The sequence below is a fragment of the Salvelinus namaycush genome, chromosome 29 (assembly GCF_016432855.1).
Source record: "Salvelinus namaycush isolate Seneca chromosome 29, SaNama_1.0, whole genome shotgun sequence".
Classification (NCBI taxonomy): Eukaryota; Metazoa; Chordata; class Actinopteri; order Salmoniformes; family Salmonidae; genus Salvelinus; species Salvelinus namaycush.
In genome coordinates this window covers 9,189,791-9,333,969 of record NC_052335.1, presented here as the reverse complement: position 1 = coordinate 9,333,969, position 144,179 = coordinate 9,189,791, and the positions used below count along the sequence as shown (strand labels likewise).

Here is a 144,179-nt window from a genome sequence, read left to right as displayed (position 1 = left end):
CCTCATTACCACCTCCAAGGACTACGGTACCTTCACCTGCATCGCTGCTAACGTGGCTGGAGAGTCCACCGCCTCTGTGGAGCTGTCAATCATCCAGCTGCCCCACCTTAGCAACGGCACCAGTCAAGCCTCGCAGCCCAAGTCCCGCCTCTCAGACATCACAGGCACCACCAGGATCAGCAAGGGGGTTCCTAAGAGCCCGCCTGAGAAAATGGTCACTGTGTCAGAGGTGACGGCCATTTCAGCTCTGGTTAAGTGGACAGTCAGCAAGGCAGCGCCCAAGGTGAAAATGTTTCAGCTCCAGTACAACTGTTCGGACGACGAAGTCCTCATCTACAGGTAACAAAGGCAGACTTTTTTAAACGTTTCTTTCATTTTCAGATGAGAAGGTACACCGATAGCTTTGATCTATGAAGTAACAAAATAACAAGTTGTGATATATTGTATGGAGGAGACACTCAATACAAGTGTTGTTTTAACCCTCCAGGTGACTTGTTTTGTCTCTCAGCTTTCAGGAAAGATAGATGGATTGTGCCAAACAGTAAACAATGCCTTTTACACTAGACAAAATGCACAGCATCAACAACACTGCCACATGTACAGAACTTTCAGCCTTTCAAACCGAGTTGTCCTAATAATCGAGCTAATATAGCTCGATCCTAAGTGATCCATCCATCACCCATTGCTTTTGTCTGTCCGTTGAATTGTTCGACAGCGAAACAACTCTCTCCAATTTTACACTGCCTTTTTTCGCTAAGCGCTGCGTGGCGTTCGGCTCGCTTATGCTTCGTAGGCCATAAGCAAGAGAATTCCATCCCTAAAATCAATGGGGGGGAAATTCTGTCAATCCAGAGCTATTTGATGAGGCTAAAAATGTATTACTGGAAGCTGATACATTGTAAAGTAGCACATCTCCAAACGACTGTGAAACCAGCCAGAAAGGAAATCCAATTACTTAATGCCATTTAAATCAGTTACTCTGTTAAAACCTTGAGAAAGTCAGATCAGTTCAGCTGGAGCCTCGAGAGACGTATCCCTTTCGTTATATATTCTATTTTATTTCTCTGTTATCAGTTTTTTCAGTCATTGCCACTACAGTTCGTTATTATAGCGTTTTAGTTTAGAACATTACTTATTTCAGTGGAATTGATGATTAAAATTATAGTGTAAATCTTGCAACCTATTGTCAGTGTAATAAAACATTTTTCGAATAGGAGGGAATGGCAGCTGTTTTCTGAGCTCCTGACCAATTGTGCTATTTTGTGTCTTTTCTTGCGCTGATCTTAACTTTTTTTGTACATCATGTTTCCGCCATCGTTTCCTATGCTTCTGGACATCAGAACAGCGATCACTAACCTCGATTTGGACGAGGACTTCTACTTCAATGAGTAGGAGGCGAAAGACATAGTGATTATCCTGGACGAGGCCCTAATCCCTGACACTCGAAGGACGTGAAGGCGGCTCTATAGAGGCTGGCGCACGGGCACCCTGGTGAGAATACGGCAGAGAATAAAAAACATTGCCTCTACAGTCTCTGTTATATTGACAAATGTGCAATCGCTGGAGAATAAACTGGACAAGCACCGTTCGGACATTAAGAAATGTAATATCCTATGCTTCTCGGAGTCTTGGCTGAACAAGGACATGGATACTATACATCTAGCTGGCTTTTCTATGCATCGTCAGGACAGAATGGCAGAGTCCGGTAAGATCAGGAGGTGATGTGCGTGTCTCTTTGTAAACAACTGCTGGTGCGCAATCTCTAATATTAAGGATGTCTCGAGGTTCTGCTCGCCTGAGATACGATACGTCCTGATAAGCTGTAGACGATACTATTTACCAAGAGAGCTTTCACCTTTCACAAACTGATGCTGGCATTAAGACCACACTCAACAAGCTGTATACGGCCATATGCAAACAAGAAAACGCTCATCCAGAGGCGGAGCCCCTAGTGGCCGGTAATTTTAATGCAAGAAATCTGAAATCAGTTTTTATCAGGTATGAAGGTAAGACCCAGATGCAGAACACGTCGAATAAACAGTAGTTTAATATTCCAACAGGGGCAGGCAATAGACAGGTCAAGGCAGGTAGTAGTCAGTAAACCAGAGGTGGGTCAACGGTACCGGGTGGCAGGCAGGCTCAGGGTCAGGGTAAGGCAGAGATCGGTAATCCAGGGGGGGGCAAAGGTACAGGTCGGCAGGCAGGCTCAGGATCAGGGGCAGGCAGAGTGGTCAGGCAGGTGGGCTCGGAGTCAGGACAGGCAAGGGTCAAAACCAGGAGGGCGAGAAAAAGAGAGACTGGAGAAAGCAGGAGCTGAGACACAAAACGCTGGTTGACTTGAACAAACAAGATGAACTGGCAACAGACAAACAGAGAACACAGGTATAAACACACAGGGGATAATGGGGAAGATAGGCAACACCTGGAGTGGGGTGGAGACAATCACAAAGACAGGTGAAACAAATCAGGGAGTGACAGATTTACCCCATTTCTACCAGCATGTCACCTGTGCAACTAGACGGACAAAAACTCTAGATCAGCTTTAACCCACTCACAGAGATGCATCCAAAGCTCTCCCCCACCCTCCATTCAGCAAATTGGACCATAACTCTATATTCCTGATTCCTGCTTACAAGCAAAAACTCTAACAGGAAGTACCAGTGACATACTCAATACGGAAGTGGTCTAATGAAGCGGACGCTAAGATACAGGACTTATCCGATGCCATTGAGGAGTTTACCACATAAGTCACCAGCTTCATTAATAAGTGCATCGACAACGTTATCTCCACAGTGACCATACATACATATCCCAAAAAAGAAATCCATGGATTACGGGCAACATCCGCAGTGAGCTAAAGGCTAGAGCTACCGCTTTCAAGAACCAGGACACTAATCCGGATGCTTATAAGATATCCCGCTACGGCCTCCGACGAACCATCAAACAGGCAAAGCATCAATACAGGACTAAGATCGAATCCTACTACACCGGCTCTGACACTTGTCGGATGTGGCAAGGCTTGCAAACTATCACGGATTACAAAGTGAATCCCAGCCATGAGCTACCCAGCGAGCCTACAAGACAAGCTAAATGCCTTCTATGCTCGCTTCGAGGCAAGCAACATTGAACCATGTATGAGAGCACCAGCTGTTCCAGATGACTGTATGATACATAGCCGATGTGAGTAAGACCTTTAAACAGGTTAACATTCACAAGGACGCAGGGCCAGATGGATTACCAGGATGTGTATTCACTGACATTTTTAACCTCTCTATGACCCAGTCTGTAATACCTACATATTTCAAGCAAACAACAATAGTCCCTGTGCCTAAGAAAGCCAAGGTAACATGTCTAAAGGACTACCGCCCCGTAGCACTCACATCTGTAGCCATGAAATGCTTTCAAAGTCTGGTCATGACTCACATCAACACAATCATCCCAGAAACCCTGGACCCACTGAAATTCGCATACCGCCCCAACAGATTCCCAGGTGATGCAATCTCTATTACACTGCCCTTTCCCACTTGGAAAGCGATACCGGAGCTCCAAAGTCTGGGACCAAAAGCACCTGAACAGCTTCTACCCCCAAGCCATAAGACTGCTGAACAGTTAATCAAAATATATCTTTATCTTAATTGTTTTACACATACTCCTTTGCACTGGCTGTATGCACACTCACGAGACTCTCCCCACACACTGACACATACTACACTGACACTCCAACACACACACACACACAAACTACATAGATGCATATTGACACCACACACACACAGACACTCACACATAGACACATTTTCACACTTCACATACACTACCGTTCAAAGGTTTGGGGTCACTTAGAAATGTCCTTGTTTTTGAAAGAAAAGCTAATTTTTTGTCCATTAAAATAACATCAAATTGATCAGAAATACAGTGTAGACATAGTTAATGTTGTAAATGACTATTGTAGATGGAAAGAGTTGCAAAGAAAAAGCCATATCTCAGACTGGCCAATAAAAATAAAAGATTAAGATGGGCAAAAGAACACAAACACTGGACAGAGGAACTCTGCCTAGAAGGCCTCATCCCGGAGTCGCCTCTTCACTGTTGATGTTGAGACTGGTGTTTGCGGGTACTCTTTACTGAAGCTGCCAGTTGAGGACTTGTGAGGTATCTGTTTCTCAAACTAGACACTCTAATGTACTTGTCCTCTTGCTCAGTTGTGCACCGGGGCCTCCCACTCCTCTTTCTATTCTGGTTAGAGCCAGTTTGCACTCTTCTGTGAAGGGAGTAGTACACAGCGTTGTACGAGATCTTCAGTTTCTTGGCAATTTCTCGCATGGAATAGCCTTCATTTCTGAGAACAAGAAATATGACTGATGAGTTTCAGAAGAAAGGTCTTTGTTTCTGGCCATTGTGAGCCTGTAATCAAACCCACAAATGCTGATGCTCCAGATACTCAACTAGTCTAAAGAAGGACAGTTGTATTGCTTCTTTAATCTGAACAACAGTTTTCAGCTGTGATAACATAATTGCAAAAGGGTTTTCTAATGATCAATTAGCCTTTAAAAATGATGAACTTGGATTAGCTAACACAATGTGTCATTGGAACACAGGAGTGATGGTTGCTGATAATGTACCCCTATGTAGATTTTCCATTAAAAATCAGCTGTTTCCAGCAGCAATAGTCATTTACAGCATTAACAATGTCTACACTGTATTTCTGATCAATTTAATGGACAAAAAATGTGCTTTTCTTTCAAAAACAAAGACATTTCTAAGTGACCCCAAACTTTTGAATGGGAGCGTACATTGCTGCTGCTCTGTTTATTATATATTGCCTAGTCACTTGTATCCCTACCCACATGCACATACTGAATTACCTCAAATACCTCAACTACCTCATACTCCGGCACATTGACTCGGTACTGGTATTCATTGTCTACTTTTGAACTCTGCATTTTTGGGAATGGGCTCATAAGTAAGCATTTCCCTGTAAAGTCTACACCTGTTATATTCGGCGCATTTGACCAATAATATTTGATTTGATTTTGATAACAGCAAGTGAGAAAAACAGTCCTTCTTACTCTTCAACACAAATCTCTGACACTCAAAATAATACATGTTTTCTCGTTTCTCTGCCAAACCTAAATCGTCAAGGGTAAAATATGTAGAATTGACAAAGGGCTTGGAAGAGAATCAGACAGTATACTGATTTACCATATGGTTAGGGAAAGATAGAAATAATATGCTGTATACCCAGAGGATGTATCGTCATGAATATGTTAAGGGCATTATGTTTATCCATCAGGATTTTAGAGGCAGAGATAGCAGACAAGGAAGGTGCTATACACTCTTAGGCAAAAAGGTGCTATCTAGAACCTAAAAGGGTTCCATAGGAGAACCCTTTGAAGAACCTTGTTGGTTCCAGATAGAACCAAAAATAGTTCACCCTGGAACCAAAAAGGGTTATCCTATGGGGACAGCCAAAGAACCCTTTTGGAACCCTTTTTTCTAAGAGTGTATATGGACATAGTAATGGAAGTTATGTGTCAGACGGGGACATTCAGTGATATTTCAGTTGAATTGCAATGAGGCCCCCTCATATAATGGTTGGATTGTCGCATGCCATGTGATTTAATGCCTATGCTTCTCCTCGGCTTGGAGATGTGCTTCAGAAAGGATAGCAAGCTCCTGGGGCCACTATTATTGGCTATTAGCTGGAGTTGAAGAGAGTGGTGTGGATCCACGCTCCACTGCTCACGTATCACAAAGAAACATGCTACTTTGATTAGCACTCTCTGTGAGAAACGGTTAATGTGCCTCATGCCATATAGTACTCAACATCATGTAATGTCAAGATAATTGTCTCCACTCTTTTTACTGTATGTTATGTAAGCATTAGCCCATAGTACACACAGAAAGGGGGTTCTTGCCCATCTAGAGCCTTTCCCTGAACCCATTTTATATTTCTGTTTGTTGAAGTTGAACCTATCCTTAGGCCAAGACATTAATACTTGAGAATGTGGTCTTTTAAAATGTGTCCGATTTGGGTACGAGTGAACGGATGACTTCCTGTGTTAGTCATAACGTAATGAAATATTCAGGCAGATCATGAGGTTTAGAGTTTTTTCAAGGGAGGGAGATGGGATCTGCATTTGCATTTTAATGGTGCATTTCAGACAGAAATCAGAGGTAGAGATGGATACATTAGTCTTTTTAACAGTTATGATGAATACCTTCCTAACGAATGACTGCTGGCTAAGGACATTGCAGCTGATACATTGCAGCGTTTACTTTTTCGTTCTTTACTTTAATTTCTGTTTGATCTTGCTTTGGAATTTAGCATTTTTACCGGCGTCTTGGTTTTGTCTTCGCCCAACGTTTTTCATTCAGCTTTTCCCTTTGGATGTTTTTATCTGCTCCACCACGTGTCTGGTAAGGTTTAACGCGTCCCCTCCTACTCAACCTCCTTACAAAAACCTCCTTACGATCTGGGCCCTGTCTGCCCTGGCCTGTGTCCCACTGTCTGGCACAGGTACCCTAGCCACACTCCCCCTCTCTCTCGAGCTTTCGCTCGCTCGCATCGAGCACACACGCACATATGTACATACACACACACCACAGAATTTTGACTGATCTGAATTTTATGTTGGCTAATTAACTTGTGAATCTTATTATTTGAGCTTTACTCAGCAACAAAGTCCAATCATTTTTCTCTGCCCTTAACCTTGCTCTAAACACCTCCAAAAACAAGGCTCAACTGCAGGCTAAGGTTAAATCTAGGCTTGGTTTCCTCTATCGTAATCGCTCCTCTTTCACCCCAGCTGCCAAACTAACCCTGATTCAGATGGCCATCCTACCGATGCTAGATTACAGAGACGTAATTTATAGATTGGCAGGTAAGGATGCTCTCGAGCGGCTAGATGTTCTTTACCATTCGGCCATCAGATTTGCCACCAATGCTCCTTATAGGACACATCACTGCACTCTATATCAAATCAATTTCTATTTAGAAAGCCCTTTTTACATCAGCTGATGTCACAAAGTGCTTATACAGAAACTCAGCCTAAAACCCCAAACAGCAAGCAATGCAGATGTAGAAGTACTTTATACTCCTCTGTAAACTTGCCATCTTTGTATACTCGGCACAAGACCAACTGGTTGATGCTTATTTATAAAACCCTATTAGGCCTCACTCCCCCTATTTGAGATACCTACTGCAACCCTTCATCCTCCACATACAATACCCGTTCTGCCAGTCACATTCTGTTAAAGGTTCCCAAAGCACATACGTCCCTGGGTCGCTCCTCTTTTCAGTTCGCTGCAGCTAGCGACTGGAACGAGCTGCAAAAAACACTCAAACTGGCCAGTTTTATCTCTGTCTCTATATTCAAAGACTCAATCATGGACACTATAACTGACACTTGTGGCTGCTTCGAGTGATGTATTGTCATCTCTACCTTTTTGCCCTTCATGCTGTTGTCTGTGCCTAACAATGTTTGTACCATGTTTGTGCTGCTGCCATGTTGTCCTGCTGCCATGTTGCTACGGTGTGTTGTCATGTTCTGTTGCTCCCATGCTGTTTTGTCATGTGTTGCTGCCATGTTGTGTTGTTGTATTAGGTCTCTCTTTATGTAGTGTAGTGGGGTCGTGATGTGTGTTTTATCCTACATGTATTTATTTTATTTTTCCCCATCCCTGCAGGAGGCCGTTTCCCTCTTGCTAGACAGTCATTGTAAATAATAATTTGTTCTTAATTGTTCTAATTAAATAAAGGTTAAACAATTCAAATATATCAAATTAACTTTGGATTTAGGAACTCCATTTGTGAACACTTTGTGTATTGCTGGGCTCATAGCAGGATTCTCTTACATTTGAATAGCCTGGGATTCCCGAGTGGCACAGTGGTCTAAGGCACAGCATCGCAGTGCTGAGTCGTCACTACAGACTCAGCTTTGATCCCAGGCTGTGTCACAGCCGGCCGTGACCGGGAGACCCATGAGGGGAGGGTTCGGCCGGCCGGGTTGTCCTTGTCTCATCGTGCTCTAGCGACTCTTTGTGGCGGGCCGGGCGACTCCAAGCTGACCTCGGTCGTCAGTTGGATGGTGTTTCCTCCAACACAATAGTGCGGCTGGCTTCTGGGTTAAATGAGCAGTGTGTCGAGAAGCAGTGTGTCTTGGCAGGGTTGTGTTTCGGAGGACACATGGCTCTCGACCTTCGACTCTCCCGGATCTACCAATTGGACACCACGAAGAAGGGGTGAAAAAATTTAAGATATGAATAGCCTAAGGGACCAGGGTCTGTAACGTAAAAAAAAAAATCACATGACTCTCCCCTTGTACTTGAAACAAATGGCAGCACCCTCCCCCTTCATCGAATTAACCCAAAACAATGATTACCATCAAATTAGGCCTACCTCATTATTACAATCAGGCGGTGAAAATAAATCTGCTTTATAATAGAGCATTGCATGCACGTATAGTTTTATTTGCGGGACCCAATTTTTTTTTTTTTTTTATAAATGCATATAATGCAATTCTAGTCATTTGAGTCAATTGGAGGTGTACCTGTGGATGTATTTCAAGGCCTACCTTCAAACTCAGTGCCTCTTTTCTTGACATCAAAAGAAGTCAGCCAAGACCTCAGAAAAAAATTGTAGACCTCCACAAGTCTGGTTCATCCTTAGGAGCAATTTCCAAACGCCTGAAGGTACCACATTCATCTATACAAACAAGAGTACGCAAGTATAAACACCATGGGACCACGCAGCCGTCATACCGCTCTGGAAGGATACGCATTCTGTCTCCTAGAGATGAACGTACTTTGGTGCGAAAAGTGCAAATCCATCCCTGAACAACAGCAAAGGACCTTATGAAGATGCTGGAGGAAACAGGTACAAAAGTATCTATATCCACAGTAAAATTAGTCCTATATTGACATAACCTGAAAGGCCGCTCAGCAAGGAAGAAGCCACCACTCCAAAACTGACATAAAAAAGCCAGACTACGGTTTGCAACTGCACATGGGGACAAAGATCGTACTTTGTGGAGAAATGTCCTCTGGTCTGATGAAACAAAAATAGTACTGTTTGGCCATAATGACCATTGTTATGTTTGGAGGAAAAAGGGGGATGCTTGCAAGCCGAAGAACACCATCCCAACCGTGAAGCACGGGGGTGGCAGCATCATGTTGTGGGGGTGCTTTACTGCAGGAAGGACTGGTGCACTTCACAAAATAGATGGCATCATGAGGTAGGAAAATTATGTGGATATATTGAAGCAACATGTCAAGACATCACTCAGGAAGTTAAAGCTTGCTCGCAAATGGCCAATGATCCCAAGCATACTTCCAAAGTTGTGGCAAAATGGCTTGAGGACAACAAAGTCAAGGTATTGGAGTGGCCATCACAAAGCCCTGACCTCAATCCTATAGAAAATGTGTGGGCAGAACTGAAAAAGTGTGTGCGAGCAAGGAGGCCTACAAACCTGACTCAGTTACACCAGCTCTATCATGAGGAATGGGCCAATGAATAGTCATAACATAATGAAATATTCAGGCAGATCATGAGGTTTAGAGTTTTTTCAAGGGAGGGAGATGGGATCTGCATTTGAATTTTAATGGTGCATTTCAGACAGAAATCAGAGGTAGAGATGGATACATTCGTCTTTTTAACAGTTATGATGAATACCTTCCTAACGAATGACTGCTGGCTTCACCCACCTTATTGTGGGAAGCTTGTGGAAGGCTACCCAAAACGTTTGACCCAAGTTAAACAATTTAAAGGCAATGCTACCAAATACTAATTGAGTGTATGTAAACTTCTGACCCACTGGGAATGTGATGAAAGAAATTAAAGCTGAAATAAATCATTCTCTCTACTATTATTGTGACATTTCAAAAAGTGGTGATCCTAACTGACTTGTAACAGAACAGTCGCTGTTTGCAAAGAATTAAATCTGAGACATCATATGATTGATTATAAGCATTGTAGCCTAATTTCAAAAGTTACCTTTCCACCCCAGACAGAGGACTTAAGCAAAAACAAAATATCCTTAACTGCTGGCTACTCTTCCTAGGCGTAACCCTACAAGAGAAGGTCACAAGTGCGTCCCTCAGGGCTGCCTGGGTTTAAATATCTTCTCTTTTAAAGAATGTGAATAGGCCTAGCTCAATTGATAGAGTCAGAATTGTAGGCCTATTAAATTACTTGCCAAAAAAAACTAAAAATGATTACTCGGCTAAAGAACTTCGTAGCTCAGCATCGTAGCTGAATTTTATTTCATAGACACAAACTAAAGACATCCCCATATGCATCAGACATCCCCATATGCATCATATGCATCAGAGTCGCGTCTGTCTTGTGCATTTTTCAGCTAATTTCTAGCATAAACCATTGCGGAGGAAAGCGTTGTTATAGACAGCTTTATATAATCAGAATTCAAATTCTTAAGCTTAAAAGGGGTATGCTTTTTGCCATTGTCTTTATCAAAAAGTAGACTATGGCATACCCTCACATAGGCCTACCCTCTCAATTTGAGCACTGGCTTTAACTTAACAGACCAAACCCTTCACGGACACAGGTACACTATATATACAATAGTATGTGGAAACCCCTTCAAATGAGTGGATTCGGCTATTTCAGCCACACCTGTTGATGACAGGTGTATAAAATAGAACACACAGCCATGCAATCTCCATAGACAAACATTAGCGATTGCATGACCATACTGAGTAGCTCAGTGACTTTCAATGTGGCACTGCCATAGGATTCCACCTTTCTAACAAGTCAGTTCATCAAATTTCTGCCCTGCTAGAGTGCGTAAAAATCGTCTGTCCTCGGTTGCAACACTCACTACCGAGTTCCAAACTGCCTCTGGAAGCAACGTCAGCCTAAGTACTGTTCGTCGGGAGCTTCATGAAATTGGTTTACATGGCCGAGCAGCCACACACAGGACTAAGATCACCATGCGCAATGCCAAGCATGGGCTGGAGTGGTGTAAAGCTTGTAGCCATTGGACCCTGGAACAGTAGAAACACGTTCTCTAGAGTGATGAATCAAGCTTCACCATCTGACAGTCTGACGGACGAATCTGGGTTTGGCGGATGCTTCCTGCCCCAATGCATAGTGCGAACTGTAAAATTTGGTGGAGGAGGAATAATGGTCGGGGGCTGTTTTTCATGGTTCGGGCTAGGCCCCTTAGTTCCAGGAAAGGGACGTTTTAACGCTACAGCATACAATGACATTCTAGACGATTCTGTGCTTCCAACTTTGCACAGGGCCCTGACCTCAACCCCATCGAACACCTTTGGAATGAATTGGAACACCGGCTGTGAGCCAGGCCTAATCGCCCAACATCAGTGCCTAACCTCCCTAATGCTATTGTGGCTGAATGTTAGCAAGTCCCCGCAGAAATGTTCCAACATCTAGGGGAAAGCCTTCCCAGAAGAGTGAAGGCTGTTATAGCACCAAAGGGGGGACCAACTCCATTTTAATGCCCATTATTTTGGAATGAGATGTTCAACGAGCAGGTGTCCACTTTTGGTCATGTAGTGTAATTAATGAATGGTGGAGGAATTGGACAAAAAATATATGGATAGCCTATAATTTAGTCTGTCAAACAGGTAGGCCTACATTTTATTTCTTAAATAGGAAGAAATAGGCTCCATTACAAAGTCCTCTAGTTGTTAGTTAATTGGAATTAAAATGAAGACTGCTGAAATGAATTACTAGAATTAGGATAATTTCAGCACCATGTGCTGTCCATCACCCGATTCTTGTGCCAGTGTGATGAATATGAGCCCTGAGCTGACGGCGGCAACCCATGTGGAGACTGTGGCACAGGCTGGTGATGTGGAAAGTACCAGAAACCCCTGATAGGGGAGGTGCATGCAAGCAGATGGTCAAAGTTGGCTAGGATAGAATAAATTATATATGAAAACCTGCAAAATTGTGAATGCAAACCAGGCAAAAAACGCACTACCCTACCCTATCCCCAATAAAAATCCACACAAACCTCCCCAAAGCAACAAAAAATGATATCCTATCACCCTATTTATTTTTTTGCATTCATCCATTATAGTTAGTATAGCTGGAAGTTTTATTGCAAGATATACACTCAAGGGTATGGACACTGGCGAGAGTCACGGCTCATTTAATCTCCCCGCTGCCGCTACAGTACAATACAGTACAGCAGCATCTCCCAAGAAATGCCCTAGCAGGGACTGCAGAGTCCATTAGGGATTTCTGCTTAGAAATGCATAATCAAATTTCCCAGCACCCTGATGTTTAGGCTAAATCAATGGAGCAAGAGACCCATTTGGCATGACCTTGTCTGTATTTGTCCAGAGAGAGGCCGCCTTAAGAAATCAATGAGAAGATTGAGCTATGCTTTGCAAACATGAGTCACAGAGTTTCTAAACCCAGAGGTGCAACATCGCAAGGCTTCCGTGAATGCTTGCGAAACCGACCAAACAGACCCGGCCGGGGTTTGGGAAGTCAATGAGAGAAGTGAAAAATGATTCCTTAGTTGTTCATTTTATAAAAAACTAAAGGCACAAACTAGATTCGAGCCATGGTGTTAAGTAGTTGAACTTGTTATTACTCCAACCTCGTGAAAGTGACAAACTGACACGTTTACATTTTCATCAAAAACAACTTTATATCGAAGGAGTGCCTTTGATTTGATGGCCTGCACATGCACAGTTCAGCGCGAGATGACCGTTAGACCCGATTATGTGTTTCTACGAATGAGATTAGATGGCCAAAAAAGAAATGCTTTAGCCTGAAATAATGATTTGTTTGTTTGTTTTTCGCTGGGTCTATTTCTTGCCAATGAGGAAGTGTGTTGAAACTGTAACTGACAATACTGTGGCTCCCCTCTCCTTTTCCTTCCCAGAAGCAATGTTTAAGGACTATCCCTCTCCCTCTCTTTCTGTGATTAATGTTATGGCCTCATGCTCTGTCCAAATTGCCTTTGCAGCCCACATTTGTTGTTTATCTCCCCATGATAAGCACCAACAGATGTTTTCCTTGAGTTCCACTTTGTTCTGTATTTCAATTCATCTGAATGAACCAGTCAACAAATATGTTTAAAATCAATCAGTCACGGACAGAGGAGAGAGCAGCGCACAGCAAAACGGGGCTATTCATCATGATAAATGTATATTTGGGTGGGGGCAGAGTAGATGTCTGTTGAGTGGGGGGGTAGAAGCTATTGGCCAGTCTTAGTTTTTGCCATGATGCTCCTGCCTGTACTGCCCGCGTCCAAGTGATGGAAGTGGGGAGAACATGCCGTGGCTCTGGTGGCTGAGGTCCCTGATGATCTTCTTGGCCTTCCTGCGACACCTGGTGTTGTAGGTGTCCTGGAGAGCAGTCAGTGTGCGCCCAATGGTGCGTTCGGCTGAGCGTACCTCCCTCTGTAGTGCCTTGCAGTCAGCGACGGTGGAGTTGCCATACCAGGCTGTGATGTAGCCCGACAGTATGTGTTGATGGTGCTCCTGTAGAATACTGTGAGGGCCCCTGGGGACAGGATTAGTTTCTTCAGCCTCCTGAGGTTTACCTTTTACTGCAGTGGGATAAATCAGGGTCACGCAGAGTGTTTCTTGGTAGTCTTAAACAAACCTACTGTGAAACAAATCAAATAAATTGTATTGGTCACATACACATATTTAGCAAATGTTATTGCGGGTGTAGCAAAATGCTTCTCTTCCTAGCTCCAACAGTGCTGTAGTATCTAACATTTCACAAAAATACACACAAATCTCAAGGTAAAATAACGGAATTAAGAAATATGTAAATATTAGGATGAGCAATGTCGAGTGGCATTGACTAGAATACAGTATAATACTGTATATAAACTCAGCAAAAAAAGAAATTGCCTCACTGTCAACTGCGTTCATTTTCAGCAAACTTAACGTGTAAATATTTGTAAAAACATAAGATTCAACAACTGAGACATAAACTGAACAGGTTCCACAGACATGTGACTAACATAAATGGAATAATGTGTCCCTGAACAAAGGGGGGGGTTCAAATCAAAAGTAACGATCAGTATCTGGTGTGGCCACCAGCTGCATTAAGTAGTGCAGTGCATCTCCTCCTCATGGACTGCACCAGATTTGCCAGTTCTTGGTGTGAGATGTTACCCCACTCTTCCACCAAGGCACCTGCAAGTTCCCGGACATTTCTGGGGGAAATGGCCCTAGCCCTCACCCAGGAAATCACACACAGAACGAGCAGTATGGCTGGTGGCATTGTCATGCTGGAGGGTCATGTCAGGATGAGCCTGCAGGAAGGGTACCACATGAGGGAGGAGGATGTCTTCCCTGTAACGCACAGCGTTGAGATTGCCTGAAATGACAACAAGCTCAGTCCAATAATGCTGTGACACACCGCCCCAGACCATGACGGGCCCTCCACCTCCAAATCGATCCCGCTCCAGAGTACAGGCCTCGGTGTAACGCTCTTTCCTTCGACGATAAACGCGAATCCGAGCATCATCCCTGGAGAGACAAAAACGCGACTCGTCAGTGAAGAGCACTTTTTGCCAGTCCTGTCTGGTCCAGCGATGGTGGGTTTGTGCCCATAGGTGACGTTGTTGCCGGTGATGTCTGGTGAGGACCTGTCGTACAACAGGCCTACAAGCCCTCAGTCCAGCCTGTCTCAGCCTATTGCGGACAGTCTGAGCACTGATGGAGGAATTGTGCGTTCCTGGTGTAACTCAGGCAGTTGTTGTTGCCATCCTGTACCTGTCCCGCAGGTGTGATGTTCGGATATACTGATCCTGTGCAGGTGTTGTTACACATGGTCTGCCACTGCGAGGACGATCAGCTGTCCGTCCTGTCTCCCTGTAGTGCTGTCTTAGGCTTCTCACAGTACAGACATTGCAATTTATTGCCCTGGCCACATCTGCAGACCTCATGCCTCCTTGAAGCATGCCTAAGGCACGTTCACGCAGATGAGCAGGGATCCTGGGTGTTTTTCAGAGTCAGTAGAAAGGCCTCTTTTGTGTCCTACGTTTTCATAACTGTGACCTTAATTGCCTACCGTCTGTAAGCTGTTAGTGTCTTAACAACCGTTCCACAGGTGCATGTTGATTAATTGTTTTTGGTTCATTGAACAAGCATGGGAAATAGTGTTTAAAGCCTTTACAATGAAGATCTGTGAATTTATTTGGATTTTTACGAATTATCTATGAAAGACAGGGTCCTGAAAAGGGGACGTTTCTTTTTACATATGAAATTAGTAAAATAGTATGTAAACATTATTAATGTTGCCAGTGTTCCATTATTAAAGTGCCCAGTGATTCCATGTCTATTTACATAGAACAGCAGCCTCTAAGGTGCAGGGATGAGTAACCGGGTGGTAGCTGGCTAGTGACAGTGACTAAGTTCAGGGCAGGGTACTGGTTGGGGGCCAGCTATTTAACAGTCTGATGGCTTGAGATATAATCTGTTTTTCAGTCTCTCGGTCCCAGCTTTGATGCAACTGTACTGACCTCGCCTTCTGGATGATAGCGGGGTGAACAGGCCGTGGCTCGGGTGGTTGATGTTCTTGATGATCTTTTTGGCCTTCCTGTGACATCGGGTGCTGTATGTGTCCTGGAGTGGAGGCAATGTGCCCCCTCTGGAGAGTTCTGTGGTTGCGGGTGGTGCAGTTACCATACCAGGTGGTGATACAGCCCGACGGGATGCTCTCAATGGTGCATCTGTAAAAGTTTGTGAGGGTCTTAGGGGCCAAGTCAAATGTCTTCAGCCTCCTGATGTTGAAGAGGCACCGTTGCTCCTTCTTCACCACACTGTCTGTGGGGGTGGACCATTTCAGCCAATTTCTCAACGGCGACCCTGTTGATAAATATTGTTCATTTGACTGCAGGAAAGGGTTACAGAGTCGCTGTTGTGCCTTCTTCACTACAGTGTCCATGTGGTTTGCCAATTTCAGCCAATTTCTCCAGAGAAATGTTGATGATCCCTGTTGATGATTATATGGGCACATTTAAAATCATTGCCAACCTCGATAAAGATTTGCAAAAAAGCCTGTATAAAAGAAATATTACAAATACTGAGCTATATTGTATGCTCCAAAATATTTTAAAAATGCAATTCTTTTATACTAATACAATTTCTCAGAGATAATTTTAAATGTTTTATTTGTCATTTAAAAAATCTAAAAAAAGATGTGCCAGAATTATTGGCACCCCTGTTTTCAATACTTTGTGCACCCCCTTTGTGCACCCAAGTATAACAGCACTTAGGCTTTCTCTATAATGTTTTATGAGATTTCAAGAACACATTGGGAGGGAAAGACTAGCCCTCCATATTAGAATATATCCAGATCCTTGATGTCTTTCGGTCTGTGCTTATGCCCTCTTTAATTCAAGCCACAGGTTTTCAATGGGGTCCAAGTCCGGAGACTGAGATGGCCATCGCAAAATGTTCAATTAACCGTTTCTTTGTGGATCTTGATGTATGCTTGGGGTCATTGTCTTGCTGGAAGATCCACTTACAGCCAAGTTTTAGCCTCCTGGCAGAAGCAACCAAGTTTTGGGCTAAAATGTCCTGGTACATGGTAGAGTTCATGATGCCTTTGACCTTAACAAGGGCCCTAGAACCAGTGGAAGTAAAACAGCCCGATAACATCAATGATCCACCACCATATGTTACAGTAGGTATGGGATTATTTTCTGCAAATGGACCTGCATGGCCAACATATCACATAGCCCTGCATGGCTAGCATATCACATAGCCCTGCATGGCTAGCATATTACATAGCCCTGCATGGCCAGCTTATTACATGGACCTGCATATTACATTGACCTGCATAGCCAGCTTATTACATGGACCTGCATATTACATGGACCTGCATATTACATGGACCTGCATGGCCAGCTTATTACATGGACCTGCCTATTACATGGACATGCATATTACATGGACCTGCATGGCCAGCATATTGCATGGACCTGCATGGCCTGCATATTACATGGACCTGCATGGCCAGCATATTACATGGGTGTTCATGGCCAGAATATTACATGGACCTGCATGGCCAGCATATTACATGGACCTGCATGGCTAGCATATTACATGGACCTGCATGGCCAGCATATTACATGGACCTGCATGGCCAGCATATTACATGGACCTGCATGGCCAGCATATTACATAGACCTGCATGGCCAGCATATTACATGGACCTGCATGGCCAGCATATTACATGGACCTGCATGGCCAGCATATTACATGGACCTACATGGCCAGCATATTACATGGACTTGCATGGCCAGCATATTACATGTACCTGCATGGCCAGCATATTACATGAACCTGCATGGCCAGCATATTGCATAGGTGTTCATGGCCCGCTGGTAACACTTTATTTAAATGGTCCATAATAAAACATTTATAATGCCTTTATAAATTATGTGTTCACCGTTATTAATCATTACTCCCACATTAATAAACCATTCTCACTTTTTAAACTTTATAAATACTCTATAAATGTTTTGAGTGACCAGTGGTAGACATTCCAGCAGTACCTGATGCTGAAAATGACCTAGAACAAACATATCATCTGTAAAAGAATAAGAACATAACACAGGATGTTTAAGGATTTTAGGAAACATACTGAACATTTTAAATAAATGTGTAAAAATCTAGCTTACTGACATTTACAATTGTGGGAGTAATGATTAAGAAATGGCGAGCAAACTGTTATTAAATGCTTTGTTATAAATAATGTATTACAGACCGTTAAAATAAAGGGATACTCCAGCATGGGTGTGTATGGCCAGCATTTTACACAGGTGTGCATGGCCAGATACCTTGACTGAATGACTGCCGTTGTCGAGCTCTGAGCCAGTTCCCTGGACATTACTCACCATGTTCTCAGGCATGTTACTTCAGCCAGCTCCTCCAGGATTCCTTTCTTTTTTTTTTGATAGTTGTCTGCCAAAATTCTGACATTTTGCTATGATTTTGTCAAATTTGTCTCAAAATGAGTGGAGGAGCCCTCTTTTTGTAGTGTGGTGATCGGACAGTTATATGAAGGAATATTGTGATGATTTTGATGTTTTATGCGGTAATAGTGAGGTGATTGGTCAAATTTGCAAGTCCTCAAATATGTGGGGAATTGTTGATTTGCAAAAAAATGTATCTAAATCCTGGAGGGACTGTTCTGTATAAGACCCTCCTCTGGACAGGTGAGATGGTCTCATCCATTACTGTTTTATAAGGCTACCTGTCTCTCGCCTCAGAGACTCTATCTTCTGATGTAAGAAAGCGCTTGCAGCTGCCTGAGCGACATAGGTATCTGAGGCTCTCGCTGTTACACAAGGCTTTCAATCTTCTCTCTTTCACTATCTTTCACTCTTCCTCTGTGTTCTGCTTATTTATTTCTCTCTCATCTCCATGGCTCAGATATGGGATGGAGCGTCTGTTTGCTGCAGCAGGACAGACTGCTTAAAGAGATAAAGCCAATTACAGCTGGCTGTCTGTTAGACTAGAACAGCAACCACAAATAGACAACACTTGACATCTCCCCGGGAATGAACATAGGAACACGGAAGCCCTCTTTTTCTTTTAGTGGAAATTACATCATAAAGAACAATCAAACACTGTTTTATTTTCGTTGCATTGATATTACATGTGTTGATCAATTCAATTGTACCAAATCTACTAGGTTTTCACCATGCGTGTTTAACACTTGCTCTGTGTTTCTATAGGATGATCCCGGCCTCCAGCAATGCCTTCCTGGTGACCAACCTGGTGTCGGGGACAAAGTACGACCTGTGTGTCTTGGCCGCCTGGGACGACACCGCCACCACCCTGACTGCCACCAACGTGGTGGGCTGTGCCCAGTTCTTCACCCGCGATGACTACACCCAGTGCCAGTCTCTCCACAGCCAGTTCCTAGGGGGCACCATGATCCTGGTGGTGGGTGGCATCATCGTGGCGACGCTACTCGTCTTCATCATTATCCTGATGCTGCGCTACAAGGCCACCGACAATGAGGGTGGTGGCACGGGGGGGATCGGCAAGCTGACCAGCGTTAGTGCCACCCACTCACAGACCAATGGGGGCCGGCTGGGACAGAATGGCATGCCCCTGCCCTTGCCCAAACCCAAGGCCAAAGTGACCATCCAAGACGAGGTGGTGGAGTTTAAATGCGGATCCCTCCAGAGCAGCCTCACCTCCTCCTCTTCCTCGTCGGGTGGCTCGATGGCCGGGGGTGGCTCTCACAGCCCCAACAGCACCCTGGCCAACATGTGGAGGCAGGCGGCCCCCTCCAAGCCCCGGGCCAACCTGGACCACCTGCTGGGGGCCTTCAACTCCCTAGAGCTCCGGGCGGGCCAGGCCAGGGGTAGGGGAGACCTGGGGGAGCCATCCTCCAGCAGTAGCACTCTAGTGGCGGGCGGCGATAGGCCCCCCACAGACAGGGAGCCCCTGCTGGGCCACACAATGGACTCACGGCTCTGCCGGGTGCTCATGCTGCCTCTGGACTCCAAGCCAAAAAGAAGCCAGTCGTTTGACATGGGGGACTGTATGGATACAAACCGGCAAACAGAGAAAGCGATGGCCTCCAGCGCCTCCACGGCCACAACGCCGGTGTGCAGCTACCCCCGGCGCATCAGCAGCATCTGGACTAAGAGGAGCTTGTCTGTGAACGGCATGCTGCTGCAGTGTGACGAGGAGGGGGATATGGGAGGGAGCAAGGGGACCTTCGAGAGCCAAGAGTGGGTCATGGAGAGTACTGTCTAGGAGAGATGGTGACACACTTTGCATCTTCTAAAACACTGCCCCAGGAAGGTGGCAATACGCCTCAGTTCTGATAGACCCACCGGTGAGTGGAGAAGTCCCTGCTTCCTCCCTCCTTCCTTGTTTGCATGGAATTCATTCATGTTAATCTATTGTGGATCCACCATTGTTGTGACAGATGAGTAAAGCTCAAACCACGCCTCTTGAACCCCAAATGGGTAAATAGGGTAAAGACGCTCGGTGGACAGAGCTGATTGGTGGAGTGAGGTTGTTTTGTGTTTGTATGTGTGTGTTCTCTACATGGGGAGGGGGCACGCACAGTAATGGTCAACCACAAACTACAAGTAAGTCATGTAATGAAACCTAGTGGATTGTGCAATCTGTGTGCGGTATGGAGTCACATGGAAACTCAGAAATTGGAAGCAGGCCTGTTGTTCATAACGAGGGCCTTAGTTTCTCAGACACAAGGAACGTAAAACAAATCACTGTATTTGTTGACTTGTAAAATGGCATACCATAAAAGCCACTCTTGTTACTGTTGCTGAGATGTTGGGCCATGCCTCTGGACTATACTACTGCTGCAAGTTCATCTGAAATATGTCATGAATTTTTATATATTTAATTTTGCCGATCAAATACACATTGTCCAGTACTGTTCTTTGCCTCTGTACAAGATGGGGCTCCGACCTCAATATTTGCATTATGAAAAACCACAATATACAAGTATATCCAGCCACATTTTTTTATATCCACAGAACCATTTTGTTTCTTAATCCATTCGAACTGAATGGTATTTATATATCGGTGATGTAATTAATCCTTACAAAAATATATAAAAAAGATTTCATGAAAACAATGTCTGTGAATATATTAACTTTATATACAGAGTATATATTTGAGGGTTCATTAAATAATTCCATATCTGGTACCCTATCAAGAAGGATTAATGTATATAGCAAGCAAACAATTTCTCTTTCTTAAAGTTAACAATGTGAAAATGGTAAGGTCTTACGTGAAAATTGAACCGTTATCGTGAATTAACCCAATATAGAGCTCACAACCAACACAAGTTAACACTCTCCAGCAAGAAAGATTAAGCCCCCAGAAAAACTGCAGCTCAACATGCACAATTGTTGAGAGACAAGCATTCTTCTCCAATTCCAAGGAACATTTGTACATGTTTATGAACTTTGATGCACTGACCTTAATTCTCTATCTGGAACTCATCACCTTAAATGATCGACATTTGAGAGTAAGCATACAGCTTGCCACCCTTACCAGTTATTGGCATGAGAAATGTACAGGGAATTCGTACTGAACTATCTATGTCTAGGAATTGTCAAACCGGATTTTTGGTTTGGTAGCATAAACTCAGTGTTACAAAACCCTCCATCTCTTTGTGATCGTGTCAAGACAGCCCTTCATGAACATGAACTACAACTGATTTAACTTGAGTTTACAAAAAAATCCATTGTAAGGTACCATAAACGTACAGTGCACAATGGTTATGCTCTCAACAATGGTGAAGTTGTTGGCTTTTCTGTAACGTGTACAACTTGCATGTTTATCGAGGACTAACTCATAAGACCATGAAGGACCTTATACACTATCTCTCTTTCTCTATCTGTCCTTTCTCATATTGTGTTGTCTGAATGACTTCCACTGCTTCTGTACATTGACTCTGTATACTGGCTTTTTTGTACAATAATTGAGTGAGAATGTTCAATGGCGAAAACAATAATGTATACCAGTGTCTTTGTAAGCATAAAGAAATACAGAGGTGCTTCACTGTATCATTACAGCGTAACCATGTACATTTCTCACCTGGAATTGTAGACAATGTTTCGGTGGTCAAACCTATTGTTTTTTGCTACAAAATGAAAAAGAAAAAAATAATATTCTGAAACATTCATGTTGTGTCAGACCCTTATTATAAGACATGCTAATGTGCAACATTTGTCATATAAATGTATTGAATTGTTCAGCATTGCAATTATTTTGTCAGCCTCTGGTAGTTCTGGGGTGCACCGTAATCTGATCCGTATGAGGTAACCTGTCTAAATGACTATAGCCTCGTAGCACTCATATCTGTAGCCATGAAATGCATGTTATAATGTTAAAACATACTTGGGGTGTGTAGGCAGAGAGTTGGAGGCAGGTATGGGCTTAAAGTGTTAAAGGTGGAGTGAGGTGTATGAAGCCCTTTCTTCTAAACACAGGCACACTGGGTCATATTCATTAGGCACCAAAATTAACCAGGAGGTACAGTGGCAATACTATGCTGTATGCATTTTATTTTTAATTAACAAAACTTTATTTGGAATCTTGATCTTTGAAGAATGTGTAGCTATCCAATGTGAAATGCACTGTCTATTTTAGATGAAGTGTAATTGTTTATATTTCATATCAGACTACACTGTACTTGAAGTTGTTCTGACTAGGGCCTAGATTCAATCAGATTAAGTATTAACCCTCAATAGCCGACACCCGCATAGCTGGTGTTTTGGTCGTGTTGGAAGTGTAACCACAGATGGATAAGGGAAACCCAGATGGATCACAGGGGGTGAAAATTTGAAGCATCTGGATGGAACATCAACTCATTACCAAATATGGCAAAATGAGTTAGTGCACTTACACAGAGTAGGCGTTCCCTAACGGAAGTGCAAATACATGCTAAAACGTGCCAATAGGATCTTGCTAGCTCATGCAGCTCGATGCAGATGAACTATCGTGGGTTAGTTATAAGTATCTTTGGTGTAACTTCATTAGAGCTTTCAAATTGGTTGTATGGTCATTATCACGAAGCCACGCGGGCCCCACACGCGTTAAAAGTTTAGAACATGAAAGTGTAGGCAATATAGAAATAAAAATTAAACTCAAATTATTAAACCAAATAATGAGGATTTCTATGAAGGTGTAGATCACACATTCCAGTGTTTGAATGTGTAAACACAGCTGCATGTGATTGATACTAACGCGACTCCATGCAGCCAATGACAATGTCCATAATAGGTATAATGCCAGGATCCTCTTGTGGATTTGACAGCTCTAACGTAGCTCCACCTCCGACACTGTCAAAGCACCTGCTATGCACAATAGTGTGTGATTGCGGGCCTCAATTCGGGTCGTTCCTGCATGTGGGTAATCCTCCCCCTCGAGCATCCCATTAGTTCGTGCATGAAGGCCCCCTTTGAGCACGCCATCTTCATGCTTGTGTGACACTTTTGATATTCTGGATTTCCCCTAAAATGTGGGTCAAAATGGAAATAAAAGTATTATCAGAGTTTTTTGGGTGACGAAGGACACTGTCTACCGGTGTCCTAGCTAGCTACCGGTGTCACCCCCGCCTCCTGTACACCGGAGTCCTAGCTAGCTAGCGCACAGTGCCCTTCACTCCCACCTGCCGAACACCTGCCATCGTTAACAGAACTGCGGGAAAGCAGTGCCCGACAGGTGGGTGGTGAAGGACACTGTCTATCTGTCTATCGTTGGCTACCTAGCAACCTATCCCGCCTGCTAAGTACCAGAGTCCTAACTAGCAAGCTAACTAGCTAGCTAGCACCCAGTGTCCTTCGCTAACGCCTCCTGAACACCTGCTCTCGCCGTCGTTAACAGAACTGCGGGGAAACTGTGCTCGACAGGCGGGGGTGAACGACACTGTTTATTGTTGTCCTAGCTAGCTACTGGTGTTGTCACCCCGTTCTTGTTCTGTGGGGTTTATTGGCAGTTGGCACCCAACGTTATGGTGCATTACCGCCACTTACTGTACTGGAGTATCCCCGCCTCACACCTGTGATTAGGAGTCCTAGTTTAAAAATGTCGCAATAAAATGCAAGAATGCCCACATGTAGGAATGCCCTCAATTGTACCCTTCTCGCTATGCAGGGCTGGCAACGTGGTCTCAGTGCAATTTGTATCATTCTGTAAGTAGATATGTGACATGCCATAGGTATGATATATTACGCTATGTTAAGTTATATTATGAATGGAATAGCGGTCATACAATAGCATATGAATTATAGGACGTATAGTATCATACGTCTTACCCAGTTGTACAACAGTCAGCAGTGTTCCATGCTGCATCCCACTGCTGGTTTGCCTGTGAAGCTCAGCAGGGTTGTGTCTGTTTGGTCCCTGGATGGGAGACCAGATGCTGCAGGAAGTGGTGTTGGAGGGCCAGTAGGTGACACTCTTTCCTTTAAAATACATCCCAATGCTCCAGGGCAGTGATTGGGGACATTGCACTGTGTAGGGTGCTGCCATTTGGATGGGAAGTTAAGGTGTCCTCACTCTCTATGGTCATTAAAGATGCTATGGCACTTATTGTTAGAGTACGGGTGTTAACCCCAGTGTTTTAGCTAAATTCCCAATCTGGCCTTCATCCCCAACATCCAATTGGTTTATTAATCTGCCCTGTAACTATTCCCCAGGTTGTTGTTGTAAATGAGAATGTGTTCTCAGTCAATTTACCTGGTTATAAAATAGTGAATGAATTGGATTATATAATGTATCATCCTTCTTGGATGATGTATTGTATTATACGTCTTTCTCCGAGACCAGTTTGCTTGTTGCACTGTAACAACGAAGAAGAATTATAGGGATAAATTACATTGGTGGTTAGGGGAACTAACGACAAAGGTTAGGGTAACTTATGTAAATAGTTAGGAGAACTAAATTGACAAAGGTTAGGTTGTTTGGGTTAAGTTTATAAGAAGGGTTAGGGGAAGAGTTAGCTAAAATGCTAAAGTTGTCAACGACGCCACTCGAACGCGCAACCTTTGGATTGCTAGATGTTCACGGATTATGCCCACCCATCCTCCCCAACCAATGCAGTAACTAATGGTCTAGTTACTTTAGACAGAAAAGAAAGTACTGAGCTACATACATTTCTGTCTAAAGTAACTAGAACATTAGTAGGTATCATACGTCTTGGAGGTGCCCAGAAATACATAAAGTATATTTTGTATTCCTCAGAGCAAGGCTGGCGCCAGAACGAATCAGTTGGATGGGCCTTTGATTTCCATAGGGGGGCACGTTTTTTCACAGGAACTCCTATGTGTGCTGCACATGCTTGCGCGTTCACAATTTTATTTATGGGTGTAATAATAAAGACCATAGCAGCTTGTGAGTTTCAAGTTTGGGGAAGCTTATCATTTATATGTGCATTTTCGTTTCTCAACATCATTGTCATGTGGTTAATTGTCAAAATCTGTAGGAAAATGATACAAATCTAAAAGTTCCAATTACATTATAATTATGGCGAGAGCACCAGCATCTGCCATATGGACACATTAATACACTGTGATCCATGGCGGCTAAAGAAATGAGAGCATAGAACTCAGCGATAACCTATAGGCCCATGCAGCAGTAAGCCTATAACTTCCATTAACTAAGTAAAATACATAGGCCTAAAGCCGACAGATAAAAACAGTAGAAAATATACTAATGAAAATGATGTTTCTTTCAATCACATGAATCTCTCTACTCCACCTGTCTGCGTCCCTTTCTATCTGTCTTGACTTGAGCTATTGCTAGTGAAGTGCAACATTGCATCAACTAGCGCAGGGGTGTCAAACTCATTCCACGTTGGGCCTACAGTCTGCAGGTTTGATCTTTTTCCTTTCAATTAAGACCTAGAGAACCAGGTGAGTAGAGTTCCTTACTAATTAGTCACCTTAATTAATCAATCAAGGGTGGAGCAAAAACCTGCAGACACTCGGTCCTCCGTGGAATGAGTTTGACACGTGTGAACTAGCCTATTCTGTGCCCTCAGAGTTTCCTGCGACAGTGAGCTCGGGACAGACAGTATTTTATGACGTTTCCACTGGATATATGGGATCATCAGATCATTCTATTTTGCTCTTTCACACCAAGGCTTGGTGATTATTGAGGCCTGTAGTGTTGGAAAGATTTGTCAAATATTGAGGAACTATCATTCACAATGGATGTTAAAATAACAGACTTCATTGACTTGTGAGACAAAGACAAAATGACTGAGAAGCTCAGCTTAGTAGTGGTGTATGTAGTGAGTTAAGACAATCAGAATTCGGACATTGCCAAATTGTCACTTTCCTACATGCATTATGGAGAGAGACGCACCATATCTTCGCCACACACCCACCCTTTCTTCTTGACGCAACATTTTAAACTATACTCAAGACGCATTATCTTCACACTGACAGCCGCAACTCAATCATCTAGACCTATTGCCACACGCACTACCCAAAAAGAGGCATAGAGGCACACACTTGTGATTTGAAACAGTCCACAGCAATTATTTCAAAAATAAGCTAATGATCCTCTGTGGCAAAGTCATGCTCCCTTGTGAAATATTTTGATAGTATAATAATACCAACAGTATAATTTTGGTGAAACATCAATTTAGCCTAATTGTGCACCCACCAACTTTCCTTACCAATTCGCAAGAGGCTTAAACCATAGATCTGTATATAATGACGAGAGGCTCATGTCTCCGCCCTAACAATGGGAGTCTTTGTCCCAAAGGCGGTAAGGCAGGCGACAAGATTAGGTCTGCAAATCATTCACATAGAAATGCGTTGGGCTTATTCTGGACAAATTCTGGTGATAGCAAACCCTCTCGCTTCGCCTCTTCTTCTCTGCTGAAACTATATCACTGTAGAAAGCATCTGAGGGAGCGAAACAGCACCCGTCTATACGTATCCCATGTATCTGATACTGTCTGGACAGAAATAGTATGACTGTCTGGACAGAAATAGTATGACATGTCATACTATTTTTGTCCAGACAGCATCAGATACATGGTCTACACATACTGAGACAAAGGGGAGCTGTTTCGCTCGCTCGGACGCTTTAACTGAGCTTGATGTGTCTTTCTGTCGGCGCGAGTCACGGTCAAATAAATTATTTCAACATTTCAATATTTTAATTGGACGGGCAAGTAGGTACGGTAGGGCGGCAAGGGCCCCTAAGGCCCACCCATAATGCCAGCCCTGGCTCAGAGGCCAGCCTGATGCAGGTGTCGGCTAGCGCCAATCTAATTGAATCTAGTCCAAGGTTTGGCAAATCAGAGATCTGTCCAACTGTAAACCAAAAAGTCTTACTGTGCCCTGTACTTCATAATCAGCTGATTTAACAAGAGAGATGGACCCACATTATCAGGGGATTATGTTGACAGAAATAGAAACTGTATTCCAGCATCTTCACATTGTCAAGGTCATCAGTATGGAGACTTATTTATATTCTCCCATTTTATCAGCCCTGCACCACATTCCAGCCTTAAGACAGACACAAAGGAGAAAGAGCGGGGCTTTTGCACAATGCACATCAAACAACGCAGCATCTCTTCATTACAAAGTCCACTCACTCTGCGTGGCACCACCGACACACAACACAACAGTCAGCATTCAATCCAACTCCCCATGAGATACTCGACAAGAAATGCCACTCTTTCTTCTCTTTCTGTTGGTCACAGTGTGGTTCCTCTAGTCAGAATCATCCCTACCTGTTGACCACAACACTCTGTGTGTAGTGGGCAGCCTTTCTCCAATAGGCCTAGTCCCAACTGAGGGGCTGTGTTGTGAGTGTGTACGTGCATGCATTTAAGCGTTCATTTGTGCATATGTGAAAAATATGTGGAGGAATGTGTGTGTGGAAGGATATTCAGAGGGTGTGAGACGCTCTGTGCCGTGTGAGAGAGAGGGAAGAGTGATAGTGCTGGCTCAATGTGGAGGACGCACAGCTTGATTGGCAGGCTGCCCACCACTCGGATCCTTCACGCCACATCCATCCAGAGGATAGGCTATGGGGCCCTCGGCTACAGCTATCTTACCCCCGAGTAGCAGCCACATCAGCTCTACCACAAACTCACAGCAGCCTCCCCAACCAGCAGGAGACAACACAGCATCAATTAGTGGAAGAATCAAACAATGGCTTTGCATAGAAATGAGGACCCTTTGCAGATGCAGCAGCCAGTCACGTTGTGTTTCAAGGTAACGGTGCGTGACACAGGCCTAAATTCAATCAGTGTTAACCGGTGATAGCCGACACCCGCATAGCTGAAGTTTTGGTGGTGTCAGAGGTGTAACTGCATTGGAGCTCTCAAATCGGTCAACAGCTGCTCTTGATCATTGTCATGAAGCCACATCCGTCCCACTCCTGTTAGACGTTCAGAATAAGAACGTGTAGGCTATATAAAAATAATGACGCTTCTCTCAGCCTAATCGAGGTGTAGAATAGGCTATATCTCACATTCCAGTGTTCAAACTTGTAAACAATGCTGCATGGGATTTCTCTTAATGCGACTCTGTGTAGCCAATGGCATTGTCCGCATTAGGCATGACTTAATGCCAGGAGCCACATGTGGACAGCTCTAGCACAGTTCCACCTCTGACACCGCTAAAACGACCGCTATGGGTGCCTTCAGAAAGTATTCACACCTCTTGACTTTTTCTACATTTTGTTGTGTTACCTAAATAAAACATTTATTAAATTGAGATTTTGTGTCACTGGCCTACACACAATGCCCCATTATGTCAAAATGGAATAATGTTTTTATTTTTATTTTATTTATTTTTTACAAATGAAGTAATAAAAATGAAAATCTGAAATGTCTTGAGTCAATACTGTAAGTATTCAACCCCTTTATTATGGCCAGCCTAAATATGTTAGGACTAAACATTTGCTTAACAATTCACATAATAAGTTGCATGGACTCACTGTGTGCAAAAATAGTGTTTAACATGATTTTTTAATGACTACCTCATCTCTGTACCCCACGCATACAATTATCTGTAAGGTCCCTCAGTTGAGCAGTGAATTTCAAACACAGATTCAACCACAAAGACCAGGGAGGTTTCCCAATGTCTCCCAAAGGCCACCTATTGGTGGATAAAAAAAGAAGAAACAAAAGCAGACATTTGAGCATGGTGGTTATTAATTACACATTGGATGGTGTATCAATACACCCAGTCACTACAAAGATACAGGCGTCCTTCCTAACTCAGTTGCTGGAGAGGAAGGAAGCCGGTCAGGGATTTCCACACGAGTCCAATGGTGACTTTAAAACAGTTACAGAGTATAATGGCTGTGATAGGAGAAAACGGAGGATGGATAACAACATTGTAGTTACTCCACAATACTAACTTAAATGACAGTGAAAAGAAGGAAGCCTGTACAGAGTAAAAATATTCCAAAAACATGCATCATGTTAGCAATAAGGCACTAAAGTAAAACTGCAAAAAATGTGTAAAAGAAAATAACTTTATGTCCAGAATGCAAAGTTTTATGTTTGTAGTAAAATAGGGCAGGGTTACACCGGTGTTCTGATAGCTAAACTAGGTTGCTGGGTTGGATATTGAATCACTACAAGGCTGCTGGCTAGAGCAGTATGGATGCCACTCTTAATTGGTTTGTCACCTCACCACCATGAACCACACACTGGTACTCTTTATGGTTCTTTAAGTAACAACTGTATGATGTGGTTCTACAAGGAATAGAAAAGGAACATATTATAGGACACAATAATATGTGATTATTACTATAAGATGCATATGTAACGGATGTGAAATGGCTAGCTATTGATGCTGTTGACCCGGATCACTGGTTGCTGCGGAAAAGGAGGAGGTTGAAAGGGGGGTGAGTGTAACGAATGTGAAATGGCTAGCTAGTTAGCGGGTACGCGCTAATAGCGTTTCAATCAGTTACGTCACTTGCTCTGAAACCTAGAAGTAGTGTTGCCCCTTGCTCTGCAAGGGCCGCGGCTTTTGTGGAGCGATGGGTAACGACGCTTCGTGGGTGACTGTTGTTGATGTGTGCAGAAGGTCCCTGGTTCGCGCCCGTGTCGGGGCGAGGGGACGTTATACTGTTACACATACAGTATAAAGGCTTAATCAGATGAGGTGTAACCTAATGAAACAAGACACAGATGTGAATACAGTAGTGACTTAAAATGAAATGTGGTAGGTTCCTATTGCATCTAAAAGATAACGCAGTATAGGAGAACATGAATACCATCCGCAGAATACAGCTGCAGTCTATACAACGCTACACAATAAAGCCCTAGTATGCTAACGTAGACCGTAAACTCTAAATTGGTCCGAAAGGACACGTGACACCAGGAAGGCGCAATAACTGCGTACTGACCATGAAACTGGTGGGACAGAGCGAAAGCGCTCACTAACGTAACTTAAACCTGCTATCTTTAATAAGCTGCTGCAGTTACCAGCAGGCTGTACAATGTAAACAAACTCTGCATCTTATGACCACGATAATAAAGGGACCTAAATCTTATATCTCAAGCATAAACATAACTGCAATGCACTGTGTGCATGACGCATAGAAAATAGTTAGCCTGGCTAAGTAGCTAACGTAACGTCAATTGCTAGCATTGACGATGCATAATCAATTACAAATTACAACTTTATAATAAACCGTTTACTTTATCCCCACCCCCCTGACAGCATGATAAACATGACATATTCTTACTTAGTTTTAGATGAACGCACAAATACAGTTAAACATGCTATCCATTCCCTGTCTACACCAAAACTCACAGGCTGGATGCGGGACTTACAACGACAGGCTAAAGAGAATGTCTCTGATTGGATAGAAAGTTAGGGGGGATTGATTGATGAGCTGTCGGACATTCTAACTAAAGGGACAAACTAGAGCTGCATAGAGAAATACTAAATCTGAAGGTCTGGCCATTTTCTACATTTGGGAACAAATCCAACACCACACATCACTGAGTACCTTCTTCATATTTTCAAGCATGGTGGTGGCTGCATCATGTTATGGGTATGCTTGACATCGGCCATGACTAGGACGTTTTTTAGGATAAAATTAAACGGAATAGAGCTAAACACAGGCAAAATCATAGAGGAAAACCTGGTTCAGTCTGCTTTCCAACAGACACTGGGAGACAAATTCACCTTTCAGCAGGACAATAACCTAAAACACAAGGCTAAATATACACTGGAGTTGCTTATCAAGACGACATTGAATGTTCTTGGCCTAGTTATAGTTTTGACTTAAATCGGCTTAAAAATGTATTGCAAGACTTGGCTGTCTAGCAATGATCAGCAACCAACTTGACAAGAGCTTGAAGAATTTTAGAAAGAATAATGTGCAAAAATTGTACAATCCATGTGTGCAAAGCTCTAAGAGACTTATCCAGAAAGACAGCTGTAATCCCTGGCAAAGGTGATTCTAATATGTATTGACTCAGTGGTGCGAATACTTATGTAAATTAGATACTTCTGTATTTAATTTCCAATAAATGTGCAAAAAATTCTAAAAAATCTTTTTTTCACTTTGTCATTATGGGGTATTGTGTGTAGATGGTTAACAAAACATATATACATTTTTAATTCAGGCTGTAAGACAACAAAATGTGTAATAATAAGTATGAACACTTTCTGAAGGAATTGTACATGGTCATTTCTGACCACCAGCTAGCTGACCATTAGGCAATCTGTCTATTCAATCAAAGGCTTAACCAATCAGCTCTGAATGATTTAAAGGATGCAGAAAGGATGGCAAAGGTTAGACTGTAATTAAAGGAATCTCATTGATTGAAAATGCATTTATGCAATATATACATTTCATTATTTACTCATCATCAATTAACATTTGAGTTTCATGCTATTCTGTCCTGACTTCAGTTACTGGACATTAAGGATGAAGTGGGAACCTGTTTTTAGCTGATATTGTACCAAGTGCACAAATCACCTCTGATGGAGTTGCAAGGAATATACTATAGTGCTTTCGGAAAGTATTCAGACCCCTTGACTTTTTCCAAATTTTGTTACATTACAGCCTTATTTTAAAATGGATTAAATATGTTTTTTCCTCATCAATCTACACACAATACCTCATAAGGAAAAAAGGAAAATAGGCTGTTGGACATTTTTGCAAGTTTATAAAAAAAATCATGTTTTACGTAAATATTCAGACCCTTTGCTATGATACTCGAAATTGAGCTCAGGTGCATCCTGTTTCCATTGATCATCCTTGAGATGTTTCTACAACTTCATTGGAGTCCACCTGTGGTAAATTCAATTGTTTGGACATGATTTGGAAAGGCACACACACCTGTCTATATAAGGTCCCACTGTTGACAGTGCATGTCAGAGCAAAAACCCTGATGAAGACAGCTTGTATGTCGAAAGGTTATTCAATTATTGCATCTGAGCTCCTAGAGTGTGCGGCTCTCCTTTTCTTTTTCAAGTGTTCTACTCCGCTAGCCAGCATCTCGCCCAAACAGGTGTGCGTTTCTTTCGCCTCCAGAGCAAAAGCCAAGCCATGAGGTCGAAGGAATTGTCCGTAGAGCTCCGAAACAGAATTGTGTTGAGGCACAGATCTGGGAAAGCGTACCAAAAGATGTCTGCAGCATTGAAGGTTGCCAAAAACACAGTGGCCTCCATCATTCTTAAATGGAAGACGTTTGGAACCACTAAGACTCTTCCTAGAGCAGTCTGCCCAGCAAAACTGAACAATCGGGGGAGAAGGGCCTTGTGCAGGGAGGTGACCAAGAACCCGATGGTCACTTTGACAGAGCTCCAGAGTTCCTCTGAGGATATGGGAGAACATTCCAGAAGAACAACCATCTCTGCACCACTCCACCAATCAGGCCTTTGTGGTAAGACGGTAGCCACTTCTCAGTAAAAGCCACATGACAGCCCGCTTGGAATTTGCCAAAAGGCACCTAAAGACTCTCAGACCATGAGAAAACAAGATTATGTGGTCTGATGAAACCAAGATTGAACTCTTTGGTCTGAATGCCAAGCAACACGTCTAGAGGAAACCTGGCACCATCCCTATGGTGATGAATGGTGGTGGCAGCATCATGCTGTTGGGATGTTTTTCAGCTGCAGGGACTGGAAGACTAGTCAGGATTGAGGGAAAGATGAACGGAGCAAAGCACAGAGAGATCCTTGATGAAAACCTCCTCAAGAGCACTCAGGACCTCAGACTGGGACGAAGGTTCACCTTCCAACAGGACAATGACCCTAAGCACACAGCCAAGACAATGCAGGAGTGGCTTAGGGACAAGTCTCTGAATGTCCTTGAGTGGCCCAGCCAGAGCCCGGACTTGAAGTCGAACTATAGCAGTACAGCGACGCTCCCCATCCAACCTGACAGAGCTTGAGAGGATCTGCAGTAAAGAATAGGACAAACTCCCAAAATACAGGTGTAAAAAGCTTGTAGCGTCATACCCAAGAAGACTTGAGGCTGTAATTGCTGCCAAAGGTGCTTCAACAAAGTACTGAGTAAAGGGTCTGAATCATTACGTAAATGTGATATTTCCGTTTTTTTTATACATTTGCAAACATTTCTTAACACCTGATTTTGATTTGTCATCATGTGATATTGTGTGTAGAATGATGAACAATCAATCCATTTTACAATAAGGCTGTAACGTAACAGAATGTGGAATAGTCAAGTGGTCTGAATACTTTCCGAAAGCACTGTATATAACCAGTGTTCTAGACAAACACCCATTTTCTCAATCATTCTAAAATATGACATAGTCAACAAATAGGTTTATTTCAATTGGGAGTGCTGGAACGGCTGAAGGTCAGTTGTTCCAACATACTGTAGAAGTGCTTGAGATTGTTGTCCATGGAACCTTCAAGAAGTGTGTCCTTACTGCACCACAGAATCAGGGTCATCATGACTGGTTTGCATTATTTACTGGGCCCATGTGTGGCTGTTCTTCCAAGGCTATTAGGGAATGGCCTTGGATGGTGATAGGGTCCATGACTAGAACATGAATTCCGAGCTGGAGCGTATGGGGACTGGAGCCATGGGGAGCGCCTGGGGCAATGGAACCCATGGGCTGAAACCTTCCACTCAGCCATTATGGGCTTATTTAGCATATGAAAAGGTTGATCTATTTTAAAATAACTCTAGAGAGCACAATACACAGTCTATATGTTTTCCATATTTGATTGTGTCTGTATTTTGTATCATTTGCAACTAAAGTTAAAGTGAACTCAAGGAGAATACAGATAAGGTAAAAGTGGATAGGTGGCTTCATTTAAATTAATTAGCTTTAAAAGTACATTTATGCAAAGATTGACCCCAATGTGTTGGGCATATTGGGTTAAAAAAACAACCTATATTCATAGTACGCTAGTGCCTCCCTGTGGTTCTAAGGTAGCTTTACAGGTGGTTGTAATATAGTAAACTCAGAGGCAATCAAATAAAACCAAAAGTCAACATAATGACTGATGTCTATGAACGAAAGATGGAAGTGACTCTAACGCTAATATTAGCTCATTGAACTTACCTACAGCAAGCACCTTGACCGGGACTGTCCCATCCAAGTTGAATATCTTTTCAATAGGTCCATACAAACAGGACATATAACATACAAACATGATATATAATTTGAGGACGCTTTGTGTCATTCAATCACATTTTTGACTGGTCAACAAAGTGGTTGCTTCTGGGTAAAAAAATCCATGTCCCAGGTTTATGTTCCACTAGATACAATCAGTATATGCCTTCTGTGTACATGACTGCTGTAGCCTACCCACTTCGCATAGGGCATCAAGAATGTATCAGAAATGTAACACATTTATAAAAAGCCAGGGACATTTCAGGGCATATGATGAAAAATGTTTGGTCACTCTTATGACCTACAGTAGCTAGCTAGAACACTGGGAAGAACATAACACCTCTCTCTGCACCAGATATTTGTCGAGTGAATGATAGCTAATAGCTGTGTTCCTGTATGATGAGGGAACCTCCAAGAAACAAGGGGGTGGGAGGGGGGTCCGGTGTCAAATGTGAAAGGAGTAGGTAAAGGTCACTCATCCCAGTGACTAGCACAAACAGATGGCTGGAGACAGCTGTTGAATACTACTGTATTTCAAACCATAGAACAAGCCAGTAAAGGAGTGAATTCATGTGCTATTTTTGTGCTATCTCAGTGGCCTCAAATTTTTAAGAGATGCTGGTTCAGGAATTCTTTAATATGCCACAGGGCACATCTTTGCTGTCCCACTAGATGGCAATATAACTATAGCTGACCGCTAATTCTTCTCCTGTCAAGGCAACTGGTGATACACCTTGCCTTGATATTTTGGGTCAATTGAACTCAACAAATAGCATATGTTCTCGGTTTGAGCATTTGTAATTTTGTCTGGATTAGGGTTGTGAGCTTGTAGCCATAAACAAGTACTAAGGTGTTTGTTGTTTTCTGCACAGGACTCTGTAAACAATATTGACATACAGAAAGGATATGTTGGGGTCAACCTAGCTTCTAGGTTGACCCCAACCCCTTCTCCACTCCAATAAATTCCTTTTTGTTTAGTTATGTTGTTGCTTGTAATTTTGTTGTTATGACTAGGATAGTCTTTTTTGTTCCCTTTGAACTGTCTGAGGGGAGGGTGAACAATTTCTGCCTCTGTCAGTTCACTAATAGCATTCCAACGGGAAGAACATGAGGTAATGCTTTCCGGTCTCACTGAAAATGTCCTTGCTATATTTTTATACTGTAGAGACTTTTTTTCATGTTACATGTATTTCTGCTGTGTCTTGACAATTCATCTATATATCAATATCAGCTACATTTTTTGATACAATATTGACACATTGTCACGCCCTGACCTTAGAGAGCCTTTTTATTTCTCTATTTGGTTAGGTCGGGGTGTGATTTGGGTGGGCATTCTAGTTTTTCTATTTCTTTGTTGGCCGGGTATGGTTCCCAATCAGAGGCAGCTGTCTATCGTTGTCTCTGATTGGGGATCTTATTTAGGCAGCCCTTTTTCCCACCATAGATTGTGGGATCTTGTTTTTGCATAGTTGTTGTCTAGCCCTGCAGAACGTTACGTTCGGTTTTGTATTTTGTTGTTTTGTCGGAGTTCAGTATTAGAAATTATGAACACTTTCCACACTGCGCTTTGGTCTCATTCATCTAACGACAGGCGTAACACACATATCAGTTTTATTTTAAAGAAGCATTGTAACTGTGTGAATGTTCACTTCCACAGGTCCGTAAAGTCTATACAACTGCTTGCTGATTGGGACAGGTGTGAATGTTCTGGGAGGCAACAAGAAGGACATGCCTTGCTCATATTGATATCAAATTGAACGATCAATATTGGCGCCCACCACCTATTACCATGTTATTATGCTGGTTTTATTCAGAGCCATATAGCCTACAAAACATATTGATTGATTCAGCTAATTCTTTCATTATAGCTTTGCTAAGGACATCATCCAGTGGTCTTATGTTGAATTATATGTTGTATTGCTTTTGCCAAAGGAGGTACTGTATGCAAGAAACAAGCATATGAACTCAGCAAGCGTATTAATTTTTTCAGGGCCCTCTCTTTCAAAGATAATTAGTAAAAATCCAAATAACTTCACAGATCTTCATTGTAAAGGGTTTAAACACTGTTTAATTTCTGTTAGTCACATGTCTGTGGAACTTGTTTAGTTTATGTCTCAGTTGTTGAATCTTATGTTCATACAAATATTTACACATGTTAAGTTCAACGAAAATAAACGCAGTTGACAGTGAGAGGACATTTCTATTTTGCTGAGTTTAGCTTGCTTTGTAGATTAAGTCCTAAAGTTGAGAGCATGTTATGTCTTTTTACAATAATAGTGACAGGAAGGGTAAACCGGTATCACAATGCTTTGCTTATATCGATATTAAACGATATTGATATCATATCAATCAAAATATCGATAGGCAATTGAAGCCCACCGCTAATATGTTAACATTCATATTTATTATGTCAACATTTTTCCTTGTATTTCTTTCTATATTTCAAGACTTTGTAAATGATCAATGTGGCCTTTTGATATAATTAGCAGAATTTGAGGTCTCTGCCTTTTGAGTAGCCTACTCATAGGCTATTACAAGAGCTATATACTGTTCCCTGAAGGAGGGAATGAGGTATAACATAGTATGGGAGTCAACGACCAATCCTATTCACGCACAATGAGACAATGGATGCCGAGTCCACCCTCTGAAGCCCCACCTTCCTGGCTATAATATCGGGGCTTGCATCCATTTCCTCAATTCAGTACCGATCTTCAGCTGGTCTCCACTCTGTAGCGATAGGACCCCCTGGAAATTAGATCTGCACCCATGTTGAGAGTTCTGGGTATATACGTCACCCTAAGCGACAGGAAATGCGCACTGCTCCATACGAGCAGATAATGGGCCAGGTTTAGGAGAGAGAGACCGCGTCCTCCCCCCGCCTGTTGATGTAGCCACAACCGTCCTGTTGTTGGACCTCACCAACACATGCTGGCCCTTTGGAAGGAAACGCCTCGGCGCTAGCAAAACAGTCAGTAGCTCTAGGTAATTGATATGCAGTGCCCTTTACACTGTAGTGGGGTTTTAGCAAAAACAAACCCTTCCCCAGCCAGGAATCATTAGCTACACAAGCAGAGCAGAAAGTAGTTTGCGTTTAACAAACACAAAAAACAATCCCAAGACCCAAAACTTGCAGCATCTAGGTGGACAAGTACCTTCATGTGCTTGAAAAGTTTGTAAATTGCGTGACACGTTCTGCCTTCAGACGAATTGAAGAGCAAAGAATTTAGGAATTGGATGCGAGCCCAGATATTATAGCCAGGAATGCAGGGCTTCCGAGGGCGGGCTCAGCTTCCATTGGCCCGTTGGGTACGATTTCAGTTTGCTTCAGGTGAATAAGATTGGTCATTGACTCCTCATAGTATGTTATACCGAGTGAACAACTGAAAGGTAAACAAAAAAAATACAATGGCTGCATGGTAAAATCGTTGATTTAAATGATCAATGATGATTTATCAAATCATTTAAGAAATACCAGCCTAAATAAATAAATACTTTATAATTTTGTTGTTTGGACTAAGAAGGTCAGTTCCGCAAGGTTTTCAATTAGCCTATTTTTTTAATTCAACAATAACTACAAAAATGTTGACAGGGTTTCTGAGGTGATGTCACGTGTTGGTGGTCTGGAACCTTTTTGAAGGTTCTATAAAGGTTCTATACCTTTTTGAAGGTTCTAGAACCATTAATAGAAGGTTATAGAACCTTTATGGAGAATGGCTCTATAAAGAACCTTCCTCAATTTCAAAGGTTGTATATACTTTTTAACAACCAAACAGGTATTTTTTATTCTGGTTAGCCATATTACATTTTTTAAATTCCATATGTGTTATTATTGTGTTCATAGTCAAATTGAATCAGGTGTACTAGCTCTAGAATAGCAGGGGGTCCCTGAGGTGAGAATTGAGAACCACTAATTTAGTCAACTGTTCTCAAATAACACAATACACTGTAACTGGCCATATTCATATTTAACTAAGAGCGAAACACAACCGATTAGATAAACTGGAATGACACTCATAGTTGCACAAAAAGAGGTGTGCAAACCACGCCCCAAAATATTCTAATGTATCACCGCCCCTTGAGGGGCTCCAAGTTCTTTGAGTCATTATGGTTCCACAAAGAACCATCAACCTTACCAAAGAACCCTTGAAGAACACTAATTTCTAATTGTGTAACACACATTCATCTGTCTTTAATCACTATTTTAAAAATGATAATAGGCATTTATCAGATGAGCAGGCAACGAAAAGTAGCTGTCACGCCCTGATCCTATGTTTTCTTTATTATTTTGGTTAGGTCAGGGTGTGACGAGGGTGGGAATGCTTGTTTTGTATTGTCTAGGGTTTTTGTACGTCTAGGGGTGTTTTAAGTCTAGGCATATGTAGGTCTATAGTGACCTGAATTGGTTCCCAATCAGAGGCAGCTGTTTATCGTTGTCTCTGATTGGGGATCATATTTAGGTTGCCATTTGTGGGTTCTTGTCTATGTGTAGTTGCCTGTAAGCACGCATTTGTATAGCATCACGGTTCGTTTTGTTATTTTTGTTCAGTGTTCATTCTTAGAATAAATAAGAATGTACGCATACCACGCTGCGCCTTGGTCTCCTCCTTATGACGGCCGTGACAGTGCTAGCTAACAGCTGACAGTTCTCTCGCTCTCCTCTCGTCTCAACCAGCCAAAATGGGTCTGTTGCTATGGAAACTCACACGCAGCAGAGTGCAGGGAGGTGGGGCAGACAGACGAGCAGCTAACGGAATAAAGTTATTTCTGATTTCAGGGTGTTAAAATGAGCACGGGACTGTAATGACTTTTCGTAACGGGACAGGAAAGGTATCGGGTTATTTATAGAACTGTTGCGGGATCGAGACAGTGCTGGAAAAAATTGACAAGATGGGACACGAATTAATTTTCACTCCAGTGTGTCAACCTCTATTCTGAAGCCAAATGTAACGTAAATATCACAATAGCCACTTGTATTACACATTAAAGCATAGCTACAAACTATTCAACAATGCAACCAACTTTTAAGACATATTACACTCCTGAATAATGCAACCAAACAATTCATAAGCATGTGCAGACTGGGTTTATTTTCGTGTCAGTACACATTACATTAGCAGACAATACACAGCTAGCTAACTAACAACATGCTTCATGATCAATATATGATTATAGAAGTTCAGTAGCCTTATTATACAGTGTTGTTAATTGCATAATATAGCTATTATACACAGGTAGATAACGTTAGCTAACCAACTAATCAAAATAATTTCTGCGTCCTCACAATAACAACGCGACGTGCTAGCTGTTAGCTGAATGCAGACATTTTGCTGAACCATAGCTAGAGAGCTCTTACGCTAGCATCTTGAAGTTACATTAGAACAAACCACGTTTCATTTTATCAGTACCATGGAAGGATTATATTTAGTAAAAGCTAAATTGCGACTGAAAACATTGATAATTCCCTGCTGCTTGTGTAACAGTTTAACTTTAGTCCGTTCCCTAAGCCCAGAGCCGGGCGCGAACCAGGGACCCTCTGCATACATCAACAACAGTCACCCACGAAGCATCGTTACCCATCGCTCCACAAAGGCCACGGCCCTTGCAGAGCAAGGGGAACCACTACTTCAAGGTCTCAGAGCAAGTGACGTCACCGATTGAAAGGCTATTAGCGCGCACCACCGCTAACTAGCTAGCCATTTCACATCCGTTACACTTGCTTGCATAACCTTAGCTTTTTCTTTGTTAAAGTATGGGTATCAACGTGGGTCGCGACCTGTCAGAGTCAATTAATAATTATTTCATTAATTACTGGAATTGATTTGGCCAAGTGCAACTGCGCTCTCTGTTCGGTGCGCTCTCTGTTCGGTGCGCTCTCTGTTCGGTGCGCTCTCTGCTTAGCAGCGGTCTCTGCTTAGTTTGGCAGCTGCGCAAGTTGGAGAGGAAGAGGTGTGTGCTTCGTGGTTTACCGGATATTTTTCTGCAGTTTTCTTGAAGATCACTCTGCGACACACATTGACTTGTCATTCCCACTTGCCATCACTCACTGCTGTCATCAAATGGATTGATGCTAGACACAAGTTCTGACTGAACTCAATTGTCATGAAACGCAAATACAGCGATGAGTTTCTCTCTCTTTCATACAAACGTTGAGAAATAACGAGGAGCGCCCACAATGTATTTTGTGCGGGAAAGTGCTTAGTAATGAGTCTTTCAAAACGAACAAATTAATAAAACGACACGTCCTGACCTAACATCCACAGCATGATGGTAAACCCAGGGAGTTATTTCAGAACAGGGCAGAATGCGTCAGGAAACAGTGCTTAGACAGTGGAAAAGTAAGTCAGCTAGCAAGGCATTGTTGTCATTTTATAACAGGTGATGATGAGCAGAAATAAGGGAGTACTAACTCTCATAGTAGTAGATGTGAATTTCTCTTTCAAACAATCCCTTGGCCTTATACACAGCTAACGTAAACTCGCCCCATTCCTTACAAATGTGTGCAACCGCAACATTCAAACGAGGCTACAAAGAAAACTAATGGGACTGTAGCGACTGTGTTGACTTCAAAATCGGGGGTGTGAACTAGGTTTCTATTCAAGCGTTGATCGACATGGTAATGGCTCTATAGTATTGGAGAAAAGTTGAAAAAACGGACCCTCCGTTACATCGTGAAGTGTCATGTCTTAACGTACAGCGCGCATAAAGCAACTATTTCTGTCTTACAATCTCTCTCCACCAGGTGTAGCACTTCTCTCATCGTTTAAAAACAAGAAATGGACAGTGACGGGAGTAATGGGGGATACCTAGTCATTTTTTGCGTCATCATTGCATGCGATCATCATTCTCAAAGCCGCTGTTTACTTCTAAGATCACTTTAGCACCGCCCTAAAAACCCGATTCAAATTCGACACAAACCTTCAAATAGGTATGTAATGACACATTATATAAACTCTTTATAGTGTTTTATTTACATTTTAGAGGTTATAAGGTGATAAGTTGGACAGATCGGGTGAAAAAAAGCAATTTTCCCACACAACCTCTCTCCTCACTATCACGCATTAGTTTCGCTTCCCCACCCGCCATTTTTAAAAAGACCCGACAGGGCTCATTGCCTGCTTGAATTATGCAGAAATGGGCAGCGTTTAGGTCATGTAATTGATCATGTTGGAAAGGGGAGAAATTGTGCTTTACAATGGTATTGACATTACAGTTGATCTGGAAGTATTACGTTTTTGGGGCGCTAAAATACGGGCAATTGTACGGACCAAGGCGATGTACGAGTTTACGTGAGTTTACGTTAATAGCTAACATTAGCCAAAGCAAACTAGCTAGCTTAGTGCAAACCTTAGAAACAGCACAGATGAAGATGAAAAATGATCAGGCTTACTGTACATCTTACTGTAGAAATTACTGTTGAAAACTAGTCTAGTTTGGAACTGTTGCTGTTAAAATACAAGTAATCATTTTTATTCTGAACTGGAATAAAATGATTGAAGCAAGATGCTTTTTGAGGCAAACACTCACACAGTTCTGTGTTGCTCATCTACAGCAGGAAGCGGTCTCCTGACTGACTGAGGAAGCAGTAGATTTTCTGATCCAGTTTGGCACCACATACCTATGCGAGTCAGGGTTCTCAACTCTGACATACTTAAAAAACAAGTACAGAAACAGTCTCAATGCTGAGCATGACCGCAGTGTTGTACTGTCAGAAACTGAGCCCAGAATAGACATGCTTGATGAAAACTTCAAACCAGCCACACACCTCTCATAAGGACTGTGTGTGGGTGTTTTCTGGTCTACAAATGTGATCAATCAGTTTATTCCAGTTCAGAATAAAAAAGATGTATTGTAATTTAACAGCAACAGTTCCACCCTAGACTTTCTTTCAACAATAATTTATACAGTAAGATGTACAGAAGGCCCGATCATTTTTCATCTGTACTGTTACTTAGGGTTGCACTATGAAAAAGCCTGTGTGTGTTCTGCTATTCATCTGTGTGATGTGATCAATCAGTTTATTCCAGTTTGGGATGAAAATGATTTGTATTTTAACAGCAACAGTTCCAACCTAGACAGGTATGTAAGAGTGTTTTTAATGGGGGGAAAATAAACATGAATAGATATTTATATGGATATTTAATTTAATAATTTTTTGTTTTTTGTCTATATTGCATTTGTTTAAGGAATTAGGTTAATGAAATGTACTGATATTTACATATAGTTGCATATTTTCCTAAGCTTGGGGCCCAGGAAAGCACTGAATTTCTCATTTGGGTCCCAGGCTGAAAAGTTTAAGATCCCCTGCTCTAGATGATTGCTCCGTCTGAGCAGCCAAGAAAAAAAACACAGTTGAGATTACTTTTCTTAAAGGTACTGCTACAATTTCAAAATTGTTGACAGGCTGTTAAAGAATATTCTGGTAAAATCTCAATAGAACATAAAGAATACAAGGAAAATATCTCTGCTATTAAGAATTTTACTGTAGAGCATTTGGCTCAATGAGACAATTTTGTTCACACTGCAATGCTTGGAGGGGGGTGACTCTGCAGGAAGGCTCACTCGAGAATGTCTCTAGAATGTCTTGAGATTCCCTCCAGTGTAAAATGGGTCTACTATATCAGCGGCTACACTGTAGCGATTTAATTCAGAGCACAATTGGGGGGTCACAACATTACAATATCGATTAGGCCTATAAATTTAGTATAGCTGCTTTTTCATAACTTTTTAGTTTTTGTAGGTCTAACGTGATGATATTATAAAAACATAAAGGGCATATTTTTCTCTATTGACCATATAATAAAAACATTGCAACTCACTCACCATGTCACTGAATCAGTGGGAGCCCTGAGCTTGTTTCCTGGCAACAAGACGGTTCCATCTAGGGGTGATGGGAGACAGTGACATGTTCCTTATGTCCAGTCTACTCCGTAATTTCGTTTTTGTTGTCGTCATTGCGGAAAACCCCGCTTGGCAGAGATAGGATGTTGGAAATGGAAGCAACTTTTTCAGTGCTTTTGTGGCTATCTCAGGATATTCAGCCTTGATTTTAATCCAGAAGGTCGGCAGAGATTAAGTTAAATTATCTCAAACATACTTTTAAGGCCACCGTCACTTACAACATCAAGGAGTTGATCTTCTTCCTGCACGGACATGGACGATTCACCTGGGATATTCACAAATGGGTCGCGGATCCATTCCTTCGCACTTCGTGGGTCTTTGGCGGTTGGGAAGTAACGCTCGAACTCTGTTGACAGCGAAGCTCGGAGATCGTGCACCAGCTGGGAGAAAGACTGCCCGGTCTCTCCCAAAATCCCTGCTAATGTTTGGAACATGTCAAATATGCCCCTGTCCACTCGCCGTCCCCACAGTTCCAGTTTGTCTTTGAATGCAGCCACTTTATCTGCCAATTTAAAGACAGTTATCATTCTCCCCTGAAGTGACAGATTGAGTTCATTGAGCAGGTTGAATAAGTCGCAAAGGTTTTGCAACCCATTCCTTGTCATTGAAATGTGCTGCCAGTGGTGACTTTTTTTTCTGAAAGAAATCTCTGCAGCGGCTCTCATAACTCAAACTCTGGCAAGCGATCTAGCTATCTGACTTCTGTGTATAAGAGAGGCATTGCTGTACACTATCGTACATGACCATCAAGCCTACGCTCAATACTTGCTCAGTCACTACACTGATGAAGCGCTTTTGTTGTTGTCCATCATCGGCCCCGCATGTAGTGATGGCTGTCAGGTATGACAGACGGGACATACTGGGTCTCATACTGCAAGAAGCACATCGACTACCTAGTCTGCAGTCATATATGAACCGAGGCGGATGTTTTCACATGGAGGACGGTAAGACCCCACTACATCTGGCCTGTGAGCTCCTGCGCTCTGAAGCAGTCATTCTGTTATTGGGCAATGGTGCCTCGCCACTGGCAGAGGATCACAACAGTATGACACCACTGGATGTAATTTTGGGACAGCTGTTGGGACTCCAAAGTGAACATTGGGGCCAAAAATCTGTGTCTTGACAACTTGTTAATGTTTATGCCCAAGATTTGTTTCAAAATGAAGAGTGCACTCGAAGGAGACACTGTTGGTCCAAAGTCCTTGGTGAGCGCAAATTCAAATATCTTGTTGGACAGAAGCCAGCTCCATTGTTTGTCATTTCCCTTTGCAAAATAATCTGAGTTCCTCCTTGAAACCACTACCCTGCCAACTGCTTGGACAGCTGAACGTGCTTTAAAAGTGTTTTAAATCTGTCTACATTATTTATTTATTGACCTATGTGAATGTTTTAGCATGATTGATCAAGATATCTGTGTGATGAGCCTGTAGGTCCTATGTATGATTTTATAAATGCAAACCCCTGTATGAAATGAGTAGGCTATATGAATTGGGTGCTAATTATGATAATATCTGTGATTCAAGTTTCAAATAAAATGTAAGATATATTTGGTAAATCATTTCATTTTTCTTAAAACCTTTTTATATAAGTTGTATGCAACTGTCTCAGATTGGAGACTAAATACAGGATAACAACATATTTTCATCGCAGTGCTGAATTTTACGCTTTTGTAGTCTACAGAAAATGTATGATTTGTTATCTGTTTAAAAAGATTACCTCTAATATGTTTAATATCTTAATAGGAATTTTGATCTGGGAACTTTTAAACATATTTCAAATGGTATAACAATTCCATTATGCCTCTCCAGTGATGGCTTTCCTCATTATCAACATAATGCTCAAGAGAAAAGAAAACTTGATAAACTAATAAATTGAAACTCGCATCATTGTTTCTTCTCTTCTGGCTTATTCCTTCCTTTCAAATAATAAAGCCTGGTGTTTAGCCCACTGATAAGCAGATTGGGAAGAGGGGTTGGGTAACTTAACCTCTCTTGGGTAGGGGGCAGTATTTTCACCTCCGGATGAAAAGCGTGCCCAAAGTAAACTGCCTGTTACTCAGGCCCAGAAGCTAGGATATGCATATAAGATTTGGATAGAAAACACTCTAAAGTTTCTAAAACTGTTAAAATAGTGTCTGTGAGTATAACAGAACTGATATGGCAGGCGACACACCGAGGACAAACCATCCAGGGGAAAGAAATTGAGGTCATAGGATTTTCCAATGTATTTTCTATGGGATACCCTTATTATTAGGAACCTGGTTGCAGTTCCTATGGCTTCCACTAGATGTCAACAGTCTTTAGAAATTGTTTGATGTTTTTATTTTGAGAAATGAAGAAGTAGTCCTATTCAATGTAAGTGTCACTCCAGGTGGACTCTGCTGTTTTGGTGCTCGTGAACTGGAACGCGGCTCACATTGTTTTTATCCGGTATTAGAAACAGTTTATTGCGTCTTAAATTTTATCGATTATTTACGTTTTAGGGTACATGAGGTTGGATTAGGAACATTGTTTGAAGTTTACAGGTAATTTATTAGATACTTTGTAGGCATGTTGGGCGAGTTGAAACCGGTGTATTTCTGAATCAAACGCGACAAAAAAAAAGACATTTTTGGGACATAAAGAAGGACGTTATCGAACAAAAGGAGCATTTGTGATGTTTCTGTGACATTTTGGAGTGCCAACAGAAGAAGATCTTCAAAGGTAAGGCATTAAATATATCTATCTTTCTGACTTTTGTGGCGCACCTGCCTGGTTGAAATATGATTTTCATGTGTTTGTATGCGAGGTTTGCTTTCCCTGTAAAGCCTTTTTGAAATCTGAAACAGCGGCTGGATTAACAAGAAGTTAAGCTTTATTTTGATGTATAACACATATATTTTCAAGAATGTTAAATATTTGAATTTGGTATTTTTGAATTTCGCGCTCTGCAATTTCACCGGATGTTGGCCAGGTGGGACGCTACCGTCCCACCTGCCCATAAGAAGTTAAAGAAGTCTCAAAGTATTGCTTGCATGAGGTAGCATACCTCATGATAAGTTGTAGACCACACTACATACCAAGAGAGTTCTCATCTATATTATTCGTAGCCGTCTATTTACCACAACAAACCGATGCTGGCACTAAGACCGCACTCAACGAGCTGTATAAAGCCATAAACTAACAAGAAAATGCTCATCCAGAAGCGACGCTCCTAGTGGCCGGGGACTTTAATGCAGGCAAACTTAAATCGGTTTTACCTCATTTCTACCAGCATGTAACATGTGCAACCAGAGGAAAAAAACTCGAGACCACCTTTACTCCATACACAGAGACGCATACAAAGCTCTACCTCGCCGTCCATAGGGCAAATCTGACCATAATTATATCCTCTTCATTCCTGCTTACAAGCAAAAACGAAAGCAGGAAGTACCAGTGACTGGCTCAATACAGAAGTGGTCAGATGACATGAATGCTACACTACAGGACTGTTTTGCTAGCACAGACTGGAATAATTTTCAGGATTCATCCAATGGCATTGAGGAGTATACCACCTCAGCTTCATCAATAAGTGCATTGACGACGTCGTCTCTACAGTGACCGTATGTACATATCCCAAACAGAAGCCATGGATTACAGGTAACATAGGCACCGAGCTAAAGGCAAGAGCTGCCGCTTTCAATGAGCAGGACACTAATCCGGCCGCTTATAAGAAATCATGCTATGCCGTCAGACAAACAATCAAACAGGCAAAGCGTCAATACAGGACTAAGATTGAAATCCTACTACACCGGCTCTGACGCTCGTAGGATGTGGCAGGGCTTGAAAACTATTACGGACTACAAAGGGAAACCTCGCCTACCAGACAAGCTAAATCCCTTTTATGCTCGCTTCGAGGCAAGCAACACTGAAGCACGCATGAGAGCACCAGCTGTTCCAGACGACTGTGTGATAACGCTCTCCGTAGCCAATGTGAGCAACATTACAGGACGTGTACTCAAAGCACGCGTGGACCAACTGGCAAGTGTTTTCACTGACATTTCCAACCTCTCCCTGACCGAGTCTGTAATACCTACATGTTTCAAATGGTGGTCACACCAGATATTGATTGGTTATCTGATCAACGCCCCTACCTTTTTTAAAGGTATCTGTGACCAACTGTATTGGTATCTGTGACCATCTGTATTCCCAGTGTCATGACGTTTCCCTGTTGGTGAGGTTTATGACCCCTATAAATACCTTTCCCCCTTTTCTCTCTCTACTCTATAGAATGGACTCTTGGAAAGCCCTTTGTTAACATAGAGAGAGTATGGTAACATCAAAAGGTTGGGAACGGAACAATATTTAGGTAATCCATCCAGTTGAAAGTATCCGTTGGTACTTAAAGAATATGATGTCAGATCAGTTGTCGTATGAGATATTATTGCTGATGATAGGACGACATAAATTGTATCTTGGAAAGTCTACACATTCTAGTTATCATATTCACATGGAATTGTTGTGCAATTTAAATGTTTAAATATTAAACTATTTGTGAAAAGATTAAATGTAATTTTTGTTTTTAAAATGAGAAAATTATATTCATAAATAAAATATGCTCACTCAGTGGCCACGCCCACATGAATAGGCATTGGTTGGAACCAACCCCTTTTCTACATGAACCAATTCACGGCCGACTAAGCCAACCCCAGCGTGAGCTGTAGTTGCTAATGGTTGAATGACTACAGCCTAACGAACGTAACATTGTGTTCCCGATGACGTGAGGACTAAAAGGGCTAATTTCAACGTGGAGGTGACGATCGCCACGCTGGAAGGATGAATTTTGACTATACGAGCCAGAATATAGCATGAGTTTAGTATGGCAACGTGGTATGAACTTTAAACTCTTATTCACTAAAGAAGTGATACATCCTAGATGTCGAGTTATCAGCAGCAGCTGTAAACGTGCATGGCCTAGGAAAGGACGGACCCTCTTCAGAACGACAGGGTACTACAACATATTCGTTTTACCACACAACGACAGGGTACTACAACGTATTCGTTTTACCACACAACGACAGGGTACTACAACGTATCCGCCCAGAAATATTATTCAAAGGACAAGGGAGATCTCTGCTGTGCAACCAAGCCTTCCATCTTCGACCAATCTATCGAAGCGCAGCTCAGAGTAAATATATTTCTTGCATTTTCCTTTTCCGAATGGGGGGTTATTTAGAATGCATAAGATTCTGTAGTTACGATAGCATAGCTTCATAAGGTCCGATAGAGACCCAATCCTTTTGTTACTCAGTCCTCCTGCTCTTTCATTCAAACCCAACCCCCTTTCTTTGTGTAGCCAGCCGTCATATCGATTTTGTCCACTAGGGACGTTTTCTTTTATGACACAATTAGTAATCAATGCATGATCCATCCTGTGTATATGTAATTCTGTGTGATTATTTTGGTATTTACTAAATAAATAATTAAACCAAATTTTGTATTGCTGATTCAACTTGTTAGCCATGGTTTGTGAACATAACCAGGAATTTTAAGATGTTCAGATGAGACTGAACAAGGTGACGATTAATAATTGACTGCTATTGCTATAAAAGATTACCAGGTCTTTAAGAGTTTATTCGGAAGACAACAGCTCTATAAACATTCTTCCGTGGTGTCCCGACTTCCTAGTTAATTGCGTTTACATGATTAGTTTAATCAGGTAATGTTAATTACAGAGAATTGATTTGATAAAATACCATGTCATATATCATTTAATCCATAGTAAAGACACAACACAAGTCATGTGAAATCCATAGATTCAGGCCAAATGAATTTATTTAAATTGACTGATTTCCTTATATGAACAGTAACTCAGTAAAATCTTTGAAATTGTTGCATGTTACATTTATATTTTCCCCAACATCTCTTTACATTGCTTATGCATATTCGGTGGTCTGATTGTGTCCAGACTGTCAGATTCCGAACAAATGCCCATCCTGGCAGATCTGAACCTAATGCAAGCACAATGTGACTTTCGTGCATTCAGATCTAATGCAGCTTGAAGTAACCGGATGACAGAAGCCGCATTTAAGTGCCGGGTGTAACCGAGGCCATAGATGCTACATATCCATTACTTTGAGTATATTATATACCTAAATGTGTTTCTTTCTGTGTTGCAGGGGCAATCAAGAAATGTAACGGCAAGGCCACAGAACATGACATTCCCGGAGCTGTGGGAGGCCACCTCAAGCATGCCCCTGGTAGAGCCGGGGGTGGTGTTTGCCATGCCGTCACCAAATGCCTTCAGCAGGCTTGAAAAGTGCGATTGATCTGTTTGTCTTTGTTTGATAAAAATGTTCAGAAGTTAAATTCTTTGACATTTTTCATTTTCAACTAAAATGTACTGGATTGGTTAAAAAGTGATAAACTTACACTGAGTGGACAAAACATTAAGAACACCTTTCTAATATTGAGTTGCAGACCCTTTTTTACGCTCTGAACAGCCTCATTTTGTCGGGGCATGGACTCTACAAGGTGTCGAAAGCGTTTCACAGGGCTGCTAGCCCATGCTGACTGCAATGCTTCCCACAGTTGTGTCAAGTTGGCTGGATGTCCTTTGGGTGGTGGACTACTTTTGATACACATGGGAAACAGTTGTGAAAAACCCAGCAGCGTTGGAGTTCTTGACACAAACCGGTGCGCCTGGCACCTACTACCATACCCAGTTCAAAGGTACTTAAATATTTTGTCTCTCTCATTCACCCTCTGAATGGCACACATACACAATCCATGTCACAATTGTCGCGATGCTTAAACATCCTTCTTTAACCTGTATCCTCTCCTTCATCTACACGGATTGAGGTGGATTTAACAAGTGACATCAATAAGTGATAATTAGCTTTCACCTGTTCACCTGGTCAGTCTGTCATGGAAAGAGCAGGCGTCCATAACGTTTTGTACACTCATTGTACATACCATGCACAATTTTGACAAAGTGGAAGATACATACTGAATTTAAACTGTTTTTCATTCTAAGATGGACCAAGATATGTGTTGGTTTTTCACATATTTATCATCGGTTTTACAAGAGTTGGTTGATTAGTCGGTTCATTGGTCTTCTAATATGTTGATGCCATTGATTAAAAGAGCAGGAATAGGATTCAACGTCCAACCCAAAATATAAGCTTGTTTTACTAATAAATTCTCAGTTGGTAAATATGAAATATCAAAACCGAATGCAAACCCCTTTGTTGATATGTATTGGCAATAATTCACTTAATGGTAAGGCATGGAATAAAATAAAATGTATATTTTGTCACGCTGGATGTTTGAAATATGAGTAGGTGATTTGAGTCATGCTTCTCCAGTAGTGGAATAAAGACAGTTAGCACTTGAAATTAAAATTGTTGTCATTTTGCAGACATTCTTATCCAGAGCAACTTACAGTTGGTGCATTCATCTTATGGTAGCTAGGAGAGACAACCATATACAGTGCATTCGGAATGTATTCATACCCTTTCACTTTTTCCACATTTTGTCACTTTACAGCCTTATTCTAAAACAGGTTTTTAGACATTTTTACAAATGTATATGAAATATTTAACAGAAATACCGTATTTACATAAGTTTTCAGACCCTTTGCGATGAGAATCAAAATGGAGCTCAGGTGTATCCTGTTTCCATTGATCATCCTTGAAATGTTTCTACAACTTGACTGGAGTCCACCTGTGGTAAACTGTATTGATTGGACATGATTTGGAAAAGCACACACCTGTCTATATAAGGTCCCACAGTTGACAGTGCATGTCAGAGCAAAAACCAAGCCATGAGGAATTGTCCGTAGAGCTCCGAGACAGGATTGTGTCGAGGCACAGATCTGGGGAAGGGTACCAAAACATGTCTGCAGCATTGAAGGTCCCCAATATCACAGTGGCCTCCATCATTCCTAAATGGAAGAAGTTTGGAACCACCAAGACTCTTCCTGGAGCTGTCCGCTCGGCCAAACTGAGCAATCAGGGGAGAAGGACCTTGGTCAGGGAGGTGACCAAGCACCCGATGGTCAGTCTGACAGAGCTCCAGAATTCCTCTGTGGAGATGGAGAACCTTCCACAAGGACAACCATCTCTGCAGCACTCCACCAATCAGGCCTTTATAGTAGACTGGCCAGACGGAAGCCATTCCTCAGTACGACAGCCCGCTTGGAGTTTGCACACAAAGGACTCTCAGACCATGAGAAACAAGATTCTTTGGTCTGACGAAACCAAGATTGAACTTTGTGGCCTGAATGACAAGCGTCACATCTGGAGAAAACCAGGCAACGCCGATACCATCCCTATGGTGAAGAATGGTGGTGGCAGCATCATGCTTTGGGGATGTTTTTCAGTAGCAGGGACTGGGAGACTAGTCAGGATTGAGGGAAAGATGAACAGAGCAAAGTACAGAGAGATCCTTGATGAAAACCTGCTCCAGAGCTCTCAGGACCTCAGACTGGGGCGAAGGTTCACCTTTCAACAGAACAACGACAAGTCTCTGAATGTCTTTGAGTCGCCCAACCAGAGCTTGGACTTGAACCTGATCGAACATCTCTGAAGAGACCTGAAAATACCTGTGCAGCGACGCTCCCCATCTAACCTGACAGATCTTGAGAGGATCTGCAGAGAAGAATGGGAGAAACTCCGCAAATACAAATACAAGCTTGTAGCGTCATACCCAAGAAGACTCGAGGCTGTAATTGCTGCCAAAGGTGCTTCAACAAAGTACTGAGAAAAGGGTCTGAATACTTCTGTACATGTCATAAATCCGTTTTTGCTTTGTCATTATGGAGTATTGTGTGTAGATTGATAGGGATTTTTTTAAATCCATTTTAGAATAAGGCTGTTATGTAACAAAATGTGGAAAAAGTGAAGGGTTCTGAAATCTTTCCGAATGCACTGTACAATAACACAGTTGTAAAGGGATTTTCCAGGTGAAACATAAGCAGAGCAGTCGTTGATAATAAGGCACGGAGACACCGGTAGTGTCTGTCGGCCGAGAGTACATAACACCTCTGAAAAGAGAGCCAGCAGAACAGCAGATCAACATTCGATGCGGTGTATGCACTCCCTATGTGCTGTGGGATAAATCAAGATACCTTTTTGGTATATTGAAGATAATAGACATGCAAATTATGATAAAAGCTAATCATAAGTGACTAATTAGACAAAATACCACTTGTAAAGGTCGTGAACAACCCTGTATTCTTTATGTTTTCCCACATGGTCACATCCATAACAAATAGATTGGATGAACTCTTGACTCAGTTGAAGCAGATGTTCCTGAGCATAGAAGTTTCTACGCCATTGAAAGTAGCGCAGATATGCCTCATCATCCTTGTCCAACTTGAGGAGGAATTCAGCCAGGGCTTTTGCATCGGGAAAGTCATTAATATGGATGAAGGAATCCCCTGGGACAAAGTCTTCATAGTTCTGTCTCGGTGGGCCCAATACTACTGGCACTGTTCCTGCTGCAAGTGGTCCGTTTAGCTTCTCTGTGATGTAGTCTTTGTGGACTGAGTTCTCAAAGGAGAGGTAAAACTTACAGCTGGAGAGTGTTGAGTAGTAGTCCTCATATTTCAAGAACCTTGCATAGGCCTTGCCAAAGAGTTCCACTTTAATATGTTTGGCAAGTTCTTTGTAATAGTTATTCCGTACCCCTGTTCCAGTTGCAGGATCTTTGTTACTCACAATCCAGCAAACTAATTTATCCTTCTTGGGCAGCACAAAGTCCTCACCCTGGCTTTTCCTTGCAGTTAAGCGCCAACGCACAGGGATGTCTGCGTCCTCCCTATAACTCAAGGTCAAGTTGAAAAGGTTCTCTAGACCAGGTATCCTAGCTGTATTTGTAGGTGATTCCACGTGATACCAAATCCACTTCTGGAATGGTGGTCGAGGTGATGGAGGCAAGTTGGATAAATCGTGTTTGATGGATTTGTGAAAGATGAGCACCCCGTCTGCCTTGTTGTACAGAGACCTGTCATCTGTCAGGTGGCAGCCATCAATGTTGAAGAAAGTGGCACAATCACTAAAATCAAACCTGCGGTTTTCAGGCCAGAACCACAACAGCATGATGGGCTTTTCTGGCTCTGGCTGTTTAGACAAGGACCTGTTCTCAGGTCTTTTTGAGTAAGGACCTGGCAAAGCAGGCTCGGGAGGGCCGATCCGAGATGGAGCTAATTTATTGTACATTAAAAACAGCATCAGAAATACTCCTAGACCAAGAATCGAGAACAGGATGACACGTTCCAATCCAGAAGACATTTTTGGTCCTGCAAAAAACAGAGAACTTATTATTTTAAGTCAGATCAATCTTGTTTTATTTATTAACAACCTGTTTTGTGTACAGGAAGTATGAACACATAGCAAATGCAACAAAGGCAGAAAGCCAGGAACTGTAAGCGAAGTTGAACCAACTAGTCAGACTATCTTCAAAAGTACCTATTCTACTTTTTTCCATACTTTCATCCTGTATCTGAAAGACAACCACCTATGAAGCCAATAACTGGGGTGTAAACCTCCTCCTTCCAATAAGGAAATGTGCTCATGGCTCACTCTTTCACTATATACCCACCACCTCAGTTTTGTGTCTAGGTTAATAGTTAACTTTTGTTCTCAGTACAACACAAGTTAATGGGATTTTTACAATGGTGGGTGAGTTGTGCTTTAATGTTTACACTTTTGCTTTACTAATAGTACTAACCTGCAGTTCTACTTTGTGTTGCTTTATGCTGTGCTCTTTTGTGTAAAAACATTAAACCAGACTCGACCTGAGGGTTAGCCAATACATTAAACGACAATACGTGTTTTTGATTTTTTTACTTTCAAAACTGCACTCACTCTGACATTATGAACCTCAAAGAGGATCCTCTCCCTTCCTATTTACAACAGACATATGAAACTAAGAAACCAAGTTTGCATAGCAAACCTTAGTCTTAGTTTAAGTCTGTAGTTGAATGATTTATATAATTAAAGACAGAAAGATAACGACTCACCAGTCAACAGGTTGTCCTTGTCACAGTATTCGGAGTTGCTTGGTGATTATTCTTGCTTTGCGGGTTAATTCAAACACACTCCCAGTGAGAACTGTGCACCTGTATGAGTTTTGTATCTGTCACTTTGGTAGTAATCTGTTCAAGTAAATACATTTGAAACAGTGGAAGCTGTATATAGCTATTGTTTAAGTTTGAAAAGGAAGAAACACTCGACAGACCCTCTTACAGCAACAGAAACAGGAAGCATTCTCATTTCGCTTCAGAGGAAATTAGGGGAGGGGCAAGGTCTTAGCCACAGCCAATGAGCATTCATTTTGCCCTTACCTGACCTTGAAAAACCTTCATCTCTAAGCATATGGAGAATGACTGCCAAGAAGATCTACTAAACAAACATATCTGATATCACCTAATAGCTGGTAAGCACTAAACCTTTGTGAAATTAATTTGAATACCTGTGTAAAGCCTGACATCCAGACCTGTTTTATGCTAACATTCCACACTTGGTACTCTGTGTCGTATGCCAAGCATGCTCTTGGCATATGTGCAAAGACTTCCGAAACTAGTAAAATCTAATAAAATCACATTTTGAACAGCTGCAGGGTGTGGGCATGGAGAGGAGGGGCTGCAACAGGATACATGTGCTAGTAGTTTTCAAAGTAAAAGCTGTGTGACTATCTAACATTACCTGACCATCGCTCAAACTTGCTAGCTTTTCACCAGGTTAGTTATAAAGGGCCAAGTAATGTTAGTTAGTTAGCTATAGTGGAGATTTTAGCATGTAAGTCTTGGTGGGGCCCACTCAAAAAAAAATGGGGATTGCATGCCAGTAAAGCAACTACACTACACAGCACTAAACAAAACTTGAATTGCACTATAAGGGTGACAAATGGCACCCACAAACTGTTAGGGCCTATATAAAGCTGTCCCAACAGCAGAGTCCCAACAGCAGTCCCAACACCTTACCACTGCTACACCTGGCTATCAGTGGAGCCTTGTCGGGCAGAGAAACAGTTCATTCAGCCTCATTTACTGCCTCTAAAAAAATATATAGCTGATATGGCTGACTTGCTTAAACAAATGTGGTTTCTACTGACAATTGAGATGTACAAACTATGACATAAGGGGATGACAAGCGGATAAGAGGCAATCCGTAATTTCGATTAAGACATTAATGAGCGAGCTAGGACAGACATGGTCAATATAACTATTTGTTCAGCACTTTTGAAATGTACAGCGACAGAATTCAGAATATGGGCCGTTCTTACAGTGTTCTCCCTGTATACCAAGTCAGAACCGTAGTATGCGTAAAGGGGGCATATAGGCAGACAAGGAATGCTCTTACAATATTCAATGATTACATTTCTCTAAAACAGGTTATAGGCTACATGTGCACCACCAAGTCTGAACAGTAGGCTAAGTTCTGTGGGGGAGAGGGGGACCAAACTCTTAAGGTGAGACTCATGGGCTACTAACAGCTTACTACTCAACATACCCTTAGTATTACTTTCTTAGCTACAGTATACATATCCTGGCATATTACATCATTTATGCAGCCGCATACAATACATATTTTTGGTCTGCACCATTGTTGTGCTGTGCTCACTTGAACAGGAAAGTGGCACGGCGGTCCTTCTTGTGGGCAAACTTTGTCATCAAACTTTGTCATCCAAGTGTGGTATTCTCTGGAGGAAGTCATGCTGCATTGACAGCATGGCCCATGTATTCAACCTTTTCTGGCCCATGGTGTTGCATGTGAATGTTTATCCTTTAAAGCTTGGAAAAGAGACACTTTCAGATATATTTTTTTTAAATCCTTAAACCCATACTTGGACCACACCAGCAAATGATTTTGGAATAAGGCTGTAATGTAACAAAATGTGGAAAAAGTGAAGGGGTCTGAATACTTTCCGAATGTATTGTAGCCCTGTATTTGTGTTATTTATTTCATTTATTTCATACATAATTTTTTACAAATCTTTAATAAGGGTGTCACAAATGTTGGACAACACAGCTGCTTGCACCAGGCTGCCAGTCATAAGAAGTGTATGCAAACAAACCTAGGCTACTGCAGATAGCTAGCGATTTATTGTGGTATATTTTACATTGTGTTTCAGATGTGTCTGATATAGTTCAGTTTAAATAGGTAGTAGGTCTGAATTGATTTGGCGTAGGCTACTAGCTAGCAGCTAGCCAACTAGCTGGCTAAGCCTATATGTCGGCCTAGTAGGTCTATCTGATACATTTTTTACATGTCAGAATTATCTTATTGAAGAAGAACATTTAACAACCTAGCTGAGCCTTTACAGGTAAGTCAAACAAAGACAGTAGTCAGTAGTTGGTATGTCAAACACACACTAGTTTGCAATTTCATCATGCAAAAACTGATACACTGGCATTTTCCAGCCCTAACGCCAGGTCCAGATCTGCAATAGGCTAACTACCAATCATACCACACATAAGAACATTCAAAGCTGCATACCAATTTTTACATGAATCGACAAGAACAAATAAGAATAGCTGATAGGCAGCAGAAAGGACAGGTGCATCATTGTGCTTCTGATGCTGAATGAGCTGTCTGTTGCCGATCATCAACCAAGTAGCCTACATGTCTGAAAAAAAAGTCACCACATCATGGGAAAGCATGCAGTTTATTAGGCTACGGCTTAAATAAGTTATGAACTTCACAGAGTGGTAAAAGTGCACAGTGATGAGGTTGACGCTTCTTTCAATACATATCGAGGGTCTTATTCTGGTGACATGACGATCGATAAAAATAATCTAGCACTTTTGTCCGTAATAATCTCATCATGTATTATGCTATAGCTGCACCTGTATCTGCAAGCTGTTGGCTAGAGCGCACATGCCAATATCAGAGTGGGCACATTCGCTAAGCCTACACAACATTTTAAGTGACAAAAAACATCAGTACCCTATGTATTTAAGAACAGACTTGTATCTGCAACAAGTCAATTTGATGGAAACACAACTCTGATAGGAAAATGCTTGAGGGTTTCCTTTAGCTGGTGAATCTCTCAGCCTTGCATTCACCTGCTCCAGCTGCTGAGGAGGTTATATTTTATTAATACAATTGCTCGAGAAAGAGATTTTGTTTAACAAGTAATAGAATAAATCGAAAAAAGATATGTCAAATGTATTGGCACCCTGGCAGAGGCAACCAGGTTTCGGGCTAAAATGTCCTGGTACTTGGTAAAGCTCATGATGCTGTTGACCTTAACAAGGGCCACAGGACCAGGGTAAGCAAAATAGCCCCATAACATCAAATATGCAACCACCTAATGTTACCGTAGGTATGAGTTACTTTTCTGCCATATGCTTCTGTTTTCGACGCCAAACCCACCACTGGTGCGCGTGGCCAAAGAGCTCTATTGCCATGTCATCTGACAATAGCATCGCCTAGAGTTTAATAGACGGCATTGGCACTTGGATTGGAACCGGTCCTATGACCACAAAATCAACATTTTGCAATGGCCATCTCTGTCTCCAGACTTAAACCTTATTGAAAACCTGTGGTTTGAATTTATCCTCTTTTTTAAAATAACCTTTATATAACCAAGAAAAGACATTTGAGGTTAGAAACCTCTTTTGCAAGGTGGACAATAGCAATTGGTGGTACCATGTAGCCTCGCCAACTCAGTGGTTTGAGGGTTCACCTTGAGATTGAAAGGTTGGGGAGTTTGTTCCCCAGTCGAGTCATACCAAAGACTAAAAAATGGGACCTGATGCGTCTCTGCTCGGCACTCAGCATCAAGGAGATGGATTGGAGGTAAGGCCATGCGATAGCCTACTGTCTTGTCCAGGGCGTGTACTTGTACATCAAGCTGCCACGCTACAGAAACAGGAGATGGGCTCCTGCTTCTATGAGCCTTTCTGGGCAAGGCTACTTAAGGGAGAGTGGGGTAAGTTGAGACATTTTCTTTTACATGTAACATCACTCCATCAAGGGAAATATTGTATTCTTTCTAAGAAATATATCTACATAAATTTCAGGATGTTGTGTATCCCTGGAAATAATCCGAATTCATGTAAACATTGCCGTTTTGAAAACATAGCTTGTCTAAAAAGAAGTGGTCTCTTGGCACAAGTTGAGCCGTGGGACAGGGTAAGTTGAGCCGCCTACCAATTTCTGTACTGAATTAAATATTACCTCTATCTTTATTTCCCAAACACCATTCAACACAATCACAATCACTTTTTAGTATTTTAATCATTGCATCTTTTAACACAGGCCCCAAGGAAAACATTATTACTATATTAGCCCACACAGGTACAAGGATGCACTTCATGCTAGGTTTACGACCTCATGTTGAAGTTAGAGACACCAATTGATGTATAGCACAATCTTAAAATGATCTATTTTGGTTTAGATACTGAAACCTCTAACACAAGAAATGAATTTGACTTGGTGAAAAACAGTTTTTTTATACTTAACTTGCTTACCACTTTTTTCATTTGGTTTCTTCTATTACAGACTCCATGAAATGATGACCTCTTCCTAACTATTTGGTCAAATTATTCATTTTGTGTATGGTTTCCTAAAGACAAGGGGTGGCTCAAGTTATGCTGTGGCTTCACTTACCCCACTCTCCCATACTTACTTCATGTAGCCTTGTCTACTGAGGAAACTGCTGACAGTGACAACATATTATTACAAACAGACAAACTGTCAATTAGACCACCAGGTGGAGCCATGTGTCCACTTTAAAGATGTGAAGAATCTTTGTTGAAGAATACACATGTAGAGGTCCATACAACCTTTTGATGGCAACATTGATCAACATTTACTGAAAACAGCCATTTTAAATTGAGTGCCTTTACAATCGATAACATCCAATCTGTAGTCACATTTTCAAAACGCTCAACCCAATTAGCACAACATCCGTCTGTTGTGGACCATACGATTAACACAAGTCATGTTGTTTTCACAGAATATCCAGTCAATTAACACGTTTCTAAAATGCTTACATTTTCTTTACATACAAGCTCACCTAATTCCAAAATGATGGATCTTTCTTGTCTTATTTAAAAATGCTTGCACACAGCATGCCAGAAATGAAGACCTAATGTTCAAAACCTTAAATATAGTATAAAGCCTCTACTTCTGCAACAACAGCAGCTCGAAAGCTATATTGAAATAGCTGATAAGCATTTTTTGGAATGAACAGATTGAGAAATAGCTGATTTACTGTAAATTGTGTAAAATAGACCAACCACAGCTGATTCCAATCTCAATCGGAGACATAGCCAGGTGTTGAAGTTCTTTCAATTACAAGGACATACACAGTAAAAAGGAGACTCTTTGGACTGATTTTGTTTAATGTGGATACAGAACAACACAGAGGAGCAGAGAGAGAAGAAATTATGTCTGGTCAAAGGAGAGGAGTAGCTGGACCAGACAGAGGAGTAGCTGGACCAGGTAGAGGAGTAGCTGGACCAGGCAGAGGAGTAGTTGGACCAGGCAGAGGAGTAGTTGGACCAGGCAGAGGAGTAGTTGGACCAGGAAGAGGAGTAGCTGGACCAGGCAGAGGAGTAGCTGGACCAGGCAGAGGAGTAGCTGGACCAGGCAGAGGAGTAGTTGGACCAAGCAGAGGAGTAGTTGGACCAGGCAGAGGAGTAGTTGGACCAGGCAGAGGAGTAGCTGGACCAGGCAGAGGAGTAGCTGGACCAGGCAGAGGAGTAGCTGGACCAGGAAAAGGAGTAGCTGGACCAGGCAGAGGAGTAGCTGGACCAGGAAAAGGAGTAGCTGGACCAGGGAGAGGAGTAGTTGGACCAGGGAGAGGAGTAGTTGGACCAGGAAAAGGAGTAGTTGGACCAGGCAGAGGAGTAGTTGGACCAGGCAGAGGAGTAGTTGGACCAGGCAGAGGAGTAGTTGGACCAGGCAGAGGAGTAGTTGGACCAGGCAGAGGAGTAGTTGGACCAGGCAGAGGATTAGCTGGACCAGGCAGAGGAGTAGTTGGACCAGGCAGAGGAGTAGCTGGACCAGGGAGATGAGTAGTTGGACCAGGACAATGAAGAAGGAGAGGTAGGGGGAGAGGAGTAAGAATGTGTGGTGGTGTTCAAAGGCGAGTAAGAGCTGTTGTCACTGATGAAATAAGAGCCACCATCATAGACCATGTGATAAACCATGGTCTATCACTGAGAGAGGCTAGTGAAAGAGTCCAGCCTAATCTCAGACGGTCAACCGTGGCTTCCATTATCTGGAATTTTCAACAAACCAACAGGTAAGTAATGCTTTTCACAAGGGCTTCTTCTATCATTACTGTTGCTATGTCCCACAGTAACTGTAGGCCACCAGTCCCAATGCAAATACATATGTAGTATTTTTGTTCCTCTAAAGGACGCAACCTCTTCCTCCCTCTCAGGGAAGAGGAAAGCTCCTCAGTGAAGACCGAGAGCATGCCATTGTAGGATTGGTCATTGCTGACAATGCAATAAAACAGAGAAAAATTTAGACCAGAATTGTAGAGGACAACCTGGTATTTCACAATGTGGAAAGCATCAGCCTGACTACTATTGCTCAGACTCTGACCAAACACAGTTTGAATGAAACAGTTATACACAGTTCCTTTTGAAAGGAACAGTGAGCGGGTCAAGGAACTCCGGCACCAATACATCCAGGTATGGTGTCTATCCAATATGTCTTGTTCTATAGTGAGTTTTACACTATGCTACTCTACATGTAAACATGGGTTACAGTACATTCAGTAGGACATACTGAAAAGCATTTACACATACTGTGTTTGACTTCTTTCAGAGAGTCATGGAGTTGGAGGCTAATCAGACCCCACATTAAATCATTTATGTAGACGAGGCAGGGTTTAACCTGGCAAAAACACGTCGGCGGGGAAGAAACGTCATCAGGAAAAGGGCCACCGTTGATGTGTCGGGTCAGAGAGGAGCAAATATCACAATGTGTGCTGCAATCTCGAGTGCTGGTTTCGTCCTGCAGAAATGCCAGATTGATCCACACAACACTGAGCACCTTCTTTTGTTTTTAGATGACCTCCACCAACAACTGGTGCCAGAAGCAGAAAGGGAACAGGTGGGAGGAAACATGAGGACGTTTGTGATTGCATGGGACAATGTAGCATTCCACCATTCACATGCAATCACAAACTGGTTTGCAGCCCATCGAAGAATGGTTTGTCTTTTCCTTCCCCCATACTCGCCTTTCCTCAACCCCATTGAGGAATTGTTTTCTGCCTGGAGGTGGAAAGTGTATGATCATCGGCAACATGAGCAAATGTCCCTCCTGGATGCAACAGATGCCAGCTGCAGAGACATCTCAGCTGAAGACTACCAGGGATGGATAAGACATGCCAAGCGTTTCTATCCAAGGTGCATGGCGAGAGACGACATAAGATGTGATGTGGACAAGAACATGTGGCCAAATGCTGAAGATCGTATAGATTAGAACATGACTTCATTTTTTTGTGTTTTTTCCCCTTCTGTGCCTTTTTTACTGTAATTGTTTTATTTGTACACATTTGGAACCAAAGGCCATGTATGTTGGATGTGTTGTTGATCACTGGCAGCAATTTCTTGTTGCTAATAAAGCTTTTACTGCAGCAATTCTGTCACAATTTTTTTCTGCTGTACATTCTATAAAGTCAAGTTGACTCATTCATTTTTAGATAGTATGTTGCCAAAAATAAACACATTCGACTCAAAAATTCCATCTTAGGTCAGTTAGGATCACCACTTTATTTTAAGAATGTGAAATGTCAGAATAATAGTAGAGAGAATGATTTATTTCAGCTTTTAGTTCTTTCATCACATTCCCAGTGGGTCAGAAGTTTACATACACTCAATTAGTATTTGGTAGCATTGCCTTTAAATTGTTTAACTTCGGTCAAACGTTTCGGGTAGCCTTCCACAAGCTTCCCACAATAAGTTGAGTGAATTTTGGCCCATTCCTCCTGACAGAGCTGGTGTAACTGAGTCAGACCAGAGGACATTTCTCTAAAAAAGTATGATCTTTGTCCCCATGTGCAGTTGCAAACCGAAGTCTGGCTTTCTTATGTCGGTTTTGGAGCAGTGGCTTCTTCCTTGCTGAGCGGCCTTTCAGGTTATGTCGATATAGGACTCATTTTACTGTGGATATAGATATTTTTGTACCTGTTTCCTCCAGCATCTTCACAAGGTCCTTTGCTGTTGTTCTGGGATTGATTTGCACTTTTCACACCAAAATACGTTAATCTCTAGTAGACAGAACGCGTCTCCTTCCTGAGCGGTATGAGCCTGATTGACACCTCAGCAGAGGTGACCAGTCCGCTCCTGATCCCCGGGATCGTCCCTTTGGTCGGCGTCCTGCGGCTGGAGCCGCGCATCGGGGAGGGGGTACTGGGTGTGCTCCCTATCCGGCCTCTAGGTCATCAGGCTGCTCATTATCCCGCACACCTGTCATCATCATCACGCGCACCAGCACCTCATGGCACTCACCTGGACTCCATCACCTCCTTGATTACCTTCCCTATATACTGTATGTCACACCCTTTGGTTCCTTCCCCAGGCGTTATTATTTCTGTTCCTGTTAAATGTCGGTGCGCTGTTTGTTTCTTGTGACCATTTATTGATTAAATGTATTCACTCCCTGAACTTGCTTCCCGACTCTCAGCATACATCGTTAAAATGGTGCTACGATGCCCCCGAGATTCATACTTTTAATTCACACTTTGTTTTACCCACAATTTTTTACCACAAGAACAAGTTATAAGATAAATAACTGCCTTAGTGGAGCACGTGATTACACCTTTGATTGGGGTCTGTTTCCCTGTTTGAGGGTGTTTAAAGGATCTACATTTAAAGTGCCATGGCATTGAGCACAACTTGTAGTTTCCATCCAGTAGGGACGCAAATAGACGTTGTGCAGAGATATCTTGGGTTGATAAATCAGATTTTACCAATTGATCTCTGAGATTTCTTTCCCGCGAGAATACAACCAAGGGAGGGTCCGAAAACACATAACCGATACTGTCATCGGAGCTTAGAATGTGCCAATGTTTGTGAACGATTCCCATAATTTGTTCAGAGCACTTTGAATAGCGGGTAGTTAGAACGCAAGAATGGTTCTTTTTGCAAGACTGTCCTTGAAAAAGATCATGTCTCGGTTTGTTTTGAATTTTCTCAATGGCAGTATTAATCTGACCATTTTTGAACCCCCTCTCCTTGAATTTTCTTTGTGTCTGAGCCATATCTGTCGAAATCTGATAGTTTTTTGCAAATTCTTTTGATTCGACAGAATTGGCTGTAGGGCAAACTGTTTTTCAAGGGAAGCGGGTGACAATTATCAGCCCTCAACAAACTGTTACGATCAGTAGGTTTCCTATAAAGATCAGATTATCTCCTTAAATTTTTCAAGTGATCTACTCCGCTAGCCAGCACCTCGCCTAAATTGGTGTGCGTTTCTTTCGCCTCTAGATTAAGTATACTTCACACAACTTTGTTCAGGACATATTGTAACAAGGAAGTATTTACACCCCTTCACTTATTACACATTTTGTTGTGTTACAGACTGAATACAAAATGGATGAAATCGTTTTTTCCCTCTCACTCATCTACACACAATACCCCATAATGACAAAGTGCGAGAAAAAAAAGGATTTAGAAATGTTTGCTAATTTATTGAAAATGAAATACAGAAGTATCTAATTTACATAAGTATTCACACCACTGAGTCAATACTTTGTAGAAGCACCTTTGGCAGCGATTACTGCTGTGAGTCTTTCTGGGTAAGTCTCTAAGAGCTTTCCACCTGGAATGTGCAACATTTGCCAATTATTGTATTATTCTTTATAAAATTCTTCAAACTCTGTCAAATTGGTTGTTGATCATAGATCTGGTGGAAATCAGACTGAACCAGGTTTTCCTCTAGGATTTTGCCTGTGCTTAGCTCCATTCCGTGTATTTTTTTATGCTGAAAAACTATCACAAACATGTACTGTACATAACATGATGTAGCCATCATGGCTATGGCTGTGGCGGTCACAAAATGTAGTCAGCCGGTGATTGTGAAGCAAATAACTGTCCGTCTCAAGGTAATTAACATAAACACATTTAGCATCTCCTGGCTTCCACAAGCCACTGATGCAGACCTTTGGAACATGTACATACATTTTTTTTATTATAAATCCATGTAACATAGCCTACACCTTCAAAATAATTTTTATTTTTATTTTAGACAGGTCTAAAGAAGCATTATATGAAGAAAATGTAGTCTATTTTAGAAGAACAGAATGGCATACTCTTAGTTGTCCTTATGTTAGATCCTGATCTGGCTATGCCAAATGGCTGTGGGCTACAATAGTTCATTTAGCAGACAAGATTTGCTTAGAATTCCGTGGCATTATTTAATATTATTTTATAGTATGAAGAATAGAATTGAACAAAGCTGAATAAAATAGAAAGGGTATTTTCTCTAAACGATTTGAGGGAGTGATTATGTGTTGAACAGTTAACAACGAATAGGTACTCCTATATACTTCATTTAGAGTTATTAATGGAACTTTAGTTCTACAAACATTGGGCTATACGTTTTGATTTTTAATACTTTGTAAGGCTGCATGATGCGACTCCAAATGATGATTTGAAAAAAGTCGCTTGAAAGAGATGAGATCTGCTTTGTTTTTTGGACAGGCTGTACACACTTTAACAGTCTCTCGTTCACATTTTGACTAGCACTTGATAATGTCTCAAATTTCATGGCGGCATCCCCTTTGTGTGGCCGTAATGCACCATAAAAAAGATGTATGCCTTTTGCGGCCAGTGCCCTTGGCCCAGAGTGCTGCATTGTGCCCTTCTCTGTGAGTGCTGCTCTCTCACTCACATGGCTCTCCATCACGATCAGGTCTTTCTCACAGGGTACACCTTCGACAAACATGATACCTAGTCAGTTGTACAACTGAATGCACCTTGCACATTTAACCCAACCCCTCTGAATCAGATAGGTGCAGGCAACTGTCTTAATCAACATCTTCAGCGCCCAGGGAACAGTGGGTTAACTGCTCAGAAGCAGAACAACAGATTTTTACCTTGCCAGCTGAGGGATTCAATCCAGCAACCTTTCAGTTACTGGCCCAATGCTCTAACCACTAGGCTACTGTGGATGGTTACTTTAATTTTTTTTACCAGCTTGGGAATTTAGCCAGGACACAGGGGTTAACACCCCTACTCTTACGATAAGTGCCATGGGATCTTTAATGACCACAGAGAGTCAGGACACCTGTTTAACATCCCATCTGAAAGACAGCACCCTACACAGGGCAGTGTCACTGCCCTGGGGCACTGGAATATTTTTTAGACCAGAGGAAAGAGTACCTCAAACTGGCCCTCCAACACCACTTCCAGCAGCATGTGGTCTCCCATCCAGGGACTGACCAGGACCAACCCTGCTTAGCTTCAGAAGCAAACCAGCAGTGGGATGCAGGGTGGTTATGAATTGACATTGTGGGGAAAAGATGGAGAACATTCAAAGTAAGGGGGAAATACCACATATCAGGTGAAAAAATGTAAGTTGAAACAGAACATATTATTCCACCTTTTTGCCAGTTTTGTGAAGAAAGTTTTCAATGTGTCCTGCTGCTACAACTGCACCCCATGTGTAGAAGGGACCTTCACTGACAGCAGGGCGTCAAGACATTTCTTCTTTAGTTCATTTTGTCCTATGTACTTTATTGCTCCAATGCTTCTATTAAACCTGTCATATTATTTGACTGTACGTTGTCTAATCTCATATCTCTTTTATGCACTTCACACCTGAATATGAAAATGTATCCTAACAGTGGCAAGTATAATATCTTACCATGTTTCCCTGCTTCTCATAGATCAGCACGACTGTTTCAAGTGTCCAAATGGCACTTGGTCCCTTAAGGAGTGGACCCATTGCAAGCCAGGTGGAACGACGGTCATCCCATTGCCCTGGTGTCTTCGGCAAATGTTTGAGGTGGTGCTACTGTTTATCATCTTTATTATTTTCTTAGTGCACAAAGAATATCTGCCCATGAAAAGAGCTGAAGTTGTCGGCTGGGCTATCAGTAAGTTTTGTGAGCGTTACTTGTTTCATAGGCAAACCGAGCCTCCAACTCGGTGGAGCTCGCCAGACCATGTACGGCTTGGGCTTCACACTGTGTGTCTCCTGCATTCTAGTCAAGGCCTTCCGCACGTTTCTGGCCTTTCCCGCCTTCGATCGAGAGAAACAGGAGCGCCTTCATTGCAAGTCTCCAGTAATCATCACTCGTCACTGCTGTCCAGGGGGTAATTTGCACCCTCTTGATGATCGTTGACTCTCCCAAGGTAGGCAACACAACATCCCCACAGAGTATGCAGATCCAACACCAGTGTGATGTGGGCCCCAAATTCATAGGTCGGGGTAAAGCTCTGCTTGCCTTGGTCCGCTTCCTCTTGGCCTTTGAATGCAGGAAAGTCCCACAGAGTTCAGCGAAACAGGCTACATTAGCTTTAGCATACTAATGTACCTCTTTGTGTGGGTGTGTTTCATCCCCATCTATATCTTCAGGCATGAACAGAGCACCACCCTCCAGGCCACTTCTATTCTAGTCTCCAGCTATGGCATCATCTTCTGCCACTTCCTCCCCAGAGGCTATGTGGTAGGCCTACTCTGCACTGGGTTTGAGGGAGGGAAGTTAGATACTACTTCCACAGACTCTGGAGTCGGCACTGAGATCAGAAGGCCATACCTCCCTCAAGGGTCTGACACCCCTCGTAGCTCCACTTCAACTCTAGACAGGGCCATTGGGCCCAGTCACCCCAACTGGGTCGGAGGTGGTCTTTATGTCGCCCCAACTTCAAATTGACTGCATGTCCTGACGGGAGCACATACAGTAATAGCTACTATAGTTCCCAGAAGACAACAGCTCCTATCTGCCTCTAAGTTAAATAAAGGCAATACATAAGCAGTGGTGGAGTTACAATATCAGCATACAATTCATTCTATGTAGAAGAACAATGCTATTTCAGTTACTTTTTATGTTTTGATGGAGCCATGCTAAGAGGCTAAGGGAATAACACAAATAGGTTAATTAACATAAATCATAAATTCTGCCATAAGCAGGAAGTGATGGAGGTTTATAAAAATATATAAGGCAAGTGGCAACAACAGACCTTTCACAGACTAAGCTACATCTGATTCCCTAACAGAAAAGTACAGACAGCTGTCGTGACTTTACATTCATTAATCTGATGACTGTTATTTATTTAATCCACTAACTATGTTTAATTGTTACCCGATTAAATTAATCATGTAACAATTAACTCATTAGGATTTGGGGCACCACGGAAGAAGTTGTTTAGAGAGTTACCATCTCCCGAATTAAACTCTATAAGGTCTTTACCTATTTCATCTATAATCATTACCTCTAATCATATCCTAATTCGTAACCTCATGCATCTGCAAAAAAACAACCTTACTCATGATTCAGTACCACACCAATTAGTTTGATTATTTATTTACTAGCTAATTAAAATGTAGAAAACAGGAAAACATACACACATAATACATGAGAAGAAAAGTCGCTAGTGGACTGACAAAATATGGCAGCTTATACACAACAAATTAAGAGGGGTGGGGAGGAGAGAGAGAGAGAGAGAGAGAGAGAGAGAGAGAGAGAGAGAGAGAGAGAGAGAGAGAGAGAGAGAGAGAGAAAAAGGACACTTATCATTGATACATTCTAGAACACGAACGCCGCCAGTTTGGAATAAGAAATCATGAATGTATTTACGTGTTAATGCCGTTAATGTCGTTCGCCGTTTCTCTGTCGGAATGAGCCCTCCTTCGGAAGAATGTTGGTTTGGCCTTTCAGCGGCACGCTAGTAAGGCTCGGGTGTCAAAAAGGGGGGTTCCCACCTTTTCCATCTTCTTACTGTCACACCCTGATCTGTTTCACTTATCTTTGTGCTTGTCTCCACCTACCTCCAGGTGTCTCCCATCTCCCCTCATTATCCCCTGTGTATTTATACCTGTGTTCTCTGTTTGTCTGTTGCCAGTTCGTTTTGTTTGTCAAGCCTACCAGCGTTTTCCCCATTGCTCCTGTCTTTTCTATAGTTCCTGTTTTCTAGTTTTCCTGGTTTTGACCATTCTGCCTGCTCCTGAGCCTGCCTGCCATCCTGTACCTTGCCCTACCACACTGGATTATTGACCTCTGCCTGCCCTGACCCTGAGACTGCCTGTCGTTCTGTACCTTTTAGACTATGATCTGGATTACTGACCTCTGCCTGCCCTTGACCTGTCATTTGCCTGCCCCCTGTTCTAGTAATAAACTTTTGTTACTTTGACACTGTCCGCATCTGGGTCTGTCCTAAAACGTGATACTTACGTCTTTTCACTCTGGACGATGCTCCTAGGGTGATGGTTAGCCAGCTGCGTCAACGGTTCCCCTCGGTGATGAGATTAGGAACATACAGTGATTTGAGACGCATAGTAGGATGGGATGGTTTACAGCGTAGTATGATGGTCCCACTTCAATTCGCTTTTCTCAACATCTGACTGAGTTTCTAGCCTACACCTCGTGTTGATTATTCAAGGTTCAGGATCCAGAACACTTTACACACACAGCAGCAACCTGGCAATGTTCTGGTCTTATATGTTAATTCTTAGCCAGTCCTTTTAAGCACTCTGGTTGAAAAGGACAGTTCCATCACACTGACACGCTCTTCTGACCTCACTCGGGGAGTGGCTACTTAATGTGCAAAGGATATGATTAAAAGTTATCCCCTTATGACTCCTAAAATCACATTCCTATCTTAACATAAATACTTCCATAAATAGTCATATCACATAGACAACGTATTGGATGGAAACTTCACAGATAAAGGGGGTATCCTTCCCAAATTACAGTATTTTGTCCGTACAATTTTTACTGACATCACAAAATGAAAAACAATATGACATTCGTTTTCAAAATCTCCCTACTGACTATTCTCCCCCACCAATCTGACCCATTCTGACCCTCACAGGACAGTCATGACACAGCCCTCTGGGCACACCACGCTGTTTACGGATATTGGGTAATATTTGTTTGAGACGTTGATAAATGAGATTACAACCTATATTTTCCCACTCAAAAAAACAGCAAAAGGTTTGTTGAATTTCCAATGTGTTGTCACTATGTTTTCAACAATCTAAAAGCACAACCAAATTCCAATAGAAAAGACAAGGTCAGATTTTTGGTTTAGTTGTCACCCAAATGTCTATCATTGCGTTTCAACCATTTCAAAGCACAGCAAAGTTAAAATGGGAATACGTTAGATATTTTGTTTACTTATACAACAGATTCATGTGTTGTCACTGTGAGCCATCTAATAGCAGAACTAAATAACCTGGATTGCAGTTGAGATGACATTAAAAGTAGGCCTACATTGTGCAAGTGATCAATGGCATTCGAGATACTGTGCAGATTATTACAGCAATTGGGAAGATCTCCACAGGCCTGCAACAACCTATGCATGCTATCTTATATAAGAATAAAGATAGTTCCAGTAACCTCAATGTGGCCATGGATGTGTTACTCATTTTAAGGTTGAATGTTACATCATATCAAATCGTATTGGTCACATACACACATTAGTTTGTAAAATAACCTTAACTTTAGGCTGTTTACTGTATTACAAAAGTAATATTGAATTGTGTTTGGTTGAAAACAAACCCAAATATCAACATTTATAGGAGATGTATCTACTGCTTGGATAGTTCCATCTCAGTCACTGCCTTAATCCCATTCTTTGGATTGTATTATAGGTTGAGTTGGAGACATGCATCCAAAATAAAATTTCTTAACTAAACAAGCTAGTAGGCTATTTATTGTATTTCAAAAGTGATATTGAATTGTATTTGGTTTACAATGCAACCAAATATCAACATTTGAAGGAGATTTATCTTCTGCTTGGATAGTTCCGTCTGTGCCACTGACTTAGTCTGGCTTTAATTCCAGTTTGTCTAATTATTAATTGATATGTTGGATTCACATCTTCATCTCAACCAAAAATCTAAATTAAAGAATAGGATTAAATCAAATCAAACTTTAAATGCACTTTAAATGAAGTTTGATTTGATTTAGTCCTATTCTTTAACTTTGATTTTTGGTTGCGTTGACAACCAAACACAATTCAGTATCACTAAATATACATTTTGAAATCAACCAGATCTTGAAACCTTAAGCCTGTTGTATTGCATTTTAGTTTAATTCTGGGATAATTGAAACAATAGCTGTTGATGACTTTGCAAATGCTATATAGGCCTAAATAGCATCATTGATGATATAAACAGTATAAGTGATAAAGTATGGTTACATTTAATTTGCTCTGTTAAACCTATCCTTTGGAATGACTTCGATAGCAACAGTGAATCTATTTCATTTAAGTGGAGACCTCTCAACAATCATTTTCACAATAGCACATTGGTAATAGTCAGCGACAAATATCATAGCGAAGCAGGGTTGTAGTGAGTTAATTAAAAACCTGGATGGGAAACCAAAGGGTAGCTGTAGATAGATACATTCTTCAGTAGGAAGAGCTGCCCAGCCTATAGTTTGTTTTCTGATAGTGGATATAATGTCGAAGATCTGACATTGTTTTAAAGGTAGAAATTCAACATATTTTATACAAGGTTTGTCTATGTTGAAATTTGGTTACCATTATGGCGTAATCCTGTGGTTGAAATGCCAGCCTCAAAACAACAAATCCAATGTGTTTTACACCTAGATTCCACATCACAAAATACATCAAAAAATGACGCTGAAACAATGTTGATTAAAGCAGTTTGTGCCCAGTGGGAGGTGATGTCCTTGTAGCCTACATTGGTGTGTGCACCTGACTAACCAGGTGTGGCAGGGATTACAGTGGGATACTTACTGCGTTGAGACAGTTGACTATGGGCTCAGACTGGGCATGATTACCCTGGATTCCTATCTTAGCCCTGATGTATACCCACAAGTATGACCTGTCCAATGTATGACAGAAGCTGTGACATACAATATGTCTAAATGTATATGATCCAAGCAGAGCAAACAGGTTATATGTATGCTTTGGTATGAGTAGATTAGGCACTGAGGAAATACAGTATGTCTAATTTAGCAGAAAGATCCCTGTTGTGGTTCATTCATTTCCGTCTGTGTAGAATTTCATAATCTCAATCATGTGTCTCTTCTGGGAAACTTGACAGGCACGCACCAGAAAAGGAATTCAAGGTTATAAAATATACCTCACTGGGAAATGTTCAGCTTTGGAGCGGGGGGGGTTCAATTCTCGCAAAGCACACTCCCACACTTTGCTCAGAAAGAAGATTAACAGAGGTGTTAGTGAAACTATAAACATAACATCTCAATGTACCCTGTATTTTATGACTTCTGGTGTCTGCTGATCAATTACAACTATATTTAAACGTGTATGTATTGCAATTCAGTATGGACCCTTGGTCTGATCAATTGGTTTGATTTATTATCAAAATGAACTTAGAACTTTTAGATGACTTTATATCAGTTTTTCAATTCAGTAAATAATATGTGTCTGTACATTAAGAAACATAAGACAAGGGAAACTTTACAGGACACAAGGATGAGAGTGTGGTATGTGTCTGTGAACAAGAACAGTTGGGAAACAAAACAAAGTAACTCAACTAGGGAACATGGGCAGCTTCCTGTCTCTTATCTTAACTCCACTGTTGCCTGTAAACATTCATTAGACATGTGGTGGAAGAGGCTAAAAAAGACACCTGACAAACTTGGCCCCGATGACCTTGATGGGCTTAGTATTATGTGCATTTGAGTGCGTGCGTGCGTGCATCATTCACTTAATGTGACCATCTGTGTGCATGAGTCCTCCAATCCTACTTGATCCTTTTAGCTTCTCAGTCTCTCTAGCTCTGTTTCGTTGGGGAGGACTGCATAGCTTCCAGAAGCCTCAACCGGACTGCACATCCACAAAACCCAGAAGAAAGTTAAAATGACAGAAATTCGGTATGATCCATCTATTGAAGAACCCAGTAAAGAAGATTGATTGAGAAGCTGAATTGTTATTAAGTTTTTGTAAGATATGCACCCTGCTGAACACACAACTTTTCAAAGGCAATCAGACATACGCACCAATGGATGAACAAGACAATCCACACGTACGAGGCTAAAGATTTGGTTCTGTATCTCTTTATTGAAATTACATCGTAAACGGAGAACTTAAATACAAATTATTTTTTCGACATCGGGACGTAAAAATGGGCTGTTCCCCATCCAAGGGTCAGCATTTCCCAGGGGTCGCAGATGGGATCCACAAGGCTCCGCTGCCAGGACCACCAACGTTGGGTGACATCAAGCCTGTTGAGGGAGAAAACCAAGATATTGACGATATGGATATTGACAAAGAATTAGAGGAATTCTCATTATCAGCGGTGAATCCTATGGCCCCTCTGGGCAAAGTGGCTGACATGGCCCCCAACACAGCCGTTGTGTCAAACCCAGGGGCTGTCTCTGAACTCGAGGTCAAAATGACGTCTCAGGTGAGAGACATACAGAGTGAGAAATTACTGGAAAAGCAGGCGAAAAAGGTAGAGAAGCGAAGGAAAAATAAGGGCGTCAAACAGGGTCGCCGAAAAGAAAAGGAGATAAATACCTCCATCATGCAGGGAAAGGTGGACCTCCCCATGCACATGGTGAGAGCTCACCAGGCCGCCTACAAATACCTGAACCCCAACATCTCCAAGTGTGAGACCCTGCTGGAGATGCTGGACCAGGTCGCCCAGACCCACCTCTCCCTGCAGCCCATGATAACAGTCATTGTAATGCACTTCGAGGAGGTCAACCAGGCCCTAGAGGAGATGGCTGATGATGGCGAGCTGATGCTGAAGGAACATGGCAACCACATGGCCTGGCCCTCCAAGACAAGGGCCCCAGCTCCCATCCCTGCCAAGCCCAGTGCTGACCCATCAGAACCCCCGCCAGACCTGCTGCAGCAGCTGCTCCAGCATTCCACTGAAAAGTTTAAACTGGTGGGGAGCTCGGTCCAAGCCCTGGGAGACACCGCACTGGAAGATGCGGCAGACTACTTTGCCTCTCTATCTAAACTACTGGGCAAGAGGCTGCAGGCCAAGCGAGCGGTAGAGGAGCGTCTGAGCCAGGTGCTGGCACGCGTGGAGGCAGCCGCCAAGTGCAACCTTGATGACTTGTCTCTTCACAGCGAGGACAGCGGCATTGGGGGAGAGAACGAGTCGCTGACGGGATCAGAGCGTCACTGTCGCCAACGGGGGAGTTCTGGGTCCAGTAGCAGTGCTCGCCCCACACCCCTAAGCCATTCACCTGACAAGGTATGCCTTAATAAAGGTGAGGAGGAGGAAGAAAATGAGGAAGTGGATGATGATGAAAATGAGGAGGATGAAGAGGAAGAGAGGTCAGGGAGAGTGCGGTCCAACTCTTCCTCGTCAGACCCCATTGAGACCCCCAAGCGCAGTGAGAGGCAGCCACCCAAACAACCCCATACCGCTGCCCCCTTGGGCAGGCCAGTGAGACCGCCACACTCACAGTCCATAGAATCTTTCGATATTCAGGAGCTGCAACAGAAAGATCTGGACCAGCGGATGGGAGACGACACTCTGAGGAGACACTCTTCAGGAAGGAGGAAGGTTTCTAGATATGAAGTCAAAGGGTCCGTGAAGGCAAACCAAGCACCAACTTCTCTACCAGCGATAGCACCACAACCCCCTGGCCGCAACTCCGTCAAAAGACTCATAAACACATTCAGTGGTGGGACGGATGTTAGACAAGTCCAAAGTCTCACTAGTGCACACCTTAGGGGGTCTAGGAGGAGTGTAACTCCAGGTCCTCCCTGGCCAGTGGAAGGCAGGGAGGACCTAGACGTGGACTACCTGCCCCCACCTCCCCCTGAGGTCCTGATGGACAACTCCTATGAGAGCAACGAGGAGAACCCGGGTGATCAGGAAGGGGAAGAGGAGGACATCACCAGTAGTGGCCACCCTGTGCCACGCCAAACAAGCACCACCTGTCAGCGCCTGAGGGCCTCGTTGCAGACCATGACTGTTCTGCCCAACCGTGGCAGTGTCGGACCAATCAGGCAGGATACCGTGGTGAGGGGAGATCATCAGGCCACATCGCTATACAGTCAGGCCTGCAAGATCATCCACCTGCGCAATGCAGCTGAATCCCCACCTACGAGACCTGATCAGGGGGTCCGAGGACCCCTTAGAGCTGGGGTGAGCCTCAGGCAAGGAAGCAGCAACCACTATGAGGGGGAGTATTACCCCACCAGCATGCCACCAACCATCCCAACAGTCTCCAGAGTTCGCCTACCACCCTCTTGTCCCTCTACGCACCAAGAACTACCAATCCCCCCTGCTTTTGCACAGCCTAATCCACCTTCACGTCCATCCTCACCCCGGGTCCTGAGATTGAGCACAGAGAAGAGTGGTGAAGAAGACATGTCGCCCTCAGTGTCCTTCAATGATGCCCGATCGGTGTTCTGTCAAAATAGCCAATGGAACTCCCAGATCTGGATCCCCTCCTGTAGCTCTACGCTACCCAGGCCCTATGGTGAGCCCTCTCGGGGAAGGCTGTCAACACGAGGGTCCCAGACTGTCAGTAGGCGCAGCCAGTCTGACCAGAGACCCAGCCTGATGACACAACGAGACGAGTCCCTTGTCCCAGGCACATCACAGGCCAGGACTGGAGGAAGTGAGTCAAATATCACCAATAACAGTGAGAGGTGAGTGTCTCCCTTTACTCCCTGGGTCTAGCTAAAAGTTCAGTGCACCTTACGTGATGATCAAACCGGCTCCGGGAGGCGTCCGCGTGCACCATCGTGCGCATGTTGAGTTTGTCATTTTAAAACACTAATTGATCATTTGAAAACCGATTTGCAATTATGTTAGCACAGCTGAAAACTATTGTTCTGATTAAAGAAGCAATAAAACTGGCCTTCTTTAGACTAGTTGATATCTGGAGTATCAGCATTTGTGGGTTCGATTACAGGCTCAAAATGACCAGAAACAAAGAAATTTCTTCTGAAACTCGCCAGTCTATTCTTGTTCTGAGAAATGAAGGCTATTCCATGTGAGAAATTGCCAAGAAACTGAAGATCTAACCAGAATAGAAAGAGGAGTGGGAGGCCCCGGTGCACAACTGAGCAAGAGGACGAGTACATTAGAGTGTCTAGTTTGAGAAACAGACGCCTCACATGTCCTTAACTGGCATCTTCATTAAATAGTACCCGCAAAACACCAGTCTCAACGTCAACAGTGAAGAGGCGACTCCGGGATGCTGGCCTTCTAGGCAGAGTTGCAAAGAAAAAGCCATATCTCAGACTGGCCAATAAAAAGAAAAGATTAAGTTGGGCAAAAGAACACCGACATTGGACAGAGGATCTCTGCCTAGAAGGTCAGCATCCCGGAGTTGCCTCTTCACTGTTGATGTGGAGACTGGTGTTTTGCGGGTACTATTTAATTAATCTGCCAGTTAAGGACATGTCTGTTTCTCAAACTAGACACTCTAATGTACTCGTCCTCTTGCTCAGTTGTGCACCGGGGCCTCCCACTCCTCTTTCTATTCTGGTTAGATCTTCAGTTTCTTGGCAATTTCTCACATGGAATAGCCTTCATTTCTCAGAACAAGAATAGACTGGCGAGTCCATCACCATCACCCACTCACCCTACCTACTTGCTCCAGATTTAACTTGAAAACCACCTTTTGGCATAATCCTGAGCAGATTAGAACTCCTTCCCCACTGCATCTCTCAGCTACCTGGCCCGCTACCCCTCATAATCCACCCATGCACTGAAGCCCATTATTTTCCTGTTGTTTTATAGGATGGTCAAGGGTCTTGTGACGGAAGGGGAGAACCAATCAGATCCAAGTGATGTTGCTCCTACTGACTTGAATCCTGAGCAGTAGTTCATGGCAGCCTGCCAGGGCAGAATCTACCGAGCGAATTAGAGGGTGAGGATTGAGCATAGAAAGGGATTATGGATTAGGACTCTGAAAGCTAGAGTTTTTCCATTTTTCTGTCTCTTCTAATGAGAGGAGAATAGGTTTATTCTAAGAAAGTGTGTTAGGTTGCAACGGAGAAAAATATTAAATACATGTGTTGGTTCTAAAACTTCCTCGATATCTTAAGTTTTACAGTAATTACTGAAAACATTATTCCAACAACAATAAAATGTACTAAATTAAAAAATGATATTCTAATTAGGATTTGTTGATTTGTTGAAGATTAATAATGATATAATATATGATAATAGTAATATTTGCAATCTGTCAATACATTTGTGAAAATAAAAATTTATGATTGACTATGACTAATTATATATTTGTAAAATTATTTGTTTCCTGTTCATGTCATACTGTTTTTGAATTTGCATTTTGTGTTTGAACTGTTGCCATTTTTGTTATACAGTAACTACAGTGTTGGCTTATAAATGTTGTTTAATTATTGTTATTATTATTCATCGTCACCTTTTTTGTATTTTGTTTAATTCTACTTCTTTCTAACTTTGTTCCTAAGAAATGTTGTAAAAAAATAGTCTGTGCTTCATGAGAAGAGCAGTGTGACTTAAACACCACATTACCTCACCCAGTCATAAATAGCTTCCAGATTCCTCTCACATACAGTTCTCTGTGAGCATGAGTCCCAGTGGCATTATGTACCCATCATTTTAGAGGGGGCACAAAGTATGTGAGGATTGAGGGGGGTAGTCAAACACCTGAAACAGCCTTTTCCTGTGATCTAGAGCCATAATCATTATGCTTAATGTTTACCTGTTCAATTGAATTAATGATGCACATGGATTATTTAGGTACTTTTATGCCTTACGAGTTTAGTACTACTGCCACACTGGTATACAGTATCATGATCCAATAGTTAAAACATGCCAACTAAGATGCTTAGACAACTTGATTAACTTGATTGACAGCCTGAAATGGCTTGGTAGCTAGTTAGGATGTTGGGAGATTGGGAACCTATCCAGCTGGCTAGCTAGCTAGGTGGCTAGTGTTACAGATAAACAACTAAATGTATTAGTTTTATTTATTCAAGAAGGAGTCAATAGGGTACATACAGTAGCTTGATCAAACTAATTTACAAATATACCTCCTGCGAGTCCTGCCCATCACCTGCAGCTAAAATCAAATCAAACCCCCATGTGTGTGTCACTCGACACTCTCTCTCCTCCTCCACTGATGATAATATCTGCACGCACTAGAGTATCTAGCATCCTACCCAGCATGTCTTTGCTCCGTGGTGCACCTTGGAAGGAACCACTTACTAGGGAGAATGGGGGGGTATTCTTTGTCTGGTCCAGTCAGTGTGCTCCCTCCACAAAATACAGCTGACAGATCTCGTTATAAAAAATTGTGACAAAACGTGGGCTAAAAAATCAAGGTTAGTTATTAATAAAAAAATAAAATGTAAAAGAACAAATCTGAGGAGGCATGTGCCCTTGTGCCCCCTATGGGCATGACACCTCTGGCATGACAATCATTATAGGTTATGTTCTGTGTTAATATGTTAGGCTTACACACTAGTTTTTTAATTGACCTGACAATGGAGTATGTTTTCCTCAGGATAGAGTAAACTGCTCATTTTCAAAAACTATTTGCGTTGATACGGAATTTGAATCATCTCTTTACTATATTGCAGAGATTAAAAAGCCATACAACATATGTTTTTTCAACAACAGGTTACGGTAAATAATATCAAAGGCTGCACTGAAATCTAACAGTACAGCTCCCACAATCTTCTTACTATCAATTTCTTTCAACCAATCATCAGTAATTTGTGTTAGTGCAATAGATGTTGAGTGCCCTTCTCTATAAGCATGCTGAAAGTCTGTTGTTAATTTGTTTACAGAAAAAATAGCATTGTATTTGGTCGAACACCATTTTCCCCAAACGTTTGCAAAGAGTCGGCAGCAAGCTGATTGTCAGCTGTTATAACCAGTAAAGGGTGCTTTACCATTCTTGGGTAACGGAATGACTTTGGCTTCCCTCCAGGTCAGATTAAAAATATGACAAATAGGAGTGGCAATATAGTCCGCTACCATCCTCAGTAGCTTTCCATCTAAATTTCAATACTAGTTGGTTTTTCATTATTGTTATACAACGTGTGGGTCTAATCCTGAATGCTGATTGGTTAAAAGCGCATTCCAGGAGAGGTCTATTCCACAAATTAGCACCGGCTAAATCTATGACGTTAAAATGCCTATTTACTCTGTTCCATCTGACTGCGCAACCCACTGTCTCATCAGCTCTCCACTATAAAAAGCATCTAGACATTATCTCACATTTCTTTTACACTAACATTTCTTTTTCAACAGCAGAGATTTGTGTAAACTTTGCTGACTGTCTCTCCGACATTTGCAACATTGTTTAAATATTACATTTCAAACTGTCCCATAGTAATAAACGTGTAGTGGTCGGGAGTCATGACAAGAGAGAGGCAGGCAGCGTTTCTCAGCCAGTCGAAATCATGAATCAGCTGGCATCATTTTTTATGGATATATACAAAGAAATGGAAATTGACAAAAGGTTAAACGAAATAGTCTTTCCAGTTTCAGTTTGAAGTTATTGTGTTAGAGCTCTGTGTTGTTGGCTAATTCCTCTGAAAAGTTTCCTAACAAGAGAGCACATTTTCTATGGCAGGTGAAATAGTGCCTCATCAGCTCATTGTTATGGATGTATCCAAATAAATGTCACTAAAAAAACAGCTTAAACAAATGCAGCTGCTGCTGTTATTCTGTCTGCGCTGTTTGACGTGACTCTAAGTTAGCCGTAGTTGGCTAGCTAGCAAGGCAAGGGATAGGAATGTTGCCAGCCGGTATGGCAATAGAACATTTAGAATGAACGACAGTCCGTAAATACAGAACAAAAGACTGAACGACTGGGTCGCAGCTCTGGCAACCGAACCAATAGAACGAACGACCAGCCGGCTTGGGTAGCAATCTAGATTTGTTTCGGGACTATGTCTTGTGGAAGGATGAAATAGTATGAATAAATTCATCTAAATAACGTTTTTAATTATAATATGTCAATCATTATTTGATTATGTTGGTAATGTCACGATCGTTGTTGTAAGAATCGGACCAAAATGCAGCATGGTTTGGGTTCATCATCTTTATTACGTAAACCGGCAAAAAACTATAACAAAACGAACGTTAAGCTATGCAGTGCTCAAGGCAACTATACACAAACAAGATCCCACAACAAACAGGTGGGAAAAGGCTGCCTAAATATGATCCCCAATCAGAGACAACGATAGACAGCTGCCTCTGATTGGGAACCATACCAAGCCAACCTAGAAGTAAAGAAACTAGAATGCCCACCCTAGTCACACCCTGACCTAACCAAAATAGAGAATAAAGGATCTCTAAGGTCAGGGCGTGACAGGTAACCTGTTGTATAAAAGTGATAATGCCCGAGAAGCCTGTGTTTGGAGGATATATTGGCCCTCGACAAACAACACCCGTGCCAATAAATCCTCCAAACACCGGCTTCTCGGGCATTATCACTTAAATGGACAACAATCTTTTTCCACCTCAACCACACTAACTTTACAGAATTAAAAATTACAATGATTTTCTTTCATTATTAGCAGCGGCGATTTTAGCATGTAAATCTCGGTGGGGCAAACTCCCAAAATGTTTTTTAGATGCATGCCAGCAAAGCCACTACACAACACAACACTGAAAAATGCCTTTAATTGCAATAGAACTGTGACAAACGGTGCAAACAAACTGTTAGGACCTACATTCTTTCTTTTCAGCATCATGGAGTGAATCCTTACCACTGCTACACCTGGCTATCAGCGGAGCCTTGTCTGTTTTTTCGCGTTGTTCGTAACTTGTTTTGTGCATAATGTTGCTGCTACCGTCTCTTATGACCGAAAAGAACTTCTGGACATCAGAACTGCGATGGTCACCTCAAACTGGACGAAGAGTTCTTCTTCAATGAGTCGGACGGGAGATATATAATACAGACACCCGACCAAGCCCAGATCCCCGTTATTCGCTGGAGAAGGAAACAGAGATTTTGCGGAAAGAGATCAGGGTGCCTTGTGAGGATCAGGCGACGAGTGGCTAATCTGCCCTTGCCTTCCGTCCTGCTAGCTAACATTCAATCGCTGGAAAATAAATGGGACGAACTGAAAGCACGTTTATCCTACCAACGGGACATTAAAAACTGTAACATCTTGTTTCACTGAGTCGTGGCTGAACGACAACATAAAGAACACACAGCTGGAGGGTTATACACTCTATCGGCAGGACAGAACAGCAGCCTCTGGTAAGACACGGGGCGGGGGCCTATGCATTAATGTAAACAACAGCTGGTGCATGATATCTAAGGAAGTCTCGAGGTTTTGCTCGCCTGAGGTAGAGTATCTCATGATAAGCTGTAGACCACACTATCTACCTAGAGAGTTTTCATTTGTATTTTTCGTAGCTGTCTACATACCACCACAGACCGATGCTGGCATTAAAACCGCACTCAATGAGCTGTATACCGCCATAAGCAAACAGGAAAACACTCATCCAGAGGCGGCGCTCCTAGTGGCCGGGGACTTTAATGCAGGGAAACTTAAATCAATTTTACCTAATTTCTATCAGCATGTTAAATGTGCAACCAGAGGGGGAAAAATTCTAGACCACCTTTACTCCACACACAGAGACCCGTACAAAGCTCTCCCTCGCCCTCCATTTGGCAAATCTGACCATAATTATATCCTCCTGATTCCAGCTTACAAGCAAAAATTAAAGCAGGAAGCACCACTGACTTGGTCTGTAAAAAAGTGGTCAGATGAAGCAGATGCTAAGACTGGAATTTGTTGACAACAAATTGGCTCCCTATTTAAAAAGAAGATGGAGAACAAGCTATGAAGCTAAAACACGGGAGTTTGGTGCGGGTAAATCCAACTAGTGCAAAAATAATATTGCTATTTTGTCAAAACGATACGATACAACATCAAAAATAATATTCTAATATTGAACTATCGATTCTTAAGCAACGCTGACCTCTAGCGGTAAAGGAATGTGCTTTTTATCAAAACATATATTTTTAGGACGTTACATTACATCATGCCTACTCAATCATTAATTCCATTCAGTTCAACCATATATACAGTGTAGGCCCTCCGTGTTATTTACATGTCTAACCTATCACTCAATTCCCCATTCTTGAAACGTCAAACAGTGGGGATTGTAAGGGCCTGCTTTTTCACATATTTATAGCTCCAACAGTATTATTTACCAGGGAAAGTTGTCATAGATCCTTCTGCACCTACTCCTCTACTCTGCCAGGGCCCTGTGTCACTTAAAACCGAGTAGGCTTTCTGACAGTTGTAACCTCCATTGCAATGCACACCTCCTCAGCATTGGTTATACACTTATAACTAACATACTCTCCTAGTGGTTTCGGTAAAAAAATTTGGTGAACCCCTCCTACCTGCCAACTTTAGGGAGTGTCATACTTCGCTGTCAATTGTCTCGACTTGCCACAGTCAGCTTTGGGAGCGCCTATCCCAAGCTACTCGGCCTGTGAATTTGCCTGCTGTCAATTTGGTCTTTCACCGCAAAATGACAGATAAAGGACTTACGGATGAGGCTATGTCCGCAGCGTGCAAAGAAGGGGACCCTATCACCCAGGTGAGTGTCACGCAGTAGAATGTCTATCATTTCTTTATCAATTATTCACAGTAGGTCTATTTTACTCGCTTGACACAGTCTGTCTCAGCAAACCTGTTGTTGCGCAAGAGTCTCCAGCCTCAGCTATGTGACTTGTAGGCTATATAGCCAAGCCCCTATGCTCCTATAGCAAATACCAATGGAAAAAAAACATTTAGGGAACTAGTCCCAGGCCTTAGAATGTAATTACTTATACTGAGTAATGTATTGGCTCTAGTTTAAGTTCTTCTTTTTCTTCTAGAGTTGCAAGCTGAGAACATAGCTGAGAAGTAAGGGGGTCAAAACATATTTTGCAAGCAACAACTCGTCCGACACTCCCCCTTCTTCTCTCTGTCTCCCTCTGTCCCTCCCCAGGATTACATGTTGCAGCAAACTATGCTGAGGGTGAAAGACCCGCTCAAGTCTTTAGACTTCTACACCCGCATCATGGGCATGACGTGAGTCCCAGACGTCTCTCTCACACAAAGATGAAGGGGCTTCGGGCTTAGTACCCTACCCCTCTAGATGAGTTCTCATTCTCTTGAACAAGAAATAGTGATTTATAAATGTTTATGACTAAAACGTCTCCCATGTGTTTAATGTGGCCCTATCCATTTTAACTTCAGGTTTTATGTAGAGTGATCGGATTGAACTCCTGGATGCTTCAGAGTTATGAGAAATGAACCACTGCTTTTGCATGTGATGTAGTGACCTTTTCATTGATCCTTGAGGGTTGTATTCTCCATCTTCACCTCCAATTGTCCCACCAGTTGAACCAGTTGTGATTGCTATTTGCTTTAGGTTGCTGCAGAAAATAGACTTCCCATCAATGTGCTTCACACTCTACTTCCTGGGTTATGAGGAAAAGAAGGAAATCCCTGCAGACATAAAGGACAGGACAGCATGGACTTTCTCCCGACGAGCCACCATTGAACTCACACAGTAGGCACCCCACTTAAAACCTCACTGGGCACACATTGGTTCAATCAACATTGTTTCCATGTCATTTCAATGAAATGATGTTGAACCAACGTGGAATAGAAGGAATAAATTGACGTCTGTGCCCAGTGGGTCAGCACACAAGCACATAGATTTCAGATCTGCTAGTAAGTAGAACTATTTTACTGTAAAAATGGAATATAATAGAAGATGATCCAGTAACATCAAACCAGGGGTGTCCAACAGGCAGATCGGCAAGCTATCAGTAGCTCGTGGGCTGTCAATGAGTAACTCTTTAAGTATTCCATTCATAGACGTTAAAGAAAAATTTCACCCAAAAACAATCTTTCGGTATTTGTTTCATTAGTTGTCCCTCTGTCTTCCGTCTGTCTTCTGAAAACAATCGCTGTAACATTTTTTTTTACTATGTTCATTAGAAACTATGGTTCCTACCCTGTCACAATACCATGATGGTGATGACATATTTTTCTCTTTACTCTCTTTAAGCAACTGGGGCTCTGAATCAGATGAAAATCTATCTTATCACAACGGAAATTCTGAACCAAAAGGTTTTGGTGAGAAAACGATATGATCTTTTTAATTCAACATTTTGAATGTGGTACTGATCAGCCATTTTCCTTTTCCACCATGAGGCAATTACACGTTATTAAATGTTCCCTCTCCACTCTATCATACAGGGCACATCGGAATTGCTGTACCTGATGTTTATGCAGCCTGTAAAGTATTTGAAGAAAAAGGAGTAACATTTGTTAAGAAGCCAGATGATGGTATTTATTTTTTCTCTTCCCTGACATAACCCTCTCACACAATTATTTTGTGTTACGTTCAGGGTCTCTCTGAAAAACGCATTTGTGTGTAGGATACATAAGAATTTACTTTCATCTGCATCAGTCTGCTTCATCTGTATTCTCTCAATTTGTAGATGCAACATTCAAAGTTCTTTCTCCCCACAGGTAAAATGAAGGGACTGGCCTTTATACAGGATCCTGATGGATACTGGATTGAGATTTTGAGTCCAAACAACATGTTCACCATAACGTCATACAAGCGTCAAACTGAGATAGTACAAACTGACTTGGTCAGGAAAGGGATGTGATGAAAAAGTAAGAGAAATTGGAGGAACCAAAGGGTGTTATGTGAGGAAATTAAGAAGTGAAGATTGAGCGTTTGCTTACGATTGGGATCACATACAGATACCCGCTGAAGGCCTACTTAAGCGGGGGGGTGGAAGTATATTACAAATATACTGACGTATACTTAAATATACTACAAGTTCATATAATATACTGCAAATACGAGATGTACTTTTCTAGTATATCTTAGGTTTACTACACATATTACATCATTACACTTCAATACACTTATTACAAGTGTACTTAAAATGCATTGTTTTTCAGTCTGTAAACTATATGTTACCTATCATTACACTTAACACACTTATTAAAATTGTATTTTTAATTAATTGTATTCAGTGTTTTAGTATACTATATGTTCATTATCATTACACTTAAACACACTTACAAATACTTCATACACTTTAATTGTACTTTAGTATATTCATTCAAAATACACTTGGAGTTGTTTTTAAGTTGAACCATTGATTTGTTTAATGAAACTCTGCTGTGAGTGATCAAGTACACTATAAGTATAATTTCAGTGCCAATAATGAGTTTTGAGGCACTTTCTGAATTCCTGTTCAGAAGAGCGCAGAGAAAGAGAAAGTTGACAATGATAATAATTGTTTATTCCACATAAGGAAACATGCACAGCTGAGGAGCATGCTTCCTGAGAGTATACTTTTTCATATCTCAAGAAAATATACTTTAAGAAAACTCCACCCAAAAACTATCTGTTGGTATTTGTTTTATTAGTCCATTGTTGATATTGTCCCACAATAATTTGCATGTCAGCAATCACGTTTTCAAGATATATAACTTTCAAAATACAGAAATAGAACTGGTATGATGCATTTTGTATAGTTGAGATAGATGGGGCAAAAGGAGTGGCAGACTTACTGCAAATTGAGAAATTATGTGAATAAACTACAACAACAAAAAATAAGAAACTGTATTATGAAGCCAAGAATCAATTAAATAAAGAATGATGGGAAAAAAACTTTGGAGTACTTTAAATGAAATTATGGGCAGAAAGACAAATTCAACTCCATCTTTCATCAAATCAGATGGCTTATTTATCTTGAACCATTTGATGATGCCAATAATTACTTAATTGGCAAAGTGGGAAAACTTAGGCAGCAAATGCCAACAACGAACAGTGAGTCATCGTATTCATGCATAAAAAAACGAATAATGAAAGAAAACCATTGTAAATTAGATTTTTTTAGTGTGGGAGTGTGGGAGAGGTGGAAACATTATTGTTATGGATTAATAATGACAAACCTCCTGGCATTGACAACTTAGATGGAAAGCTACTAAGAATGGTGGCTGACTCTAGAGCCACTCCTAAATGTAATATCTTTAACCTGAGCCTAGAGGAAAGTGTTTGTCCTCAGGCCTGGAGGGAAGCCAAAGTAATTACGCTACCCAAGAATGGTAAGCTCCATTTACTGGTTCTAACAGCCGACCTATCAGCTTGCTGCCAGCTCTTAGCAAACTGTCATGTTGCAAAAAATTGTGTTTGACCAAATAAATCAAATCAAATTTGTATTAGTCACATGCGCCGAATACAATACCTTACAGTGAAACGCTTACTTACGAGCCCCAACAATGCAGTTAAAAAAATACAGATAAGAATAAGAAATAAAAGTAACAAGTAGTTAAAGAGCAGCAGTAAAATAACAATAGCGAAACTATATACAGGGGGGTACCGGCACAGAGTCAATGTGTGGGGGGACCGGTTAGTTGACGTAATATGTACATGTAGGTAGAGTTATTAAAGTGACTATGCATAGATTATAACAGCAGAGAGTAGCAGGGGGGGGGGGGGGGGGGGGGGCAATGCAAATAGTCTGGGTATGGCTTGGGGGTAGAAGCTGTTTAGAAACCTCTTGGACCAAAACTTGGCGCTCCGATACTGCTTGCCATGTGGTAGCAGAGAGAACAGTCTATGACTAGGGTGGCTGGAGTCTTTGACAATTTTTAGTGCCTTCCTCTGACACCGTTGGGGCGGTATGCAAATTGGAGTGGGTCTAGGGTTTCTGGGATAATGGGATAATGGTGTTGATGTGAGCCATGACCAGCCTTTCAAAGCACTTCATGGCAACAGACGTAAGTGTTACGGGTCGGTAGTCATTTAGGCAGGTTACCTTAGTGTTCTTTGGGCACAGGCACTATGGTGGTCTGCTTAAAACATGTTGATATTATAGACTCGGACAGGGAGAGGTTGAAAATGTCTGTGAAGACACTTGCCATTTGGTCAGTGCATGATCGCAGTACACGTCCTGGTAATCCGTCTGGCCCTGCGGCTTTGTGAATGTTGGCTTGTTTAAAAGGTCTTACTCACATCGGCTGAGGAGAGCATGATCACACAGTCTTCCGGGACAGCTGGTGCTCTCATCCATGTTTCAGTGCTATTTGCCTCGAAGTGAGCATAGATGTAGTTTAGCTCGTCTGGTAGGCTTTTGTCACTGGGCAGCTCTCGGCTGTGCTTCCCTTTGTAGTCTGTAATGGTTTGCAAGCCCTGCCACATCCGACGAGCGTCAGAGCCAGTGTAGTACGAGTCGATCTTAGTCCTGTATTGACACCTTGCCGGTTTGATGATTCGTCAGAGGGCATAGCGGGATAGAGTTAGAGTCCCGCTCCTTGAAAGTGGCAGCTCTAGCCTTTAGCTCAGTGCGGATGTTGCCTGTAATCCATGGATTCTGGTTAAAGTATGTACATACAGTCACTGTGGGGACGACGTCATCGATGCACTTATTGATGAAGCCAGTGACTGATGTGGTGTACTCCTCAACGCCATCGGAGGAATCGCGGAACATACTCCAGTCTGTGCTAGAAAAACAGTGCTGTAGCTTAGCATCTGCTTCATCTGACCACCTCTTTATCGATCTAGTCACTGGTGCTTCCTGCTTTAATTTTGGCTTGTAAGCAGGAATCAGGAAGATAGAATTATGGTCAGATTTGCCAAATGGAGGGCGAGGGAGAGCTTTGTATGCGTCTCTGTGTGTGGCGTAAAGGTGGTCCAGAGATTTTTTTCTCTGGTTGCACATTTAACATGCTGATAGAAATTTGGTAAAACGGATTTAAGTTTGCCTGCATTAGAGTCCCCAGCTACTAGGCGCACCTCTTCTGGGTGAGCGTTTTCTTGTTTGCTTACGGCGGAATACAGCTCATTCAATGCTGTCTTAGTGCCAGCCTCTGACTGTGGTGGTATGCAAACAGCTACGAAAAATACAAATGAAAACTCTCTAGGTAGATAGTGTGGTCTACAGCTTATCATGAGATACTCTACCTCAGGTGAGCAATAGCTCGAAACTTCCTGAGATATCGTGCACCAGCTGTTATTTACAAAATACATAGTCCGCCGCCCCTTGTCTTACCAGACACTGCTGTTCTATCCTGCCGGTACAGCGTATAACCAGCCAGCTGTATGTTGATAGTGTCGTCGTTCAGCCACGACTCCGTGAAGCATAAGATATTACAGTTTTGAATATCCCGTTGGTAGTTTAATCTTGCGCATAGGTCATCGATTTTATTCTCCAATGATTGCACGTTTGCTAGCAGAATGGAAGGAAGTGGGGGTTTATTCGATCACCTACGAATTCTCAGTAAGCAGACCGCCCTCTGGACCCCTTTTTTCCGCATCCTCTTCACACAAATCACGGGGATCTGGGCTTGTTCTCGAGAAAGCAGAGATGGTAGCGGCAACATTATGTACAAAATAAGTCAAAAAAGAAGTTACAAACAACGCAAATAAATTAACAAAAAAAACACAATCGGTTGGGGACACGTAAAACGTCTGCCTTCTTCTCTGGCGCTATGCTGTTTCTCAGTAAACAAATTAATGACAGACTTTCAGCATGCTTATAAAGAAGGGCACTCAATATTATTACATCATTTATTTTTTTGAATATTAAATCATACAATTTACATTACATTCAGTCATCTAGCAGACCCATCCAGAGCAATCCACAGGAGCAACCAGGGTCAAGCGCCCTGCCCAAAGGCACGTCAAGATTGGGATCACATACAGACCTATCGGCCACCAGCCCGAGATCCCAACCGACAGGCCACCAACCATCCAAGATCCCCCGAGAGCTGCCCCTCAAACATCTGAGACCCCCCACCCCACACTTTTTCAGCCATTCCTAAACCTGAACCTGAGAACAGAAACAGGCTACCTGAGGGAAATACCAGAACAAATGTTCTATTGATTCTGTATCCTCAAAACAAAAACTGCAGAACTGCGATGATTGTAATCCCCAAATATTCAACATTCTGTTGGTGGCAAGAATTCTGTGCAATAATTTCTGCTGAAAAGCACAACGTATTGAATCTTGCGTTGTTTTATATATCCACTAATACACACTGTGCCATGGAATCGGTACATCAAAAATCTATTCCCGGGGCCTCCGGAGTGGCAAAGCGGTCTAAGGCACTGCATCGCAGTGCTTGAGGCGTCACCACAGACTCAGATTCAATCCCTGACTGTGTCGCAGCCGGCCGCGACCGGGAGTCCCATGAGGCGGCGCACAATTGGCCCAGCATCGTCCAGGTTAGTGGAAGGTTTGGCCGGCCGGGATGTCCTTGTCCCATCGCACTCTAGCAACTCCTTGTGGTGGGCCGGGGCATACACACTGACTTCGGTCACCAGTACGGTGTTTCCTCCGACACATTGGTGCGACTGACTTCCGGGTTAAGCGAGCAGTCAAAAAGCAGTGCGGCTTGGCTGGGTCTTGTTTCGGAGGACGGATGGCTCTCGACCTTCGCCTCTCCCGAGTCCTTATGGGAGTTGCAGCAATGGGACAAGACTGTAACTTCCAACTAGATATCATGAAAAAGTACAAAACAACTGGTGACCGAAGTCAGCGTGCACAACACCTGGCCCGCCACAAGGAGTCGCTAGAGCGTGATGGGACAAGGACATCCTGACTGGCCAAACCCTCCCCTACAAAAAATGTTAATTAAAAGAAATAATACTAATCTCTTCCTAGCTATTTTGCAATCTGTATGGCACAGTTGTAAACATCCTGGTCCTCAAATGAAACTGGTATACTTTCCTATTTATGCTATTTTGTACCTCTGCCAGTTTTGATCCTTTATATTGGGTAGACAGACCAGTTCCCTACCTCCTCCCGCTGCCCCCTCCTTTCCCATTTTTGGTGTCATGCTTTAATCAATTGGTTGTAATCTTGGATTGAGCAGACCTTCCCATACAATTCCGATAGCTCCATGAAAGACATAACTTTACCATTCCAAATAACTATATAATTTAAAAACAAAATACCCTTTTCAAACATATTTTTCATAAATAAAAGTATTTTATCAACCAGCAAAACCATAATATTTGTTATAATATTTGTTATTTTTTCTGGGGGATGAAATGTAAATTGTAACCAGCTCTGCAATGCTTGTTATAAAAACAGAGATATTTTGAACAAGGTTTAGCTTTCAATTAAAGTATTTTTAACTTACATTTTCACAAAATATATTTAAGTACAGTATATTTTCAAAATGTATGTGCTGTTGAATTTTATATGAGAGATTCAGACCTACTATGGTGTTGAATGCTGAGCTATAGTTAATGAACAGCATTCTTACATAGGTATTCCTCTTGTCCAGATGGGATAGAGCAGTGTGCAGTGTGATGGCGATTGCATCATCTGTGGATCTATTGGTGCGGTAAGCAAATTGAAGTGGGCCTAGGGTGTCAGGTAAGATAGAGGTGATATGATCCTTGACTAGCCTCTCGAAGAACTTCATGATGACAGAAGTGAGTGCTACGGGGCGCTTAGTGGGACTATCCTTTGTTTTCAACAGGACAATGACACCTCCAGGCTGTGTAAGGGCTATTTGACCAAGAAGGACAGTGATGGAGTGCTGCATCAGATGACCTGGCCTCCACAATCACCCGACCTCAACCCAACTGAGATGGTTTGGGATGAGTTGGACCACAGAGTGAAGGAAAAGCATCCAACAAGTGCTCAGCATATGTGAAAACTCCTCCAAGACTGTTGGAAAAGCATTACAGGTGAAGCTGGTTGAGAGAATGCAAAGATTGTGGAAAGCTGTCATCAAGGCAAAGGATGGCTACTTTGAAGAATTTAAAATATAAAATATATTTTGAACCCTTTTTTGGTTACTCCATGATTCTATATGTGTTATTTCATAGTTTTGATGTCTTCACTATTATTCTACAATGTATAAAATAGTAAAGATTCAGAAAAACCCTTGAATGAGTAGGAGTGTCCAAACTTTTGACTGGTACTGTATATATATTCTTTAATCTGCTTGGGTATACTATGGACACCTAAAAAAACTGACTAAAAGAAAAGGATGGGATACCCGTAACATACAGAGAAATTATTGGATATGTTTGGATGAGACAAACTGACAATGAAGATGACTTACTAATGCCAGGGTGATTAGCTGCTCCTAATGTTATTTGACTGAGGTTGATCTGATCCCAGCCTGTGTCTGCAATAAACATAGATGTGGATCATCTTCACGTATTTTCGACATCTGCGTTTTTATTCAAATTGTAAAGATTTAGCCAACTGGACCACTCAACCTATTTATTTGGTAACCATAGCATCAGTAGTTTCCTTAGGTAGATTTACAAGGAGTGTGTAATTGCGGCCTGCAATTCCGGACATTCCTGCAAATGGGCATTACTGCATCTGCAGGAACATCTCTGTATACTTCTATTGGTCCATTTTAAAGCTTGGTACACAGGCGGGCGGCGGGGGTGCTCCAGTTTAGTCCGTGGCGGTAATGCACCATAACGTTGGATGCCAACCGCTGATAAACCCCACAGAAGAAGAAGAGACGGGGCAACAACGGTTTTGACTAGGTGGTATACAATGACTGGAAGTGACTTTTTCGTAGCAGGTTAGGACAACTTATGCAGCAGGTTAGGATAATTAACAGAGCAGTTTAGGAGAATTAGGTTAAGGTTAGGTAGGGTTAACTAAAATGTTCCCCTAACCTGTTACGAAAAGTAACTTCCAGTCATAGCTGAACTCCATCTAGTCACAACTGCGACAACGGTATCTAGCTAGCTAGCTAGGACACCGGAAGACAGTGTAGACAGTGTCCTTCGCCCCTGCCTGTTGGGCACTGCTTTCCCACAGTTCTGTTAAAGATGGCGAGGGCAGATGTTCGGCAGGTGGGAATGAAAGACACTGGGCTTGTTCGACATTACAGCCGACAGTGCAGGTGACTGCCGACTGACTGATCTACAAAGAACCTTAAATCATAAATAACTTCTAATGATTATTTGTAGATCAGTCAGTCACAATTTACCCATGATACATCACAGTTTTGATCCTCTCGAACACGGCCATTGTTAGGACTCCGGTACACAGCAGGCGGGATAGGTAGCTAGCTAGCTAGGATTCCAGTACACAGCAGATGGGAGGTGGGGCACCGGTAGCTAGCTATGAAAATAATACTTTTATTTACATTTTGTCCACATGGTAATCACATAACAAAGTAGACTTTACCACAGCCAGTCATAACAATGGCTAAACCCTGCCTATTTCTACAACGTATCTTCTTAGAGTCTGATTTTAAATTTAACCATAACTGCACTGCTAACATTACGCCTAACCTTAAATTAAGTCCAAAAAGCAAATGCTTGTGTTAATGAATTTTTACCATATTGCCAATTTTGACTGTTTGGCTTTGATAACTAGTGCCACCCCTTAGACAATGAGAGGAAATCGAGAATATCAAAAGTATCACCAAGACAGTAACTTCAGAGATGAGCTGGGTTAGTTATAAAAAACCTTTGGTAACTCTGGTTTCACACATGCATGAAGATGGCGCATAATATACTGTAAAAAATAGAGATGGCATACTTGAGGGGGGCGTTCATGCAGGAACCAATGGTATGCTCGAAGGGGAGGCGTTCATGCAGGAACCAATGGAATGCTCGAGGGGGGAGTTCTTGTAGATTCAAGAACGTCCATATGCAGAAACAACCCGAATTGCGGGCCGCAATCACAAACTGTTCAGATTTACAGGAATTTACATTGTTGTTAAGTGATCATTTTCTCATGAATCACATCCACCACCTGCATTTACACTGTTTGTCCATACACAAGGGGCGCTATTGTTTCATGGAACAGTGTCGTTTTCCCCACCCTAACAACATCCGGGTTGTTACTCTACTTAGTTGTGTTTGCGATGGTAGCGTTTTTTTTAGTACTGATAGCAATTATTCATGACGAAATTTTCAATACTGTCATTTGATTGAATAAAGGGGAAAATAACGTCAAGGAAGAGGCTTCGTGGAAGGGAGAACGAAGTGGATATGCTTATTGTGCAGGTATGTCACACGGGTGAAACCCAAGCTGCTGTATCAGTTGACCGCATCACAGATCAGTAGAACAGATATAACAATGAGACAGATATTTCACCGGATGTATAAATGTGAAGCAACCGCTTAGCGTTATGGTAGTGAGGGGAAGCACAGTGGCAGGTAGTGGAAGAAGATGGAACAAGATGGATTTTGCCCGACATTCTGCTAATTACTAATCGATGAAACATTTGATCTCAATACATTTTTCTGTTCCCAAAACTAGAATTCGCTAGCTCGTGCATGGCTCTGCCCACCTTGCTTGTTCTGTCCACTATTACTAATTTGTTCCCATTTGAAACGACAGGCTGTGGTATGGCTTGGTTTAGTTATACAAATCTTTGCCTCAGTGGCTGATATGGCTAGCTACGCTGAATAGTTTCACATTTTTGATTTATTAGCTAGTTAGATGATTCCTGTATTTCAAGTTGTCTACCTATTATAACAAATACATAATGTCATTGTTACCCACATTACACAGTAGCTATCTAACTGTTATCCGCTAGCTCCGTCTACAGCGGGGCTGTTCAATTCCGGTCCTGGAGCCAGGGCCGAAACACTTCTGGTTTTTGTTTCTACCTTCCTTTTAGTTTATTGCACTCACCTGGTGTCCCAGGTCTGAACTAGTACATTATTAGAAGTAGAGTTTGAAAACCAGAAGTGTTTCCGCCCTCCAGGACCTTCATTGAACAGGGCTGTTCAAGGTCTACAGTTATCAAAAGTTAGCTACTGTAGCTAGATACTTGAGACAGTGTGTGCGTTGCCAGTTTCAATGACACCAATTAACCAGCTTGTCTTCTCTTCTGTCAGATGTTATTGAGACGCCCCAAGTCTAACCACAATGAGTAGCAACAGCCATCCTTTGCGTCCACTGGCCTCAGTGTCAGAGATTGACCACATCCATCTACTCTCCGAGCAGCTGGGTGCTTTGGTTCCAGGTGAAGAGTACAGTGATGTCACCTTCATTGTGGAGGAGAAACGCTTTCCGGCCCATAGGGTCATCTTGGCAGCACGCTGTCACTACTTCAGGTACACCTGTTTTGGGTGGTTGTAAAATATTTTGGGTATCTCAGATCTCAGCTTGTTCTGGCAATTCTCACATAGGGACTGGGAGGAAGGATTGTTTGACATGCTTTTTACATTTGTATTGCAAACCATTTTTTAGAAAATCATGATGAAAGTGGCCATTTTACGCCCTTTTTAGACCTATACATGCCTCCTGTAAGACCTTATGATCGGTGAACCATATATGATACAGACAACATCTTGATGTCAATCTACTCTTTATCGGGTGCTCTAACATATAGAGTATGTCTAGATTAGAGGTCGGCCGATTTATTAGGGCCGATTTCAAGTTTTCATAACAATCGGTAATCAGCATTTTTGGACGCCGATTACATTGCACTCCACGAGGAGACTGCGTGGCAGGCTGACCACCTGTTACGCGAGTGCAGCAAGGAACCAAGGTAAGTTGCTAGCTAGCATTAAACTTATCTTATAAAAAACAATCAATCTTAACATAACCACTAGTTAACTACACATGATTGATGATATTACTAGTTTAACTAGCTTGTCCTGCGTTGCAAGTAATCAATGCGGTGCCTGTTAATTTATCATCGAATCACAGCCTACTTCGCCAAACGGGTGACGATTTCACAAGCACATTCGCGAAAAAGCACTGTCGTTGCACCAATATACCTAACCATAAACATCAATGCCTTTCTTAAAATCAATACACAAGTATATATTTTTAAACCTGCATATTTAGTTAATTAAAAGAAATTCATGTTAGCAGGTAATATTATCTAGAGAAATTGTGGTACTTCTCTTGCGTTCTGTGCAAGCAGAGTCAGGGTATATTGTGGTGTCATATTTCTGCTTTACCAAATGAGGAGAGTTACAATCTACACACCAGTCAGAGTTATACTTAAACTACATCTTTAATAATAATAAGCTTTGCAATAGCCTTTTGACTTTCAATGATGCGCTATCTCTAATGAACCATTGAAAAGTGACTACAGAAAAGTAGAAAGATCTTTTATAGCCAAGAATACACCCTTCTCAACTTGCATGACAAATCACAGATCTTAGGAACAGTTCACAAAAGGTTAAGATTTGTATGAAAGATATCTATAAAACAGCAGACAGTTACTGCTGTGTCAACAGTTTTCATTGTAAAGACCAGTGTCTGGCCCCCTCACTCCAAAAGGGAACTGTCTCTCCCTGATACGGCATAGAACAGAGCCATTAGCTCATGTTCTCTGGAATGCTCTTTAGGTTTTATCACCCAAAGACATGGTAAATCTTCTCTGTCAGTGCTATCTCATAGAGGCCCATCCTCAGTGGAACACACACACAATACTCTATTCTGTTGAATAAAACAACCATTATAATGAAATACAAGCATTATAATATAATCTTACAAACATTATAACATAACCTTGCAATTTTCCACGACAATATGCAGCAGTTTGGGCCGCCTGGCTCGTTGCGAACTGTGTGAAGACCATTTCTTCCTAACAAAGACCGTAATTAATTTGCCAGAATTTTACATAATTATGACATAACATTGAAGGTTGTGCAATGTAACAGCAATATTTAGACTTATGGATGCCACCCGTTCAATAAAATACGGAACGGTTCCGTATTTCACTGAAAGAATAAACGTTTTGTTTACGGATTTGAACATATTAATGACCTAAGGCTCGTATTTCTGTGTGTTTATTATATTATAATTAAGTCTATGATTTGATATTTGATAGAGCAGTCTGACTGAGTGGTGGTAGGCAGCAGCAGGCTCGTAAGCATTCATTCAAATAGCACTTTCCTGCGTTTGCCAGCATTTCCTCGCAATGCTTGAAGCACAGCGCTGTTTATGACTTCAAGCCTATCAACTCCCGAGTTTAGGCTGGCAATACTGTAGTGCCTATAAGAACATCCAATAGTCAAAGGTATATGAAATACATGTGGTATAGAGAGAAATAGTCCTATAATAACTACAACCTAAAACTTCTTAACTGGGAATATTGAAGACTCGTGTTAAAAGGAACCACCAGCTTTCATATGTTCTCATGTTCTGAGCATGGAACTTAATCGTTAGCTTTTTTACATGGCACATATTGCACTTTTACTTTCTTCTCCAACACTGTTTTTGCATTATTTAAACCAAATTGAACATGTTTCATTATTTATTTGAGACTAAATTGATTTTTATTTATGTATTATATTAAGTAAAAATAAGTGTTCATTCAGTATTGTTGTAATTGTCATTATTACAAATAAATAAAAATCGGCCGATTAATCAGTATCTGCTTTTTTTGGTCCTCCAATAATCGGTATCGGCGTTGGAAAATCATAATCTGTCGACTTCTAGTCTAGATTCTAAAATACAAATGTTGACACTAATTTATTCAACATTATAAATATCTCAACTACCATTTTTGAGTTAGCTTATTTTTAGACATTTTAGATAATCATATTTTTAATCTTGAATAAATTGTGAACATTTTTATTTCAGAATCTTAACATACTTCATATGAGCACACTAAAAGGAGTAGCTAGGACTAGGTAACAGTCTATGAGATGTGTAATCCTTTTCCCCAGAGCTCTGCTGTATGGCGGGATGAAGGAGTCCCAGCCGCAGGCGGAGGTGACCCTGGAGGAGACGCGAGCCGAGGCCTTCTCCATGCTCCTCAACTACCTTTACACGGGCCGGGCTAGCCTCAGCTCAGCCCGCGAGGAGGTGCTGCTGGACTTCCTGGGTCTGGCCCACCGCTATGGCCTTCAGCCACTAGAGGACTCCACCTCAGAGTTCCTGCGCACCATCCTGCATACGCACAATGTGTGTTTGGTGTTTGACGTGGCCAGCATGTACTGTCTGAGTGCACTCAGTGCAGCGTGCTGCGCCTACATGGACCGTCGCGCCCCAGAGGTCCTGGCCTCAGACGGCTTCCTCACATTGTCCAAGGTGAGTGAGAGTAGGCAGGGTCTTGTTCATTAGGCAACAAACATGGAAGAACATGGACCAAAACAGGAAGGGAACTACCTGGACTAATAAGAAATTTATGTTTTTATTGCTAAATGTTTTCAAACGATTTTCATTGTGTGCCCTAATGAACAAGACCCAGATCCAGTAAATATGACTGAATCCAATTTGATAGAAGTAGTATTAACTGAATATCTTTTTATCCTCTCTCTCTCTGTGCAGACTGCTCTGCTGACCGTATTACGGAGGGACTCATTTGCAGCGAGCGAGAAGGAGATCTTCCAGGCGCTGTGTCATTGGAGCCGGCAGAACGGCGAGGGAAGCGCCACGCAGGAAGTGATGGCAGCTGTGCGGCTGCCGCTCATGAGCCTGACGGAGATGCTAAATGTGGTGCGTCCCTCGGGACTGCTCAACCCAGACGACCTGCTGGACGCCATCAAGACCCGCTCAGAGAGTCGCGACATGGACCTCAACTACCGCGGCATGCTCAGTGAGTCTATGGCTTCCGGTGCTGTTCTAGTAGTCGGCAACTAATAGCTTAAATTGTCAATGGGAGTCTGTGTATTCTGTTTGCGTTTGAATTCTGTATGTGTCTCTTTGTATTCCGTGTGTGTGTGTGCGTGAGATATGTATTTAATATTATGTATTCAATGTGATGCCTTTGTGTCTTACAGTCCCAGAGGAGAACATTGCCACCATGAAGTACGGGGCCCAGGTGGTGAAGGGAGAGCTGAAGTCAGCGCTGCTGGACGGAGACACCCAGAACTACGACCTGGACCACGGCTTCTCCAGACACCCCATAGAGGAGGACGGCCGCGCTGGCCTTCAGATCAAACTGGGCCAGGCCTCTATCATCAACCACATCCGCATCCTGCTCTGGGACCGGGACAGCCGGTGAGTGAGACATCCAGCATGTTTTAAGGTATCAGTTTAAGCAAGGCACGATCGCTAATCTTGATCACATAATGAGTAATTATTTGGGATGCAAGGTGATATGCCAATCAGTGATTCTGCTAAGTCTAACTGCATTGTAGGCTATCAAACACGCATTCATTCCTCTCTGAAGGTTTTGCTCAACTGATGAGCAATGTTTTTATATACAGTACCAGTCAAGTTTGGACACACCTACTCATTCAAGGGTTTTTCTTTATTTTGGCTATTTTCTACATTGTAGAATAATCATCAAACCTATGAAATAACGCATATGGAATCATGTAGTAACCAAAAAAGTGTTAAACAAATCAAAATATATTTTATATTTGAGTTTCTTCGAAGTAGCCACCCTTTGCCTTGATGACAGCTTTGCACACTCTTGGCATTCTCTCAACCAGCTTCATGAGGTAGACACCTGGAATGCATTTCAATTAACACGTGTGCCTTAAGTTAATTTGTGGAATTTCTTTCCTCAATGTGTTTTCAATTGTGTACCATTTGGTAAAAAACCAAGTCCATATTATGGCAAGAACAGCTCAAATAAGCAAAGAGAAATGAGTCCATCATTACTTTAACCTGTCTAGGACTGCTCGCCAACAGCCAATGAAATTGCAGGGCACCAAATTCAATCAACAGAAATCTCATAATTCTATTTTCTTAAACATACAAGTATTAGACACCATTTTAAAGATACAATTCTCGTTAATCCAACAACAGTGTACGATTTCAAAAAAAGCTTTTCGGCGAAAGCAGAACATATCATTATGTTAGGTCAGCAACTAGTCACAGAAAGCATACAGCGATTTTTCAACCAAAGGAGTCACAAAAAGCAGAAATATTGATAAAATTAATCACTAACCTTTGATATTCTTCATCAGATGACACTCCCGGGACAACATGTTACACAATACATGTATGTTTTGTTCCATCAACCTCAGTTTACATTTGGCTTTGCCCCCAAAACATTCCATGAATTTGCACAGAGCCACATCAAATCACAGAAATACTCATAATAAACATTGATAAAAGATACAAGTGTTATTCACAGATTTAAAGATATACTTCTCCTTAATGCAACTGCTGTGTCAGATTTCTAAAAAACTTTACGGAAAAGGCAAACCATGCAATAATCTGAGTACGCTCAGACGACAAATCAAGCCAAAGAGATATCCGCCATGTTGGAGTCAACATAAGTCAGAAATAGCATTATAAATATTCACTTTGATGATCTTCATCAGAATGCACTCCCAGGAATCCCAGTTCCACAATAAATGTTTGATTTGTTCCATAAAGTCCATCATTTATGTCCAAATTCCTCCTTGTTCGCGCGTTCAGTACACAATCTACACTCACGCCGCGCGGGCAGGTCCAGGCAAAAGTTCAGACAAAGTCATATTACAGTCCATAGAAACATGTCAAACGAAGTATAGAATCAATCTTTAGGATGTTAACATAAATCTTCAATAATGTTCCAACCGGAGAATTCCTTTGTCTTCAGAAAAGCAACGTGAACGAGCGTCACGGGCTCCTGGCATTCTGCCAGAGCCCTGACTCATTGCCCTCTCATTCGGCCCCACTTCCCAGTAGAAGCATCAAACAAGGTTCTAAAGACTGACATCTAGTGGAAGCCTTAGGAAGTGCAACATGACCAATATCCCACTGTATCTTCAATAGGGAATGAGTTGAAAAACGACCTACCTCAGATTTCCCACTTCCTGGTTGGATTTTTTCTCAGGTTTTTGCCTGCCATATGAGTTCTGTTATACTCACAGACATTATTCAGAGTGTTTTCTATCCAAATCTACTAATAATATGCATATCCTAGCATCTGGGCCTGAGTAGCAGGCAGTTTACTCTGGGCACGCTTTCCATCCAAACGTGAAAATGCTTTACGGAAAAAGCACACCATGCAATAATCTGAGTACAGCGCTCAGAGACCAACACAACCCAAACAGATATCCGCCATGGTGTGTAGTCAACAGAAGCCAGAAATAGCATTATAAATATTCACTTACCTTTGATCTTCATCAGAATGCACTCCCAGGAATCCCAGTTCCACAATTAATGTTTGTTTTGTTCGATAACGTCCATCATTTGTCCAAATACCTCCTTTTTGTTAGCGCGTTTAGCCCAGTAATCACAATTCATGACGCGCGATCACTAGGTGCGGACGAAAAGTCAAAAAGTTCTGTTACAGTCCGCAGAAACATGTCAAACGATGTATAGAATCAATCTTTAGGATGTTTTTAACATAAATCTTCAATAATGTTCCAACCGGAGAATTCCGGTTAAAAAAAATTGATTTGTTTAACCCTTTTTTGGTTACTACATGATTCCATATGTGTTTTTTCATAGTTTTGATCTCTTCACTATTATTGTACAATGTAGAAAATTGTAAAAAATAAAGAAAAACCTTGAATGAGTAGGTGTGTCTGAACTTTTGACTGGTACTGTATACATTGCAGTAATGTTACTATCATGCTGATAATAGAGATACTCATCAGCTATGCTTTGGTAACTGGGTTTTGTATGATCCATATCTGTTTTTGTGTAGGTCTTACTCCTACTATATTGAAGTGTCCATGGATGAGCTGGATTGGGTGCGTGTTGTGGACCATTCCAAGTACCTGTGTCGCTCTTGGCAGAACCTCTTCTTTACACCACGTGTGGCCAGGTAAAACCTCACCCATTGCATCTCTGCCTGTGGTTTCCTATGGTTGGCACCAATTTTGACTTTTGGTTCTACAACAGTGGGTGTGATTTTTATTTGTTCCCTTGTGTCCCAGGTATGTGCGCATTGTGGGGACGCACAACACTGTCAACAAGGTCTTCCACCTGGTGGCTTTCGAGTGCATGTTCACACACCGCTCCTTCACTCTGGAAAAAGGTATTCTCGGTAAGGCAGGAATATCAATCGTTATACTAGTGTTACATTTGATTCTTAAGATGCCAGGTCGGATCAACATAAACATCTTACTACTCTCTCCAATCCTCTTCTTTATTCCCAATCCTCTCTCTTCTACTGCTTTTTTGCCTCTGCTTTTTTTTCATCCTTCATATATGCAGTCCCTAATGAGAATGTGGCTACCATCGCGGCCTGTTCCAGTGTCATCGAGGGGGTTAGTCGGAGCAGAAACGCTCTGCTCAACGGGGACACGCGCAACTATGACTGGGACTCGGGCTACACCTGTCACCAGCTGGGCTCTGGGGCCATTGTCATTCAACTGGCTCAACCCTACACTATTGGCTCCTTAAGGTAGGGGTGGGTGTGTGTGTTCACTCATGTTGAGTCTTGTAGGTTTTGTATCTGTCTGCACATTTGATACATTTTTTTATGCAAATGATTTAGTTATTTTCTATTTCTATCTGGACAGACTGCTACTGTGGGACTGTGATGAGCGATCCTACAGTTACTACATTGAGGTCTCCACCAATCAGCAGCAGTGGACAAAGGTGGTGGACCGCACCAAGGTGCCATGTCGGTAAGACTCCCAGTCTGTCTTCAAGTCTCCCTTTCCCATACTCTTTTCAGATTATCTTTGTATAATACTGTCCAACTGAGATCTTTTAAGTTTTGTTTTTCTTCAACAGATCATGGCAGACACTCAAATTCGACAAGCAGCCTGCCTCTTTTATTCGCATCGTGGGAACTAACAACACTGCAAATGAGGTGAGAGGATTGCGCATACACCGTATTTAAAAAATATTTTGTCTGTATTTTTGCATGTACAGGACTCCATACTGCAACCATTTAGTCACATTTTGCAACCCTTTGACTTGGCTGTGTAAGTAAAATGTTGTATTGGTCGCATCCAGAATATATCTGGAATATAGAAATAGATATGTACAGTGCCTTCGGAAAGTATTCAGACCCCTTGACTTTTTCAAATTTTGTTAGGTTAAAGCCTTATTCTAAAATTTATTAAATCGTTTTTTTCCCTCAATCTACACACAATACCCCATAATGACAAAGCGAGGGAGAAAAAAAGCTAATTCATTACAAATAAAAAAACTGAAAATAATTTTACATAAGAATTCAGACCCTTTTCTCAGTACTTTGTTGAAGCACCTTTGGCAGCGATTACAGCCTGGAATCTTCTTGGGTATGACGCTACAAGCTTGGCACACCCGTATATGGGGAGTTTCTCACAATTTTCTCTGCAGATACTCTCAAGCTCTGTCAGGTTGAATGGGGAGCGTTGCTGCACAGCTATTTTCAGGTCTCTCCAGAAATGTTCGATCTGGTCCGGGCTCTGGCTGGGACAATCAAGGACATTCAGAGACTTGTCCCGAAGGCACTCCTACATTGTCTTGGCTGTGTGCTTAGGGTCATTGTCTTGTTGGAAGGTGAACCTTTGCCCCAGTCTGAGGTCTTGAGTGCTCTGGAGCAGGTTTTCATCATGGATCTCTCTGTACTTTGCTCCGTTCACCTTTGCCTCGATCGTGACTAGTCTCCCAGTTCCTGCTGCTGAAAAACATCCCCACAGCATGATGCTGCCACCACCGTGCTTCACCATAGGGATGATGCCAGGTTTCCTTCAGACTTGGCATTCAGGCCAAAGAGAATGCTTGGCATTCAGGCCAAAGAGTTCAATCTTGGTTTCATCAGACCAGAGAATCTTGTTTCTCATAGTCTGAGAGTCTTTAGGTGCCTCTTGGCAAACTCCAAGCGGGCTGTCATGTGCCTTATACTGAGGAGTGACTTCCGTCTGGTCACTCTACCATAAAGGCCTGATTGGTGGAGTGCTGCGGAGATGGTTGTCCTTCTGGAAGGTTCTCCCATCTCCACAGAGGAACTCTAGAGCTCTGTCAGAGTGACCATCGGGTTCTTGGTCACCTCCCTGACCAAGGCCCTTTTCCTCCGATTGCTCGGTTTGGCCGAGCAGCCACTTTAGGAAGAGTTTCGACGGTTCCAAACTTTTTCCATTTAAGAATGATGGAGGCCACTTTGTTCTTGGGACCTTCAATGCTGCCAACATTTTTTGCTACCCTTCCCCAGATCTATGCCTCGACACAATCCTGTTTCGGAGCTCTACAGACAATTCCTTCAACCTCATGGCTTGGTTTTTGCTCTGACATGCACTGTCAACTGTTGGACCTTATATAGACAGGTGTGTGCCTTTCCAAATCACGTCCAATCAAGTTCTAGAAACATCTCATAGATGATCAATGAAAACAGGATGCACCTGAGCTCAATTTCAAGTCTCATAGCAAAGGGTCTGAATTCTTATGTAAATAAGGTATTTCTGGTTTTAATATTTCAATTTGGAAACATGTCTAAACCTGTTTTTGCTTCGTCATTATGGGGTATTGTATGTAGATTGAGTTATTTTTTATTTAAATCCATTTTAGAATAAGTCTGTAACGTAACAAAATGTGGAAAAAGTCAAGGAGTCTGAATACTTTCTGAAGCCACTGTATATGATGGTGTGTATGGACAGTATATGAATAGAAAATGTGTGTACAGCAGTAGTTATATAGGATGAGCCTTGACTAGAATACAGTTGGAGTCGGAAGTTTACATACACTTAGGTTGGAGTCATTAAAACTCGTTTTTCAACCACTCCACAAATTTCTTGTTAACAAACTATAGTTTTGGCAAGTCAGTTTGGACATCTACTTTGCATGACCCAAGTCATTTTTCCAACAATTGTTTACAGACAGATTATTTAACTTATAATTCACTGTGTCACAATTCCAGTGGCTCAGAAGTTTACATACACTAAGTTGACTGGGAAAATTCTAGAAAATCATGTCATGGCTTTAGAAGCTTCTGATAGGCTAATTGACAATATTTGAGTCAATTGGAGGTGTACCTGTGGATGTATTTCAAGGCCTACCTTCAAACTAAGTGCCTCTTTGCTTGACATCATGGGAAAATCTAAATAAATCAGCCAATACCTCAAAATAAAATTGTAGACCACAAGTCTGGTTCATCCTTGGGAGCAATTTCCAAACGCCTGAAGGTACCACGTTCATCTGTACAAACAGTAGTACGCAAGTATAAACACCATGGGACCACGCAGCCGTCATACCACTCAGAAAGGAGATGCGTTCTGTCTCCTAGAGATGAACGTACTTTGGTGCGAAAAGTGCAAAGCAATCCCAGAACAACAGCAAAGGACCTTGTGAACATGCTGGAAGAAACGGGTACAAAAGTATCTATATCCACAGTAAAATGAGTCCTATATCGACATAACCTGAAAGGCCGCTCAGCAAGGAAGAAGCCACTGCTCCAAAACCGCCATAAAAAAAGCCAGACTACGGTTTGCAACTGCACATGGGGACAAAGATCATACTTTTTGGAGAAATGTCCTCTGGTCTGATGAAACAAAAATAGAACTGTTTGGCCATAATGACCATTGTTATATTTGGAGGAAAAAGGGGGAGGCTTGCCAACCGAAGAACACCATCCCGACTGAAGCACGGGGGTGGCAGCATCATGTTGTGGGGGTGCTTTGCTGCAGGAGGGACTGATGCACTTCACAAAATAGATGGCATCGTGAGGAAGGAAAATTATGTGGATATATTGAAGCAACATCTCAAGACATCAGTCAGGAAGTTAATGCTTTGTCGCAAATGGGTCTTCCAAATGGACAATGACCCCAAGCATACATCCAAAGTTCCGATCAAAATGGCTTAAGGACAACAAAGTCAAGGTATTGGAGTGGCCATCACAAAGCCCTGAACTAAATCCTATATCCCTAACCCCAATCCGTTTCTTCCAAGATGGCGTAGCAGTGCAGACGTTGTTTGTCATTCTCCCGTGTACATGTCTTCTTTTTTGTATATATTTCAATATATTTTCAATCTCTTTTTCCATTTATTTTACATTAAATATACCTTCCGGCAACCCGCCTCACCCAATGTGATACGGATCTGCTATTTTTAGATCTTATAGCCTGAACCTCCATCAGATGCTAGCCATCAGCAGCTAACCAGCTAATTGGCTACTAGCTATTTAGTCATTTTCAACCACTGCTAGCGGCCTTTACCTTTAGCACAGACACCAGCCGCTTTTAGCCTGGATAATACTTGCCAGTCTGCACAGCTCGTTATCAACTCTCAGCATATCGGACTGTTTTTCTCCACGACAACACCGGATTCCGCCGTAAGCCCTGGACCATTTACTCCAGATCATCACAGCTAGCTAGCTGCCACCGAGTGGCCCAGCCCCGACGCCAGCCTTGAGCAAGGCCCATCTCCCGGCCTGCTCAGTGGACCCTTTGATCACTCGGCTACACAGCTGATGCCTCCCGGGCTCTTCACTAACACGACTAGAATCCTCTACACCACCGGATTCTTTCAGTAAGCTCTGGACCTTTGCGTCGGATCATCGCTGCTACCGAGTGGCTATAGTGGCTAACGCCATTGTTCCAAAGCTAGCACCAGTTAGCCGCGAGCCAGGTGCATCTCCCGGCTAGCAAACGAAATTATTCCAGATACAATACCTCTTTTGCCAACTGGCCTGGACCCTTTGTCAACACGGAGCCCTGCTGTTCCATCACGACTGATCTGCCGACATAATTCCATCCGCTGTGCCCTCAACCGGCCTTTGCCGGACGTCGGAGCAGACGCGTCTACTAGCCCCGGCCAGCTAACTTTTTTTGAATGCCGTGTCTCCCGCTTGCTAGCGTAGTAACGACTACCTAGCGGCTTCCCTGTTTCATCTATTGCTGTTCACTGGGCCCTATGATCACTTGGCTACATAGCTGATGCCTGCTGGACTGTTCATTAATCACGGTACTCCATTTTGTTTGTTTATCTGTCGGCCCCAGCCTCGAACTCAGGCCCTGTGTACAGTTAACTGACCCTCTCTCCCCATTCATCACCATTTTACCTGTTGTCTTACCCGTTGTCTTAGCTAGCTCTCCCAATCAGCACCTGTGATTGTTTTATACTTTGCTTTATGTCTCTCTCTAATGTCAATATGCCTTGTATACTGTTGTTTAGGATAGTTATCATTGTTTTAGTTCACTGCGGAGCCCCTAGTCCTACTCAGCATGCCTCAGATAGCTCTTTTGTCCCACCTCCCACACATGCGGTGACCTCACCCAGCATAACTAGTGCGTAGGTTTACCTCTACTGTACCCGCACCCTACCATGCCCCTGTCTGTACGTTATGCCCTGAATTTATCCTATCACGCCCAGAATTCTTCTCCTTTTATTCTCTGTCCCCAACACACTAGACGACCAGTTTTGATAGCCTTTAGCCGTACCCTCATCCTACTCCTCCTCTATTCCTCGGGTGATGTGGAGGTTAACCCAGGCCCTGCGTGTCCCCAGGCGCTCTCATTTGACTTCTGTAACCGCAAAAGCCTTGGTTTCATGCATGTTAACATCAGAAGCCTCCTCCAGAAGTTTGTTTTACTCACTGCTTTAGCACACTTCGCCAACCCTGATGTCCTTGCCGTGTCTGAATCCTAAATTAACATCTCTTGGGTAGGAGGCAGTATTTTCACCTCCGGATGAAAAGCGTGCTCAAAGTAAACTGCCTGTTACTCAGGCCCAGAATCTAGGATATACATATTATTAATGGTAGATTAATGGTTGATTTGGACGCTACCGTCCCACCTGCCCATAAGTTAAGAAGGCCACCAAAAATTCTGAAATTTCCGTCCCCAACTACAACATTTTTCGTCAAGATAGAACTGCCAAAGGGGGAGGAGTTAGCCTGCAAAGTTCTGTCATACTTTCCAGGTCTATGCCCAAACAGTTGGAGCTTCTAAATAAGTCTCTCACTCTTGCCGCCTGTTATAGACCTCCCAGCTCCCAGCTGTGCCCTGGACACCATATGTGAATTGATTGCCCCCCATCTATCTTCAGAGTTCGTTCTGTTAGGTGACCTAAACTAGGATATGCTTAACACCCCGGCAGGCCTCATCACTGTCTAAGCTAGATGCCCTCAAACTCACACAAATTATCAAGGAACCCACCAGGTACAACCCTAAATCTGTAAACATGGGCACCCTCATAGATATTATCCTGACCAACTTGCCCTCCAAATAAACCTCTGCTGTTTTCAATCAGGATCTCAGCGATCACTGCCTCATTGCCTGAATCCGTTATGGGTCCGCGGTCAAATGACCACTCCTCATCACTGTCAAACGCTCCCAAAAACACTTCTGCAAGCAGAAATTTCTAATCAACCTGGCCCGGGTATCCTGGAAGGATATTGACCTCATCCCGTCAGTAGAGGATGCCTGGTTGTTCTTTTAAAAGTAATTTCCTCACCATCTTAAATAAGCATGCCCCTTTCAAAAATGTAGAAATATGAACAGATATAGCCCTTGGTTCACTCCATTCCTGACTGCCCTCGACCAGCACAAAAACATCCTGTGGCAGACTGCTCTAGCATCGAATAGTCCCAGCGATATGCAACTTTTCAGGGAAGTCAGGAACCAATACACGCAGTCAGTTAGGAAAGCAAAGGCTAGCTTTTTGAAACAGAAATTTGCATCCTGTAGTTCTAACTCCAAAAAGTTTTGGGACATTGTAAAGTCCATGGAGAATAAGAGCACCTCCTCCCAGCTGCCCAGTGCACTGGGACTAGGAAACACTGTCAACACCGATAAATATACTATAATTGAGAATTTCAATAAGCATTTTTCTACGGCCGGCCATGCTTTCCACCTGGCTACCCCTACCTCGGCCAACAGCTCTGCACCCCCCGCAGCAACCTGCCCAAGCCCCCTTCCGCTTCTCCTTCACCCAAATCAAGATAGCTGATGTTCTGAAAGAGCTGCAAAACCTGGATCCCTACAAATCTGCTGGGATAGACAATCTGGACCCTTTCTCTCAAAAATTATCCGCTGCCATTGTTGCAACCGCCATTACTAGCCTGTTCAACCTCTTTCGTATCGTCTGAGATCCCTAAAGATTGGAAAGCTGCTGCGGTCATCCCCCTCTTCAAAGGGGGATGACACTCTAGACCCAAACTGTTACAGACCTATATCCATTCTGCCCTGCCTTTCTGTTAACAAACAGATCACTGACCATTTCGAATCCCACAGTACCTTCTCCGCTATGCAATCTGGTTTCAGAGCTGGTCAAGGGTGCACCTCAGCCATGCTCAAGGTCCTAAACGATATCATAACCGCCATAGATAAAAGACAATACTGTGCAGCCGTCTTCATCGACCTGGCCAAGGCTTTTGACTCTGTCAATCACCGCATTCTTATCGGCAGACTCATTGGCCTTGGTTTCTCAAATGACTGCCTCGCCTGGTTCACCAACTACTTCTCAGAAAGAGTTCAGTGTGTCAAATCGGAGGGCATGTTGTCCAGATCTCTGGCAGTCTCTATGGGGGTGCCACAGGGTTCAGTTCTCGGGCCGACTATTTTTTCGGTATATATCAATGATGTCGCTCTTGCTGCTGGTGATTCTCTGATCCACCTCTACGCAGATAACACCATTCTGTATACATCTGGCCCTCTTTTGGACACGGTGTTAACAAACCTCCAAACAAGCTTCAATGCCATACAACACTCCTTCCGTGGCCTCCAACTGCTCTTTAAATGCTAGTAAAACTAAATGCATGTCTTCAACCGATCGCTGCCCACACCCGCCCCTCTGACTAGCATCACTAATCTGGACGGTTCTGACTTAGAATATGTGGACAACTACAAAGTCCTAGGTGTCTGGTTAGACTAAACTCTCATTCCAGATTCACATTAAGCATCTCCAATCTAGAATCGGCTTCCTATTTCGCAACAAAGCCTCCTTCACTCATGCTGCTAAACATACCCTCATAAAACTGACTATCCTACCGATTCTTGACTTTGGCGATGTCATTTACAAAATAGCCTCCAACACTCTACTCAGCAAACTGGATGCAGTCTATCACAGTGCCATTCGTTTTGTCACTAAAGCCCCATGTACTACTCACCACTGCGACCTGTATGCTTTCGTTGGCTGGCCCTCGCTACATATTCGTTGCCAAACCCACTGGCTCCAGGTCATCTATAAGTCTTTGCTAGGTAAAGGCCCGCCTTATCTCAGCTCACTGAGATAAGAAATAAAAAAGACTATGTCCTTTGTGTCTTTTAGAAAAATAAATGACAATTTTATCATTCCTCCACCCAGAGGAGATAAAATGAACACAAAGAAAGAGCGTGAGAGAGGGGGGGTTGAGATGTTTTGGTGGTGGTGGTAATGCAACACCCACACGTACCAGTAGATATTTTTCACTGATCATCCCAAAAGCCAACACCTGCTTTGGCTGCCTTTCCTTCCAGTTATCTGCTGCCAATGACTGGAATAAATTGCAAAAATCGCTGAAGTTGGAGACATATCTCCCTCACTAACTTTAAGCAACCGCTATCTGAGCAGCTTACCGATCGCTGCAGCTGTACACAGCCCATTTGTAAATAGCCCACCCAACTACCTCATCCCCATATTATTATTATTTTTTGCTCTTTTGCACCACAGTATCTCTACTTGCACATCATCATCTGCACATCTATCACTCCAGTTTTAATGCTAAATTGTAATTATTTCGCCACTATGGCCTATTTATTGCCTTACAGCCCTAATCTTTCTACATTTGCACACACTGTATATTGATTTGTCTATTCCATGTGTAACTCTGTGTTGTTTTGTCGCTTTGCTTTAACTTGGCCAGGTCGCAGTTGTAAATGAGAACTTGTTCTCAACTGGCCTACCTGGTTAAATAAAGGTGAAACAAAATAAAAACTGCCTGCCATCCAGGACATCTACAGCTCCCGGTGTCACAGGAAGGCCAAGAAGATCATCAAGGACCTCAGCTACGGCCTGTTCACCCTACTAATATCTAGAAGGTAGAGACAGTACAGGTGCATCAAAGCTGGGACCGAGAGACTGAAAAACAGCTTCTATCGCCATCAGACTGTTAAAAAGCCACCACCAGCCAGCCTCCGCCCAGTACCCTGCCCTGAACTTAGTCACTGTTACTCGCCAACTACCACCTGTTACTCTACCCTGTACCAAAGAGACTGCTGCCCTATGTACATAGTCATTGAACACAGGTCATTGAAATTATATTTACATATGGTTTTACTCAATTCATATGTACAGTTGAAGTCGGAAGTTTACATACACCATAGCCAAATACATTTAAACTCAGTTTTTCACAATTCCTGACATTTAATCCTAGTAAAAATTCCCTGTCTTAGGTCAGTTAGGATCACCACTTTATTTTAAGAATGGGAAATGTCAGAATAATAGTTGAGAGAATGATTTATTTCAGCTTTTATTTCTTTCATCACATTCCCAGTGGGTCAGAAGTTTACATACACTCAATTAGTATTTGGTAGCAATGCTTTTAAATTGTTTAACTTGGGTCAAACGTTTCGGGTAGCCTTCCACAAGCTTCCCACAATAAGTTGGGTGAATTTTGGCCCATTCCTCCTGACAGAGCTGGTGTAACGGAGTCAGGTTTGTAGGCCTCTGTGCTCGCACACGTTTTTTTCCCAGTTCTGCCCACAAATTTTCACCATTTCTATTTAAAAAAATAAAATTAACCTTTATTAAACTAGGTAGGCCAGTTGAGAACAAGTTCTCATTTACATATGCGACCTGGCCAAGATAAAGCAGTGCGACACAAACAACAACAGAGTTACACATGGAATAAACAAACGTACAGTCAATAACAATAGAAAAAGTCTATGTAAAGTGTATCTAAATGGCGTGAGGAGGTAAGGCAATAAATAGGCCATAGTAGCAAAGTAATTACAATTTAGCAAGTTAACCCTTGAATGATAGATGTGAAAATGATGATGTGCAAGTAGAAATACTGGTGTGCAAATAAAAACAATATGGGGGTGAGGTAGGTAGATTGGATGGGCTGTGTACAGCTGCAGAGATCGGTAAGGTGGCCAAAGGAGGTGTTGGCTTTGGGGATGACCAGTGAGATATATAGATGACCTGGAGCCAGTGGGTCTGGCGACGAATATGTAGCGAGGGCCAGCTGACGAGAGCATACAGGTCGCGGTGGTGGGTGGTATATGGGGCTTTGGTGACAAAACGCATGGCACTGTGATAGACTGCAGTGGCTCTGAAGATAGATGGGGGGAAATCAATTCACATATGGTGTCCAGGGCACAGCTGGGGGCTGAGGGGGGTCTATAACAAGTGGCAATGTTGAGAGACTTATTTCTGGAAAGGTGGATTTTTAAAAGTATAAGCTCGAACTGTTTAGGCACAGACCTGGATAGTAAGCCAGGACTCTGCAGGCTATCTCTGCAGTATATTGCAACTCCGCCCCCTTTGGCAGTTCTATCTTGATGGAAAATGTTGGGGATGGAGATTTCAGAATTTTTGGTGGCCTTCCTAAGCCAGGATTCAGACAAGGCTAGGACATCAGGGTTGGCAGAGTGTGCTAAAGCAGTGAATAAAACAAACTTAGGGAGGAGGCTTCTGATGTTAACATGCATGAAACCAAGACATTTTTACAGTTACAGAAGTCAACAAGTGAGAGCGCCTGGGTAATAGGTGTAGAACTGAGGGCTACAGGGCCTGGGTTAACCTCTACATCAGAGTAACAGAGGAGGAGTAGGATGAGGGTACAGCTAAAGGCTATAAGAACTGGTCGTCTAGTGCGTTGGGAACAGAGAATAAAAGGAGCAGATTTCTGGGCGTGGTAGAATAGATTCAGGGCATAATGTACAGACAAGGGTATGGTAGGATGCAAGTACAGTGGAGGTAAACCTAGGCGTTGAGTGGTGATGAGAGAGGTTGTGTGTCTGGAGGCACCAGTTAAACCAGGTAAGGTCTCCGCATGCATGGGGGGGTTGGACAAAAGAGCTTTTCAGGCATGGACTGGGGGCTCTACAATGAACTAAAACAATAACTAACCGAAACAGCAGTAGACAAGGTATATTGACGTTGGAGATGGGCATAAAGCAATCACGGGTGTTAGTCGGGAGCGCTAAGACATCAACGGGTAAATGGCGATGAATGGGCAGAGAGGGTCGGATGGGTACACACCGGACCTGAGTTCGAGGCTGGGGCTGACGGATAAACAAAATGAGGTACAGTGTTAATGAACAGACCAGCAGGCATCAGCTGTGTAGCCGAGTGATCATAGGGTCCAATGAGCAGCAATAGGTGAGTCAGGGAGCTGTTCGGTAGTCGCTACTACGCTAGCCGAGCGGGAGACACTGCGTTCAGAAAGCTAGCGGGCTGGGGCTAGCAGATGGGTCTTCGGCGACATCGCAACAGAGAAGCCTGTTGAAACCACCTCGGACGATTACGTAACTAATATAAAAAGGTGCTTTATCTCATATCGACACCCAAAACAGTCCTCACATCCAATCTTCTCATATAAAGTCGCAAGCTTTGTTTTTCTCAGGCAACGATTCGGTTCAGACAGTACAGGGAGGACAGAGCAGGAGCGGACCAGAGCAGACCAGTCATGATGGATCGGCGGGGCGCCGTGTCGACAATAAAGGGTCCAGGCCAATTGGCAAAAGAGGTATTTGTAGACCAAGAATTAGCTTGTAAACTCTGTCGACTTGCCGTGAGATGGGCCTTGCTCGAGGCTAGGTCAGGGCTAACTGGTGCTTGCTTTGGGACAGAGGCGTTAGCCAACAGTAGCCACTCGGTTGCAGCTAGTTAGCTGCGATGATCCGGTGTAATGGTCCAGAGCTTGCAGCAGGAATCCGGTGATGTAGTGGAGAAAACCAGTCCGTTATGCTCTCGGTTGATATCGTGCTGTGCAGATTGGCAGGTAATTGTCCGAGCTAAAGCTGGCTAGTCACTAGCAGTGGCAAGCAATGACTAGTAGCTAGTTTGCTGGTTAGTTTCTGATTGAGGTTCCAGTTATAAGGTATAAAAAATAGCAGATCCGTACCACTGGGTGAGGCTGGTTGCAGGAAAGTATGTTTAGTAGATGGAAATTGAGATTAAAATATATATGAAAAAAAGGAAAACCAGACTAGTTAACACGGGACGGGACAAGACTAACACAAGTTTGACTGCTACGCATTTTGGATTAACAATGTGTTGTGTTAGGCTGACCTCACCACCCTCTGGAGAGCCCTGCAGTTGCGGACGGTGTAATTGCCATGCCAGTCGGTGATACAACCCAACAGAATGCTCTCAATGGTGCATCTGTAGAAGTTTGTGGTGGTCTTAGTGGCCAAACCAAATTTATTCAACCTCCTGAGGTTGAAGAGGTGCTGTTACGCCTTCTTCACCACACTGTATGTTGGACCATTTTAGGTTGTCAGTGATGTGCACTCGGAGGAACAAAGCTTTTCACCCTCTACTACTGCCACTTTGATGTGGATGGGGGTGTGCTCTCTCTGCTGTCTCCGGAAGTGAACGATCAGCTCTTTCATTTTGTTGATGTTGAGGGAGAGGTTATTTGCCTGGCACCAATCTGCCAGGGCCCTCACCTCTTCCCTGTAAGCTGTCTCGTCGTTGTTGGTAATCAGGCCTACCACTGTTGTCGTCTGCAAACTTGAAAATTGAGTTGGAGACATGCTTGGCCACGTTCTCATGGCTGAACAGGGAGTACAAGAGGGGGATGAGCACGCACCTTTGTGGGGCCCCCTTGTTGAGGATCAGCGTAGTGGAGGTGTTGTTGCCTACCTTCACCAACAGGGGTGAGCCAGTCAGGAAGTCCAGGACCCAGTTGCACAGGGTGGGGTTCAGACCTAGTGCCCTGAGCTTAGTGATGAGCTTGGAGGGTACTGTGGTATTGAAGACTGAGCTATCGTCGATGAACTGCATTCTTACATAGGTATTCTTCTTGTCCAAATGGGATAGGCAGTGTGGTGGTGATTGGTTCACCCATGGATCTGTTGGGGTGTGTGCAAATTGTAGTGGGTCTAGGATGTCTGGTAAGGTGGAGGTGATATGATCGTTAACTAGCCTCTCAAAGCACTTCATGATGACAGAAGTGAGTGCTACGGGGCGATAGTCATTTATTTCAGTTACCTTCACTTTCTTGAGTACAGGAGCAAGGGTGGACATCTTGAAGCATTTCAAAATCCAATTGTGGGGAAAACACAGCTGTCCTGTGTAATACTAATATCACCGATTTTAAAGGGACAGGTGGTTCTCAGCTTTCTGTTGGTATAATAAAAACATTCTCAACTCTCCATATTGAGCTTAATAGCAACTATTTTACAACCAAGATATTTGATATGGCTTTGAGATAGTGTGCGTGAAATGCGCATTGGCCATTGCGATTGCATAGGCCTCATTGGTAGGCTACGCCTGTAAAGTTTTGAAGGACATTGCATTTACTGTTAGATTAATACATGGCTACTAGCAGTGGGTATTATATTTAAGCAATAAGGCCTGAGGGCGTTTGGTGTATGGCCAATATACCACGGCTATTTGCTAATATTATAAACTGGTTACCAATGTAATTAGAGCAGTAAAAATAAATATTTTGTCATACCCGTGGTATACGGTCTGATATACGACGGCTTTCAGCCAATCAGCATTCAGGGCTCAAACCACCCAGTTTATAATTAGAGTTAGTGATCTAGCTAACTAGATCACCACTTACTCAGGTGGGAAATTAGCCCTAAATAAATGTGCCTATTATATTAGTGCACATAAAGATCTCTAAATATCTGGAGATCTCTGGAGTCCTATTTTAACAGTAAAATATAATGACAATAGTCTAATTGTCAACCCAATATTCATGACTATCACTGGATTTGGTTGTGCATATTTTTAATCACAAACAGTTAGAGGAAATAAAATATTTCTGAATACCATCTCACTTCTTAATAAAGCACTTTAATTCTTTGTTAATTACATATGTTTTTCTATTGCGTGACGGTGCAGGGGAACACATGATGCAACCAAATCATGGGCTGGTGCCACCATCTGAAAAACTTAGTGGCACCAGGGGGAAATGTTGTATATTCGTTCCTCATTCCCTGTTTCTCTCTTTCAGGTGTTCCATTGTGTCCACTTTGAGTGTCCGACCCAGTTGGACACGGAGGTGAAAGACGGCAGTCTTGGGCAGGCATCACCATTTGAGTCCAGTTCCACATCCCAGAACCCTAGACCCATGCAGCCATCCCGCACCCACAGCCTTCTCCCCTCCCAGCCCTCCTCATCCTCATCCTCCACTTCCTCACAACCCCACCTCTGAGAGAAAAGGAAAACCCCCAAGAAAACAATTTTGCACAACCTTTATCTATCACACAAGATGCACTGCTAAAATGCTACTCAGCATACAATCCATTTTGATAACAAAAATAAGCCTCTAACGCATTAACAGAATCTTACATCAATTTCAGGTTTTTAGGGTGCTCATACAGTCCTCCCTGTCTGAAATGATAGACAATGGTGGAAAAAAGGCTATGGAGTAAATTGGTCCATACATTTCCTGTGAAGGTATTAGCCCACATTTGCTGCCGGTTTAAGGGTACTCAGTTGGCACGCTTCAAAGCCTAGTCGGGCCAGGTGCTATCCAGCCAGTGGAGGTGCAATCAGTACTGCTCATCCAAAGATTAACCAATGCAATACCGCTATCAAGGATTTTCTACTCATGTTGAAAATGAAAAATCATAGGTGAACATGGTCATATTCACCTATGCTGAAGGTTTATATCTGGAAAATGAATTTGATTCACCCCCCCACGTGAACATTTGGACTTAAAGACTAATATTGCGGTCTTGGCTGAGCAGCACTTCAATGTTTGTTGAATTCATCAGCACTTTGTGGAAATCGGAGGCTGGGAGAATCTATGAACAGCTGATATTTGGCACTTTATTGTTCCCCATATTTACTGTAAGAAAGATGTTACCTAGGTCTACTAAGCACTGGGGAAATGTGCAGTGCTGGTAATAGCTATTTCTGTCTATGGATTTGTTTTGTCATTTTATTGTTGTCCTCACCTTTTTGAGGACAACTTTAATTGCTGCTTGTGCTTACTGCTAAATGTAGATATGATATGTATATTGTCAATGATTTTGTTTGTGTGGTTTGATTTGTTAAGTTTTGTGTTGGCTCTACTGTTTATTTCTCAGTGCTGTGCTTCCTATTATCCCTCACCTCTTCCCTCTTTGTTTTTTGGCTCTTAATATTGCTCTCTACTTTTTCATATTTCCTTTGATCTCCTTTGTTATTTTACAAGCTTTCAAGTAGATTTGAGCAATCCTTTAGATACTTTCACATTGCTGCTATTGCATGAGGGCTGAACATTGACTTAAAGTAAATTAGGTAGAAAGCAGATTACCCTTCTCATATCTATATATTTTCCATTCTCTTTCCTGAATAGTTTTGATTGCAATTTGTTTCTTGTATCATCTTAGTACAATATCATTACTGTACTATACTTTTATCATTTTTTCTATATCACTGCCATTAACATACGTTGGGATTTATTTTCAGAAGAGGTCTCTTTTGTAGACGTTTATAGAGATTCAGCAGAAAAGTCTCTCAACCTCTTAGTGTTAAAAAAATATTGATTGATTTGTAAAGTCAAGTAGGTTTTGCATTAGTGAGTGCCAAAGGCTTCTTCAGACTGGTGATCTCTGCTTATGGCAAATGTTAGTGGGCCAATAAATGTACATTTTATTGCAGGCAGTGGCTGCAGGAAACGGCATTAAATGTTGTCTGACTCATTTTGCAGTACTTATTGTTAGCACCCTCATCAAACTTGAAAGACCAAATGTTTTTTTTACATTGCTGATTAATACAGGTTTTAAATGCACCCTTGTCCATCCATCCTCATGATACCCTACCAGCTGGCAATCAAGCTTTTAAACAATACTGTATTAAAGATGTGGAACAAAACATGTTCAACTTGTGTGTCATGAAGACCCATGTAAGTCAGTATGTATTTGACATGTTTTACACCACTGTAACTTTACCAATTAATACTGTGCACGATTTTAAACTCTATATGGAAGGACGAGACGATAGATTGCAAACCAATTTTATCTCAAGAATGCTTGTCGTTCATGCTTCAAGCACTCCAATTGCACATTTTCGCTGAGCAATATGTTTGATCCATATATTTAGATAGCTAAGTGACTTCGAATAATATGTGTTGTGCAAATGGCTACTCTGACGTGAAATATATTTTGTGATCCTCCTGCTTCACAGCTGATTCATGTTTTGGTTTGTCCCAAAAAGACCAATGGGTTGGGACGTATTCATTATCGCGTTTTGGTAATAGTCATTTTCAACGATTCAAACCGTGAAATAAGGAAATAAACGGTTTTATATTGCTTCTGTTTAAAATATATGAATCCAAATAGTTGCTTGTGTGTGTGAGTTTACATTTCTTAGTCAGGAACGCTAGTGGGAATTGCGTTCAATGAACGCCATTTTGATTCTGTTGATACGGCACAGTACGTTTTATTCTAAATGAAGGTCTAGGTACCGGTAGTTTCCTGAACAGCTTACTTCGTACAGTTCGGCCCACTGAAGATTGGGGGACGCTGCACATGGTGTAAGTGGAATGATATTCGATGTGACTGCTGCTTACTCTGTGTCGAATACTCGTGATTAATATTGAGATTGTTGGAAATATTTGTTGTTGTGGTGTTTATGTTTTGTGTTGTATCTTTCATGTTGCAGGTTGGACAAAGCGTTAACACCCCCTCTGTGGCTGTTAGTAGTAGCCGAGCTCCAGCTGATTGCTTTGAGTCCAGTGAGGACACTTGGATGATCAATTAATCCAAACTGAGCTGTTTAGGACTATTCGGATCCCTGTGGCCGCTCGTGTCGGCAAAGCCATCTACCTTCGTTGTCCAATTTGACCACCGAGGACTATTTATAGAAGCGGATATTTGCTACTTGAGTTGGCTGAAGATCCTTTACAACGACAAGGCCCCTGTCTCATCCCCAGCCTTGCGTACCCTTGATCATTTTGTTGAAGTCATGGGGGATACTGGTAGTGAGCGCAGCAAACCCTTACCACCTCGGTGTCCATGTGGATTTTGGGGGTAAGATGTCGCACATTATGTATTGTGGAGATGGTTTATTGTAGTGATAATGACAATGGATATTAATGTAGCCTAGATTAAAGCCATTGTTATGTTGGGCATACCGGGTGGGGGTTGGGGCAAATGTTTGAGTTACAAAACTGATTCCTATCTGAATGTTTTTAGGTTTGCTCAACGTTTGGGCTTGTTTTCATTCTCTATCCATGAGTGTAGATCTATCAAAGCGTCGAATCATGTTTTGTGGTTCTGAACGAGTTATGTTACAATTTTTGGTTATAATCTGATCATTCGCTCTAGTTCGGTTCTGTGTCCTTAAATGGAAATGTATCCAGTCTAAAGAAATGATACCCTAACTAAAGATGAAACGTTGACACTTTGTATCCAATATTCTCTTGACTGTCATTGCCGTGTAACCACATTAGTTATCAAGTTACAGCACGTTCATCCCTCACATTCCAGTCAAGTTGTGATTACATACCGGAAATGTTTATTTATGTCATTTAATCGAGCCCATTTAGGCAGTACATCAAAACATCTTTAGTGAAATCGAGCGACCAACCAAAGGGTATAGCATACTAATAATAAAAATGGGGCCTTTGTTTGAGCTGGACAGTTCTTCCTGTATGGTCAACTATTGCCACGTTCAAAACAACGGGGAACTCGGAAATATCCGACTTTAGTGCGTTCAAGTCAACTGGGAACTCGGGAAAAAAACGAGCTCTGACTGGGGGGAAATCGTTTACGACTTGAAATTCCAAGTCGGAAACTCTGGCATCTTTCTAGAGCTCAGACCTAAAGATCACTGACGTCATGAATTGACATCGTTTTTTCCCCAATTGTCTTGAAAGCACCATATGTAGCAACGAAAGGAGGACTCTGGGATATTACTCCCTGGATGATTTTATGTACTAAAACCCTGCCCTTTCTTGTGCCATGCTCTCTTAACTAGTCACGCTGATCTTTAGGGTGTGTTATATGTGAGCAAACTGAGAATTACTCACACCTCTAAATGTCAGGTGACACAATCGGAAGCATGTTTACGCCTCTTGCGGTCAACACCTGGTTCGAGGCGTCTGACGCTTGTCACAGTTTTCCCCTCTGAAGCCCTCCGGCTTTCTTTGTAGCCCTTCCCTGCTGTGTTCAAACTATCTCTCTTTCTGAGTATGCCTGATTACAGCTAGAGTCAGGAACAAACATCCTCTTCAGTTCGAGATATCTCATTAAACATTGGGAGGGGAGTCTGTATCGCGAGACTGCAGGATATAGGCTTCGCCTTTAGAAGTGGGCTAGTTTAAAAAATCTGGGCTGAATTTCCAGCTTTCCTGTTTTTAGGTCAGTTGGTTCTTCTCTGGTAAAATGGAGCCTGTGCATATCAATTTGACTACTTAAGGGACATTCTTTTGATAGTGACAAACCATTCTAGACTGATACTCTGTTTTGATGAACATGTTAGCTCAGTTGAAGCCCTTATCGAGATGGGGAGTGAAGGAGGACATTAGGTTATAGTGCGTTAGCTGAAAGTTGGTAGGCAAACACATCTTCAATGTAGTGCAAGGATTAGGCTAGCATGGGGCTTGTCAGAACTCTCATCTATGATTGAGGTCTTTCTAGGTATACTGCAAATCCTCTTCTCGGTTGAGGTCTAGTTAGTCTACCACTGAATGACACACGTGACGTTGGGAGGAAAAGTCCAATTGCAGTTAAGGTCATGGTAGGATGAGTCCTAAATGTATCCCAGGTCAATTGGAACACTCCATTGGTCACATTCCCTCCTGAGGGCACAATGGGCTGAATACTGTATGTAGTTCCAACCTTTTCCTGTATCGACAGAGCTCACACAGCCCTGAACAGAAACATCCCAGCGTTGTGCCCTCCTATTAAAGTGAGTGTCAGAGGTCCAGAGTGAGAACAACCATTAGCCTACCACTGGAAATGTAATGTCATCGAGGAAAGGATTCAAAGGACAGCCTGAGAAAATGGTGCATGTTTGGTGGGAGATTTCAGTTGAACAGATTTGAGGCTATGTGGAAGGGTTTGGGTTGTGTTCATGGAGTTGAGTCTGCTGTCATGAGTTAGCCTATTACACATTAGGATTGTGAGGGAAGTAAACCTGATTTTAGAAAAAATTATATTTACGCCTATATTTTTTCTAGGCTATTTCTGACCACAACATTTAGTGTAATGTATACATAGGGTAATGCAACAAATGTGATTGATACACATAGAGCTTATGTACTAGTTGTTATCCATGTTGAGTTGACTACCCTACCTCGGTCAGTAATGAACCCTTGAACCCTCAGGCCAATGTCAATGGCGGTCAAAAGCCCCTGTCAGGTTAGGCTTCTTGGCACAATTGATTAGCCTGGACTGATTAGCTTGTTAACCGGTGAGAGATGGTATCAAATGAATGCAATGGTGTAGGCCTACCTGTCATTTGTTGCTGTAAAAATATTGACTTTATTGCTGTCTCCCCTTTTCAACTGTTTGCAACAACCTCTACCCCACCCCCGCCTTTGTTTGTTTCCCCCTTCTCTTCCCTGCCATGACTTTCTGTCATCTGTCACCCCTGCCATCCGTTTGTTTTCACTCACTCTCCGTAGCTATGGCAACCTCAGAGACGTCTGACTGTCTGGGTACAAAAAAAATGGGTCAGGTTTGAGTGTCTCAAGAGCCATTGAAATGCATTATTTTTTTTTAAGTGTGATTTTTGTTGCAAATAAGAGGGGCGTGTTGCATTGACCGACGTGTGTCGGTCTTTATCCTATTTGGCCATCTCCACCTTTGTACCATTCCTTTCTGGGACTGACTTTTATTTATTTTTTCTCTCCCCAGATCCAGTAAAACCATGAACCTCTGCTCAAAATGTTTTGCTGGTAAGTCTTGCTGTTCCTTGCGCAAGCCAATTAAATTCCCATATGTGTGGAAGACAATAGGTTTCTGTTATGTGGTAGAGCCCTGTGTGTACCTGAGACATCAGAAGGGGGTGTGCAGCCTGGTGCAGATTACTGCCTGTCATGTTATGTCTCTGCTGTATGGAAATGGCAGTTTTTTTTACACCTCGATTAGGTTAGGTTTATTGGTTTGTTAGATATGTTTTGTAGAAGTAACGTATGTACCTTTTGGTATAAAAAATTCCCTGTGAAATATTCCAAAGGCATGCAGTAACAATACAAGGGTATTTTCAGAATCCAAAAAGTCAATTTCCAGATGGACTTCTCATTGACATAATAGCTATCTCAAGAATAAAACTGGTATCAGGAAAAATATGTTCTCAGGTCTGATATCATGCTTTGCTGTATGTTGGGGTGTTGGCTCTCAGTACTCCTGTGGTTAAAGATTGCAGCTCTAAAATGGAGCTTGTGACTGAAGTTTTGAGATGGGCTTCTGTGGGCCTTTTCAGCAGCAACATTGCCTAGAATAGATTCAATAAACAAGAGCACCACGACAGCAGAAATGGGTTCTATAGAGGATTAAGATAAGGCCCAGCTGCTTTTTGACCTTGTGCAGCCCTCTGGGTTTTGGGAGTTGATGGATAGACTCCTTGGTAGCCTAAAATGGGGTCATGCTTAGGGCTGTTGCGGTGACCGTATTACCGCCACACCGGCGGCCACGAGTCATGAAGGCAGTCAAATATCACGTGACCGTTTAGTCATGGTAATTAGGCTTCTCCAAGCTCTGATGCGGCTCATGGTCATTAGAAGCCTACCAAACTTGATAACTGCCTGGTACTCAGCACTCTATTGTCCCTCTAATCAGTCTGGCATCAATACAAATGTAATCGAAAATCGAATCAAACGCTTCATGAGGGCCCATGAGCTCATGTTGCGAAACTTTTCTATAGGCTATGCAATGGCGTGATAAAACAGAGGGATGGCTTTTACTAAATAGAGGATCCCATCAGCTTTCTATATTTATTTGTCAACTTTCCTAATATTAAGCACATCGCTGTTCTTTACGATAGGAGTATAGCCTTCCTGGATGGCATGAAAATGAATCACGGGAAAAGCGTCCCCCATCCGCTATTTAAATGCATAGATGACATGTATTTTTTCTGCTGCTCCTGTTTCAAGACGGGTGCATGATAATGGTCCGTTCTAAATCAAAACAAATGTCACACAGATTATTTAGTATATGTAAAGACAAGATTAAATCAAGAATAGTCTGATGGGTGAATATATTAGCCTATCGCTTGTGAATTATATATTATCACTTGTGAATGATGCCCAGCGTAAGGCAAGAAACAAAGCCTTCTTTTTTTGGTGTGACTTTTTCGAATCATAGTCGAACACCTCATGTAGGCTAGCCCATAGGCCTATATGTTTTGGTAAGGTTTGTATCACAACTAAAGTGGCCAAATAACTTGTTTAAAATGAAGCACATTAATCCACTTTACAAGGGGTTTAGAGCCTAACTGGCATACATAAGCAGCGTGTGAGTTTCAAGTTTGGGGAAGATCATTTTCACCATAAAAAATGCATCTTTTACAATAAAAGCATTACATGAATCATTTGCGGTCACTTTTGATAATGTTTTTTTCCCGCTAATGAAACATTCCCGCTAATAGCCCACTGCCGTGTGCGCGTTGCTGCGCTTATAATGTGAAGAAATAGCTTAATAGTTTATCAATATTTAAAGATAAACGTTCTGATCTGTTGTCAGCTATATTGCTTAAATGTTTGTTTTTTAATGCTTTTGGTTGTATTAATTTAGGGTCTGTTGCGTCCCACAACTGTCCCAGACTGTTTGGAATAGTTATTTCTCGCATAGAATAGGTCGACTTTTGTACTATGGGGGATAGCAAAAGCACTAGCCTATGTCAATCTACTATCTGTTAGGCCTACTCATCTTGTTGGCTGACGGAAAGTAAATGTGGACAGTTCTTCCAATATCTTCAATATGCACTTTGGAATTGGATAAGGATGCGCGCAGTTGCGTCCCGATGTGTCTGTCTTCACTTGTAGCCTGTGAGAAAGACCCGATCACGTGATGGAGAGCGCACAGCACTCAGTGAGTGCTTCGGAACAGGCACTCGGGGAGAAGGGCACAACAAAGGCATGTATTTCTTTTAGGGTGTATTAAAGCCACAAAGGGGATGCTGCCATGCTTGTCAAATGGTGAATGAGAGACTAATGAGGTGTGTACAGCCTGCGCAAAAAAACAAAGCAGAGCTCATGCCTTTCAAGCAACTTTTTAAAATCATCATTAGTCGCATCATGCAGCCTTAAAATGTATTAAAAATCAAAACACAGCCCAAAGTTTGTAGTACAACTGGAGTTAGTTATTAAAGTGAAGCATATAGGAGTACCTATTGCTTTTTTAACTGCAACACAGATTAGATTTGCTTAGTGTGCACACTCCCGCAAATCGTTTGGATACTTTTTTTATAGTTTATTCAGCTTTGTTCAGTTTTCTTCATAATATAAAATAATGCCATTGAATTCTAAGCAAATCTTGTCTGCTAAATGAACAAGTGTAGCTCACAGCCATTTGGCATAGCCACATCAGGACCTAACATAAGGACAACCCAGAGTATGCTATTCTGAATTGGACTACATTTTCTTCATATCATGCTTCTTTAGACCTGTCTAAAATAAATAATGGATTTATTGTGAAGGTGTAGGCTATATTACATGGATTTATTATACTTTTTTAAATGTAGATGGCTTGTGGAAGCCAGGAGATGCTAAATGTGTTTTAGATTAACTTGCAATTACTGTGAGACCGACAGTTATTTGCTTGACAATCACCGGCTGACACAATTTTGTGACCGCCACAGCCCTAATCATGCTAAAGGTTCATTCTGAGGTATTGACATCCTCTCAGGCCAGACCATCTGCGATTCTGAATGATGTTTTGGGGAGAGGGAATGGTGACGCATGCCCCCACGTGTATGTGTGTGTGTGTGTACTAATGCTCTGAAGCTGCTGGTCCATTAAAAGCCCACGTACATTATGTGGTGCTGGGGTCACTAAATGGCATTATTTTGTCTGTCTTTTCAGATATCGAGCAGAAGCAGACAGACGAGGACTGTACCTCAAAGCCCAGCCCAAGCACTGGCAGTAGCCAATTGTCTGTCTTCAGTGGCGAGACGAGCAGCAACAGTAGCCAATCCCTATCGTCGTCACCACCCACTAGCTCCGAGCAGCCATCGGTGTCAACCGAAGACCCTGTCCCCACATTAACAACTACACAGGAGGGTAAGATGGAGGGTCCACAACTTTTGAATTTTGAGATGGCGCACATTCTGAAAGCTTTGAATGAATTACCATAGCTGAGATCATTGTCAGTCATCCAATCACACCAAGTTCTAACTAAATCTCATATCAGACTGGACCCTCACTCTTCAGCATTTTCAATCTATATGGTTTATACAGTGCAGTCGGAAAGTATTCCGACCCCTTCCCTTTTTTCACAGTTTGACGTTACAGCATTATTCTAAAATGTATTACATCTATAAAAAAAAAAATCCTCATCAATCTACACACATTACCTCATAGTGAGGAACTCATTATGTTGCTAAACTTTAATGAGCAAGCCTTCCTTCATGACCTGGCCTCTGTAAAATGGTATAGAATCAGCTTGATCCTCTCTGTTGAAGATGCTTGGACCTTTTTTTGAGATTTTCAGTGGTATTGTTAACAAACCCGCCCCCATAAAGAAAATTTGAATTATTAACAGGTTCAGCCCCTGGTTCGACCGTGATCTTGCAGAGTTACTCCACCTCAAGAATTGTATTTGGAGAAACCCTCGGCACACGCATACTCAGGCTGACTAGCCCTCGGTCAGGCAAATGAGAAATACGTGCGCTCAGGCTATCCAGAAGACCAAAGTTAGTTACTTTAAGGAGCAGTTCTCTCTCTGTGGGTCTAACCCACAGAAGTTCTGGAAAACGGTTAAAGACCTGGAGAATTAACCCTCCTCCTCACAGCTGCCCATGTCCCTTAATGGTGATGATATGGTTGTTACTGAGTCCGAGGTGCTAAAGGAGCTCCTTAAACTTGACCCCAAAAAAAGCATCTGGGTCAGATGGTTTAGACCTTTTCTTCTTTAAGGTTGCTGCCCCTATCATCGCCAAGCCTATCTCTGACCTTTTAAACCTGTCTCTCCTCTCTGGGGAGGTTCCCATTGCTTGGAAGGCAGCCACGACGCGTCCTTTATTTAAGTGGGGAGATCAAGCTGATCCTAGCTGTTACAGGCCCATTTCTATGTTGTCCTGTTTATCAAAAGTGTTGGAAAAATGTGTCAATAATCAACTGACTGGCTTTCTTGATGTCTATAGTATTCTCTCTGGTATGCAATCTGGTTTCTGCTCAGGTTATGGATGTGTCACTGCAACCTTAAAGGTCCTCAATGATGTCACCATTGCCCTTGTTTCTAAGCAATGTTGTGCTGCTATTTTTATTGACTTGGCCAAAGCTTTTGATACGGTAGACCATTCCATTCTTGTGGGCCGGCTAAGTAGTATTGGTGTCTCTGAGGGGTCTTTGGCCTGGTTTGCTAATTACCTCTCTCAAAGAGTGCAGTGTATAAAGTCAGAACATCTGCTGTCTCAGACACTGCCTGTCACCAAGGCTCGATCCTAGGCCCCACACTCTTCTCAATATACATCAACAACATAGCTCAGGCAGTAGGAAGCTCTCATCCATTTATATGTGGATGATGTTCTTGTACTCAGCTGGCCCCTCCCTGGATTTTATGTTAAATGCTCTACAACAAAGCTTTCTTAGTGTCCAACAAGCTTTCTCTGCCCTTAACCTTCTTCTGAACATCTCCAAAACAAAGGTCATGTGGTTTGGTAAGAAGAATGCCCCTTTCCCCAAAGGTGTGATTACTACCTCTGAGTGTTTAGAGCTTGAGGTAGTGTACTTGGGAGTACACTGTCCTTCCCTCGGCACATATCAAAGCTGCAGGCTAAAGTTAAATCTAGACTTGGTTTCCTCTATCGTAATCGTTCCTCTTTCACCCCAGCTGCCAAACTAACCCTGATTCAGATGACCATCCTACCCATGCTTGATTACGGAAACGTAATTTTATAGATCGTCCGGTAAGGGTGCTCTCAAGCGGCTAGATGTTCTTTACCATTCGGCCATCAGGTTTGCCACCAATGCTCCTTATAGGACACATCACTGCACTCTATACTCCTCTGTAAACTGGTCATCTCTGTAAACCCGTCGCAAGACCCACTGGTTGATGCTTATTTACAAAACCCTCTTAGGCCTCACTCCCCCTATCTGAGATCTCTACTGCAGCCCTCATTCTCCACATACAACACCCGTTCTGCCGGTCACATTCTGTTAAAGCTCCCCAAAGCACACGCATCCCTGGGTCGCTCCTATTTTCAGTTCGCTGCAGCTAGCGACTGGAACGAGCTGCAACAAACACTCAAACTGGACAGTTTTTTTTCTCCATCTCTTCATTCAAAGACTCAATCATGGACACTCTTACTGACAGTTGTGGCTGCTTTGCGTGATGTATTGTTGTCTCTACTTTTCTTGCCCTTTTTTCACTGTTGTCTGTGCCCAATAATATTTGTACCATATTTTGTGCTTCTACCATGTTGTGCTGCTGCCATGTTGCGTTGCTAACTTGCTACCATACTGTGTTGTCATGTGTTGCTTCCATGCTATGTTGTCTAAAGTCTCTATGTAGTGTTGTCTCCTGTCGTGATGTGTGTTTTGTCATTTAAAAAAAAAAATGTATCCCCGCAGGAGGCCTTTTGCTTTTTGGTAGGCCGTCATTGTAAATCAGAATTTGTTCTTAACTGACTTGCCTAGTTAAATAAAATGAGAAAGCGATAATAGGTTTTTAGAAGAAAAAAAACAAATACCTTATTTACTTAAGTATTCAGACCCTTTGCTATGAGACTCGAAATTGGGCTCCAGTGCATCCTGTTTCCATTGATCATCCTTGAGATGTCTCTAGGATGATCCCCAAGAACACAGTGGCCTCCATCATTCTTAAATGGAAAAAGTTTGGAACCACCAAGACTCTTCCTTGAGCTGGCCGCTCGGCAAAACTGAGCAATCGGGGGAGAAGGGCCTTGGTCAGGGAGGTGACCAAGAAGCCAATGGTCACTCTGACAGAGCTCCAGAGTTCCTCTGCGGAGATGGGAGACCTTCCAAAAGTACAACAATCGCTGCAGCACTCCACCAATCAAGTCTTTATGGTAGTGGCCAGTGTTTGCCAAAGGGGACCTAAAGGACTCTCAGACCATGAGAAACAAGATTCTCTGGTCTGACAAAAGCAAGATTGAACTCTTTGGCCTGAATGCCAAGCGTCACGTCTGGAAGAAACCTGGCATCCCTACGGTGAATCATGTTGGTGGCAGAATCATGCTGTGGGGATGTTTTTCAGCGGCAGGGACTGGGAGACTAGTCAGGATCTAGGGAAAGATAAACGGAGCAAAGTATTAAGGGATCCTTGATGAAAACTTGCTCCAGAGCGCTCAGGACCTCAGACTGGGGCGACGGTTCACCTTCCAACAGGACGACGACCCTAAGCACACAGCCAAGACCGTGTAGGAGTGGTTTCAGGACAAGTCTTTGAGTGGCCCAGCCAGACCCTGGACTTGAACCCGATCAAACATCCTGAGAGACCTTACAATAGCTGTGCAGCGACGCTCCCCATACAACCTGACAGAGCTTGCAAGGATCTGCAGAGAAGAATGGGAGAAAATCCCTAAATACAGGTGTGCCAAGCTTTTAGCATCATACTCAAGGCTGTAATTGCTGCCTAAGGTGCTTCAACAATGTTCTGAGTAAAGGGTCTGAATACTTACGTAAATGTGATATTTCAGTTTTTTGTAATACATTTAAAAAAATCTCTAAACCTGTTTTTGCGTTTTTTTATGGGGTATTGTGTGTAGATTGTTGAGGGGGGGGAGGAAACAATTTAATCCATTTTAGAATAAGGTTGTAACGTAACAATGTGGAAAAAGTCAAGGGATCTGAATACTTTCCGAATGCACTGTATCTACATCTTCAATCTGGACAAACACTACATCTCTTAGTATTAGATGTCAATGAGGAAGACGAGTGCACGCTTTAGTCCACATACACTCCCCTCTATATTTCATTGGACAGTGAAGCTAAAATGTTAAAATTTGGCTCTGTACTCCAGCATTTTGGATTTGAGATCAAATGTTAAATATGAGGCGACAGTATAGAATGTCTGGGGGGGTTTTGGGGGGGGGGGTCTGTTTAACCGTTTTTAAATTGAAAAAACTATAACTAGTCCCCCTATTTGGAGAATGCATAAGTATTTGAACAAATTCACTGGTGGTGTATTAAAGTAGTACAAATTTAGTATTTGGTCCCATATTACTTGCACGCAATGCAGGGATTTTCAGCTGGTTGGTTGGAATTTTATTATTTTTACTCACTCTCGCATCCCTTTCTAAACCTCCAGCAACCCACCAGTTGGTTTTGAATTGGTTGTGAGTGTATATTTAAATGACAAATGCTCCAGTCTGAACTTAAATGACTAAAACCAGGTATGATGAACCTTTTTAAGAAATTTAAGCTCTGTGCTATTTTTCTTCGATCACAGTATGTTCAGTATAGTTATCAGCAGTCCTATTTAATGGATTTGGTGGATTTTGTTGTGACACCAGTGAGCTTAACATTCTTCATCAAGAATATGGGCAAAATTCAATTACTGACAATGAAAAAGGTGGGACTGTTGTGTTTCGGATTATGTTTTGGCCAATAGGAACTGAATAGTAAGTAATGCATGAATTGCCAATTTGATTGTAATGCATTATTAGCCACTTTGATTGTAAATAAGAATAATATGTTTCTCAACACTTCTACATAAATGTGGATGCTAACATGATTACGGATAATCATGAATGAATCGTGAATAATGATGATCATACCCCCTCAAATGCTAACCTCTCACCTAGGGCTGAGTGATATCGAATTAATTTAAATGTGTTTTTTAGCACAATATTCCAAATGCCTTTATCACAAGAATCAAGGTTTTTGTCCGCTCGTTCTCATGTTGACTAGCTCCATTCTGTGCTGTGTGCACCTTCTCATATACTCTGGGGAGGCTATACGGACACGCCCGGTGCGCATATTGATGACGTATGTCGTGCAGTGAGAGTTGAGTGAAAGTAATGGATTTTGTTCAGTCAGTTGCCCTTCCCAGCTAGCTAGTTTGTGCTTGTAGCTAGAAACTTATACTACAAGTTATTTATCCCTCGCCCATTGAAGTAAACAACTTTCTTTAACATGTTTTACCTCGTCATGCTGCTGATGCCAGTTTGAACTAGTTCGCTGGGAAGGACTCGTCAGGATGACTGGCTGAACTGAGTCCATTCCTCTCTACACTCGACTCTCAGCTGCGCGACATGCGTCATCAAGCGTGTCGTCAAGCGTGTCCATATAGCCTTTCCCCATTTACTCACACACACCAAGCCCTTCCCCCTGTCACTCACAACATCGAAGATGAGCGATCACTTCTCTCACAAGCGGTTTTAACTCGCTATTTACTTTTGAGGTTTAGTCCAACCGACTCAGTCATATTTTTACAAAGACATTTAGACATTATTTTACAGTAATAGAGTAGTTAACCTTTCTAGCGATACCCTTTTTATGTCTCAACTCCTCAGATTGTGCGCAGAGCAGGCACTACTAAAACAGGAGTATCAATTAACATTCTAGAAAATGTATGCTCAAGTTTGTCGCGCCCAGTATTGTACCGCTAGCAGCATTTTGTCCAAAGACTTATACAAGCTGTCTAGTCTGTTTTTATAAATGTGCAATAAGCATAAAACACAATTATGTAAGGAGTTGGCAACTCGTTCTCATTCTGAGAATTAAGATGGGCCACTTGATTTCAACATCTAAACGAAGTGGACAGGCTAGCATGCTGTTCAAACAGTTGGAGATGAACAGAAGGGTGTGTTCATAATTTAACTGTTCTGCCTTGTTAGCTAGCAAGTAGTTCCAAGTTGGCTAAACTTGAAATATAAAGATTAGCTGAATACTCACTTGCACGTGGGCTTGTGCTTGTGGGATTGTTTGAGACCTGTGTTCATTTTCTATTATGCCTGCTACAAGACATTTGTCATTAGTGAATGATAATGGTTCTGGTTAAATTTGTAACAAAAATGCCATTTTCATAGACATGAAAGCCAGAGATCAGTGATTTAAAAATATATATATTTGCAAAAAAGCAGGTTAAACTATTTTGATAAAATTAAATGATTAGTGGGTGTTATGGTTGTGGAATAGGTATATTTATCCCTGAATTAGATTGACTTTTTTAAGCAAAGCTTATTTAGTGAGCCTAAGAAATTATATATATTGTGAATCACCCTTAAGGGTGGCAGGTAGCCTAGCAATTAGAGCGTTGGGCCAGTAACTGAAAGGTTACTGGTTTGAATCCCCAAGCCGATAAGGCTCTGTCGATGTGACCTTGAGCAAGGCACTTAACCCTAATTGCTGCTGTAAGTCATTCTGGATATTCTAAGAAAATTAAATCAATTGGGGGGGGGGGGGGGGGGGGTGTTATGATCGTTGTGCCACATTTAAGTGTTAAGGAAATAGTTCTTTGACTTCTAAACGGTAAGAAAGATTTGTATGGAAATTAGGGATGGGCGATTATGGCCAAAATATATCACAGTATTTTTTTAAAACTTTTGACAGTATGTTTATTTGACAGTGTATTATAAAAGTTCTACATTTGCATTGAGTAGTGCGTTACCCTAGTATGGCAACACGTACTATACATTCTATACAAGTGATTTCAATGGGTCTTTGTCCATTCTGATTGTTTTATACTGTTCAATTCAACTTTAACTGAAAATCATTTTCATAAATTTGTGCATTTCCTGCATTCATTTGAGATAATTCCCACACTCCCACGTAGGGCTGCACAATATGGGCGAAATATCGAGGCCTTATTTTTAACCAAATGTTGCAATTGTGATTTGACTTCCGAATTAGATCAAAACACAGTGAACTGTTGGAATCATGGAAATAAATTATTCTATAGTTAGAATATAATAGTGGGCACTAAATATAGTGTTTGACATGGCAATGAATGAAAATGCCAGGGAGGAGTTATTGTGGCAGGATAGGAACCAAAGTGTTGGTCAGTGTTTCCTAGGGGATCCTATAATCTTTCACTAGATACATTTTTTTCTTCATGTAGCCAACATTCATGCTTCGCCTATTCCTCTTTGATTTAGAATATACTGTTGCACAAACATGCAGATTTAGGCCTACACCAACACTATTATCCGGCTGTGAAGCTAGCTACCTTTGCTCTGACTCTTACATTTTATTAGCTAGCTAACTAGCGATTTAGCATTAGCGTATAACACAATTTAAGTAAAACTTGCTAAGAAAAGACAAACTAGCTTTTTGCAGATGTACGAAACTAATGCTGCAATTTATAGAATGCTTGTGGATTTATATTAAGAAGCAAAGTGTTGTCGTCAACATTGTTGCATGTGCTGCATTAACCATGCAGACTGAATGGAAGTATCTCGTGGTCAAACAACATCAACATGCACTCCTTGAGTGACGGGGATAGGTCTGTGTGGAAAGTGGCATGGAGAGCGGAGAGGGATGACAAGTAGCTGTCTACACTATACAAATTGACGTTACACACAGCATATCACATTTTAACAAACCAAACATTCAAATACCCAAACCGTACATCTGTGTGTAGTAAAATACAGTATACCGACCAGCACTAATGGAAATACCCTCAAATAAAAGGTGACATTCCGTACTGTCGCTTTGTGAAACATTTGATCTCAAATCCAAAATGCTGGAGTACAGACACAATTTGAAGTATTTTTGCTCCGCTGTCAAATAAGATACAGAGGGAAGTGTGTATATACGTATGCATTTCATGAAGTCTCTGTTGGCAGAGGTCTGTCAGGTTGGACTGATATGGTGACAGCCTGCTTCTATTTCTGCCTCGGGAGGAGTGGTGGTGGTGTGTGTGTGTGTGTCTCACTCCGTTGGCAATACATGTACTAAGCCTGGCCCAGATAGGAATCATAGTGGGGCAGCATGGTCACGTTGACCATCTTTTAAAACCTGCTTGGTTCTCCCAGAATTTCACTTAAGATCTCCAGTTTTCAACCAATTGCAGTTTCTTGTTGCGTTTGCTATTTTTTTTTTTAGGGGTGTAACCATTCACCAATATGCATCGGTTCCCGATTTCAAATATTTAAGATGTAAGTGCATTGGTCAGTGGACCCAAAACCGATCCAAGTGTATCATGCATCGGTCAGAAAGTAGATTAAAGCATTACAAATTGCTGGTTCGCTAAAATGTTTTGCTCATTCCATTCTGTCTACCTTCAGAAAATAACTCATACTTTATAACAACTGAAGTCCTCTCCTTCAGTGTCAAACTGTGTTGACAGTCGCTGATCTACAAGTCATTTTGCGTGCCGAACAACCCCAGGCAATATCGGTACTGGTTAAACTGCACACACTGCCCGGCCTGTTCCTGATCTTGCACATCTGTGCAGCACTTTCGGCATGCAAATGCTCTGGAGCAGGTTTTCATCAAGGATGTCTCTGTACTTTGCTACGATCATCTTTGCCTCGACCCTGACTAGTCTCCCAGTCTCTGCTGCTGAAAAACATCCCCACAGCAGGATGGGGTCACCGTAGGGATGGTGCCAGGTTTCTTTCAGATGTTGACACTTGGCATTCAGGCCAAAGAGTTCAATCTTGGTTTCTTCAGACCAGAGAATCTTGTTTCTCATGGTCTGAGAGTCTTTAGGTGCCTTTTGGCAAACTCCAAGCGTGCTGTCATGTGCCTTTTTTACTGAGGAGTGGCTTCCATCTGGTCACTCTACCATAAAGGCCTGATTGGTGGAGTGCTGCAGAGATGGTTCTGGGAGGTTCTCCCATCACCACAGAGGAACTATGACAGAGCTCTAGAGTGACCATCGCAATCCCCCGATTGCTCAGTTTGGCTGGGAGGACAGCTCTAGGAAGAGTCTTGGCGGTTCCAAACTTCTTCCATTTAAGAATGATGGAGGCCACTTTGTTCTTGTACCTTCAATGCTGCCAACATTTTTTGCTACCCTTCCTCAGATCTGTGCCTCGATATAATCCTGTCTCGGAGCTCTACGGACAATTCCTTCGACCACCTTTTTATATAGACAGCCTTTCCAAATCCTGTCCAATCACTTGAATTTACCACAGGTGGACTCCAAGTTGTAGAAACATCTCAAGGATGATCAATGGAAACAGGATGCACCTGAGCTCAATTTCGAGTCCCAAAGCAAAGGGTCTGAATACTTATGTAAATAAGGTATTTCTGTTTTTAAATTTGCAAAAATGTCTAAACCTGTTTTCGCTTCGTCATTATGGGGTATTGTGTGTGTGTGGATAGTTTTGGGAAATTATATTTCATCCATTTTAGAATAAGGCTGTATAACGTAACAAAATGTGGAAAAAGTCAAGGGGTCTGAATACTTTCCGAAGGCACTGTATGAGCTGTTAAAAATTGTGTTTTACTGGAGTAGTAGTAATAATCTATCAGAAACACAACTCATCTGGCTATACCTGCAGAATTTGGGTTTCCAATATATTTTTAGATTTTTCGGGTTCACCATCAGCAATAGTTTGGGTAGTTTTGCTTTAAACAATCAGTGTATATATTTTTTTGTTGATATACAGGGTCAAGTTGATAATTTACTAACGAGGACAGCAATCACTTTTGCGAGGCGCACTGCGTGGCCGAAGCGAGAGGAGAACTTCCAAGCGGTCAAAACCATTTGATTTTTAGATGAGGTGGGGGGGTGAAATCCAAATTGTGCTATTTTCATTGTCTACGTCATAGCTAATTTGTATACGATAAATATTGATACATTACTAGCTCAAGCACTTAATCTGCTAAATGACAAGTTAATTAGTGGGTGATGGTGATTTCAGAACCAAAGTGGGAGACAAAAAAAAAGGCTACATTGCCACCCCCCTACATACCTCTTGTATAAAGCCTAGTTTTTGTGTTACTATTGCCTTTAGAAAATATTTGTCTTACTTTTTAACACTGCACTGTTGAATGGGCTCGTAAGTAAGAATTTCACTGTAAAGTCTACACTTGTATTCGGTGCATGTGACCAATAAAATGTTATTTGATTTAAACACGCACGCACACATCAGCTCAGACACATCCAGCTCATGAGCACATTCAGCAGCAGATTTTAATTTAGAATAAAAAAATGTTATGCAACAGATGTTGGCGCATCAAATCAATTTGTTCTCTAACTAACCGAATTGCACAGACTCGTTTCAAACTAAAACGTATCGTTCCTGGATCGTATCGGAGCCAATGTATCTACATCCATGTCGAATCATCTTGAAAGGGAAAGATGCACATCCCTAGTATTTTTAACCTTCATGTTAAGAATGTAAGTCAAGTGATATGTTGACGTAAATAGACTTGGCATGTCAGGATTTGAGCTTATCTGGTTGCATAGCATGGACACGAGGTCTTAAATCCTTCAAGGTTCTGAAATTGTCTTTCTGTCTCCAAAACATCTTGGTCTAGGTGACACACATTTGGGCTCTTGATCAATGAAGAATGATTCCCTTGTTTTGCTCTTCATTTTCTTCCACAGGAGTATCGTCATGCACAGAAACAGCCCAAGGCACCCTCTGTACACCCACAAAACGTCCTTGCGAATCAGGTACAGCCATGCTTCTGCTCTCTGTGTATATTTCTGTGCAAAATGAACGTCCCGTGGTTACTTTGTAACCGTGTAACCTTCTGTTCTTTCAGCTTCAGGGTCGGAGAGCGAGGCGTCACCAGAGAAACGGGCACGACGGGACTTGGAGGGGGAGGCGGCGAGCGAGGAGCCTAGCCGAGGACCCAAGCAGAAAAACCGCCGGCGCTGCTATCGCTGCCAAACAAAACTGGAGCTGGTACAGCAGGAACTGGGCTCCTGTCGCTGCGGTCAGTACTACACGGGAACAGAGCAAACACATCTGAACACGTCTGCCCTTGGTTTCCGTGTCTCCTCACCCCGTGTCTCCTCGCCTTGACTTCACACAGATTTTTACATTCTCTCTTTTTCTGTCTCCTTCTTTCTCGTTTTCGCCTCTCCTCTTTCTCTCATTGTTTCCCTCCCTATTTTGTTTTGTCTTCTAGGCTACGTGTTCTGCATGCTCCACCGTCTACCTGAGCAGCACGACTGCCTGTTCGACCACCTGGGACGTGGGCGCGAGGAGGCCGTCCTCAAGATGGTGAAGCTGGACCGCAAGGTGGGCCGCTCGTGCCAACGCATCGGAGAAGAGTGCTCTTGAGTTGCCCCCGCTGCCTGCCCGTCACCACCCATCCACCCAACAGAGAAGAGGCACTTAAATAGAGAGGGGGACGTAAGAGAGAGCAAGGAAGAGAGGGAGGGAAGGGGAAGAAGGAGAGAGCATGGTTGTAATAGATCCACACTTACCCCACCATTCTGGAGCTGAGGGTTGTTGACCCACTCCTGTTAGTCTTTACCCCTCCAGAGGGGAACAGTTTGGACACTGCCTTGGACACGGTCACCATGGCAACCTCTGGAGCCACACTGTCACTATCGCACGTTCGTTTTCACACAGCCTTAACTTGTCAGAGGGGTATACTACAAAGCAGGATCAATGGGTTAGCCAGCTATCTTTGATGAACAAACAGAAGTAACTATTGATTTTCAGGTTAATTTAAGAAAGCTCAACTTAGCTATGTGTTTTTGGTTGAGTAAATTGGACCATGTCCATTTCAAGCTTATCTTTCTAAAGAATGAAGTTATTTCACAATATTTACACAAGTTAGCTGGCAAACTCTTTTTTTATCACACAGCAGAGCCATCGCTCAACAACAATCTTACCCCTCAGTCTTTGTTTCACTGATCACAAAAGATTAGGCTGTCTGCACCAGTACTTTCTAAATGAAACTGACCTTTCTCGGCTCCTTGGTCATCTTGGTAAGCAGGTTTTCAGTACATCATTGGTGACAGATAAACTGAACATAGCCCTGTCTGTCCCTTGACCACTCCTCAGGTTGTAGGGTGGAATGTTGACCTTTACCCCCCCCTCCCCCTCTTCCTTTTCTGCTCCCTCACCCAATGGCTCCTGCATGGCATTGGATTGTAATAGCGTGTGTTAAGGATGTCGTCGTCCCCGGACATGGGTCAGTTGTTGTGTGGCCGTGTTTGTTCTTATGAGACTCTGCTAGACTGGTTTGACTACAAACCGGACCACAAACCCTTGTACTGCAGCCTACTCCTCCGCTTCTCTCAGCTGGATTAGAGTCTGAACAAATGGACTAGAGTCACACACACAGAACCTCTCTGAAGCAGAAGCCCTTCTCTGCCTGCTGCTCTTTGAATAAGTGATGCTGTTGCTGTTAATGCTCTTTTCTGTTTTGTAATACCCCGTGCACTCTTACTCCCTTTATTTTTTACATACACACTACACAATCCCTGACTCACTGGACTGTCAAACTATGGCTCTATTCGTATGGCCATACAAGCAGACCACTTAAAAAGCATGCATAATACATTGCTTCATTTTTTTGTTGTAGTATGCTAGTCTGTTCCATATTTTTCTCCTCCTACCCCAGTCACACTACTTGAGTGTGCTGGTCCCAATGCTCATCTCATTCTTCTTCCTCACTTCCCTCTCTGCTTCCTTCTCTTACTGGCCCCCTTCCTCTGGTGCGAGGAATGACTGAAGGATGGCGGGAGCGACGTGTAGAGTGGCGTAGTGGGTGGTTTTATTTTGGTATTTCTGCGACCCGTCATCTCTCGAGTGCCGATGGGAAAATTTAAGAAATGTTATCTTTCTGTATCTTTAAAAGAAATTTTATTTAACCATATATTGTTTTGATTTACTTACACATTAGCATAGAGCTGCATATTTAGTTAAATGTATAAAACCAGAACAATTCTGTTTTTTGTTCTCCTTTTATTTGATTATTTTCCCCTTTTTGCTGAGGATGAATAAACTGGATTAGAGGAATGGGTGGCCTGTGTGTGATCTTTAAAACATTTGAATTATTTCATTATATAAGGGTAAAACATTTTGCATTATTTTCTACAGAAACTTAGCAGTTCATCAAGTGATAATGGAAAGTGTGAACCTGATTCTATGGAAAATTTTGCAAATGTCTGTAACGGAAAATAAAAAGCTCTCTAAAATAGACAACGAACATGACCCTTTGTGTTTTCTGTCAGCCTTCAGAGGTCAAATTTGCTAACATTCGAAGGCTGTGGCCACATTCAGATTTTCAAAAAATTCCAGATGGGGCCAACAGTTGCCGAATGGATGTGATTTTCTGCCTTAAACCCCACAAATTATTTTTCCGTATTAACATGAGTTCTACTTTTGACAATGAATTTCATCTGTGTGCCCGTATGCTTTGAGGTGGCTACCTAATCTAGCTCTTGTTTATGAGGATTGTGTAGTCCTGCCCAATAAATACCCTTCCCTCATATTGATCAGAGAAGTGATGCAATAGAGGTAAAGTTGATTTTATATGATCAATTTTTTTATTATAATCCATCAACCGGAGGCCTGACAAAGAAAAAAAACAGCTTTAACTCAACCCCTACTTAGTTTCAGGCTTTCTCACGATTTCATTTTGTTCCAATAGCTGAGTGATGAACGAGGATTGGAAGGATGGCATCGCAAGACTACGCAACCCAAAAAGAAAACACAGCACTGACCAATCCTAATACAGAACTTAAAACCACAATATTGTCAACAATGCCGGTTCATGTTTTTTTGGGTCACACAATGATCAAGTTGTCTTTTGATAATTGTTACAGAATTGTCAGCATTTGAGGTTGATCACAGGTTCAATAGTCTAGGCGTGCTGCCGTCCATCGGCAGACATGAAGCGGCTTTAGTACACACATGCAGTTGTCATCGGGATCAAAGTGAGGGTTGACATCAGTTTTAAAATGCTCAAAAAGTCAAAACTAAAATCAGTACTATCAAATGTAACTAATATTTGTTAATAAAAGCAAATGAAAACTGGGTTTAATGACAATATTCAGAAAGATTTCCTCAAATCAATTTTCACACCCATTCTCACTAAAACTTAAATAATATTTCATCCTAAACACAAGCATACTTGATGACAAGCATCACTCATCCCCTAGTCCAATTTTTGACCAACACCCCCCCCCAAGCCCACTCTCTCACGCAACAGCGGTTGTTTTATCATACACAGCTGTAACACTGACAAAGGCATTAGCATCTGTCCTTGCGCTCCACTTTGGGTCATTAAGTTACTCCCCCCACCACAACCCCTACTCTTCAGGCAGCTGTAGTCCAATGTCTACACGTGTATCGTGCAGAATCTAATGCATGTACATTATACGCGAGCACTATAGCCTGTGAGCGAGTGCATTCTCAAATGTTGTGTGTACAATATGTGTGAGGGGCGGACATAATTACAGGCTTGTCTAGCTCTACACAATTCTTGCTGGTGGGAAGCTGATACACAGGTAGTTGCCTATAAGGAGAGGAGTGTAGGGGACACTGGAGATTGGGAGCGACGTCGGGTGCACAAGGCAGAAAGGAGGGACGGGGGACTCAGGAGTTATCAGAGGGCACATGCTCCTCGAAGCCCTCGCTCTCCCTTACTAGTGCCCTTTCGAGGATGACGCGGCCTTCCTTGTAGCGCTGACTGTCTTCTGTGGCAAACTCGTAGATCCAGCCCAGCTTGCTGTTGCAGTTCTTGCAGCTGACGTCTCGCACCATGTGTCTGCCAGTCAGCATCACGCGGTCCTGCACCTCGCTGTACTGCAGGTTCACCACCTGTGGGTGACAAACATAGATTTATTCAACAAAGTATCTGAACCTGCAAGAGGGACTAGCAGCGTGTCCCATAGAAGTATGCCCCAACAATGAGTTTAGAACAGCACATACAGTATGGGACGAGGCTAGAGAATAATGACATGGTGTCATGTGTTTTCTGTAAGGACATGGTGTTATTCGCAGGACTCTTAACTACAGCCTATAGTTCTCAAATAATTTAAACAAGTACCTTACGTTAAAAAAAATGGTAATAAGAAACAAAAATAGCTTCTTAGCAAAGAGCAATTTTTCAAGCAAGAATTTAGCTAGGAATGCCAGAGTGGGGAGGGGAACATTTAAAACTAGCTATTGGCGGAGAGGTTTGGAACCAACTTATTGGTCTATTAACTCATTTACCGCCTGGTGATGTCACCAGGCAGGCCAAAACTCCATCCAATCAAAACAGGCATACATTTCAGGTGATCTTTTCAAACAGCTCTTACACTAAAAGGGTTCATCGTAATTTTCAAAATGTCACAGTATTATTCCAACCTCATAGTGTGAGAAATATATATATAAAACACAGGACAATCACGTTTTTGACTGCACTGGGCCTTTAAGAGTAGTCAACCCTCACCAGGCTCACCTTGTTGAAGAGGAAGGCCCGGCCCGTGGCGCCAGTGAAGCGCGTGGAGATGAGCTCAGAGCGGTTGGTCAGGATGGTGTCACAGTTGGCGCAGGAGAAGAGGCGGGTCCCGCCGATGTGGTCCAGGAAGATCCGGCCCATAGTGCTGTTGTGCAGAGACCGACCTTTAGGAAGGGCAAGTAAGTCATGTAAGACACTAACTCATTCACAGACAGCAGCTGAAACAAAGGAGAGCGGGGAGGCTCAGAGTGAAACAGATGCACATAAGACAACTACTCACAAAGACACATACTGGGTCTGAGACCACATACTGCCCAGTTAGTGAGTTTGTGTTATAGTGCGAGCCTATTGAGATCAATATGGATACCAACTAGTTTAGGTGAACACATCATAGCAAAGATGCCTAGAATTAACAAGTGTATCTTCTATTCGGTTTCATAGTGAACGGTTGTCTTCATTGGCTGACGTAGACAAATCATTGGAGGTGAGTAACGATGCTGCTACATCTACCTTCTGCATAGAAACAAGGGCAGTTGAATTGTGACTGCGTCAGAGAGCTGCGGCGGTTGCCATTTCCATCCCATTTGCCATTTTCACTGGATTGGAAAACATTCCATACTAAATCGACGTTTGATTGAACAACATGTAATCGAGAAGTTAAACAAGACCTGCGCACATATTAAATGTAAACAGCTGTCATAAGACTATGGCAGCTGTTAGTCCTTTTTTCTCGAAATAGTAGCTTTTTGGGAGCCAAATGCCAATCAATCAGTCTTGATCGATGTGTGAAGCGATTCATTCAAGTTGTGTCAACAATACCATGACCTTATTCAGATTTACAACAAAACTAGAAGTTTATCAATCGTTGTCTCTTATAAAACACATGGACAGCATAGCATTTCACGGCTAGCTAGTACAATCAAATAGGGTTTGATAATGATGATAGCTAGCTAAAATAGCTCATATAACGTCAGTACACAAAGCCAATGTCGACGAAACATCGCGTGCCCAACTTTCTCTTACCTTGAATCTGTAATTTTCAGAGTTCTGTCGACACGAATGTTAATAACCTGTTTTCTTGACCACTTCTATAGTCTTTATCAACCTCGAATCCAGTTTTTTTTTTTGTATTTTCACCTTCTTTTCGTCCTTCTCGTCGATTCTGTAGCTAGATGTGGCGTCAGCTTTGTTGTTCTCTCACAGCTGTTCCGCAGACTGTATCAACATCCGGTACAGGTGGTCCCGCCCCTACTGGGTAGGGGAGTTGTTAGACAGACCCCAAGGAGGCAGCAGAGACCAAATTGAGTAAAGGTAGGTAGGCTGTCTAATAATGAACATAGCCTTCTGACAGTCAGGTAGAAAAGTTTGCATCAAAATACTTCCTGTGCTGGAACAATGCAGTGCAATAAATGGACATGCAGTCACATGAAAGAACACAGCAGGAAGATCACAAAGAATATCACCAAAATGTTAATCTCATTCCCAGACACTTCCGCCCAAGGAAAGTCTGGTGGAGCAACAAGTCAAACGTGGCATTTGTTAACCCAAGTACAGGAAATCTTTGGGCACGAGGTTACAAAAAGATTTACCTGGCATCTTGAGCTGCACAAACTGTTCAGCTGTAGACTTAAGATAAGCAGCACTCCTGAAGATAGATGGAGCATTGTCATGCTTGAGAGTGTCCTTGGGAGACAGATAACAGAGTCTTGTGTAAAGACCAATCTCTGCAGTCATCACAATTGAAGTGAGCATGTGATTATTGTATCAGATTAGGAGTGCTGATCTAGTATCAGTCCCCCCCCCCCCCCCTCCCCCCCGTGTCGTCTTATTCATTTAGATCTAAACGCTAAATCCACTGTCCTCTAACTTCAACTCCGAACCATTATCATAAAGTCTATTAGCATAAACATGATTTCAGATGTACATTGCATTTACAGTACGGCAAATCAAGAAACATAATTGACTGGAACTCAGGTGTTGCAGTGGATGATTGTACAGTTTCAGGTCAGTAATCTGTTAATCCTTTTTGATCAAACAAACATAACAGAGGCACAGCGGTCTAAGGCACTGCATCGCAGTGCTAGAGGCGTCACTACAGACCCGGGTTCGAGCCGTGATCGGGAGCCCCATAGGGCAGCGCACAATTGGCCCATCGTCATTAGGGGAGGGTTTGGCCCAGGTAGGCCAGCATTGTAAATAATAATTTGTTCTTAACTGACTTGCCTAGTTAAATCAAGGTTAAATAAAATTAAAATAAACACTATATGTACAAAAGTATGTGGACACCCCTTCAAATTAGTGGATTCGACTATTTCAGCTACACCCATTGCTGACAGGTGTATAAAATCGAGCACACCGCCATGCAATCTCCATAGACAAACATTGGCAGTAGAATGCCTTACTGAAGAGCACAGTGACTTTCAATGTTTCACTGTCATAGGATGCCACCTTTATAACAAGTCAGTTCGTCAAATGTATGCCCTGCTAGAGCTGACCTGGTCAACTGTAAGTGCATAGTGCCAAATGTAAAGTTTGTTGGAGGAGGAATAAAGTTCTGGGACTGTTTTTCATTGTTCAGGCTAGGCCCCTTAGTTCCAGTTAAGGGAAATCTTAACGCTACAGCATACAATGACATTCTAGACGATTCTGTGTTTTCAACTTTGTGGCAACAGTTTGAGGAAGGCCCTTTGCTGTTTCAGTGTGATAATGCCCCCTTGCACAAAGCAAAGGTACAAAAATGGTTTGTTGGGATCGGTGTGGAAGAACTTGACTGGCATCGAACACCTTTGGGATGAATTGGAACACCGACTGCGAGCCATGCCTAATCGCCCAACATCAGTGCCCGACCTCACTAATGCTCTTGTGGCTGAATTGAACCAAGTCCCCGCAGCAGTGTTCGAACATCTAGCGGAAAGCCTTCCTAGAAGAGGGGAGGTTGTTATTGCAGGAAAGGGGGGACCAACTCCATAAAAATGCCCATGATTTTGGAATAAGATGTTCGTCGAACAGGTATCCATATACTTTTGGTAATGTAGTGTACATCGTGTAATCAACTATATTTCTCCCTCGCCTTTCCATCTGGCAGTCCCTCTCCTCTGTAATCGTTACAGATAGATAAAGAACAGAGACTGATAATCATAAGTGATGTTGCTGACCAAGAGATTGGCCCTGAGGACAATCTATAAAGAAATCAAATGTGTGTACATCCATATCAACATCAAATGGTTACCCATTCATATTACTCATTTATGATGAAACCATGAAAGACAACTGCTCTTGTAATTGCTATTGCATGATAGCTATTTCATCAACCAACTGCCCCATGCCTATACCCATAATTAATACTTATTCATACTAATTAAAATTCTTATTTACTCATTTATTTTCATACTGTTTGAAATAAAGTATGTTTTGTAACAGGGAGTCATTAGCTGCCTGTCCTTGTAGCAGGAAGTCTTTAAGGTCAAGGATATAAGTTTTTTTTTTAAATATCTCTGTTATGTCACTGTCAATCTATCACCAAGGAGGCTTAGCCATTTTAAGGACATTTCCCCACGAGATTGCATTTTAGAGTGTTACACAACCTATAGCCTACTAAAGGATTGTGATTTGCATCTATGGTATACAACCATTGCCAGGGGCAGAACAGATAATAAGGTAAAAGTTTATAATAACACCTTGTAATAAAGCATTTATAAGGGATTAGAAAATAGTTTATTCATAATTTATTAAGGCTATGTGTCACACTCCAATAGGGTATTTTTTCCCTCTTAATCACATCACAAGGAACTTTTATCAGTTAAATAAAAACACCAATATAATACTTTTTTTGTATTACAACTTTTTAAAAATGTTTTATAAAAACATGCTAATTAGGCAATGTCTCATTAAAAATGTGCATATTTGCATATACCGCAAATGTTTTTTTGCTGTATATGCAAGCCTACATATTTAGGTTGAACAAGTAGAGCAGGTTGTGGATACATACTTTTTTCATATTTCTATCTGTAAAATAATTGTTGGTGCATATTTCCAAATAAAATGCTATTGAGAATCTAGATTTGGCAACAAATCAACAATTCTCTCTTTGCAAGTCTGGAGAATCTATCTAAGGACAACCACAAAACATGTGTTGAATGCAGACGCTTCTGAAGCTGAGAAAATGTTGTTGGTGTGTGGGAAGAGTCCTACTTTTGGGAAACGGCAGTTAAAGAGAAGTACAATGAATTTAGCCTACCACTTGCCAAATGCCTATTTACAGTGCCTTCAGAAAGTATTCATACCCATTGACTTATTCCACATTTTGTTGTGTTACAGCCTAAATTCAAAAAGGATTAAATATATTATTTTTCTCACCAATCTCAAATAAAGTAAAATGTTATTGGTTGCCTAAACATACAGTATTTAGCAGATATTATTGCTGGTCTTGTGAAATGCTTATGATGCTAGCTCCAACAGTGAAGTAATATATAACAATACATGCATAACAATACACAGACAGTGTGGTGAAGAAGGCGCAACAATGCCTCTTCAACCTCAGGAGGCTGAAGAAATTTGGCTTGTCACCTAAAAACCTGACAAACTTTTACAGATGCACAATTGAGAGCGTCCTGTCGGGCTGTCTCACCGCCTGGTACGACAACTGCACCGCCCTCAATCGCAAGGCTCTCCAGAGGGTGGTGCAGTCTACACAACGCATCACTGGGGGCAAACTACCTGCCCTCCAGGACACCTACAGCACCCGATGTCACAGGAAGGCCAAAAAGATCAGCTGCGACCGAGAGACTGAAAAACAGCTTCTATCTCAAGGCCATCAGACTGTTAAATTTAAACAGCAATCATTAACTCAGAGAGGCTGCTGCATACATACAGACTCAAATCATTGGCCACTTTAATAAATGGATCACTATTCACTTTAAATATTGGCACTTTAACAATGTTTACATATCTCACATTACTCATCTCATATGTATACACTGTATCTTATGCCATCAATTGCATCTTGCCTATACCACTCGGCCATCGCTCATCCATATATTTATGCGTACATATTCTTATTCCATACCTTAAGATATGTGTGTTTTAGGTAGTTACTACCTAATATTACTGCACTGTCGGAACTAGAAACACAAGCATTTCGCAACACTCGCATTAACATCTGCTAACCATGTGTATGTGACCGATAACACTTTATTTGAAATCTATAAAGTAAGATAATGCATTTAAGAAATATAGAAATATTATCACAAGCAATTTATTATTTTATTTCTATATATTTCAGACCCCTTGACTTTTTCCACATTTTGTTACCTTACAGCCTTATTCTAAAATGGATTGAATAGTTTTTTCCCCTCATCAATCTACAGGCAATACCCCATAATGACAAAGCAAAAAAAAATTTTTTAACAGAAATATAATTTACATAAGTATTCAGATCCTTTACTCAGTACTTTGTTGAAGCACCTTTGGCAGCGATTACAGCCTCGAGTCTTCTTGGGTATGACGCTACAAGCTTGGCACACCTGTATTTGGGAAGTTTCTCCCATTCTTCTCTGCAGATCTTCTCAAGCTCTGTCAGGTTGGATGGGGAGCGTCACTGCACAGCTATTTTCAGGTCTCTCCAGAGATGTTAGATCGGGTTCAAGTCTGGGCTCTGGCTGGGCCACTCAAGGACATTCAGAGACTTGTCCCGAAGCCACTACTGCGTTGTCTTGGCTGTGTGCTTAGTGTCGTTGTCCTGTTGGAAGGTGAACCTTCTCCCCAGTCTGAGGTCCTGAGCGCTCTGGAGCAGGTTTTCATCAAGGATCAGAGGTTTTCGTAAAATGGGCAGGGACTATGCTGTCCTAGCTTCAGGGGTGCCAGCACAGAGAATAGCTGTAATGGT

At 42.2% G+C, this 144,179-nt stretch overlaps 6 protein-coding genes and 1 pseudogene across 12 annotated transcripts in view; 5 read left to right on the top strand and 2 right to left on the bottom strand.

Annotated features, from left to right (window-relative positions):
- Positions 1-19,743, top strand: part of LOC120023875 (leucine-rich repeat and fibronectin type-III domain-containing protein 2-like) — a 20,780-nt gene extending 1,037 nt beyond the window's left edge. The window contains exons 1-3 of one of the 2 annotated variants that reach the window (XM_038967975.1): positions 1-339; positions 18,708-19,525; positions 19,556-19,743. The exon at positions 1-339 is cut by the window's left edge and continues 1,037 nt beyond it. In XM_038967975.1, the coding sequence (XP_038823903.1) occupies positions 1-339; positions 18,708-19,525; positions 19,556-19,743 (1,345 nt within the window). Of the gene's footprint in view, positions 340-18,707 lie in introns of both variants that reach the window. The other variant, XM_038967974.1, reaches the window with a different exon arrangement.
- A 20,069-nt stretch (positions 19,744-39,812) lies between these two features.
- LOC120023945 lies at positions 39,813-44,243 on the top strand (annotated as a pseudogene).
- Positions 44,244-51,761: 7,518 nt separating this feature from the next.
- LOC120024210 (4-galactosyl-N-acetylglucosaminide 3-alpha-L-fucosyltransferase 9-like) lies at positions 51,762-54,177 on the bottom strand. Its single transcript, XM_038968404.1, has 2 exons — positions 53,945-54,177; positions 51,762-53,221 (listed from the first exon to the last, which is right to left on the bottom strand). Exon 2 carries the CDS (start codon positions 53,211-53,213, stop codon positions 52,113-52,115), a length of 1,101 nt encoding a protein of 366 aa, XP_038824332.1. The 5' UTR covers positions 53,214-53,221; positions 53,945-54,177; the 3' UTR covers positions 51,762-52,112.
- Positions 54,178-81,533: 27,356 nt separating this feature from the next.
- LOC120024026 (lactoylglutathione lyase-like) lies at positions 81,534-83,676 on the top strand. The gene is made up of 6 exons (XM_038968112.1): positions 81,534-81,602; positions 81,996-82,078; positions 82,422-82,562; positions 83,067-83,134; positions 83,258-83,347; positions 83,534-83,676. Exons 1-6 carry the CDS (start codon positions 81,534-81,536, stop codon positions 83,674-83,676), a joined length of 594 nt encoding a protein of 197 aa, XP_038824040.1.
- Positions 83,677-91,863: 8,187 nt separating this feature from the next.
- Positions 91,864-115,534, top strand: LOC120024293 (BTB/POZ domain-containing protein 9-like). Of its 5 annotated transcripts, none has more exons than XM_038968500.1 (11): positions 91,864-92,030; positions 92,871-93,089; positions 95,664-96,027; positions 96,268-96,535; positions 96,720-96,939; positions 99,533-99,652; positions 99,765-99,874; positions 100,045-100,234; positions 100,353-100,460; positions 100,570-100,648; positions 113,876-115,534. In XM_038968500.1, the coding sequence occupies exons 2-11, from the start codon at positions 92,902-92,904 to the stop codon at positions 114,074-114,076; spliced, it is 1,848 nt and encodes a 615-aa protein (XP_038824428.1). In that variant the 5' UTR covers positions 91,864-92,030; positions 92,871-92,901; the 3' UTR covers positions 114,077-115,534. The 5 variants fall into 5 exon arrangements, with proteins under 5 accessions (XP_038824428.1, XP_038824427.1, XP_038824424.1 ...); XM_038968499.1 differs by lacking the exon at positions 113,876-115,534 and adding an exon at positions 111,308-111,745 and having other exon boundaries at positions 99,765-99,865; XM_038968496.1 differs by lacking the exon at positions 113,876-115,534 and adding an exon at positions 111,308-111,743.
- A 127-nt stretch (positions 115,535-115,661) lies between these two features.
- Positions 115,662-136,055, top strand: LOC120024295 (AN1-type zinc finger protein 3-like). The gene is made up of 7 exons (XM_038968501.1): positions 115,662-116,386; positions 116,515-116,882; positions 119,715-119,755; positions 122,882-123,079; positions 133,488-133,556; positions 133,649-133,822; positions 134,018-136,055. Exons 2-7 carry the CDS (start codon positions 116,818-116,820, stop codon positions 134,170-134,172), a joined length of 702 nt encoding a protein of 233 aa, XP_038824429.1. The 5' UTR covers positions 115,662-116,386; positions 116,515-116,817; the 3' UTR covers positions 134,173-136,055.
- A 311-nt stretch (positions 136,056-136,366) lies between these two features.
- On the bottom strand, positions 136,367-139,530 carry LOC120024296 (protein yippee-like 5). Of its 2 annotated transcripts, none has more exons than XM_038968503.1 (3): positions 139,319-139,530; positions 138,296-138,440; positions 136,367-137,670 (listed from the first exon to the last, which is right to left on the bottom strand). In XM_038968503.1, exons 2-3 carry the CDS (start codon positions 138,434-138,436, stop codon positions 137,446-137,448), a joined length of 366 nt encoding a protein of 121 aa, XP_038824431.1. In that variant the 5' UTR covers positions 138,437-138,440; positions 139,319-139,530; the 3' UTR covers positions 136,367-137,445. The 2 variants fall into 2 exon arrangements, with proteins under 2 accessions (XP_038824431.1, XP_038824430.1); XM_038968502.1 differs by having other exon boundaries at positions 138,296-138,459; positions 139,319-139,527.
- Between the last annotated feature and the right edge of the window lie 4,649 nt (positions 139,531-144,179).

What these genes read in the sequence shown, in the direction of transcription:
- LOC120024210 (XM_038968404.1), bottom strand. Translation starts at nt 53,213, where the DNA reads ATGTCTTCTGGATTGGAACGTGTCATCCTGTTCTCGATTCTTGGTCTA.
- LOC120024026 (XM_038968112.1), top strand. Translation starts at nt 81,534, where the DNA reads ATGACAGATAAAGGACTTACGGATGAGGCTATGTCCGCAGCGTGCAAA. An exon ending in GCCACCATTGAACTCACACA is followed by an intron (nt 82,563 to 83,066) that starts GTAGGCACCCCA and finishes ACTCTCTTTAAG; the next exon opens with CAACTGGGGCTCTGAATCAG. An exon ending in TTCTGAACCAAAAGGTTTTG is followed by an intron (nt 83,135 to 83,257) that starts GTGAGAAAACGA and finishes TCTATCATACAG; the next exon opens with GGCACATCGGAATTGCTGTA.
- LOC120024293 (XM_038968496.1), top strand. Translation starts at nt 92,902, where the DNA reads ATGAGTAGCAACAGCCATCCTTTGCGTCCACTGGCCTCAGTGTCAGAG. An exon ending in GCACGCTGTCACTACTTCAG is followed by an intron (nt 93,090 to 95,663) that starts GTACACCTGTTT and finishes CCTTTTCCCCAG; the next exon opens with AGCTCTGCTGTATGGCGGGA. An exon ending in CAACTACCGCGGCATGCTCA is followed by an intron (nt 96,536 to 96,719) that starts GTGAGTCTATGG and finishes TGTGTCTTACAG; the next exon opens with TCCCAGAGGAGAACATTGCC.
- LOC120024295 (XM_038968501.1), top strand. Translation starts at nt 116,818, where the DNA reads ATGGGGGATACTGGTAGTGAGCGCAGCAAACCCTTACCACCTCGGTGT. An exon ending in TGTCCATGTGGATTTTGGGG is followed by an intron (nt 116,883 to 119,714) that starts GTAAGATGTCGC and finishes TTCTCTCCCCAG; the next exon opens with ATCCAGTAAAACCATGAACC. An exon ending in AAAACGTCCTTGCGAATCAG is followed by an intron (nt 133,557 to 133,648) that starts GTACAGCCATGC and finishes CTGTTCTTTCAG; the next exon opens with CTTCAGGGTCGGAGAGCGAG.
- LOC120024296 (XM_038968503.1), bottom strand. Translation starts at nt 138,436, where the DNA reads ATGGGCCGGATCTTCCTGGACCACATCGGCGGGACCCGCCTCTTCTCC. An exon ending in GGGCCTTCCTCTTCAACAAG is followed by an intron (nt 137,671 to 138,295) that starts GTGAGCCTGGTG and finishes TGTCACCCACAG; the next exon opens with GTGGTGAACCTGCAGTACAG.